The sequence below is a fragment of the Thamnophis elegans genome, chromosome 2, assembly GCF_009769535.1.
Source record: "Thamnophis elegans isolate rThaEle1 chromosome 2, rThaEle1.pri, whole genome shotgun sequence".
Lineage (NCBI taxonomy): Eukaryota > Metazoa > Chordata > Lepidosauria > Squamata > Colubridae > Thamnophis > Thamnophis elegans.
In genome coordinates, this window is record NC_045542.1 from 158,174,603 (window position 1) to 158,290,684 (window position 116,082).

At 44.9% G+C, this 116,082-nt stretch overlaps 5 protein-coding genes, 1 long non-coding RNA gene and 2 pseudogenes across 9 annotated transcripts; 2 read left to right on the plus strand and 6 right to left on the minus strand.

Annotated features, from left to right (window-relative positions):
• The first annotated feature begins 6,578 nt into the window (after nucleotides 1-6,578).
• Nucleotides 6,579-9,010, plus strand: LOC116503102 (annotated as a pseudogene).
• Nucleotides 9,011-20,048: 11,038 nt separating this feature from the next.
• On the plus strand, nucleotides 20,049-48,836 carry LOC116502450 (annotated as a pseudogene).
• A 4,430-nt stretch (nucleotides 48,837-53,266) lies between these two features.
• LOC116523843 (zinc finger protein 182-like) lies at nucleotides 53,267-93,886 on the minus strand. Its single transcript, XM_032238932.1, has 5 exons — nucleotides 93,810-93,886; nucleotides 79,910-80,110; nucleotides 71,762-72,542; nucleotides 54,611-54,646; nucleotides 53,267-54,358 (listed from the first exon to the last, which is right to left on the minus strand). Exons 3-5 carry the CDS (start codon nucleotides 71,853-71,855, stop codon nucleotides 53,289-53,291), a joined length of 1,200 nt encoding a protein of 399 aa, XP_032094823.1. The 5' UTR covers nucleotides 71,856-72,542; nucleotides 79,910-80,110; nucleotides 93,810-93,886; the 3' UTR covers nucleotides 53,267-53,288.
• On the minus strand, nucleotides 55,579-63,321 carry LOC116523863. The gene is made up of 2 exons (XR_004257165.1): nucleotides 63,233-63,321; nucleotides 55,579-55,755 (listed from the first exon to the last, which is right to left on the minus strand). It is a non-coding gene; the product is annotated as an uncharacterized LOC116523863 (long non-coding RNA).
• On the minus strand, nucleotides 69,555-71,494 carry LOC116503789 (zinc finger protein 33B-like). The gene is made up of 3 exons (XM_032210408.1): nucleotides 71,488-71,494; nucleotides 70,270-71,400; nucleotides 69,555-69,933 (listed from the first exon to the last, which is right to left on the minus strand). The coding sequence occupies exons 1-3, from the start codon at nucleotides 71,492-71,494 to the stop codon at nucleotides 69,734-69,736; spliced, it is 1,338 nt and encodes a 445-aa protein (XP_032066299.1). The 3' UTR covers nucleotides 69,555-69,733.
• On the minus strand, nucleotides 77,518-79,150 carry LOC116523852 (zinc finger and SCAN domain-containing protein 2-like; the record flags this gene model as incomplete). The annotated part of the gene is given in 2 exon segments (XM_032238942.1): nucleotides 77,518-78,631; nucleotides 78,634-79,150. Coding segments are annotated over 2 exon segments (1,089 nt in total), but the record flags the coding sequence as incomplete, so codon positions are not given.
• Nucleotides 90,204-93,816, minus strand: LOC116523827 (zinc finger protein 268-like). Of its 4 annotated transcripts, none has more exons than XM_032238912.1 (2): nucleotides 91,306-93,816; nucleotides 90,204-91,065 (listed from the first exon to the last, which is right to left on the minus strand). In XM_032238912.1, the coding sequence occupies exons 1-2, from the start codon at nucleotides 93,415-93,417 to the stop codon at nucleotides 90,769-90,771; spliced, it is 2,409 nt and encodes an 802-aa protein (XP_032094803.1). In that variant the 5' UTR covers nucleotides 93,418-93,816; the 3' UTR covers nucleotides 90,204-90,768. The 4 variants fall into 4 exon arrangements, with proteins under 4 accessions (XP_032094803.1, XP_032094806.1, XP_032094804.1 ...); XM_032238915.1 differs by having other exon boundaries at nucleotides 90,974-92,083; nucleotides 92,420-93,816; XM_032238913.1 differs by having other exon boundaries at nucleotides 90,974-91,748; nucleotides 91,917-93,816.
• A 2,348-nt stretch (nucleotides 93,887-96,234) lies between the features above and the next one.
• LOC116502451 (zinc finger protein 239-like) lies at nucleotides 96,235-96,831 on the minus strand (the record flags this gene model as incomplete). Its single annotated transcript, XM_032208340.1, has 1 exon — nucleotides 96,235-96,831. A coding segment is annotated over one exon (597 nt), but the record flags the coding sequence as incomplete, so codon positions are not given.
• Nucleotides 96,832-116,082: the final 19,251 nt, after the last annotated feature.

Sequence of the window (116,082 nt, forward strand, 5' to 3'; positions counted from 1 at the left end):
GTTTTAAGATATTGTGAGTGCAATGAAAATGGTGTCTGCCTCTGGGAGATCTCCAAAAGGGCAGGCCATGTATCCCTGGGGTACCTGATAAGTGGACAAATACCTCTTGGCCAGCATTGTGCTGCAGTTGCCAATAACAGCCAATGTAGTCCTAGGTTGCAAGAAGAGTGGAATAATGTCAAGACAACAAGAAAATATAGAATTGCTTTACGCAATACCACACTTAGAATACATAGTTGAGTGCTGGTCACTATGATATAAAAACGTTGAGACACTGGAAAATGTGCACAGAAGAGCAACCAAGAGGGACAAGATAGCTGTCTTCAAGTACTTATGCATCTGACACAAAGAAGAGCAGATTGACTTATTCTCTAGGGCAGTGTTTTTCAACCACTGTGCCGCGGCACACTAGTGTGCCGTGACATAGTGTAAGGTGTGCCGTGGGAAAAACACCCGCCTATATTGAATATAGGCACAGAGTTAATTTTTTTTAACATTTTCTAATGGTGGTGTGCCTTGTGATTTTTTTCATGAAAAAAGTGTGCCTTTGCACAAAAAAGGTTGAAAAACACTGCTCTAGGGCACCAGATGGCAGGATAAGAAGTAATGGGTGGAAGCTAGTTAAAATGAGGCCCAACCTAGAAGATATATACACGTACGTACGTATGTACGTACGTACATACATACATACGTACATACATATATTGTCAGAGCAATTAATCAGTGGAATAGTTTGCCTCCCTGTTTTGTGGGTCACTGGAGGTTTTCAAGAGTAGACTTGACGACCATTTGAGAGGGATGGTTTAAGTGTCCTGCCTTGAAGAGCAGGTTGGACCAGAAGACCTCCGAGGTCCCTCCCAAGCCTATAATGCAATGTTTCCATGAATTTGGAGGCAGTTTAGAAGATAGGTAAAGAGCAGCCACATGAACTTGCTTCTTGTGGCTTTTTGGGGGAAATTAATATAAATAAAACTCTAAAAAATCTCACAAAGCTTTAAAAGCAAAGCAATAATAGACACCAGGTTTAAAAAGGAAGCAAAAAAATGTGTAAAAACAGATTTACATATACTATCCCCTCCACTTGAGCATTCATACATATGTTGTTGGGGCAATATTAGTTACCTCCCCTTGTGAAGCAGGCCCAAAATTTATAAAGTTCTGCCTCTATTTACAAACAATTTCACTTTCATCAATCTACTACACAGAGAGGCAAAGTGGTTAATAGGTGAATAAACAGCAAAGTTAAAATAGCATTAACAATTTAGTTTTGCATTTAATTTGTATAAAGTCAAGAATGGCTTTTTATTTACCATAATCATTGTCTTTGATCTGTCCGGGATGAAATATCTTTGTTTGATTCTTACGAATAAAACTTTTTCTTAATATTTTGGCTGAGAACAATAAAACAACTATTGTGTTTTATTCCTCAAAATCATAAACCTCTGTTGTCGATCCATTTTCACCACAGTCCAGTCCAAATAGTTTTCCAGTTAGATATGGCAAGTCCATTTCCCAGCGACAACCAACTTCCCTTCAAAGTCCGGTTTATCACACACCAAATCTGATCCCGCCAAATCTGTAGAATCCACAATTCCTTTTGCCTTCTCCAGCCAACCAGCAGTTTCCAAACCATGGTGAGGAATCTTTTAAGAATTGGCTGTGCTCCCTATGGAAGCTTCTTGGGAGGAGCTCAGGCTCACCAAGGGATTCATTTCTGTGTGCTCATAATCCCAAACGCTTCCATCAGTTTTTTAGGCCATTTCCAGGCTCTTTTTGGAGACATTTTTATGCTGTTTTTGGGTTGTTTTTAGACAGTTCCTAGGGTGTATTTTGGCCCATTTTCAGGCCTTTTACGGGCTGTTTCGGGGCCTTTCTTTTGGCTGTTTTTGGCCATTTTCAGGCCCTTTTGGGGCATTTTCTGGCCTGTTGTCAGGCAGTAATTTGGGCTGTATTTTGGGATGTTTTGGGGCCATTTTTGCCCGGTTTTGGGTTGTTTTGGCCCAGTTTTGGGGTTGTTTTTAGGCAGTTTCTAGAGTGTTTTGGGGTCATTTTCAGGCCATTTACTGGCTGGTTTTGGGCCATTTTGAGGGCTGATTTTTGGGAAATATTTGGACAATTTCTGGGCCATTTTTAGACATTTGTCACTTTGTATTCTGGGCAATATTTGGGGATGTTTTCTGGTGTTTTTTGGCCATTTTGGGGATGTTTTGTGGCCATTTTGGGGCTGTTTTTTAGGCTGTTTCCAGGGTGGTTTTTGGCCCATTTTGGGGCTGTTCACAGCCATTTTGTGGGCTGTATTTTGGGATTTTTGGGGCATTTTCTGGGCCATTTCCAGGCTGTTTTCTGGGGTGGGTTTTGGCTCTTTTTCAGCCTATTTCTGGGAGGTTTTTTGGGCCATTTCTGGCCATTTTTAGATGTTTTCAGAGCTGTTTTGGGGACCTTTTTTGGCCATTTCCAAGCCGTTTTTCAGTGTGTTTCTGATAAAGTTTTTGGGGGCGTTTTTGGCTGTTTTTCAGGCCCAAAAATGTGTGGGGGTGGGACCAGACAATGGTGGGATTAGCCGGTTCACTGAACCGGGGAGAATTTTAACAACTGGCTTGCCCGAACCAATCCAAACGGGCTGAATCCCACCTCTACCCCGAGGCCACCCTGGACTCAATGGGATATGATGAGCTCACCTAGGCGGCTCCCCGCACGCACGCACCGTCACGGCCACACAAAGCAGCTAGATGGGGAGGGTTTGTCTACCTGCTTTGTGCGATGTTTGTGTGTGTGTGTGTGTTGGGGGGAGGCATGGATTGTTAGGTGCTGAGAGAGAAGCAGCTGCGGCAGCAGGAAAACGAGGCCCCTTTGCCAGCCTTCCAGCTGAGAAAACAGAAATATTCGCCGGTTCCGTGGGCGTGGCTAGGTGGGAGGGCCTACGACTGAGTGTGCGTGAGTGCCCCCATCTAGCCACGCCCACAGAGCCTTTAGTTTAAAAAAAATTGAAATCCACCCCGTGACTGTTTCAGAAGAGGAAGTTCCTCTGGGCTTCTCGCCTGCTCCCATCCTTTCTAGCAATACACTACTCGACGGTTTTAATTCTTTAAACTCAACCACAAAGGCCGCTATTGGCTGTTGGCTTTCCAGTTACAAATGCTGCCATCTCTTGATAGGAGACCGAAAAACAGGGTTGAGTCTTGCTGTGTGGGGCTTTGGGCAATTCCTATTATGGCTTAAAGACTTTGTCCTTGTTTGGATCTGAATGAGGAGGGCTAATCCCATCACCCTGGAGCTGAAGATCGTTTGTGTTGCAGATGAGATGTCTTTTGTCTTTCTGGGGCTATTAAGAAAGGTGGGGGCAGTTTCTCCTTTTCTCATCCAGGGAGGTATAATATTCTGCCTTTTTAATATTTCCTACATTTCATTTTTCTAGGAGAGGGTGGGGGCTATCTTTCGACACCCCCTTTGCATCAACAGAGTTACATGTCCCCCAAGTTTAAAATGGAATTAGGCACAGGAAACATGGGACACCACAACAAAGCTCTACATCACAATGCCAACCTAACTGAGGGCATTTCATGCAAGCTCCTTTCCTAACTGCTATCAGCATTTGCAATCTTTTTCAAAAAGAGATTTTTCATGTAGAGGGATCTTGAAAATCAAGGGGAAGGCATTGTTGAAAGAAATGTCCTCCTGGGTTCAGCCTGGCTTTCTCAATGGCCTATTGACAAAGTGTAGATGGGCAGGAAGCTACAGGTAACTATTCTGTATTTTAAAGCATGTTTATTTCTTTTCACATCCAGAGAAATATTCTGCCTTTTCAATATTTCCTAGGATATTTCATTTTTCTGGAAGAGGGCTGTATGATAACTTCCCACAGCATAAGGTACAGTGTTTCCTTCCTGTTTGATTGGCAGCAACATATTTACCTGTTTGGTGCTAAGGGAAGTTTCAATCACCTGTTACTTATTTTCATCTCTGTACCTGCTGGCACCTATATTTGGTTGCTAATTGACACTGCACTGAAACTCCCTACTGTTTGGAGTCTCACAAAGACAAGTCTTGGGAGAAGCACACAGCCCTCAGGATTTCTGTTGACACTTTGGTGGTAAAATTTTGGAACTCTACTCCTGCAAAATGTAGGTTTTGAAAAGCATCTTTGGGACAGGAGCTTGAGTGCTAGAATATCCAGTTTGTTCAAACATGACTTAGATGAAGAGATTGTAAGAGAACACATCAAATTTACAAATGACATCCACTTGCAGGGAATGGCCAACACTTTACAGGGGTCTCAAACTGGAGGTCCACAAGATGGATGTGTCATGTGTAGGACACACCCACCCCAGCTCCACAAAGAAAAATACATCACATGATGCAATCAAGTTTGACACCTGTGCTTTAGAGGATAAGCCCAAGATACAGAAGGATCTTGACACATGTGAGCACTGGGCCCTTTCCAGTAAAATGGAATTCAGTGGGGAGGAACTTACACTTAGGCAAGAAAATCTAAATGCACATCTATAGAAGAGGTTGTACTTGGCTGAAGAGCAGAAATTGTGTCAGGGACCTAGAAACAATCCCAGTGCGCTGTAATTGCCGAAAAAGTCAATTCACTCCTCCTCTGCAGCATCACAGGGATGGTATCAAGATCATATAAAGTGTTAGTATTGTGTTATACTGTAGTAAGGCTACACTTTGAATCCTGCATCCAGTTTTGGTCACCAGAATACAAAAGTGTTTAGGCTGCAGAAAGAGTGCAGAGAAGAAGAACAAAATCATGTAGGGGACTGGAGGGTAAAACATATGATGAACAGTTGTAGGAATTGGGTAACAGAGAGAAGGAGCGGAGTGATGTGATGGCAGTTTTTCAGTACTTATTATATTTCTCTTGACTCAGCTGCAAATATAGGTTGCTAGGAGTCTGAACATGACTGATAGCACATAATCAGTGAGAGGATCTGACCAATGCCATTGTTAGATAGGACAAGCCTGTTTTTCAGCCTCCTGTCAGGAGATGGCAGCATCTGTGACTGAAGAGCCAACAGTAAAATTGCGGCCCTTCCAGTTGACCTTAAAGGAGTTAAAACCATCGACTACTGAATTGCTAGAAAGGATAGGGGAAAAGGATCACAGAGGAACTTCTTCCGAAACACTCACGGAACACGAGAGGGGAGAGTGACGCGCAGAGAGACTCTGGCGCCTCTTCCAAGGATCGAAGCAGCAATCTGGTAAACCAACCTCCTCTTTCCTTAACGTCTTGGAATAATTTATATGTAATTCTTGGTTTCATCCCTTGTAATATAAACTCAGAGATCTCCATCTGCAATTGTCCAAATGGAGTAGCACAAGTGTTTGTAAAGTCTAAAACAGAAAATGTATTTTTGGTAATTAGGGTGCTGGAGGTTAAAACGTACAAAGAATGGTTATAGGAATTGGGCATGTCTAGTCTAATGAGAAGGACTAGGGGAGACATAACAACAGTGTTCCAATATTTGAGGGGCTCCTATGAAGACAAAGACGTCCATTTATTTTCCAAACTAACAAAAGAAACGATGGATGGAAACTAACCAAAGAGAGATGCAACCTATAACTAAAAAGAAAATTCCAAGTAGAATGGTGCTCTTATTTACAGATACAACCAAGGTTTGCACAGGATAGGAAGAAGAAAGGTATTACCAAAGATTACACAATATTAGATAAAGCTTTGATGCAGACAGAAAACAGGTTGATCAAAGTGTTATATAGATTTTTCTTGGAACATAAGCTAGAGGAGGAACATGTCTAAAAAACTATGGTCGCCTGGGTGAAAAAATTTGATTATAATGGGGATTTGGCTAAGTGGTAAAAACTTTGGATACTTAATCGGAAACTAACATTGGCTACGTCGTATAAAGAAAATTTTATATGATGTTCTACAGATGGCATCTCCCCCCAACACGGCCATATAATGTGAATGTATGTTCACTTTGACTTTGCGGTACTGCATTGTTTTAAATGTAAAAATAATAAAAATATAGTCAAAAAAAATCCTACCGATTGCAGCAATCAACCAATGGAATAGCTTGCCTTCAGAGGTTTTGGGTGTTGTATCTTTCAAAAAGAGATTTGACGGCCACTTCTGAAATGGTAGAGCAGAGGGGTGGACTAGAAGACCTTTAAGGTTCTTTCCCACTCTATTATTCTGTCATATACTGTAGTCATCTTAATTACAGCGATTCTATTCAATAATTGCTATTCTAAGAATTTGTATTGACCCAAGTCAACCATAGAATTTCATGGTTGCATACAAATGTGAACTTGGGTCTCTGTAATCTTCAATGTGTCAAATAAATCATAATTAATCTAAGGTTATTTTAGTGGGTTATCTCCTTTTTACCTTTAATGTATATGGTTTTCTTTTTTAAATCTTCTGCAACCATTTTATAAGCAATTTCTTTGACTCTTACAGGCAAAGAGGATGCCAAAAAGAGATCTCCGGACTACTGAGAATAAAAACCAACGTTAAAAAGGAAACTCAAGGAAGACAGAGATCAAAACATTTCCGTATCCTTCAGAAACCCACAAAATTCTCCTTCTTCCCTAGCAGGTAATCAAGAAGAGATTTCGAACTGGAAAACGTAGAATATGCAGAAAACAAGGATACATTAAAGGTAGTCCTCGACTTATAACAGTTCATTTAGTAACTATTCAAAGTGACAGTGGCACTGAAAAACCTGACTTATGACCCTTTTTCACACTTATGACTATTGCAGAAGCCCCATGGTCACATGATCTGTCTTTGAATCCTTGGCAGCTAACTCACATTTATGACAGTTGCCCTGTTCTAGGGTCACATGATCCCCTTTTGCAGGTCCACAGATGTGGCTATTGTGGGCAAAGTTCGTATTTCAAATCACAACTGAGTGTGCACGAAATGATCCACATTGGAGAACAGCAATATTAATGTGGCCAAAGCTTTAGTCAGAACTGTTCCTTGTGGTTGGTTCATGGAGGGACCCACATAGGGAAGGAGCCCTACATGTGCTCCCAAGGAAGTGAGCTTGGCAACTTGGTGATACATTAGAGAACTCCCACCAGGGAGAATCCTGACTGTGAGAAAAGTTTCAGTCTGACCTCCAGCCTGGTAATATATTAGAGGATGCACACAAAAAAGAAATCATATGAATGTTCTGATCGTGGGAAATGTTTCAGCAAGAATTCCAACCTGTTGAGACACCATAGGTCTCACACAGGAGAGAAACCCTTTGAATGTCCTGACGGTGGGAAAGGTTTCAGTAAGAGGTCCAACCTGGTGATGCACCAGAGAACACACACAGGAGAGAAACCTTTTGAATGTCCTGACTGTGGGAAAGGTTTCAGTCACATTCCTACCTAGTTATACACCAAAGGACTCACACAGGAGAGAAACTTTTCGAATGTCCTGATTGTGGGGAAAGTTTCAGTAAGAGGTCCAACCTGGTGAAACACCAGAGGACTCACACAGGAGAGAAACCATTTGAATGTCCTGTTTGTGGGAAAAGTTTTAGTAATAATTCCAGCCTGGTGACACACCAGAGGACTCACACAGGAGAGAAACCTTTTGAATGTCCTGATTGTGGGAAAAGTTTCAGTAAGAGGTCCAACCTGGTGATGCACCAGAGGACTCACACAGGAGAGAAACCATTTGAATGTCCTTTTTGTGGGAAAAGTTTCAGCAGGAACTCCCCTCTGTTGGTACACCAGAGGATTCACATGGGAGAGAAACCCTTTGAATGTCCTATCTGTGGGAAAAGTTTTAGTTATAATTCCAGCCTGGTGACACACCAGAAGACTCACACAGGAGAGAAACCTTTCGAATGTCCTGACTGTGGGAAAGCTTTCAGTCAGAATTGCAGCCTAGTGAGACACCAGAGGACTCACACAGGAGAGAAACCCTTTGAATGTCCTGACTGTGGGAAAAGTTTCATTAACAGGTCCAGCCTGGTGATGCACCAGAGGACTCACACAGGAGAGAAACCTTTCGAATGTCCTGACTGTGGGAAAAGTTTCAATCAGAATTCCGACCTAGTGCAACACCAGAGGACTCACACAGGAGAGAAACCTTTCGAATGTCCTGATTGTGGGAAAAGTTTCAGTAACAGTTCCAGCCTAGTGCAACACCAGAGGACTCACACAGGAGAGAAACCCTTTGAATGTTCTGACTGTGGGAAAGATTTCAGTAACAGGTCCAACCTGGTGATGCACCAGAGGACTCACACAGGAGAGAAACCCTTTGAATGTCCTGACTGTGGGAAAGGTTTCAGTAACAGGTCCAACCTAGTGATACACCAGAGGACACACACAGGAGAGAAACCCTTTGAATGTCCTGACTGTGGGAAAGGTTTTAGTGACAAGTACACCATGTTGAGACACCAGAGGACTCACACAGGAGAGAAACCCTTTGAATGTCCTCTTTGTGGGAAAGGTTTCAGTCAGAATTCCGAACTAGTGACACACCAGAGGACTCACACAGGAGAGAAACCCTTTGAATGTCCTGACTGTGGGAAAAGTTTCAGTCGCAATTCCCAGCTGGTGGTACACCAGAGGTCTCACACTGGAGAGAAACCCTTTGAATGTCCTCTTTGTGGGAAAGGTTTCAGTCAGAATTCCCACCTAGTGACACACCAGAGGACTCACACAGGAGAGAAACCCTTTGAATGTCCTGTTTGTGGGAAAAGTTTCAGTCGCAATTCCCAGCTGGTGGTACACCAGAGGTCTCATACGGGAGAGAAACCTTTTGAATGTCCTCTTTGTGGGAAAAGTTTCCGTTGGAATTCCGACCTAGTGACACACCAGAGGACTCACACTGGAGAGAAACCCTTTGAATGTCCTGTTTGTGGGAAAAGTTTCAGTCGCAATTCCCGGCTGGTGGTACACCAGAGGACTCACACAGGAGAGAAACCGTAGGAGTGTCCGATTTGTGGGACAAGTTTCAGTTCCAATTTCCACCTGGTGCAACACCAGAGGACTCACACAGGATAGAAATCATATCTTTGTCCATATTGTGGGGAATGTTCATTAAAAAATTCTACCTCATGAGTCACCAGAGAACTCATATAGGAGCGAAACCGTATGAGTGTCCCGCTTGTGGCAAAAGTTTCACTCAGAATTCTAACTTGATGAAACATCAGAGGTCTCACACGGGAGAGAAACCCTTTGAATACCTTGACTGTGGAAGAGGTTTCATTACAAAATTACAGCTCACAAATCACCAGATGATACACACAGGAGAGATGCTTTTGAATGTGCTGACTGTGGGAAAAGTTTCACCCCAAGAATTCCAGTTTGGTTAAACACCAGAGGACACACAGAGGAGAAACCGTATCAGTGTCCTCTTCGTGGCAAAAGTTTCAGTCAGAATTCCAACATGGTGATACACCGGAGGTCACATGAAAAACATGGAATGCTCTATTTAGGAAAAAGTTTTCATTTCAATTCAAACCTAGTGAAACACCAGAGGACACACATGGGAGCGCCTTTCAAATGGCCAGTCTGTGGATAATACTTTTGGCCAAAATGACTCCTTATCGCAGGGTTGTCAAACTAGATTTCATTGAGGGCTACATCATGGTTCTGTTTGACCTGGGTGGAGGGGTGTGGTGGAAGTGGACAGGGGGGCATAGCTATCTTGACGTCACTTCTGTTGGGGGCGCCTGTGGAAGCCCGAGTGCTTTGCCAACAAAAATGGGATTTCAAGCTCCATTTTCAGGTGCAGTGGCCTCCTGCAACCCTCTGTCAATGAAAACGGAGCTCGGGAGGGTCTCCTGCGTCCCCCGCAACCTCCATTTTTAGTTGCAATGGCCGCCTGCAATCCTCTGCCAGTGCAAGTGCTGGCAGAGGCACCACGTACCAGTCCGTGGTTTCACGACAGCCCTGCTGGCCGGATTTAACCACCCTGCGACCCGCATCTGATCCTGGGCCTTGACTTTGACACCCCTTCCTTATTGCATACAACTAAATATATATGAGGCAAAAGTTGATGAGTTTGGAGAAGGTTTGAATTTCATTTCTGATCTCCCGCTGAGAGTGTAGGTGAGAACACTGAATATTGGCCTCATCTGAATACTGGCTGATCATTTTGCTGAATTACCTTCACCGCTTGCTCTTCCTGATGAAGCCGTCACATGAATGTGCAAATTGTTAAGCTCAACAGTGGCTACTTCAGAGTTTGGAGAATCCCACCCTTGGGTCCTCCTAGGCCGTTCCCTTCCTCACAGGTCCTAATAGGTCAGTTGTCCCCCATAGGCTCCCCACATGGTTCCATAGACCTCCCCCCCCCAACAAACACAAACAGGATCTCCACTTCTACTGGATCTCTGCAGTCCTTAGGCCTGACTCCCACCCTACCAGGCATCACAGCCTCCTCCATACCTTTTGAACATCTCTGAATCTCATGTGGGGAAAGAGGACAGGGCATGTATCTCTGGGCTGTGTGACTGCTTTATGGAAACAACCATTATTTTGACCGGGATTCATCCGTAGGCCATGCAGTGAACTTGTGGAAGCAGCTCTCATTTTGCCATGGCTGCCTGTGTCAATATAGTGGCTGCTTCTTGGTCACTGGGAGTGGGACCAATTGTTCTGTTTTGCTACCTTAACACTTTGTAGAGCGTGTTAAGGAATTGCGGGTGCAATGAAATGGTGTCTGCCTCTGGGAGATCTCCAAAAGGGCAGGCCATGTATCCCTGGGGTGCCTGATGAGTTGACAAGTACCTCTTGGCCACCATTGTGCTGCAGTTGCCAATAACAGCCAATTTAGTCCTAGGTTGCATCAAGAGAGGAATAATGTCAAGACAACAAGAAAATATAGAATTGCTTTATACAAGACAACACTTAGAATACATAGTTGAGTGCTGGTCACCATGATATAAAAACGTTGAGACACTGGAAAATGTGCACAGAAGAGCAACCAAGGGGACAAGATAGCTGTTTTCAAGGACTTATGCATCTGACACAAAGAAGAGCAGATTGACTTACTCTCTAGGGCACCAGATGGCAAGATAAGAAGTAATGGGCGGAAGCTAGTTAAAATGAGGCCCAAACTAGAAGATTTTTTTTTTTTGTCAGAGCAATTAATCAGTGGAATAGTTTGCCTCCCGGTTTTGTGGATCACTGGAGGTTTTCAAGAGTGGGCTGGACGACCATTTTAGAGGGATGGTTTAAGTGTCCTGCCTTGAAGAGCAGGTTGGACCAGAAGACCTCTGAGGTCCATTCCAAGCCTATAATGCAACGTTTCCATGAATTTAGTGGCAGTTTAGAAGATAGGTAAAGAGCAGCCACATGAACTTCCTTGTGGATTTCTTGGGGGAAAAATTATTCAGAAAATTAATATAAATAAAATTCCAAAAAACCCCACAAAGCTTTTAAAGCAAAGCAAAAATAGACACAAGGTTTAAAAAGAAAGCAAGAAAATGTGCAAAAACAGATTTACATATACTATCCCCTCCCCTTGAGTATTCATACGTATGTCGGACCAATATTAGTTACCTCCCCTTGTGAAGCAGGCCCAAAATTTATAAAGTTCTGCCTCTATTTACAAACAATTTGACTTTCATCAATCTACTACACAGAGAGGCAAAGTGGTTAATAGGTGAATAAACAGCAAAATTAAAATAGCATTAACAATTTAGTTTGCATTTAATTTGTGTAAAGTCCGAAATGGCTTTTTATTTACCATAATCATTGTCTGTTATCTGTCCGGGATGAAATATCTTTGTTTGATTCTTATGAATAAACTTTTTCTTAATATTTTGGCTGAGAACAATAAAACAACTATTGTGTCTTATTCCTCAAAATCATAAACCTCTGTTGTCTCTCCATTTCACCACAGTCCAGTCCAAATAGTTTTCCAGTTGGATATGGCAAGTCCATTTCCCATTGACAACCAACATCACTTCAAAGTCCGGTTCATCACACATCTAATCTGTTCACTCCAAATCTGTAGAATCCGCAATTCCTTCAGCCTTCTCCAACCAACCAGCAGTTTCCAAACCATGGCGAGGAATCTCTTAAGAAGTGACTGTGCTCCCTATGGAAGCTTCTTGGGAAGAGCCTCAGGCTCACAAAGGGATTCATTTCTGTGCGCTCATAATCCCAAACGCTTCCATCAGTTTTTCAGGCCATTTCCAGGCTGTTTTTGGAGACATTTTTGTGCTGTTTTGTTTGTTTTGGGGTTGTTTTTAGGTGGAATGTGAAATGATTATACTGGATTAGAAATAAGAAAAATATCAGTTGGAAAAGTTACCAGGGGATAGAAAAAGAAAAAAAATGGAGGGGGAATTTGGAAATACGCCTAACAAAATATATTTAAAATTACAACACGAGACCTAAAAAATATTCGTGCTTACTGATGTATAACTAAGTATAGTATTATGGGGATAGCTGGAAACCTGAATCCCTCTCACATTTCGGCCAAAAAAGAGGCTTGGGGGGGACGGGACCAATTGAAGTCGTATATAAGTAGACCTTTAAAAGGAGAAGGTATGTAAAATTAGTAATAAGAAAAATAGTTTTTTTGAATATAATTATTAATCCACTGATATTGAATGGGGTTTGCTGAAATGCTGAAATACACCATGCAAAATAGAGACTGGAAGGAAGAAAAAGAGAGGGAAAGCGAGAGAGAGGAGACAGGAGAGAGGGAAGCAGAAGGGAGGAAGGAGAGAAAGAAGGTCTGGAAAGAGGGCAGAGGAACAGAGCAAGGGGAAGTAGAGAACAGAGAGATAGAGGCAGTTTTGGCTGTTTTTCAGGCCCATTGGGGCATTTTCTGGGCTGTTGTCAGGCAGTAATTTGGGCCATTTTTGGCCTGTTATGGATTGTTTTTTGGCCCAGTTTTGGGGTTGTTTTTAAGCGGTTTCTAGAGTGTTTTGGGGCCATTTACAGGCTGGTTTGGAGCCATTTTGGGGGCTGCTTTTGGGAAAATATTTGGACAATTTGTGGGCCATTTACCAGCCCTTTATGGGCCATTTTCAGACTGTTGTCAGATTGTATTTTGGGGTATATTTGGGGATGTTTTCGGGTGTTTTGTGGCCTTTTTTGAAGTTTTTTGTGGCCATTTTGGGGCTGTTTTTTAGGCTGTTTCCAGGGTGGTTTTTGGCCCATTTTGGGGCTGTTCATAGCCATTTTGTGGGCTGTATTTTGGGACTTTTTTGGCCATTTTCTGGGCTATTTCCAGGCTGTTTTCTGGGGTGGGTTTGGCTCTTTTTCAGCCTGTTTCTCGGAGGTTTTTTGCGCTGTTTTTGGCCATCTTTAGACATTTTCAGGGCTTTTTTTTTGGACCATTTTTTTTGGCCATTTCCAGGCCATTTTTCAGGCTGTTTCTGAGAGGGTTTTGGGGGGCATTTTTAGCTGTTTTTCAGGCCCCAAAAATGTGTGGGGGTGGTACCAGCCAATGGTGGGATTAGCCGGTTCACTGAACCGCGGAGAATTTTAACAACTGGCTTGCCGAAACTGATCCGAACTGGCTGAATCCCACCTCTGCCCAGAGGCCACCCTAGAATCAATGGGATCTGATGAGCTCCCCTAGGCACTGGTCACTGCCGTGCCAGAGGTGGGCTGCCCTGCTGAGGGGGCATCCATTGTTTTCTACTATTAAAAGTCTTGTTGCCTCACCTTGGTTTTGGCCAGAGCTTCTGCCAAACTCTGTCAAGGAGGGGCCTGGTCCCAGGTCCCTCACCACTTGGGTCTCCTGAGATCTGCCATGACCATCATCTAGTCGGAGTTTCAGGCTGGCCAAGCAGAACTGGGTGGGTGGACCCACCGGCTTGACTGAACTGCAACAGGGCCCTCAGTGTGGCTGCTGTCTCCCCCCCCTTCAACTCCCCACGCTGCCAGGACCAACGTCTCAAAAATGGCCTCACCAAACCGCTCCCAAAGCAGCACCATTGTTTGACTGCCAGGCTCAGTGGAAAAACTCCACCCACCATCATCATCACCTTCAGACAGGCAACTCTCCCGCTACCGCGTCAAATATCTGCCAGACAGATTAGATGTCAGTAGCATGGTCCCAAATCACCAGCTGCCAATGAACTCCACCACCATCTCCGGTGGGTCCCATCTCTTGTCCTCTGTCCTGGACAGATGCCGCATGGACCAGCTGTACATGTCAGCGGGCCTCACACGTCTTGGGGCATATATCTTAACTGGGAAACCCCATCGTCCTGCGCTGGAAGGACTGCCACTAGGGATAGATCCACTGCCACTCCAGCAGTGGCCTCCATCACTGTTCCCTCAGCATTTCCCATGATACTCCCTCCCTTCTTATACCCTGCAGGGAACAGGTAGGCAACCAGCTGGAGACAAGGAGGGGAGGAGGAGGCAACACTGACTTAGTCATGTTCCAAGCCTCCCGCACCAGAAAACAGCAAGTGACACAGTTCTTGGCATGCGATGTGTTTTAATGCAGGCTTGAAAACTCAGCACAAAGTAACTGCAAAGTTATCGCTAGCTGCTGCTGCTTCACATCTGGTTTTAAGAGCCCTGTATGCCCCTCTCCTCCCCAGCAGCTTCTGGATGCTGAGAATGGCGGAGAAGCTTTGGACCAGGGGTGGGTTCCGGTAGCCACAGCTCCTCTGTGCTCTCTTCCTTTTGGAAATTGATTGGCAGCTGTGGCGGAGGCTTCCTTTCGGTCGGCCCTCCTCCTCCTCCTCTCGCAAGGGGGTGGCTGGCTGTGGGAAGGGCGGGAGGGTGCACGCACGCGCAGGAGACGACCCCCCCCCCACTTTAAGGGAGCGCCAAAGTGCAGCGAAGGCTCCAGCGGAGTAGCTGTCTGCTCGCTTAAGGAGGATCCTAGCAGGACGCAAAAGAACGTGGCTTCTCTCCTGCATTAAGGCCCAGCCTTGCCGTGTCCCCCAGCTCCTCAGCCGAGCGTGAAATAATGTACAGGGCTGTTTCGCTCGTGCACTAAGGCTCCAGCGACCCTCCTCCTCCTCCTCTCGTGGGGGGGGGGGAAATAACACGGCAAGGCGATGGCTGGAGCCTTAGTGCAGGAGAGAAGCCGCGTCCTTTTTTCATCCTGTTACGACCCCCCCTTAAGCGAGCCTTTGCTGTGCTTTGGCGCAGACTTGAGGGTCGTCTCCCCGCACGCACGCACCGTCCCGGCCAGACAAAGCAGCTAGATGGGGAAGGTTTGCCTACCTACTTTGTGCGATGTGTGTGTGTGTGTGTGTTGGGGGGCATAGATTGTTCGGAGCTGAGAGAGAAGCAGCTGCGGCAGCGGGAAAACGAGGCTCCTTTGCCAGCCTTCCAGCTGAGAAAACAGAGATATTCGCCCGTTCTGTGCGGGGGGGGGGGGGGCAAATCCACCCCGTGACTTTCAGAAGTGGAAGTTCCTCTGGGCTTCTCGCCTGCTCCCATCCTTTCTAGCCATGCAGTTCTCGATGGTTTTAACTCCTTTAAACTCAGCCACAGAGGCCGCAATTGTACTGTTGGCTTTCCAGTTACAAATGCTGCCATCTCTTGATAGGAGACCGAAAAACAGGGTTGAGTCTTGCTGTGTGGGGCTTTGGGCAATTCTATTATGGCTTAAAGACTTTGTCCCTTGTTTGGATCTGAATGAGGAGGGCTAATCCCATCACCCTGGAGCTGAAGATCATTTGTGTGCAGATGAGATGTCTTTTGTCTTTCTGGGGCTATTAAGAAGGTGGGGGCAGTTTCTCCTTTTCTCATCCAGGGAGGTATAATATTCTGCCTTTTTAATATTTCCTACATTTCATTTTTCTAGGAGAGGGTGGGGGCTATCTTTCGACACCCCCTTTGCATCAACAGAGTTACATGTCCCCCAAGTTTAAAATGGAATTAGGCCACAGGAGACATGGGACACCACGACAAAGCTCTACATCACAATGCCAACCTAACTGAGGGGCATTTCATGTAAGCTTCTTTCCCTAACTGCTATCAGCATTTGCAATATTTTTTTCAAAAACAGATTCAGGAGGGATCTTGAAAATCAAGGGGAAGGCATAAGGTACAGTGTTTCCTTCCTGTTTGTTTGGCAGCACATATTTATTCTGTTTGGTGCTAAGGGAAGTTTCAATCAGCTGTTACTTATTTTATCTCTGTACCTGTTGGCACCTCTATTTGGTTGCTAATTGACACTGCACTGAAGCTCCCTACTGTTTGGAGTCTCAGGAAGACAAGTCTTGGAGAAGCACACAGTCCTCAGGATTTCTGTTGACACCTTGGTGGTAAAATTTTGGAAGTCTACTCCTGCAAAATGTGGGTTTGGAAAAGCATCTTTGGGACAGCAGCTTGAGTGCTAGAATATCCAGTTTGTTCAAACATGACTTAGATGAAGAGATTGGAAGAGAACTCATCAAATTTGCAGGTGACATCCAGTTGTGGGAACAGCACTTTGAATCCTGCATCCAGTTTTGGTCACCAGAATACAAAAGTGTTTAGGCTGCAGAAAGAGTGCAGAGAAGAAGAACAAAATCATGTAGGGGACTGGAGGGTAAACATATGATGAACAGTGTAGGAATTGGGTAACAGAGAGAAGGAGCGGAGTGATGTGATAGCAGTTTTTTCAGTACTTATTATATTTCTCTTGACTCAGGTACAAATACAGGTTGCTAGGAGTCTGACATGACTGATAGCACATAATCAGTGACAGGATCTGGTCAATGCCATTGTTAGATAGGACAAGCCTGTTTTTCAGCCTCCTATCAGGAGATGGCAGCATCTGTGACTGAAGAGCCAACAGTAAAATTGCGGCCCTTCCAATTGACCTTAAAGGAGTTAAAACCATCGAGTACTGAATGCTAGAAAGGATGGGGGAAAAGGAGCACAGAGGACCTTCTTCCGAAACACTCACGGAAGACGAGAGGGGAGAGTGACGCACAGAGAGACTCTGGCGCCTCTTCCAAGGATCGAAGCAGCAATCTGGTAAACCAACCTCCTCTTTCCTTAGCGTCTTGGAATAATTTATATGTAATAATTCAACACCTTGTAATATAAACTCAGAGATCTCCATCTGCAATTGTTTAAATGGAGTATCACTTAAAAGTATTTGTAAAGACTAAAACAGAAAATGTATTTTTGGTAATTTGGGTGCTGGAGGTTAAAACGTAGAAGAATGGTTATAGGAATGGGCCATGTCTAGTCTAATGAGAAGGACTAAGGGAGACATGACAACAATGTTCCAATATTGAGGGGCTCCTATGAAGACAAAGGCGACTATTTATTTTCCAAAGTACCAAAAGGATGTAAACTAACCAAAGAGAGATACAACCTGTAACTAAATAGAAAATTCCAAGTAGAATGGTGGTCTTATTTACAGATACAACCAAGGTTTGCACAGGATAGAAAAAAGGAACGTATTACCAAAGATTACACAATGTTAGATAAACCTTTGATACAGACAGAAAAGAGATCGATCAAAGTGTTACATAGATTTTGGTTGGAATATAAGCGAGAGGAGGAACATGTCCCCTGGGTGAAATATTTGGTTATTATGTGGAATTGGCCAAGTGGGAAAAACTTTGGATACTTAATCGGAAACTAACATTGGCTACGGGTATAAAGAAAAATTTTATAAGATGTTCTACAAATGGCATCTCCCCCAACATGGCTCTCCAAAATGTTTTAAAAATCTGGCCCCAAATTGTCGGGAAGACACTTTTTATCGTATGTGGTGGATATGCAATGAGGCCAAAAATACATAGGAAAATGATTCAATCATGGTTAGAAACAATGGTGGGAGACAAAATTCTGTTTAAACCAGAAATTTTTCTCCTAGGTATAATACCGGAAGGGTTTAAGAAAGATACACTTTATCTAATTATATCAGTGACCTGCAATCAGGGGGAGGCAGAGCCTCACCACTGTCATCATGAAAAGAAAGGAAAAAGGCTGAGGTAGTTGCTTCCAGAGTCACAGTGGATGACTCTGCTTAGTTTTTAACTGTTTAAAAAGCCTCTAAAAAGTGCCACTACAGGAGGAGGCGGGAGAACCACGTGCTCATTTAGTCTGACTTATGTTCACCCGAGCAGAGTTAAGCAAGGGTTTTGAAAGCCGAAAAATTCCTTATGTAGATGAGGCACGTGGTTCTCTTGCCTCTCCTGTAGAGGGAGTTTTTTTAAGAGGCTTTTTTAAACACTTAAGCAGAGTCATCCATTGGGGACTCTGGCAGCAGCTAACCCAGCCTGACCTCAGCAGCCCTTGTGTTTTTCCTTTTATATTTTTACATTTTCATGATGGCAAGCAAGAGCAGAGTTGAAATCCTCAGTGATTGTGAACAGCTGGAAAAGGTATGTGGGTCGGAGGGAGGGGAAGAATTCAAAATTAATGTAATTTTTAAGTAATTTGTGTGTATGTGTGTGTGTGTGTGTGGTGTGTTTGTTTCTTCACTCAAACTCAATTTGAGAGAGAGTTTGTTTGAGAAGAGAGGGAAGGTGGTAGAAGAGGCAGGGAGGGCAGCTGGCCAGCTTTCTTTCTCTGTGTCGGGGCAGCCCGCCAGCAGAGGCGGGTCTTTTACCCGCCTCTCCTGCCGGGCTGGCACTTTCTTTCTTTTGCTCAGAGGCTGGGCAAAACAAATTAATCCCAAATGAAGATGAAATAATAAGAAAGATTATGGACTGTGGCGAAATGGATATAAACTAACTAAGAAATCCAGGGAAAGGAAGAATCAGAATTCTATCAGATATGGGATAAATGGCATAGGTGGATGAGGGAAAGAAACAAAAATCAGTGGAAGAATATAACAAAAACTCAAAATAATAGTTCTGAGTAAAATAAGAGGGTTAAGAATGGTGAAATCTAAATGAAATACAATACAAGGGGAAATAATATAAGGTGATCGGTATCGATTGATGATTGCTATTATAAAAAACAGGAAGTTTCCGTTCGTGCTGTATTGTATACATGTGGTTGTACATCTAATTTTTGTGTTTGTGTATTTTACATGTTTGTTAATAAAAATCTTTTTTTTAAAAAGCGGCTTTTGCCCGCTCTATGTCGGACATAGCGGAGGGCGGGCAAAAGCCTGTTGCTTTCTTTTGCCGCACTGGAGGCTTCCAAAAAGAGATTTGACGGCCACTTCTGAAATGGTAGAGCAGAGGGATGGACTAGAAGACCTTTAAGGTCCCTTCCCAATCATTATTCTGTTATATATTGTATCATCTTAATACAGTGATTCTAGCCAATAATTGCTATTCTAAGAATTTGTATTGACCCAAGTCAACCAGTTACTTTGCGGTACTGCACTTTTTTTAAATGTAAAAATAATAAAAATATACTCCACCCCCCAAAAAATCCTACCGATTGCAGCAATCAACCAATGGAATAGCTTGCCTTCAGAAGTTTTGGGTGCTCCATCACTGGAAACTTTCAAAAGAGATTTGACGGCCACTTCTGAAATGGTAGAGCAGAGAGTTGGACTAGAAGACCTTTAAGGTCCCTTCCCACTCTATTATTCTATATATATTGTATTCATCTTAATTCCAGTGATTCTAGCCAATAATTGCTATACTAAGAATTTGTATTGACCCAAGTCATGGTTGAATGCAAATGTGAACTTGGATCTCCGTAATCTTCAATATGTCAAATAAATCATAATTAATCGAAGGTTATTTTAGCATTGTGGGATATTTCCCTTTACCTTTAATGTATATGGTTTTCTTTTTTAAATCTTCTGCAACCATTTTATAAGCAATTTCTTTGAATCTTACAGGCAAAGAGGATGCCAATAGAGAACTCCGAACACCTGAGAATAACAAGCAACGTTAAAAGGAAAATCAATCAAGCCAGAAATCAAAACATTTCCATTTTCTTCCAGAAACCCACAAATTCTCCTTCTTCCCCAGCAGGTAATCAAGAAGAGATTTTGAATTGGAAAACGTAGAATATGCAGAACACAAGGATACATACAGGTAGTCCTCGACTTATAACAGTTCATTTAGTAACTATTCAAACTCACAGTGCACTGAAAAACCTGACTGATGAACATTTTTCACACTTATGACTATTGCAGAAGCCCCATGGTCACATGATCTGTCTTTGAATCCTTGGCAGCTAAACTCACATTTATGACAGTTGCCCTGTTCTAGGGTCACATGATCCCCTTTGGCAGCTCCACAGATGTGGCTATTGTGGGCAAAGTTCGTATTTCAAATCACAACTGAGTGTGCACGAAATGATCCACATTGGAGAAAAGCAATATTAATGTGGCCAAAGCTTTAGTCAGAACTGCTCCTTGTGGTTGGTTCATGGAAGGACCCACATAGGGGAGGAGCCCCTTCATGTGCTCCCAAGGAAGTGAGCTTGGCAACTTGGTGATACATTAGAGAACTCACACCAGGGACAATCCTGACTGTGAGAAAAGTTTCAGTCTGAACTCCAGCCTGGTAATATATTAGAGGATGCACACAAAAAAAAATCATATGAATGTTCTGATCGTGGGAAAGGTTTCAGCAAGATTCCAACCTGTTGAGACACCATAGGTCTCACACAGGAGAGAAACCCTTTGAATGTCCTGACGGTGGGAAAGGTTCAGTCACAATTCCTACCTAGTTATACACCAAGGACTCACACAGTAGAGAAACTTTTCAATGTCCTGATTGTGGGAAAAGTTTCAGTAAGAGGTCCAACCTAGTGAAACACCAGAGAACTCACACAGGAGAGAAACCCTTTGAATGTCCTGTTTGTGGGAAAAGTTTTAGTGATAATTCCAGCCTGGTGACACACCAGAGGGACTCACACAGGAGAGAAACCCTTTGAATGTCCTGACTGTGCGAAAGGTTTCAGTCAGAATTCTCACCTGAAGACACACCAGAGGACTCACACAGGAGAGAAAGCCTTTGAATGTCCTGACTGTGGGAAAGTTTTCAGTCAGAATGCTCACCTGAAAACACACAAGAGGACTCACACAGGAGAGAAACCTTTCGAATGTCCTGACTGTGGAAAATGTTTCAGTCACAAGTCCAGCTTGTTGATACACCAGAGGACTCACAGAGGAGAAAAACCCTTTGAATGTCCTGACTGTGGGAAAAGTTTCAGTAACAGGTACAACCTGGTGATTCACCGGAGGACTCACACAGGAGAGAAACCTTTTGAATGTCCTGACTGTGGGAAAAGTTTCAATCATAATTCCGACCTAGTAATACACCAGAGGAGTCACACAGGAGAGAAACCTTTCGAATGTCCTGAATGTGGGAAAGCTTTCAGCAGCAATTCCCACCTAGTGAAACATCAGGCGACTCACACAGGAGAGAAACCCTTTGAATGTCCTGACTGTGGGAAAGCTTTCAGTCAGAATTCCTACCTAGTGATACACCGGAGGACTCACACAGGAGAGAAACCCTTTGAATGTCCTGACTGTGGGAAAGGTTTCAGTCACGGGTCCAGTCTGGTGACACACCAGAGGACTCACACAGGAGAGAAACCCTTTGAATGTCCTGACTGTGGGAAATGTTTCAGTCACAAGTCCACCCTGTTGAGACACCAGAGGACTCACACAGGAGAGAAACCCTTTGAATGTCCTGACTGTGGGAAAGGTTTCAGCAGCAATTCCCACCTAGTGATGCACCAGAGGACTCACACAGAAGAGAAACCCTTTGAATGTCCTGACTGTGGGAAAGGTTTCAGTCACAAGTCCAGCTTGTTGATACACCAGAGGACTCACAGGAGAAAAACCCTTTGAATGTCCTGACTGTGGGAAAGGTTTCAGTAAGAGGTCCAACCTGGTGATGCACCAGAGGACTCACACAGGAGAGAAACCTTTTGAATGTCCTGACTGTGGGAAAGGTTTCAGTCAGAATTCCCACCTAGTCATACACCAGAGGACTCACACAGGAGAGAAACCCTTTGAATGTCCTATCTGTGGGAAAGGTTTTAGTGGCAATTCCAGCCTGGTGACACACCAGAGAACTCACACAGGAGAGAAACCTTTCGAATGTCCTGACTGTGGGAAAAGTTTCAGTCGGAATTTCGACCTAGTGATACACCAGAGCACTCACACAGGAGAAAAACCCTTTGAATGTCCTGACTGTGGGAAAGGTTTCAGTAAGAGGTCCAACCTGGTGATGCACCAGAGGACTCACACGAGAGAAACCTTTTGAATGTCCTGACTGTGGGAAATGTTTCAGTCACAAGTCCAACTTGTTGATACACCAGAGGACTCACACAGGAGAGAAACCCTTTGAATGTTCTGACTGTGAGAAAGGTTTCATCAGAATTCCTACCTAGTGATACACCAGAGGACTCACAGAAGTTGATGGATTTGGAGAAGGTTTGAATTTTATTTCTGAACTCCCGCTGAGAGTGTAGGTGAGAACACTGAATATTGGCCTCATCTGAATACTGGCTGATCATTTTGCTGAATTACTCTCACCCCTTGCTCTTCCTGATGAAGCCGTCAAATGAATGTGCAAATTGTTAAGCTCAACAGCGGCTACTTCAGAGTTTGGAGAATCCCACCCTTGGGTCCTCCTAGCCCTTTCCCTTCCTCACAGGTCCCAATAGGTCAGTCGTCCCCCATAGGCTCCCCACATGGTTCCATAGACCTCCCCTCCCCCACAAACACAAACAGGATCTCCACTTCTACTGGATCCCTGCAGTCCTTAGGCCTGACTCCCACCCTACCAGGCATCACAGCCTCCTCCATACCTTTTGAACATCTCTGAATCTCATGTGGGGAAAGAGGACAGGGCATGTATCTCTGGGCTGTGTGACTGCTTTATGGAAACAACCATTATTTTGACCGGGATTCATCCGTAGGCCATGCAGTGAACTTGTGGAAGCAGCTCTCATTTTGCCATGGCTGCCTGTGTCAATATAGTGGCTGCTTCTTGGTCACAGGGAGTGGGACCAATTGTTCTGTTTTGCTACCTTAACACTTTGTAGAGCGTGTTAAGGAATTGCAGGTGCAATGAAAATGGTGTCTGCCTCTGGGAGATCTCCAAAAGGGCAGGCCATGTATCCCTGGGGTGCCTGATAAGTGGACAAGTACCTCTTGGCCAGCATTGTGCTGCAGTTGCCAATAACAGCCAATTTAGTCCTAGGTTGCATCAAGAGAGGAATAATGTCAAGACAACAAGAAAATATAGAAATGCTTTACGCAATATCGTACTTAGAATACATAGTTGAGTGCTGGTCACCATGATATAAAAACGTTGAGACACTGGAAAATGTGCACAGAAGAGCAACCAAGGGGGACAAGATAGCTGTTTTCAAGTACTTATGCATCTGACACAAAGAAGAGCAGATTGACTTACTCTCTAGGGCACCAGATGGCAAGATAAGAAGTAATAGGCGGAAGCTAGTTAAAATGAGGCCCAAACTAGAAGATTTTTTTTTTTGTCAGAGCAATTGATCAGTGGAATAGTTTGCCTCCCGGTTTTGTGGATCACTGGAGGTTTTCAAGAGTGGACTGGATGACCATTTGAGAGGGATGGTTTAAGTGTCCTGCCTTGAAGAGCAGGTTGGACCAGAAGACCTCTGAGGTCCATTCCAAGCCTATAATGCAACGTTTCCATGAATTTAGTGGCTGTTTAGAAGATAGGTAAAGAGCAGCCACATGAACTTCCTTGTGGATTTTTCGGGGAAAAAATTATTCAGAAAATTAATGTAAATAAAATTCCAAAAAACCCCACAAAGCTTTTAAAGCAAAGCAAAAATAGACACAAGGTTTAAAAAGAAAGCAAAAAAATGTGCAAAAACAGATTTACATATACTATCCCCTCCCCTTGAGTATTCATACATATGTCGGACCAATATTAGTTACCTCCCCTTGTGAAGCAGGCCCAAAATTTATAAAGTTCTGCCTCTATTTACAAACAATTTGACTTTCATCAATCTACTACACAGAGAGGCAAAGTGGTTAACAGGTGAATAAACAGCAAAATTAAAATAGCATTAACAATTTAGTTTTTCATTTAATTTGTATAAAGTCCAGAATGGCTTTTTATTTACCATAATCATTGTCTGTGATCTGTCCGGGATGAAATATCTTTGTTTGATTCTTACGAATAAAACTTTTTCTTAATATTTTGGCTGAGAACAATAAAACAACTATTGTGTTTTATTCCTCAAAATCATAAACCTCTGTTGTCTCTCCATTTTCACCACAGTCCAGTCCAAATAGTTTTCCAGTTGGATATGGCAAGTCCATTTCCCATTGACAACATCACTTCAAAGTCCGGTTCATCACACATCTAATCTGTTCACTCCGAATCTGTAGAATCCACAATTCCTTCAGCCTTCTCCAACCAACCAGCAGTTTCCAAACCATGGCGAGGAATCTCTTAAGAAGTGACTGTGCTCCCTATGGAAGCTTCTTGGGAAGAGCTCAGGCTCACCAAGGGATTCATTTCTGTGCGCTCATAATCCCAAACGCTTCCATCAGTTTTTAAGGCCATTTCCAGGCTGTTTTGGAGACATTGCTGTTTTTGTTTGTTTTGGGGTTGTTTTTAGGTGGAATGTGAAATGATTATACTGGATTAGAAATAAGAAAAATATCAGTTGGAAAAGTTACCAGGGGATAGAAAAAGAAAAAAAATGGGGGGGAATTTGGAAATACGCCTAACAAAATATATTTAAAATTACAACACGAGACCTAAAAAATATTGGTGCTTACTGATGTATAACTAAGTAATAGTATTATGGGGATAGCTGGAAACCTGAATCCCTCTCATATTTCGGCCAAAAAAGAGGCTTGGGGGGGGGGGAAACCAATTGAACTCGTATATAGGTAGACCTTTAAAAGGAGAAGGTATGTAAAATTAGTAATAAGAAAAACAGTTTTTTTGAATATAATTATTAATCCCATTGATATTGAATGGGGTTTGCTGAAATGCTGAAATACACCATGCAAAATAGAGACTGGAAGGGAGAAAAAGAGAAAGGAAAGCGAGAGAGAGGAGACAGGAGAGAGGGAAGCAGAAGGGAGGAAGGAGAGAAGGAAGGTCTGGAAAGAGGGCAGAGGAACAGAGCAAGGGGAAGTAGAGAACAGAGAGATAGAGGCAGTTTTTGGCTGTTTTTCAGGCCCATTGGGGGCATTTTCTGGGCTGTTGTCAGGCAGTAATTTGGGCCATTTTTGGCCTGTTATGGATTGTTTTTTGGCCCAGTTTTGGGGTTGTTTTTAGGCGGTTTCTAGAGTGTTTTGGGGCCATTTCCAGGCTGTTTTCTGGGGTGGGATTTGGCTCTTTTTCAGCCTGTTTCTCGGAGGCTGCAACCTATAACTAAAAAGAAAATTCCAAGTAGAATGGTGGTCTTATTTACAGATACAACCAAGGTTTGCACAGGATAGGAAGAAGGAAGGTATTACCAAAGATTACACAATATTAGATAAACCTTTGATGCAGACAGAAAACAGGTTGATCAAAGTGTTATATAGATTTTTTTGGAACATAAGCTAGAGGAGGAACATGTCAAAGAAACTATGGTCGCCTGGGTGAAAAAATTTGATTACAATGGGGAATCTGTTAAGTGGGAAAAACTTTGGATACGTAATCGGAAACTAACATTGGCTATGTCGTATAAAGAAAAATTTTATAAGATGTTCTACAGATGGCATCTCCCCCAACACGGCTCTCCAAAACGTTTAAAAACTGGCCCCAAATTGTTGGAAGTGTAAAAAAACACCAGGCAGTTTTTATCATATGTTGTGGATATGCAAGTCCTAATGAGGAGGACTAGCGGAGATATGACAACAATGTTCCAATATTTGAGGGGCCCCTATGAAGACAAAGATGACTATTTATTTTCCAAAGTACCAAAAGGTTGTAAACTAACCAAAGAGAGATACAACCTATAACTAAATAGAAAATTCCAAGTAGAATGATGGTCATTTACAGATACAACCAAGGTTTGCACAGGATAGAAAAAAGGAAGGTATTACCAAAGATTACACAATGTTAGATAAACCTTTGATACAGACAGAAAAGAGATCGATCAAAGTGTTACATAGATTTTCGTTGGAACATAAGCTAGAGGAGGAACATGTCCCCTGGGTGAAAAAAATTGGTTATTATGTGGAATTGGCTAAGTGGGAAAAACTTTGGATACTTAATCGGAAACTAACATTGGCTACGGCGTATAAAGAAAAATTTTATAAGATGTTCTACAGATGGCATCTCCCCCAACATGGCTCTCCAAAATGTTTAAAAATCTGGCCCCAAATTGTCGGAAGGCACTTTTTATCGTATGCGGTGGACATGCAATGAGGCCAAAAATACATAGGAAAATGATTCAATCATGGTTAGAACAAATGGTGGGAGACAAAATTCTGTTTAAACCAGAAATTTTTCTCCTAGGTATAATACCGGAAGGGTTTAAGAAAGATACGCTTTATCTAATTATATCAGTGACCTGCAATCAGGGGGAGGCAGAGCCTCACCACTGTCATCATGAAAAGAAAGGAAAAAGGAAAAAGGCTGAGATAGTTGCTTCCAGAGTCACAGTGGATGACTCTGCTTAGTGTTTAACTGTTTAAAAAAGCCTCTAAAAAGTGCCCACTACAGGAGGAGGCGGGAGAACCACGTGCCTCATTTAGTCTGACTTTATGTTCACTCGAGCAGAGTTAAGCAAGGGTTGAAAGCCGAAAAATTCCTTATGTAGATGAGGTACGTGGTTCTCTTGCCTCCTCCTGTAGAAGGCGTTTTTTTAAGAGGCTTTTTTAAACACTTAAGCAGAGTCATCCATTGGGGACTCTGGCAGCCACTAACCCAGCCTGACCTCAGCAGCTCTTGCCTTTTTCCTTTTATTTTTACATTTTCATGATGGCAGGCAAGAGCAGAGTTGAAATCCTCGGTGATTGTGAAACAGCTGGAAAAGGTATGTGGGTCGGAGGGAGGGGGAGGAATTTAAAATTAATGTAATTTTTTAAGTAATATGTGTTTGTTTGTGTGTGTGTGTGTGGTGTGTGTGTGTGCGCGTGTGTTTGTTTCTTCACTCAAAAAACTCTCAATTTGAGAGAGAGTTTGTTTGAGAAGAGAGGGAGGGTGGTAGAAGAGGCAGGGAGGGCAGCTGGCCAGCTTTCTTTCTCTGTGTCGGGGCAGCCCGCCAGCAGAGACGGGTCTTTTACCCGTCTCTGCTGCCGGGCTGCCACTTTCTTTCTTTTGCCCAGAGGCGGGCAAAACAAATTAATCCCAAATGAAGATGAAATAATACGAAAGATTATGGACTGTGGCGAAATGGATAAACTAACTAAAGAAATCTAGGGAAGGGAAGAATCAGAATTCTACCAGATATGGGATAAATGATATAGGTGGATGGAGGAAAGAAAGAAAAATCAATGGAAGAATATAACAAAACTCAAAAATAATAGTTCTGAGTAAAATTAGAGGGTTAAGAATGATGAAATCTAAATGAAATACAATAGAAGGGGAAATAATATAAGGTGAGCGGTATCGATTGATGATTGCTATTATAAAAAACAGGAAGTTCCTGTTCGTACTGTATTGTATAAATGTGTACGTCTAATTTTTGTGTTTGTGTATTTTACATGTTTGTTAATAAAAACATTTTTTTAAAAAAGCGGCTTTTGCCCGACCCGCCACTATGTCCGACATAGAGTCGGGACGCTTCTATGTCGGACGTAGAAAGAAAGCGACTTTTTCCCACCCCGCCTCTATATCAGACATAGTGGTGGGGCGGGCAAAAGCCGCTTTTTTCTTTTGCCGCACTGGCAGCTTTCAAAAAGAGATTTGACAGCCACTTCTGAAATGGTAGAGCAGAGGGATGGACTAGAAGACCTTTAAGGTCCCTTCCCACTCTATTATTCTGTTATATATTGTATTCATCTTAATTACAGTGATTCTATCCAATAATTGCTATACTAAGAATTTGTATTGACCCAAGTCAACCAGAGAATTTCATGGTTGCATACAAATGTGAACTTGGGTCTCTGTAATCTTCAATGTGTCAAATAAATCATAATTAATCTAAGGTTATTTTAGTGGGCTATTTCCTTTTTACCTGTAATGTATATGGTATTTTTATTTAATATGTATATCTTCTGCAACCATTTTATAAGCAATTTCTTTGAATCTTACAGGCAAAGAGGATGCCAATAAGAGAACTCCGGACAACTGAGAATAACAAGCAGTGTTAAAAAGAAAAGCAAATCAAGCCAGAAATCAAAACATTTCCATCTCCTACAGAAACCCACAAAATTCTCCTTCTTCCCCAGCAGGTAATCAAGAAGAGATTTCGAACTGGAAAACGTAGAATATGCAGAACACAAGGATACATTACAGGTAGTCCTCGACTTATAACAGTTCATTTAGTAACTAGTCAAAGTGACAGTGCCACTGAAAAACCTGACTGATGAACATTTTTCACACTTATGACTATTGCAGAAGCCCCATGGTCACATGATCTGTCTTTGAATCCTTGGCAGCTAACTCACATTTATGACAGTTGCCCTGTTCTAGGGTCACATGATCCCCTTTGGCAGCTCCACAGATGTGGCTATTGTGGGCAAAGTTCGTATTTCAAATCAAACTTGAGTGTGCACGAAATGATCCACATTGGAGAAAAGCAATATTACTGTGGCCAAGCTTTAGTCAGAACTGCTCCTTGTGGTTGGTTCATGGAAGGACCCACATAGGGGAGGAGCCCTACATGTGCTCCCAAGGAAGTGAGCTTGGCAACTTTGTGGTACATTAGAGAACTCCACACCAGGGAGAATCCTGACTGTGAGAAAAGTTTCACTCTGAACTCCCGCCTGGTAATATATAGAGGATGCACACAAAAAAGAAATATGAATGTTCTGATTGTGGAATGTTTCAGCAAGAATTCCAACCTGTTGAGACACCAGAGGACTCACAAAGGAGGAAAAACCCTTTGAATGTCCTGACTCTGGGAAAAGTTTCAGTAAGAGGTCCAACCTGGTGATGCACCTGAGGACTCACAAAGGAGAGAAACCTTTTGAATGTCCTGATTGTGGGAAAAGTTTCAGTAAGAGGTCCAACCGAGTGAAACACCAGAGGACTCACACAGGAGAGAAACCCTTTGAATGTCCCGTTTGTGGGGAAAAGTTTTAGTGATAATTCCAGCCTGGTGAGACACCAGAGGACTCACACAGGAGAGAAACCTTTCGAATGTCCTGACTGTGGAAAATGTTTCAGTCACAAGTCCAGCTTGTTGATACACCAGAGGATTCACACAGGAGAGAAACCCTTTGAATGTCCTGACTGTGAGAAAGGTTTCAGTCGGAATTCCAGCCTAGTGATACACCAGAGGACTCACACAGGAGAGAAACCCTTTGAATGTCCTATCTGTGGGAAAGGTTTTAGTGATAATTCCAGCCTGGTGACACACCAGAGGATTCACACAGGAAGAGAAACCCTTTGAATTGTCCTGACTGTGAGAAGGTTTCAGTAGGAATTCCAGCCTAGTGATACACCAGAGGACTCACACAGGAGAGAAACCTTTTGAATGTCCTGACTGTGGAAAGGTTTTAGTGATAATTCCAGCCTGGTGATACACCAGAGGACTCACACAGGAGAAAAACCCTTTGAATGTCCTGACTGTGGGAAAAGTTTCAGTAACAGGTACAACCTGGTGATTCACCAGAGGACTCACACAGGAGAGAAACCTTTTGAATGTCCCTGACTGTGGGAAAAGTTTCAATCATAATTCCGACCTAGTAATACACAGAGGAGTCACACAGGAGAGAAACCTTTCGAATGTCCTGAATGTGGGAAAAGCTTTCAGCAGCAATTCCCACCTAGTGAAACATCAGGCGACTCACACAGGAGAGAAACCCTTTGAATGTCCTGACTGTGGGAAAGCTTTCAGTCAGAATTCCTACCTAGTGATACACCAGAGGACTCACACAGGAGAGAAACCCTTTGAATGTCCTGACTGTGGGAAAGGTTTCAGTCACGGGTCCAGTCTGGTGACACACCAGAGGACTCACACAGGAGAGAAACCCTTTGAATGTCCTGACTGTGGGAAAGCTTTCAGTCAGAATTCCCACCTAGTCATACACCAGAGGACTCACACAGGAGAGAAACCCTTAGAATGTCCTGACTGTGGGAAAGGTTTCAGTCACAAGTCCAGCTTGTTGATACACCAGAGGACTCACACAGGAGAAAAACCCTTTGAATGTCCTATCTGTGGGAAAGGTTTCAGTAAGAGGTCCAACCTGGTGATGCACCAGAGGACTCACACAGGAGAGAAACCTTTTGAATGTCCTGACTGTGGGAAAGGTTTCAGGTCACAAGTCCAGCTTGTTGATACACCAGAGGACTCACACAGGAGAGAAACCCTTTGAATGTCCTATCTGTGGGAAAGGTTTTAGTGACAGTTCCAGCCTGGTGACACACCAGAGAACTCACACAGGAGAGAAACCTTTCGAATGTCCTGACTGTGGGAAATGTTTCAGCCAGACGTCCAATTGTTGATACACCAGAGGACTCACAGAAGTTGATGAGTTTGGAGAAGGTTTGAATTTCATTTCTGAACTCCCGCTTAGAGTGTAGGTGAGAACACTGAATATTGGCCTCATTTGAATACTGGCTGATCATTTTGCTGAATTATCTCACCCTTGCTCTTCCTGATGAAGCCGTCAATGAACGTGCAAATTGTTAAGCTCAACAGTGGCTACTTCAGAGTTTGGAGAATCCCCCCTTGGGTCCTCCTAGCCCTTTCCCTTCCTCACAGGTCCCAATAGGTCAGTCGTCCCCATAGGCTCCCCACATGGTTCCATAGTCCTCCCCCCCACCACAACACAAAGAGGATCTCCACTTCTACTGGATCCTGCAGTCCTTAGGCCTGACTCCCACCCTACCAGGCATCACAGCTACCTTAACACTTTGTAGACTGTTTAAGATATTGTGAGTGCAATGAAAATGGTGTCTGCCTCTGGGAGATCTCCAAAAGGGGCAGGCCATGTATCCCTGGGGTGCCTGATAAGTGGACAAATACCTCTTGGCCAGCATTGTGCTGCAGTTGCCAATAACATCCATGTAGTCCTAGGTTGCTATGAAGAGAGGAATAATGTCAAGACAATAAGAAAATATAGAATTGCTTTACGCAATACAACACTTAGAATACATAGTTGAGTGCTGGTCCCATGATATAAAAACTTTGAGACACTGGAAAATGTGCACAGAAGAGCAACCAAGAGGGACAAGATCGCTGTCTTCAAGTACTTATGCATCTGACCAAAGAAGAGCAGATTGACTTATCCTCTAGGGCACCAGTGGCAGGATAAGAAGTAATGGGTGGAAGCTAATTAAAATGAGGCCAACCTAGAAGATATATACACGTACGTACGTACATACTACATATATTGTCAGAGCAATTAATCAGTGGAATAGTTGCTTCCTGTTTTGTGGGTCACTGGAGGTTTTCAAGAGTAGACTGGACAACCATTTGAGAGGATGGTTTAAGTGTCCTGCCTTGAAGGCAGGTTGGGCCAGAAGACCTCCGAGGTCCCTCCCAAGCCAATAATGCAATGTTTCCATGAATTTGGAGGCAGTTTAGAAGATAGGTAAAGAGCAGCACATGAACTTGCTTCTTGTGGCTTTTTGGGGGAAATTAACATAAATAAAACTCTAAAAAATATCACAAGCTTTAAAAGCAAAGCAATAATAGACACAAGGTTAAAAAGGAAGCAAAAAAATGTGCAAAAAACAGATTTACATATACTATCCCCTCCCCCTTGAGTATTCATACGTATGTCGGAGCACTATTAGTTACCTTCCCTTGTGAAGCAGGCCCAAAATTTATAAAGTTCTACCTCTATTACAAACTCACTTTCATCAATCTACTACACAGAGAGGCAAAGTGGTTAACAGGTGAATAAACCGCAAAGTTAAAATCGCATTAACAATTTAGTTTTGCATTTAATTTGTATAAAGTCAAGAATGGCTTTTTATTTACCATAATCATTGTCTTTGATCTGTCCGGGATGAAAATCTTTGTTTGATTCTTACGAATAAAACTTTTTCTTAATATTTTCATTGAGAACAATTAAAACAAGTATTGTGTTTTATTCCTCAAATCATAAACCTCTGTTGTCGATCCATTTTCACCACAGTCCAGTCCAAATAGTTTTCCAGTTAGATACGGCAAGTCCATTTCCCAGCGACAACCAACTTCCCTTCAAAGTCCGATTTATCACACATCAAATCTGATCACGCCAAATCTGTAGAATCCACAATTGCTTTTGCCTTCTCCAAGCCAACCAGCAGTTTCCAAACCATGGTGAGGAATCTTTTAAGAATTGGCCTGTGCTCCCTATGGAAGCGTCTTGGGAGAGCTCAGGCTCACAAAGGGATTCATTTCTGTGCGCTCATAATCCCAAACGCTTCCATCAGTTTTTTAAGCATTTCAGGCTCTTTTTGGAGACATTTTTATGCTGTTTTTTGGGTTGTTTTTACAGTTCCTAGGGTGTATTTTGGCCCATTTTTCAGGCCTTTTACGGGCTGTTTTGGGGCCTTTCTTTTGGCTGTTTTGGCCATTTTTCAGGCCCTTTTGGGGCATTTTCTGGCCTGTTGTCAGGCAGTAATTTGGGCTGTATTTTGGGATGTTTTGGGGCCATTTTTGCCCGGTTTTGGGTTGTTTTGGCCCAGTTTCGGGGGTTGTTTTTAGGCAGTTTCTAGAGTGTTTTGGGGCCATTTTCAGGCCATTTACAGGCAGGTTTTTGGCCATTTTTGGATGTTTTCAGAGCTGTTTTGGGGACTTTTTTGGCCATTTCCAAGCCGTTTTTCAGTGTGTTTCTGATTAAGGTTTTTGGGGGTGTTTTTGGCTGTTTTTCAGGGCCAAAAATGTGTGGGGGTGGGACCAGCAATGGTGGGATTAGCCAGTTCACTAAACCGGGCAGAATTTTAACAACTGGCTTGCCCGAACCGATCCGAACTGGTTGAATCCCACCTCTGCCCAGAGGCCACCCTGGATTCAATGGGATCTGATGAGCTCACCTAGGCACTGGTCACTGCCATGCCAGAGTTGGGCTGCCCTGCCGAGGGGGCATCCATTGTTTTCTACTATTAAAAAGTCTTGTTGCCTCACCTGGTTTTGGCCAGAGCTTCTGCCAAACTCTGTCAAGGAGGGGCCTTCACATCTGGTTTTAACAGCCCTGTATGCCCCTCTCCTCCCCAGCAGCTTCTGGATGCGAATGACGGAGAAGCTTTGGACCAGGGTGTGGGTTCCAGCAGTCACAGGCCCTCCTCCTCCTCCTCTCGCAAGGGGGTGGCTGAACTGTGGGAAGGCCGGGAGGGTGCACGCACGCGCAGGGAGACGACCCCCCCCCCCCACCTTAAGCGAGCGCCAAAGGCGGCAAAGGCGCTAGAGGAGCGGCTGGTCGCCCGCTTAAGGAGGATCCTAGCAGGACGCAAAAGAACGTGGCTTCTCTCCTGCATTAAGGCCCAGCCTTGCCATGTCCCCCAGCTGCTAAGCCGAGCGCGGAGGGCGCAAGCGAGAAGCTAAGGCTGCCTTACACGGAAATGTGGCGTGAAATAATGTACAGGGCTGTTTCGCTCGTGCGCTAAGGCTCCAGTGACCCTCCTCCTCCTCCTCTCGTGTGTGGGGGGGGAAATAACACGGCAAGGCGATGGCTGGAGCCTTAGTGCAGGAGAGAAGCCGCGTCCTTTTGCATCCTGTTAAGACCCTCCTTAAGCGAGCCTTTGCTGTGCTTTGGCGCATGCTTGAGGGGCGGCTCCCCGCACGCACGCACCGTCACGGCCACACAAGCAGCTAGATGGGGAGGGGGTGTCTACCTGCTTTGTGCGATGTTTGTGTGTGTGTGTTGGGGGGAGGCATGGATTGTTAGGTGCTGAGAGAGAAGGAAAACGAGGCTCCTTTGCCAGCCTTCCAGCTGAGAAAACAAAAATATTCGCCGGTTCTGTGGGCGTGGCTAGGTGGGAGGGCATACAAGCGTGAGGTGTCCCCATCTAGCTACGCCCACAAAGGCTTAGTTTTAAAAAAAATTAGAAATCCACCCCGTGACTGTTTCAGAAGAAGTTCCTCTGTGCTTCTCGCCTGCTCCCATCCTTTCTAGCAATACACTACTCGACGGTTTTAATTCCTTTAAACTCAACCACAAAAGGCCGCTATTGGCTGTTGCTTTCCAGTTACAAATGCTGCCATCTCCTGATAGGAGGCCGAAAAACAGGGTGAGTCTTGCGGTGGTGGTGGTAATGGCTTTGGGCAATTCCTATTATGGCTTAATGGCTTTGTCCTTGTTTGGATCTGAATGAGGAGGGCTAATCCCATCACCCCTGGACCTGAAGATGGTTTGTCTTGCAGATGAGATATCTTTTGTCTTTCTGGGGCTATTAACAAAGGTGGGGGCTGTTTCTCCTTTTCTCATCCAGGGAGGTATAATAATATGCCTTTTTAATATTTCCTACATTTCATTTTTCTAGGAGAGGGTGGGGGCTATCTTTCGACACCTCCTTTGCATCAACAGAATTACATGTTCCCCAAGTTTAAAATGGAATTAGGCACAGGAAACATGGGACACCACAACAAAGCTCTACATCACAATGCCAACCTAACAGGGCATTTCATGCAAGCTCCTTTCCTAACTGCTATCAGCATTTTCAATCTTTTTTCAAAAGAGATTTTTCATGAAGAGGGATCTTGAAAATCAAGGGGAAGGCATTGTTGAAAGAAATGTCCTTCTGGGTTCAGCTCCAAGTGGGGAAGAAGACACTGGAGACATGGAGGCTGCTTGGAAAGATGGTTATTGTTGGACAGGGCCACATGGCTTGAGCCTGTACAGAAAAGGTGATCACATGTTTCAATGTTGGTGGAGAAGATGAAAAAGGGGTGAGGAAGGGGCTTGCTAGGCTTTTTATACCCTGTTTAGTCCCACCTCTCTGTTTCCTGTTCCTGTGTAAGAAATGTATTCTGATTGGTTGTCAGACTCCCATGGTGCCATGCAAGGGGCTACTCTCTAGGCTGTTTTGAATCCATAGATGAGTTCTCAGATGCCATGTGGAGAGTTGAGTAATATCCTTTCTCCATACAGCTGCAGGGGAGAAGTCTTTATTATGTAAAGTGGGCTAGCCTGGCCTTCTCAATGGCCTATTGACAAAGTGTGGGTGGGCAGGAAGCTACAGGTAACTATTCTGTCTTTTAAAGCATGTTTCTTCTTTTCACATCCAGAGAAATATTCTGCCTTTTCAATATTTCATAGGATATTTCATTTTTCTGGAAGAGGGTGTATGATAACTTCCACAGCATAAGGTACAGCGTTTCCTTCCTGTTTGATTGGCAGCAACATATTTACCTGTTTGGTGCTAAGGGAAGTTTCAATCAGCTGTTACTTATTTTCATCTCTGTACCTGTTGGCACCTCTATTTGGTTGCTAATTGACATTGCACTGAAGCTCCTTACTGTTTGGAGTCTCAGGAAGACAAGTCTTGGGAGAAGCACACAGCCCTCAGGATTTCTGTTGACACCTTGGTGGTTAAAATTTTGGAACTCTACTCCTGCAAAATGTGGGTTTTGAAAAGCATCTTTGGGACAGCAGCTTGAGTGCTAGAATATCCAGTTTGTTCAAACATGACTTAGATGAAGAGATTGTAAGAGAACTCATCAAATTTACAGATGACATCCAGTTGCAGGGAACAGCCAACACTTTACAGGGGTGTCAAACTGGAGGTCCACAAGATGGATGTGTCATGTGTAGGACACACCCACCCAGCTCCACAAAGAAAATACATCACATGATGCAATCAAGTTTGACACCTGTGCTTTAGAGGATAAGCCCAAGATACAGAAGGATCTTGACACATGTGATCACTGGTCCCTTTCCAGTAAAATGCAATTCAGTGGTGAGAAACTTACACTTAGGCAAGAAAATCTAAATGCACATCTATAGAAGAGGTTTGTACTTGGCTGAAGAGCAGAAATTGTGTCTGGGACCTAGAAACAATCACAGTGCGCTGTAATTGCCGAAAAAAGTCAATTCAGTCCTCCTCTGCAGCATCACAGGGATAGTATCAAGATCAATATAAGTGTTAATATTGTGTTTTACTGTATTAGAAAGACTACACTTTGAATCCTGCATCCAGTTTTGGTCACCAGAATACAAAAGTGTTTAGGCTGCAGAAAGAGTGCAGAGAAGAAGAACAAAGTCATGTAGGGAACAGGAGGGTAAAACATACGATGAACAGTTGTAGGAATTGGGAAACAGAGAGAAGGACCGGAGTGATGGAAGTTTTTTCAGTACTTATTATATTTCTCTTGACTCAGCTGCAAATATAGGTTGCTAGGAGTCTGAACATGACTGATAGCACAAAATCAGTGAGAGGATCTGGCCAATGGCATTGTTAGATAGGACAAGCCTGTTTTCAGCCTCCTGTCAGGAGATGGCAGCATCTGCGACTCAAGAGCCAACAGTAAAATTGCGGCCTCTCCAGTTGACCTTAAAGGAGTTAAAACCATCGAGTATTGAATTGCTAGAAAAGATGGGGGGAAAGGAGCACAGAGGAACTTCTTCCGAAACACTCACGGAAGACGAGGAGAGAGTGACGTGCAGAGAGGCTCTGGCGCCTCTTCGAAGGATCAAAACTGCAATCTGGTAAACCAACCTCCTCGTTCCTTTGCGTCTTGGAAAAAATTATATGTAATCCTTGGTTTCATCCCTTTTAATATAAACTCAGAGATCTCCATCTGCCATTGCCCAAATGGAGTCTCACAAGTGTTTGTAAAGTTTAAAACAGAAAATGTATTTTTGGTAATTAGGGTGCTGGAGGTTAAAACGTAGAAAGAATGGTTATAGGAATTGGGCATGTCTAGTCTAATGAGAAGGACTAGCGGAGACATAACAACAGTGTTCCAATATTTGAGGGCTCCCATGAAGACAAAGACGACTATTATTTTCCAAAGTACCAAAAGGATGGAAACTAACCAAAGAGAGATGCAACCTATAACTAAAAAGAAAATTCCAAGGAGAATGGTGGTCTTATTACAGATACAACCAAGGTTTGCACAGGATAGGAAGAAGGAAGGTATTACCAAAGATTTTCAACAATATTAGATAAATCTTTGATGCAGACAGAAAACAGGTTGATCAAAGTGTTAATAGATTTTTTTTGGAACATAAGCTAGAGGAGGAACATGTCAAAGAAACTATAGTCGCCTGGGTGAAAAAAATTGGTTATTATGTGGAATTGGCTAAGTGGGAAAAACTTTGGATACTTAATCAGAAACTAACATTGGCTACGTCGTATAAAGAAAAAATTTATATGATGTTCTACAGATGGCATCTCCCCTCAACACGACTCCAAAATGTTTAAAAACTGGCCCCAAATTGTTGGAAGTGTAAAAAAACACCAGGCAGTTTTTATCATATGTGGTGGACATGCAATGAGGCAAAAAAATATTGGAAAATTATTCAATCATGGTTAGAACAAATGATGGGATACCATATTCTGTTTAACCAGAAATTTTCTCCTAGGTATAATAGCGGAAGGGTTTAAGGAAGATACACTTTATCTAATTATACATGTACTAACTGCGGCGCGCATAACTTATGCATAATATTGGAAAAAAGAAAATACGCCATTTGAGCTAGGTATAATCAGAAAAGTGTTGGCCTGTGCGGAAGCAGATAGGCCTCACTCTTGAACTTAAAAATAAAGGGGATCAGAATATTTGAAGTCTGGAACAGATTTATGATGGGTATAGGACAAGTTGACAACACTGGAACAAACTGTATATGTGATTGGACAGAAGGATAGACAATGTATTAAAATTGGCTAATAGTTAATGATTGAGACTAGTTGTATAGAATGTGAATGTATGTTCACTTCGACTTTGCAGTACTGCATTGTTTTAAATGTAAAATAATAAAAATATACTAAAAAAAACATCCTAACGATTACTGCAATCAACCAATGGAATAGCTTGCCTTCAGAGGTTTTGGGTGCTCCATCACTGGAAGCTTTCAAAACGAGATTTGACGGCCACTTCTGAAATGGCAGAGCAGAGGGTTGGACTGGAAGACCTTTAAGGTCCTTTCCCACCTATTATTCTGTTATATACTGTAGTCATCTTAATTACAGTGATTCTAGCCAATAAATCTATACTAAGAATTCGTATTGACCCAAGTCAAACAAGAGAATTTCATGGTGAATGCAAATGTGACCTTGAATCTCCCTAATCTTCAATGTGTCAAATAAATCATAATTAATCTAAGGTTATTTTAGCATTGTGGAATATTTCCTTTTACCTTTAATGTATATAGTTTTCTTTTTTACATCTTCTGCAACCATTTTATAACAATTTCTTTGATTCTTACAGGCAAAGAGGATGCCAATAAGGAGAACTCCGGACACCTGAGAATACAAGCAACGTAAAAAGGAAAGTTAATCAAGCCAGAAATCAAAACATTTCCATCTCCTTCAGAAACCCACAAAATTCTCCTTCTTTCCCTAGCAGGTAATCAAGAAGAGATTTGAACTGGAAAACGTAGAGTATGCAGAACACAAGGATACATTACAGGTAGTCCTCGAGTTATAACAGTTCATTTAGTAACTATTCGAAGTGACAGTGGCACTGAAAAACCTGACTTAAGACCATTTTTCACACTTATGACTATTGCTGCAGCCCCATGGTCACGTGATCTATATTTGAATCCTTGGCAGCTAACTCAGATTTATGACGGTTGCCATGTTTTATGGTCACATGATCCCCTTTTGCGGCTCCACAGATGTGGCTATTGTGGGCAAAGTGCGTATTTCAAATCACAACTGAGTGTGCATGAAATGATCCACATTGGAGAAAAGCAATATTAATGTGGCCAAAGCTTTAGTCAGAACTGCTCCTTGTGGTTGGTTCATGTGAAGGACCCACATGGGGGAGGAGCCCTACATGTGCTCCCAAGGAAGTGAGCTTGGCAACTTGGTGATACATTAGAGAACTCCCACCAAGGAGAAATCCTGACTGTGAGAAAAGTTTCAGTCTGAACTCCAGCCTGGTAATATATTAGACGATGCACACAAAAAAGAAATCATATAAATGTCCTGACTGCGGGAAAGGTTTCAGTAAGAGGTCCAACCTGGTGATGCACCAGAGGACTCACACAGGAGAGAAACCTTTTGAATGTCCTGACTGTGGGAAAGGTTTCAGTCAGAATTCCTACCTAGTGAAACACCAGAGGACTCACACAGGAGAGAACCCTTTGAATGTCCTGACTGTGAGAAAGGTTTCAGTTGGAATTCCAGCCTGGTGATACACCAGAGGACTCACACAGGAGAGAAACCCTTTGAATGTCCTGACTGTGGGAAAAAGTTTCAGTAACAGGTCCAATCTGGTGAGTCACCAGAGGACTCACACAGGAGAGAAACATTTCGAATGTCCTGACTGTGGGAAAAGTTTCAGTAGCAGGTCCAACCTGGTGATGCACCAGAGGACTCACACAGGAGAGAAACCTTTCGAATGTCCGACTGTGGGGAAAAGTTTCAATCATAATTCCGACCTAGTGATACACCAGGGACTCACACAGGAGAGAAACCTTTTCGAATGTCCTGATTGTGGGAAACGTTTCAGTAAGAGGTCCAACCTGGTGATGCACCAGAGGACTCACACAGGAGAGAAAGCCCTTTGAATGTCCTGTTTGTGGGAAGAGTTTCAGCAGGAATTCCCCCTGGTGGTACACCAAGAGGTCTCACACGGGAGAGAAACCCTTTGAATGTCCTATCTGTGGGAAAAGTTTTAGTGATAATTCCAGCCTGGTGACACACCCAGAGGACTCACACAGGAGAGAAACCTTCGAATGTCCTGACTGTGGAAAATGTTTCAGTCATAAGTCCAGCGTGTTGATACACCAGAGGATTCACACAGGAGAAACCCTTTGAATGTCCTGAGTGTGAGAAAGGTTTCAGTCGGAATTCCAGCCCTAGTGATACACCAGAGGACTCACACAGGAGAGAAACCCTTTGAATGTCCTGACTGTGGAAAAGTTTCAGTCAGAATTCCAACTTGGTGATACACCAGAGGACTCACACAGGAGAGAAACCCTTTGAATGTCCTGACTGTGGGAAAAGTTTCAGTCAGAATTCCAACTTGGTGATACACCAGAGGACTCACACAGGAGAGAAACCTTTCGAATGTCCTGACTGTTGGAAAAGTTTTAATCATAATTCCGACCTAGTGATACACCAGAGGACTCACACAGGAGAGAAACCTTCGAATGTCCTGACTGTGGGAAAAGTTTCAGTAACAGGTCCAACCTGGTGATGCACCAGAGGACTCACACAGGAGAGAAACCCTTTGAATGTCCTGACTGTGGGAAAGCTTTCAGTCAGAATTCCTTCCTAGTGATACACCAGAGGACTCACACAGGAGAGAAACCCTTTGAATGTCCTGACTGTGGGAAAGGTTTCAGTCAGAATTCCCACCTAGTCATACACCAGAGGACACACAGGAGAGAAACCCTTTGAATGTCCTGACTGTGGGAAAGGTTTCAGTCAGAATTCCAGCCTAGTGCAACACCAGAGGACTCATACAGGAGAGAAACCCTTTGAATGTCCTGACTGTGGGAAAGGTTTCAGTCAGGATTCCAGCCTAGTGATACACCAGAGGACTCACACAGGAGAGAAACCCTTTGAATGTCCTGACTGTGGGAAAGGTTTCAGTCAGAATTCCCACCTAGTGACACACCAAAGGATTCATACAAGAGAGAAACCCTTTTGAATGGGTTTCTACACTGGAGGACTCACACAAGTGATGAGTTTGGAGAAGGTTTGAATTTCATTTCTGAACTCCCGCTGAGAGTGTAGGTGGGAAAACTGAATATTGGCCTCATCTAAATACTGGCTGATCATTTTGCTGAATTACCCTCACCGCTTGCTCTTCCTGATGAAGCCATCAAATGAATGTGCAAATTGTTAAGCTCAACAGTGGCTACTTCAGAGTTTGGAGAATCCCACCCTTGGGTCCTCCTAGGCCGTTCCCTTCCTCACAGGTCCTAATAGGTCAGTCGTCCTCCATAGGCTCCCACATGGTTCCATAGACCTCCCCACACACACACAGGATCTCCACTTCTACTGGATCCCTGCAGTCCTTAGGCCTGACTCCCACCCTACTAGGCATCACAGCCTCCTCCATCCCGTTTGAAGATCTCTGAATCTCGTGGGGAAAGAGGACAGGGCATGTATCTCTGGGCTGTGTGACTGCTTTATGCAAACAACCATTATTTTGACCGGGATTCATCCGTAGGCCATGCAGTGAACTTGTGGAAGCAGCTGTCGTTTTGCCATGGCTGCCTGTGTCAATATGGTGGCTGCTTCTTGGTCACTGGGAGTTGGACAAATTGTTCTGTTTTGCTACCTTAACACTTTGTAGAGTGTGTTAAGGAATTATGGGTGCAATGAAAATGGTGTCTGCCTCTGGGAGATCTCCAAAAGGGCAGGCCATGTATCCCTGGGGTGCATGATGAGTGGACAAGTACCTCTTGGCCAGCATTGTGCTGCAGTTTCCAATAACAGCCAATGTAGTCCTAGGTTGCATCAAGAGAGGAATAATGTCGGAAGAATGCGGGGCTTAGCAGTGAGAAGACGGATTTTCAGGCTATTCCTGAAATTCCCCTATTCCGAAGCACTTGGATGGTTCCTTTTTGGGCCCAAGCTGTCCCGGAGAGACAGTGAAAGGTAGGAGGAGATCCAGTGGCCCCAGAGACGTTCGCAAAGTCTCTGGGGGCTTGGAATTTAACCTCCTTTGCCAGTGACTCCGGATAGCCATAAGGCTAACTGAAACTGCAGATAGCTCCAAAGAATGGCGAAAGTGTTTCAGCTGGTAAGGTGATTATTTATTACTCAGAGAAAGACAGTCCGCCTTAAAAAATCAAGCTAATTTAAATTAAAGAACAGAAGAATCTAGCGGCGATTTTCGATCTCTTTATTGGTTTATGGACGGTGGTTATCCTACTTTTTGAATGTTTTTAAATGCTACTTATACGGACAAAGGATAGATTACTCCAACATCTCTCTGATCCTCTGTAAGTGGGCTGTAAACCAATTCACTATAATTTGGCTCCTTACAACTTGACACTTTTATTGCTTGCTGGATTGGTCTAAGATCAGATAAGATTGTACAGTTCCCAGCTTGTTTTTACTTGCAAATACCTCAGAATTCCGAAAGGAAAAAATACTAACTGCGTACAATATGGCGTCTATTTCAGCCTCTATTCAAATGATTTCTTCGGCACTACAAGTTATCTGCCACACCGATAGAATTGAAAGGAAACTGGATTATCTGCTGTTTCTAGCAACAAAATATGAGGGGGAAAATGAGAACGTTGAACGTTTGAATGTTCTCAAATACAAACTAAGGATGTCAGAGATAAAGATTTTCAATTTGCTGATATTTGGGGCAACTGGTTTACCTCTGAGGGAGAAAAAGATGGAATGTCTGAAGGGGGAGCAGCCACACAGAAGATTTACTTCGAAAGACAGGGCGCAGGAGGAGTGAGAAGCATTAAAGAATTTATACTTTATGAAATACCATCTGCAAAACTTTTGATACCACCACTTAAAATTAAAGGCAAGCTGATAAAGGAAATAAACGGAGGACGGCAGCATTATATGAGAGGCACCATAAGCAAAAAAGGTGCAAAGATTTTTTGTATGGACTTGCTCATAAAGATGTTTGGAAAATTCGACCCACGAATGGCAACAGGATTAAGGAGGTTCTGTTACTGGAGAGACACAGGCTGATAGATGGAAAAGTACAATTTAAAACTAGAAACCTAGTTAAATTCATTTGTAATAGATATAGTTGAATAATAATTGATAATGATAGTAATGTATAATGTTGAGTTGCTATGATAAATAATAATTGGATATGAGAAGGGAAGGTTAGAAATATGCTTGGACTATATATAAGGTTATTAATCACAATAATAACTATAAAAAAATAAAATAAAACTATACAGTTAAATCTTAACTAATATGGGGAAAATGCTATGATATACGATATAATTAAATAAAGAAAGGAGAATGATGATAAACTATATACATGGAGGATGGAATTTTTGGTATTAAATATTATGGATGTTTAGCTAAAACAGGATATGAGGATTTGATGTTAATGGAGAATTTTATAAACAAGTAAATGAAATGCTAGCATGTGGTTATGGATTAAATCTTTGGTATAGTTAAGGATGAAGGATGTTTAAACAACTGTAGTCAACTAAAAGTGGAGGTATGATGATGTTAATATGGTAAACATTTGAGTTAAGATATTTGAATTAATATGAATTAATGGAAGAGATGCACAAAACTTGTTGTAACCAGCTGATATTTTTTATAACATATACTTGTGGTTTTTTTTTCCCCTCTGTTTTGTTTTTTGTTCTTTTTTGTTTGATTTTTTCCCCCCCACTGTTGTGGGCATGTGTTGTTTATGAAACAAAAATAAAAAAAAATTATTAAAAAAAAAGAGAGGAATAATGTCAAGACAACAAGAAAATATAGAATTGCTTTACGCAATATTGCACTTAGAATACATAGTTGAGTGCTGGTCACCATGATATAAAAACGTTGAGACACTGGAAAATGTGCACAGAAGAGCAACCAAGGGGGACAAGATAGCTGTTTTCAAGTACTTATGCATCTGACACAAAGAAGAGCAGATTGGCTTATTCTCTAGGGCAGTGGTCCCCAACCCCCGGTCCGCGGACCGGTGCCGGGCCGTGGAGTACCTGGCACGGGCCGCGCAGCGGCCGGGGGCCATGATAGCTGATCTCCCCCCCCCGCCCTCTTGCTCTGCTCGCCCCGGGAGGGAGGGGGCGGCGGTGGCGGCCTCGGCCCGAACTTGGGATGCTGCTGGCGGAGGCTGCCTGGAGGCGAAACTTTGTCCGCGGACTCGCCCGGCCCGCCTGCCCCGTGGAATGACAAGGGGGGGAAGGAGGGGGCGGCGGCGCTGCATTTTCCTCCCAAGGAGAAACTAAGGTTGCGGGGGGGAGGGGCGCAGCGCGGCCGTTTCGGGGGAACTTGGGGAGCTTCGCCGTTCCGAGAGGCCGAGGGAGGCTCCGCTGCGGGAGGGAGGGAGGGCGCCCGCCCGCCGGCGGCTCCCTTCGCCCAGCCTGGCACCACAGTAGCTCTCCAGGGCTGTCATTTTGTCGCCAAAGCGAAGGCGCGCACTTGGCCTGGCGGCCGCTCGGGCTGAAACAACGCGGAGCCTCGTGCTTCCCATGGAGGGGAGGGGGCAGGCGGCCGACCTCCCGTGTCACCAGGCGGTTCGCTGACACTTCCGAGAGGCGAAGGCTTCGGTGCGCCAGGCCTCCCGCCCAGCCCCGAATGCCAAGCCGACTGCGGCTCCTTCGACCCGCCTGGTGAAGCGCCCGTTGCCGCCCCCCGACCGAGTCTGCTTCTTCCCGTTTTATAGCTGTGTATTCTACTCCTTGTGAAGAGTCAAATATGGTGTCAAGATGCGTATTCTGTAAACTCTGGGAATGCTCCATACTTCATGGAGGGATATGAGTTCCTTGAATGTGTTGCATGGAGTCTTGCGGATACAGGCTCAAAAGGAATAAGAGAAATTCGGCTATTTAGAACTTACTCAGAATGTTCACCTAAGAATAACGCAGGTTTATGCCAAATTTTCATGTACTACTCTTGAGAATGTTGTCAAATCAGATTTTACTTTTAAAACATTAAATAGCTTAAAAGAAGCAACCTAGTTAATATTCATAAAATTTTACATTTTACAGCGCGCGCGAACAACGCCCCCCCACTCCTGCGCGCCCTCAGCGGGCCACGGTAAAATTATCAAAGGCTGACTGGTCCGCGGCGATAAAAGGTTGGGGACCACTGCTCTAGGGCACCAGATGATAAGAAGTAATGGGCGGAAGCTAGTTAAAATGAGGCCCAACCTAGAAGATTATATATATATATATATATATATATATATATTAGGCATATGGGTACCAGAGACCGCCTCCTGCCGATTATCTCCCATAGACCGATTAGATCTCACAGGTTAGGTCTCCTCCGGATTCCATCTGCCAGCCAATGTTGGCTGGCGACTCCCCGGGGAGACCCTTCTCTGTTGCAGCTCCAGCCCTCTGGAATGACCTCCCCGTGGAGATCCGGACCCTTACTACTCTCCCGGCCTTCCGCAAAGCCACCAAGTCCTGGCTGCTCCAGCAGGCCGGGGGCTTGTGAAACATCCAGCCCCACAGAAATTGTGAATGTTGCGTCTTTTTTAAAGTGTTGTCTTTGTCTATTTATCCCCCTTCCCTTGACTATTGTGAGGATTATTGAGTCCTCCGGGAGTGGGCGGCATACAAGACAAATAAAAAGAAATGAAATAAAATGAAATGAAATCTTCTTTGTCTATAAGATTCAAAGAAAATTGTAATTTTAATTATTTATAAAATGGTTGCAGATGTAAAAAAACAAGAAGTATGCATTACAATGAATAAACAAACATGCCACAATACAAGAATAACATTTTACGTTAATTGATTCATTTGACACATGGAAGACTACTGAGATCTAAGTTTAAATATCCATTCAGTCCTGAAATTCTCTTTTTGACTCGGGTCAATCACAAAATCTTAGCAGACAATGGCCCGCATACACTAATATGGCATTTGCCACTTTTTGTAACCAATGGGCATTGTACATAAATTTGGCAATCCTTATAACAGCCAGGGTCAGGCGTTGGCTGAGCGTGCCAACCAGACATTAAAACATGCCCTGGACAGATATATTGGCAATAGGGGAAAAACGCCTCCTGGCCTCCCAGCAGTGCAAAACACGCTTAACCTTTGTCTTTATATCCTGAATTTCTTAAATCTTACCGGCAGCCACCATCCTCAGCAGCGACTTCATTTTGCAGCTCCACCTGCTGCAAACTCTCCTCGACCACCTTTCTCCTATCACTGCTTGCCTGACTTGACGTGGCGAGGACCTGCCGACCTGATCACCTGGGGCGAGGATACGCGGCGATCCAACTCCCTGATTGAGTTCTTTGGGTTCCTGGATGACACGTAGACCTTTTCTTCCAAAATCACCACCACACACATCCAGGGATGCCGATCGTCCATCAGCCCCCAAATGAGGAAGAGCTTGTGGAGGTTGCTTCCTGGCCTGACCAGGAAAATGGGCCTGGACACCCTCCACCGTATGAGATTGCGGAGGCTGTTTCCTGCCCTGACCAGGAAAACGGGTAGGACACCCTCCACCGTATTCGCCACCAGAAGGATGTCCCTTATTTCGAAGAAAGCCTCCAGGTTATCCCCTGTCGCTGTGGCAGGAGTTCATGAAACCCATAAGTTGTAGAACTTTCTCGTATCATTCTGTTATTTTTTCATTGTGTGGCATAATTTATATATATATATAAATTTACAATAATATAATTTACAAATATATATATTTTGTACACAGAAAAATGTACAAAATGTTTGAAAATCATAAAATGTGTGAGCATGGCCAAATGGAGGGTGACAGCTGCCGGGTGTGGGAGACTGTGCCAGTGACTGCCGTGGCACAGCAGAAACATGAATGGGAAAAGGGGCAATTAGGAGGTGGGGGATAGTGGGATCCTTGCTGCTTTCTGAGCTTGGTGCAGCAAGGATCCCACTCCCCGCCTCCTCTTTCTCCCTCTCTTTCCTTTTTGGGGGGAAGGAGGAGAAAGGACAAAAAGGAGAAAGGGAGAGAAAGAGGAGGTGGGGGATAGTGGGATATTAAAAATTGTCCAAAAGCAACTGACAATTTCCATACTATTGCTAAGAAAAGGACAAAAGGAGGGAGAAAAAGGAGATGGGGGATAGTTCTTCCTCCCCCCCCCCCCGGCAGCAAACTTGTGGCAGCTGCCCGAGCTCCCTCCCCATGCCTTCTCGCCTTCCCTCAGGTGGAAGTTGCTCGCAATCACCTTCTTGCAAGGCTCTCGACTCCTCTGGGGAATCTTCGCTGCGGTGGCTTAACAAGCTAAGGCTTTCTCCTGCTCTGTTGCCGCTGCCATCTGGCTCCAGCAGAACACGGCACGGGACGGCTTGGGGACCGAGCACAGCCGGAGCAAAATACTGTCCGTACCGCACCTAGTAGGTGCTGGGAGAAGCCGTGCAAGTTCCCACCCCCGCCCTCGCGCCCACGCCAGTTCTTTTTTGAGGCCTGGGATCTTGGGCAAATCTGGGGACCTTGCAAAGGCCTTGTGAGGTCCCTGAACATGTCAAAGACGCCGGCCGCGCAGCCTAAGTTCCCGTCCGCGCCCTCGCTCCTGTGCCCGTTCTTTTTGGAGGCCTGGCATCTTGGGCAAGTCCGGGGACCTTGCAAAGGCCTTGCGACGTCCCCGAACATGTCAAAGATCCTGGCTATGCCGCGTAAGTTCCCACCCCCCCGCTCGCTACCGAACCCATTCTTTTTGGAGGCCTGGAATCTTGGGCAAGTCTGGGGACCTTGCAAAGGCCTTGCAATGTCCCCGAACATGTCAAAGACGCTGGCCGCACCATGTAAGTTTCCGCCTCCACCCTCGCGCCCGTTCTTTTTGGAGGCCTCGCATATACATAACAATGTGCAATTCAGTAAGGCTTACTCCTTAATATATTAGTTCAGGACTTACAGCTTAATGACGTCGGTTTTCCATATTGTATCTTTTCAATTTACTACTGCATAGCGATGTTGTGAGCTATAGTGCAGAATCCCGATGCTATCGCGAGTAGGATAAGTCTTCCCTTGAATATCTAGGCTTTCTGCTTTCCAAAAGCATCGAACTGAGAGATTAAATATTTGTCTCAATGGATTGGGATGAGTGACATTCTCGTTCCTACAGAGACGGCTATTCTTTAGGTGCAGCTACAGCGCTTTTTGTCCTCCTTTGGAAGCCGTCTTTCGTGATGTTTGCAAGCCAATCAAGAGTGTGGCTTTGAAAACCTGCGGCGTGATCGTGCTGTGCGGGAGCGAGTGTCTCTCCCCAAATATGGAGGACGTAGTGTATCCTAGAAAATCAGTAAGACCCGCTGGCGGCCCGTATCTGCCACGGCCTTGCAGCCTCTTTACATTGGTAAAGATAAAAATAAACAAAAAATCGGGACATTTTAAGAACGCCGCGGGACGCAGGAAAAATTGTGCAAAATCGTGACTGGCCGCCAAAAGCGGGACGTCTGGTCACCTTATGCTAAGATCCTCCCTGCCCTTTGGCCCTCACTTAAGGGGGAGGGCATCGTCTCCCTGCCCGTGCATGCACCCTCCCGGCCTTCCCACAGCCAGCCAACCCCTTGCAAGAGGAGGAGGAGGAGGGCCGACCGAAAGGAAGTCTCCGCCACAGCTGCCAATCAATTTCCAAAAAGAGAGAGCACAGAGGAGTTGTGACTGCCGGAACCCACCCCTGGTCCAAAGCTTCTCCGCCATTCTCAGCATCCAGAAGCTGGGGAAGAGAGGGGCATACAGGGCTGTTAAAACCAGATGTGAAGCAGCAGCAGCTAGCAATAATTTTGCAGTTACTTTGTGCTGAGTTTTCAAGCCTGCATTGAAACACATCTCATGCCAAGAACTATGTCACTTGCTGTTTTCTGTTGTGGGAGGCTTGGAACATGACTGTAAGTCAGTGTTCCATCCTCCCCACCCCTTGTCTCCAGCTGTTTGCCTAACTGTTCCCTACAGGGTATAAGAAGGCAGGGGAGTATCATGGGAAATGCTGAGGGAACAGTGATGGAGGCCACTGCCGGAGTGGCGGTGGACTTGTCCCTACTAGCAGTCCTTCGAGCACAGAACAATGGGGCTTCCCAGTTAGATATATGCCCCAAGAGCGTGAGGCCCTCAGACATGTCCAGCTGGCCCACGTTACATCAGTCCAGGACGCAGGACAAGAGATGGGACCCACCGGAGAATGGTGGTGTTCATTGGCAGCTGATGGTTTGGGACCCTGCTACTGACATCGAATCTGTCTGGCAGCTATTTAACACGGTGGCGGAAGAGGTGCCTGTCTGAAGGTTATGATGATGGGGGTGGAGTTTTTCCACTGAGCCTGGCAGTCAAACAATGGTGCTGCTTTGGGAGCGGTTTGGTGAGGCCATTTTTGCAACGTTGGTCCTGGCAACGTGAGGAGTTGAAGGGGGGAGGCAGCAGCCATACTAAGGGCCCTGTTGCAGTTCAGTCAAGCCAGTAGGTGCACCCACCCAGTTCTGCCTGGCCAGTCTGAAGCTCCGGATAGATGATGGTCATGGCAGATTTCAGGAGACCCAAGTGGTGAGGGGACCTGGGACCAGGCCCCTCCTTGACAGAGTTTGGCAGTAGCTCTGGCCAAAACCAAGGTGAGGCAACGACTTTTTAATAGTAGACACCAATGGATGCCCCCTCGGCAGGGCAGCCCACCTCTGGCACGGCAGTGACCAGTGCCTAGGTGAGCTCATCAGATCCCATTGAGTCCAGGGTGACCTCTGGGCTGAGGTGGGATTCAGACAGTTTGGATTGGTTCGGGCAAGCCAGTTGTTAAAATTCTGCCCAGTTCAGTGAATCAGCTAATCCCACCATTGGCTGGTCCTATCCACCCACATTTTTGGGCCTGAAAAACAGCCAAAAACGCCCAAAAAAACCCTCTCAGAAAGAGCCTGAAAAATGGCCCAGAAATGGCAAAACAATGGTCCAAACAACAGCCCTGAAAACGTCTAAAAATGGCCACAAACGTCCCAAAAAACCTCCCAGAAACAGGCTGAAAAAGAGCCAAAACCCACCCCAGAAAACAGCCTGGAAATGGCTCACAATACGGCCCAAAAGTCCCAAAATACAGCCCACGAAATGGCTGTGAACAGCCCAAAAATGGGCCAAAAAACACCCTGGAAACAGCCTGAAAAACAGCCCCAAAATGGCCACAAAACATCCCAAAAATGGCCAAAAAACACCCTGAAAAACAGCCCCAAATATCGCCCAAAATACAATCTGACAACAGTCTGAAAATGGCCCAAAAATGGGCTAGTAAATGGCCTAGAAATTGTCCAAATTTTGCCCAAAAAGCAGCCCCAAAAATGGCCCCAAACCAGCCAGTAAATGGCCTGAAAATGGCCCCCAAACACTCTAGAAACTGCCTAAAAAGAACTCCAAAACTGGGCCAAAAACAATCCATAACAGGCCAGAAATGGCCCTAAAACATCCCAAAATACAGCCCAAATTACTGCCTGACAACAGCCTGAAAACAGGCCAGAAATGCCCCAAAAGGGCCTGAAAAATGGCCAAAAACAGCCAAAAGAAAGCCCCTGAAACAGCCCGTAAATGGCCTGAAAAATGGGCCAAAATATACCCCAGGAACTGCCTAAAAGCAACCCCAAACAAACAAAAACAGCACAAAAATGTCTCCAAAAACAGCCTGGAAATGGCCTGAAAACTGATGGAAGCGTTTGGGATTATGAGCGCACAGAAATGAATCCCTTTGTGAGCCTGAGCTCTTCCCAAGAAGCTTCCATAGGGAGCACAGCCACTTCTTAAGAGATTCCTCGCCATGGTTTGGAAACTGCTGGTTGGTTGGAGAAGGCTGAAGGAGATGTGGATTCTACAGATTTGGAGTGAACAGATTAAATGTGTGATGAACCGGACTTTGAAGTGATGTTGGTTGTCGCTGGGAAATGGACTTGCCATATCCAACTGGAAAACTATTTGGACTGGACTGTGGTGAAAATGGATCGACAACAGAGGTTTATGATTTTGAGGAATAAAACACAATAGTTGTTTTATTGTTCTCAGCCAAAATATTAAAAAAAAGTTTTATTTGTAAGAATCAAAGATATTTCATCTCAGACAGATCACAGACAATGATTATGGTAAATAAAAAGCCATTCTGGACTTTATACAAATTAAATGCAAAACTAAATTGTTAATGCGATTTTGACTTTGCTGTTTATTCACCTGTTAACCACTTTTCCTCTGTGTAGTAGATTGATGAAAGTCAAATTGTTTGTAAAATAGAACTTTATAAATTTGGGCTTGCTTCACAAGGGGAGGTAACTAATATTGCCCCGACATATGCATGAATACTCAAGTGGAGGGGTTAGTATATGTAAATCTGTTTTTGCACATTTTTTTTGCTTTCTTTTTAAACGTTGTGTCTATTCTTGCTTTGCTTTTAAAGCTTTGTGGGGTTTTTTGGAGTTTTATTTATATTAATTTTCTGAATAATTTTTTTTTTTTTTTCCCCAAAAAATCTGCAAGGAAGTTCATGTGGCTGCTCTTTACCTATCTTCTAAACTGCCACTAAATTCATGGAAACGTTGCATTATAGGCTTGGAAGGGACATCGGAGGTCTTCTGGTCCAACCTGCTCTTCAAGACAGGACACTTAAACCATCCCTCTCAAATGGTCGTCCAGTCTACTCTTGAAAACCTCCAGTGACCCACAAAACCGGGAGGCAAACTATTCCACTGATTAATTGCTGTGACAAAAAAAAATCTTCTAGGTTGGGCCTCACTTTAACTAGCTTCCACCCATTACTTCTTATCCTGCCATCTGGTGCCCTAGAGAATAAGTCAATCTGCTCTTCTTTGTGTCAGATGCATAAGTACTTGAAGACAGCTATCTTGTCCCTTTTGGTTGCTCTTCTGTGCACATTTTCCAGTGTCTCAACGTTTTTATATCATGGTGACCAGCACTCAACTATGTATTCTAAGTGTGGTATTGCGTAAAGCAATTCTATATTTTCTTGTTGTCTTGACATTATTCCTCTCTTGATGCAACCTAAGACTACATTGGCTGTTATTGGCAACTGCAGCACAATGCTGGCCAAGAGGTACTTGCCTACTTATCACCCCAGGGATACATTGCCTGCCCTTTTGGAGATCTCCCAGAGGCACACCATTTTCATTGCACCCGCAATTCCATAACACAGTCTACAAAGTGTTAAGGTAGCAAAACAGAACAATTTGTCCATTCCCAGTGACCAAGAAGCAGCCACCTTATTAACACAGACAGCCATGGCAAATGAGAGCTGCTTCCACAAGTTCACTGCATGGCCTACGGATAAATCCCGGTCAAAATAATGGTTGTTTCCATAAAGCAGTCACACAGCCCAAAGATACATGCCCTGTCCTCTTTCCCCACATGAGATTCAGAGATGTTCAAAAGGTATGGAGGAGGCTGTGATGCCTGGTAGGGTGGGAGTAGAGGCCTAAGGACTGCAGGGATATAGTAGAAGTGAAGACCCGGGGGGGGGGGAAGGTCTATGGAACCATGTGGGGAGCCTGTGTCATCTGGTGATTTGTGAGCCACCTTATTGACAAAGGCAAACTTAAGGCCCAGGGTCAGATGCGGGCCACAGGGTGATTAAATCCATGCCGCGGGACTGTTGTTAAAGCAGCGGACTGGTCCGTGGTGCCTCTTCCAGCATTTGCACTGGCAGAGGGTTGCAGGAGGCCATTGCAACTAAAAATGGAGGCTGCGGGGGACGCAGGAGACCCTCCCGAGCTCCGTTTTCATTGGTAGAAGGTTGCAGGAGGCCACTGCAGCTGAAAAAGGAGGTTGGGATCCCATCCCTTGTTGGCATAGCACTCGGGCTTCCACAGGCGCCCCAACACAAGTGATGTTAAGATAGCTATGCCCTCCTGTCCAATTCCACCACAGCCCTCCACCCAGGTCAAACAGAACCATGATGCAGCCCTCGATAAAATCTAGTTTGACACCCTTGCGATAAGGAGTCTTTTGGCCAAAAGGAATATCCAGACTGGCCATTTGAAAGGCGCTCCCATGTGAGTCCCCTGTGTTTCACTAGGTTTGAACTGAAATGAAATAGGGCATTCAGTGTTTTTCATGTGATCTCCGGTGAATCACCATGTTGAAATTCTGACTGAAGCTTTTGCCACAAACAGGACACTCATACGGTTTCTCCCTGTGTGAGTCCTCTGGTGTTTAACCAGACTGGAATTCTTGGTGAAACTTTTCCCACAGTCAGCATATTCAAAAGCATTCTCTCCTGTGTGTAACATCTGGTGATTTGTGAGCTGTAATTTTGAAATGAAACCTTTTCCACAGTCAAGACATTCAAAGGGTTTCTCTCCCGTGTGAGACTTCTGATGTTTCATCAAGCTAGAATTCTGAGTGGAACCTTTGCCACAAATAGGACATTCATACAGTTTCGCTCCTATATGAGTTCTCTGGTGACTCATGAGGTAGAATTTTGTAATGAAACATTCCCCACAATATAGACAGGGATATGATTTCTCTCCTGTTTGAGTCCTCTGTTGTTGTACCTGGCAGAAATTGGAACTGAAACTTGTCCCACATATCGGACACTCCTACGGTTTCTCTCCTGTGTGAGTCCTCTGGTGTATCACTAGGTTGGCATTTTGACTGAAACCTTTCCCACAGTCAGGACATTCAAAGGGTTTCTCTCGTGTGAGACCTTTGGTGTACCACCAGGTGGGAATTGTGACTGAAACTTGTCCCACAAATCGGACACTCCTACAGTTTCTCTCCTGTGTGAGTCTTCTGGTGGATCAACAGGCTGGACTTGTGACTGAAACATTTCCCACAGTCAGGACATTCAAAGGGTTTCTCTCCCGTGTGAGTCCTCTGATGTACCACCAGGTGGGAATTGTGACTGAAACTTTTTCCACAAACAGGACATTCAAAGGGTTTCTCTCCTGTGTGAGTCCTCTGGTGTGTCACCAGGTTGGACCTGCTACTGAAACTTGTCCCACAGTGAGGACATTCAAAAGGTTTCTCTCCTGTGTGAGTCCTCTGGTGTGTCACAAGGTCGGAATTCTGACTGAAACATTTCCCACAGTAAGGACATTTGAAAGGTTTCTCTCCTGTGTGAGTCCTCTGGTGTGTCTTCAGGTGAGAATTCTGACTGAAAGCTTTCCCACAGTCAGGACATTCAAAGGGTTTCTCTCCTGTGTGGGTCCTCTGGTGTATCACTAGGTAGGAATTCTGACTGAAAGCTTTCCCACAGTCAGGACATTCAAAGGGTTTCTCTCCTGTGTGTGTCCTCTGGTGTATCACTAGGTGGGAATTCTTGCTGAAACTTTTCCCACAGTCAGGACATTCAAAGGGTTTCTCTCCTGTGTGAGTCCTCTGGTGTTTCACTAGGTGGGAATTCTGACTGAAACCTTTCCCACAGTCAGGACATTCAAAGGGTTTCTCTCCTGTGTGAGTCCTCTGGTGTATATCTAGGTGGGAATTCTTGCTGAAACCTTTCCCACAGTCAGGACATTCAAAGGGTTTCTCTCCTGTGTGTGTCCTCTGGTGTATCACTAGGTAGGAATTCTGACTGAAACCTTTCCCACAGTCAGGACATTCAAAGGGTTTCTCTCCTGTGTGAGTCCTCTGGTGTATCACTAGGTCGGAATACTGACTGAAAGCTTTCCCACAGTCAGGACATTCAAAGGGTTTCTCTCCTGTGTGAGTCCTCTGGTGTCTCAACAGGGTGGACTTGTGACTGAAACATTTCCCACAGTCAGGACATTCAAAGGGTTTCTCTCCTGTGTGAGTCCTCTGGTGTATCACTAGGTCGGAATTCTGACTGAAACCTTTCCCACAGTCAGGACATTCAAAGGGTTTCTCTCCTGTGTGAGTCCTCTGGTGTATCACTAGGTTGGCATTCCGACTGAAACCTTTCCCACAGTCAGGACATTCAAAAGGTTTCTCTCCTGTGTGAGTCCACTTGTGTGTCACTAGGTCGGAATTCTGACTGAAACCTTTCCCACAGTCAGGGCATTCAAAGGGTTTTTCTCCTGTGTGAAGCCGCTGGTGTATCACTAGGTGGGAATTGCTGCTGAAACTTTTCCCACAGTCAGGACATTCAAAGGGTTTCTCTCCTGTGTGAAGCAATTGGTGTACCACCAAGTGGGAATTGTGACCGAAACCTTTCCCACAAACAGGACATTCAAAGGGTTTCTCTCCGTGTGAGTCCTCTGGTGTATCACCAGGTTGGACTTCTTACTGAAACCTTTCCCACAGTCAGGACATTCAAAGGGTTTCTCTCCTGTGTGAGTCCTCTGGTGTATCACAAGGTTGGCTTTCCAACGGAAACGTTTCCCACAGTCAGGACATTCAAAGGGTTTCTCTCCTGTGTGAGTCCTCTGGTGTATCACTAGGTTGGCATTCCGACTGAAACCTTTCCCACATTCAGGACATTCAAAGGGTTTCTCTCCTGTGTGAGTCCTCTGGTGTATCACTAGGTCGGAATTCTGTCTGAAACCTTTCCCGCAATCAGGACATTCATATAATTTATTTTTGTTTGCATCCTCTAATATTACCAGGCTGGAGTTCAGACTGAAACTTTTCTCACAATCAGAATTCTCCCTGGTGTGTTCTCTAATGTATCACCAAGTTGCCAAGCTCACTTCATTGGGAGTACATGTAGGGCTCCTTCCCTATGTGGGTCCCTCCATGAACCAACCACAAGGAGCAGTTCTGACTAAAGCTTTGGCCACATTAATATTGTTTTTCTCCAATGTGGATCATTTCGTGCACACTCAATTGTGATTTGAAATACGCACTTTGCCCACAATAGCCACATCTGTGGACCTGCAAAAGGGGATCACGTGACCCTAGAACAGGGCAATCGTCATAAATGTGAGTTAGCTGCCAAGGATTCAAATATAGATCACGTGACCATGGGGCTGCAGCAAAAGTCATAAGTGTGAAAAATGGTCATGTCAGGTTTTTCAGTGCCACTGTCACTTTGAATAGTTACTAAATGAACTTTTAAGTCGAGGACTACCTGTAATGTATCCTTGTGTTCTGCATACTCTACTTTTTCCAGTTTGAAATCTCTTCTTGATTACCTGCTGGGGAAGAAGGAGAATTTTGTGGGTTTCTGAAGGAAATGGAAATGTTTTGATTTCTGGCTTCATTGATTTCCCTTTTTAACATTGCTTGTTATTCTCAGTTGTCCGGAGTTCTCTTATGGCATCCTCTTTGCCTGTAAGATTCAAAGAAATTGCTTATAAAATGGTTGCAGAAGATATACATATAAAAAAAGAAAACCATATACATTAAAGATAAAAAGGAAATATTTCACAATGCTAAAATAATCTTAGATTAATTTTGATTTATTTTACACATTGAAGATTACGGAGATCCAAGTTCACATTTGCATTCAACCATGAAATTCTCTTGTTGACTTGGGTCAATACGAATTCTTAGTATAGCAATTATTGGCTAGAATCACTGTAATTAAAATGACTATATATAACAAATAATAGAGTGGGAAGGGACCTTAAAGGTCTTCTAGTCCAACTCTCTGCTCTACCATTTCAGAAGTGGCCGTCAAATCTCGTTTTGAAAGCTTCCAGTGATGGAGCACCCAAAACTTCTGAAGGCAAGCTATTCCATTGGTTGATTGCAGTAATCGTTAGGATTTTCTTTTTGGAGTATATTTTTATTATTTTTACATTTAAAACAATGCAGTACCGCAAAGTCGAAGTGAACATACATTCACATTATATATAACTAGTCTCAACCATTAACTATTAGCCAACTTAATACATTGTCTATCCTTCTGTCCAATCACAATATATACTGGTCTTTTCAACTTGTCCTATACCCATCATAAAATCTGTTCCAGACTTCAAATATTTTGATTCGCCTTTATTTTTAAGTTCAAGAGTGAGCATATCTGCTTCCGCACAGGCCAACACTTTTCTGATTATACCTAGCTCAAATGGCGTATTTTCTTTTTTCCAATATTATGCATAAGTTATGCGCGCCGCAGTTAGTACATGTATAATTAGATAGCAATAGCAGTAGACTTATATACCGCTTCATAGGCCTTTCAGGCCTCTCTAAGCGGTTTACAGAGAGTCAGCATATTGCCCCCAACAATCTGGGTCCTCATTTTACCCACCTCGGAAGGATGGAAGGCTGAGTCAACCCTGAGCCGGTGAGATTTGAACCGCTGACCTGCTGATCTAGCAGGAGCCTGCAGTGCTGCATTTAACCACTGCGCCACCTTGGCTCTGTGTATAAAGTGTATCTTCCTTAAACCCTTCCGCTATTATACCTAGGGAGAAAAATTTCTGGTTTAAACAGAATATGGTATCCCATCATTTGTTCTAACCATGATTGAATAATTTTAGTCAGCAGTTAATACATGTATAATTTGGTGACGTGTGGTGAGGTTTATGGCTGGTGAGGCACTATGTCGGACATAGTGGCGGGGCGGGCAAAAGCCGCTTTCTTTCTATGTCGGAAATAGCGGTGGGGCGGGCAAAAGCCACTTTCTTTCTATGTCCGACATAGAGGCGTCCCACCTCTATGTCGGACATAGCAGCGGGGTGGGCAAAAACTGCTTTCTTTCTTTTGTCCAGAGGCTGCAGCCTGCCTGAGCTGCCCGCCCCTGGGCAAAAGATGGTGCAAGTCCGACAGCAGAGGCGGGGTAAAAGACCCGCCTCTGCTGGTGGGCTGTCCCAACACAGAGAAAGAAAGCTGGCGGGCTGCCCTCCCTGCCTCTCCTACCCACTTCCCTCTCTTCTCAAACAAACTCTCTCTCAAATTTAGAGAGAGTTTGTTTGAGTGAAGAAACAAAACACAAGCACACAAACATACACAAATTATTTACAATTACAAATTACATTAATCTTGAATTACTCCATCTCCCTCCCACCCACATATCTTTTCCAGCTGTTTCACAATCACAGAGGATTTCAACTCTGCTCTTGCCTGCCATCATGAAAATGTAAAAATATAAAAGGAAAAACACAAGGGCTGCTGAGGTCGTGCTGGGTTAGCTGCTGCCAGAGTCCCCAATGGATGACTCTGCTTAACTGTTTAAAAAAGCTTCTAAAAAAACACCCTGTATAGGAGGAGGCAAGAGAACCACATGCCTCATCTACATAAGGAATTTTTTGACTTTTCACCCTTGCTTAATTCTGCTCGAGTGATCATAAAGTCAGACTAAATGAGGCACGTGGTTCTCCCGCCTCCTCCTGTAGAGGGCACTTTTTAAGAGGCCTTTTTAAACCATTAAGCACTAAGCAGAGCATCCACTGTGACTCTGGCAGCAACTACCTCAGCCTTTTCCTTTTACGTTTTTTTTCTTTTCATATCACAGTGGTGAGGCTCTACCTCCTCTGTCTCCTCTGACTGCACGTCACTGGCCTAGTGTCAGTCCAAGGACCAGGGGTTGGGGATCCCTGATTAAGCTGTGGTTTATCCTTCAAAGCACTTGGGAGAAAAAGGATCACTGCCCTCCTCTTTAAAAAAGACCATCCATACACCAGGCTGAATAAGTTCTAAGTGCTCCAAACTACATTATATTAAAATGTTTTAGAAAACTTTAGAGAAAGGGAAAGCGAAAGTGCAGACTCAGAGAAATTCCTGTGCTTTAAATAGACATGAAATTTGGAGAAAAACTGAAAATGGAACAGAGAAGGTTGCAATGGAATAACTAGGATGGTTATCTCATACAATATAAACAGAACTTTCCGAAGACATTTTATTCCAAAAACTGAAGCTTCTTTGGAGCTCAACCAACCTGCCTCTTGTGCACACAGTCTTTCTTTCCCAAAATGCTCTGCAGGCAGGTATTAGAGCTCCCAGGTCTGTCCCTTGACCTAACATCTCTTTATCTTTCTATATCCCTTCTGATCCTATCCCCTTCTCTGCCTCAGGCTTGCCCCACAAAAGCCTCTCCTGTCCCATCCCCTTCTCTACCTCAGGCTTCTCCTACAAAAGCCTCTCCTGTCCTGTTCCCTCTCTGGCTCAGGCTTGCCCCACAAAAGCCTCTCCTGGTCCTGTTCCCTTCTCTTGCCTCAGGCTTGTCCTACAAAAAGCCTCTCCTGTCCTGTTCCCTTCTCTGGCTCAGGCTTGCCCCACAAAAGCCTCTCCTGTCCTGTTCCCTTCTCGCCTCAGGCTTCTCCTACAAAAGCCTCTCCTTCCTGTGCCCTTCGTCTGCTCAGGCTGGCCCCACAAAAAGCCCTCTCCTGTCGTTCCTCCTTCTCTGCCTCAGGCTTGCCCCACAAAAGCCTCTCCTGTCCTGTTCCCTTCTCTGCCTCAGGCTTGTCCTACAAAGCCTCTCCTGTCCGGTTCCCTTCTCTGGCTCAGGCTTGTCTACAAAAGCCTCTCCTGTCCTGTTCCCTTCTCTGCCTCAGCTTGCCCCACAAAAGCCTCTCCTGGTCCTGTTCCTTCTCTGCCTCAGGCTTGTCCTACAAAGCCTCTCCTGTCCTGTTCCCTTCTCTGGCTCAGGCACACCCCACAGAAGACTCTACTGCCCTATCCACTTCTCTCCCTCAGGCTACCCCCCAAAAGTCTCTCCTGGTCCCATCCCCTTCTCTCCTCAGGCTTGCCCCACAAAACCCTCTCCTGTCTCATCCCCTTCTCTGCCTCAGGCTTGCCCCACAGAGCCTCTACTGTCCCATCCCTTCTCTCCCTCAGGCTTGCCCCCACAGAAGTCTCCTCTACTGTCCCATCCCCTTCTCTGCCTCAGGATTGCCCCACAGAAGCCTCTACTGTCCCATCCCCTTCTCTCCCTCAGGCTTGCCCCACAAAAGCCTCTCCTGTCCTATCCCCTTCTCTCCCTCAGGCTTGCCCCACAAAAAGCCTCTCCTGTCCTATCCCCTTCACCTCCTTCAGGCTTGCCCACAAAAGCCTCTCCTGTCCTATCCCCTTCTCTCCCTCAGCCTTGCCCCACAAAAGCCTCTCCTGTCCCATCCCCTTCTCTCCCTCAGGCTTGCCCACAGAATCCCTCCGGTCCCATCCCCTTCTCTCCCTCAGGCTTACCCCACAAAAGCCTCTCCTGTCCTGTCCCCTTCTCTCCCTCAGGCTTGCCCCACAGAATTCTCTCTGTCCCATTTCCTTCCCTGCCTCAGGCACTCCCAACAGAAGCCTCTCCTGTCCCATCCCCTTCCTCTCCCTCAGGCTTGCCCCATAAAAGCTTCTCCTGTCCTATCCCCTTCTCTCCCTCAGGCTTTGCCCCACAGAAGCCTCTCCTGTCCATCCCCTTCTCTCCCTCAGGCTTGCCCCAAAGAATCCCCTCCTGTCCCATCCCCTTCTTTGCCTCAGGCTTGCCCCACAGAATCCTCTCCTGTCCTGTCCCCTTCTCTCCCTCAGGCTTACCCAGAAAAGCCTCTCCTGTCCCATCCCCTTCTCTGCCTCAGGCTTGCCCCACCGAATCCTCTCCTGTCCCATCCCCTTCTCTCCCTCAGGCTTGCCCAACGAAGCCTTTCCTGTCCCATCCCCTTCTCTTCCTCAGGCTTGCCCCACAAAAGCCTCTCCCCGTCCCATCCCCTTCTCTCCCTCAGGCTTACCCCACAAAAGTCTCTCCTGTCCCATCCCCTTCTCTCCCTCAGGCTTGCCCCACAAAAGCCTCTCCTGTCCTATCCCCTTCTCTCCCTCAGCCTTGCCCCACAAAAGCCTCTCCTGTCCCATCCCCTTCTCTCCTCAGGCTTGCCCCACAGAATCCTCTCCTGTCCCATCCCCTTCTCTCCCTCAGGCTTACCCCACAAAAGCCTCTCCTGTCCCATCCCCTTCTCTCCCTCAGGCTTGCCCCACAAAACCCTCTCCTGTCCATCCCCTTCTCTGCCTCAGGCTTGCCCCACAGAAGCCTCTACTGTCCCATCCCCTTCTCTCCCTCAGGCTTGCCCCACAGAAGTCTCTACTGTCCCATCCCCTTCTCTGCCTCAGGCTTGCCCCACAAAAGCCTCTCCTGTCCTATCCCCTTCTGTCCCTCAGGCTTGCCCCACAAAAGCCTCTCCTGTCCTATCCCCTTCACTCCTTCAGGCTTGCCCCACAAAAGCCTCTCCTGTCCTATCCCCTTCTCTCCCTCAGCCTTGCCCCACAAAAGCCTCTCCTGTCCCATCCCCTTCTCTCCCTCAGGCTTGCCCCACAGAATCCTCTCCTGTCCCATCCCCTTCTCTCCCTCAGGCTTACCCCACAAAAGCCTCTCCTGTCCTGTCCCCTTCTCTCCCTCAGGCTTGCCCCACAGAATTCTCTCCTGTCCCATTTCCTTCCCTGCCTCAGGCACTCCCAACAGAAGCCTCTCCTGTCCCATCCCCTTCTCTCCCTCAGGCTTGCCCCATAAAAGCTTCTCCTGTCCTATCCCCGTCTCTCCCTCAGGCTTTGCCCCACAGAAGCCTCTCCTGTCCCATCCCCTTCTCTCCCTCAGGCTTGCCTCACAAAAGCCTCTCCTGTCCTATCCCCTTTTCCTCCCTCAGGCTTGCCCCACAGAATCCCCTCCTGTCCCATCCCCTTCTTTGCCTCAGGCTTGCCCCACAGAATCCTCTCCTGTCCTGTCCCCTTCTCTCCCTCAGGCTTACCCCAGAAAAGCCTCTCCTGTCCCATCCCCTTCTCTGCCTCAGGCTTGCCCCACAGAATCCTCTCCTGTCCCATCCCCTTCTCTCCCTCAGGCTTGCCCCACAGAATTCTCTCCTGTCCCATTTCCTTCCCTGCCTCAGGCACTCCCAACAGAAGCCTCACCTGTCCCATCCCCTTCTCTCCCTCAGGCTTGCCCCATAAAAGCTTCTCCTGTCCTATCCCCTTCTCTCCCTCAGGCTTTGCCCCACAGAAGCCTCTCCTGTCCCATCCCCTTCTCTCCCTCAGGCTTGCCCCAAAGAATCCCCCTCCTGTCCTGTCCCCTTCTCTCCCTCAGGCTTACCCCAGAAAAGCCTCTCCTGTCCCATCCCCTTCTCTGCCTCAGGCTTGCCCCACCGAATCCTCTCCTGTCCCATCCCCTTCTCTCCCTCAGGCTTGCCCAACGGAAGCCTTTCCTGTCCCATCCCCTTCTCTTCCTCAGGCACTCCCAACAGAAGCCTCACCTGTCCCATCCCCTTCTCTCCCTCAGGCTTGCCCCATAAAAGCTTCTCCTGTCCTATCCCCTTCTCTCCCTCAGGCTTTGCCCCACAGAAGCCTCTCCTGTCCCATCCCCTTCTCTCCCTCAGGCTTGCCCCAAAGAATCCCCTCCTGTCCCATCCCCTTCTTTGCCTCAGGCTTGCCCCACAGAATCCTCTCCTGTCCTGTCCCCTTCTCTCCCTCAGGCTTACCCCAGAAAAGCCTCTCCTGTCCCATCCCCTTCTCTGCCTCAGGCTTGCCCCACCGAATCCTCTCCTGTCCCATCCCCTTCTCTCCCTCAGGCTTGCCCCAAAGAATCCCCTCCTGTCCCATCCCCTTCTCTGCCTCAGGCTTGCCCCACCGAATCCTCTCCTGTCCCATCCCCTTCTCTCCCTCAGGCTTGCCCAACGGAAGCCTTTCCTGTCCCATCCCCTTCTCTTCCTCAGGCTTGCCCACAAAAGCCTCTCCCGTCCCATCCCCTTCTCTCCCTCAGGCTTACCCCACAAAAGTCTCTCCTGTCCCATCCCCTTCTCTCCCTCAGGCTTGCCCCACAAAAGCCTCTGCCGTCCAGTCCCTTCTCTGCCTCAGGCTTGTCCCACAGAAGCTCCTCCTATCCTCTCTATTCCCTTCACTCCCTCTGCCTTTCCCCAGGCCTCTTTGTCCATTTCCCCCTTAAGCCTCTTTTCCTACCCTCTCAGCCCTTTTCTCCCTAGCTTCCTCCTATCCTTATCTTCCCGCCTTTTTCCCTCAAGGAACTCCTCTTTCCGCCCTCCCCCTCCTTTCCCCCTCCACTTCCTTTCCCCCTTCACCCCTCCTTTCCCCCTCCCCCCTCCTCTTCCAACCAAAAAAACCCACCTCCTTCTATTCCCTTCTCTCCCCCCCCCCTCACACACACATATCACAGAAGCCTCTTGATCATTTTGCAAAGCTGTTTGTAAAGAACAGTGTAGAACTTTTTCTTCAGGGTAGATTATACAGCCCATAAAGGACTAAAATTAAATCGAAAACCTTTGCAGACAGGGCTATTCCCTCCCATGGTAAGAGAGAAAACGGGGATGCAGCTGTCACCAGGAAGGGAATCTGGGCAGGTGAGAGGCAGATTCAGGTGATGCGTCTCAAAGCAAGCCCACCTTTAGATGCCACTGGGCTCCTCGTAGCAGGGTTCACGCCCTGGGAGTGAGCATCTGAGCCCAGATGCTCTTCCACCCCTCCAGACCCCGGAAGGCAGATCCTCCCAGCAGCCACAGGGGAAGGTGGGAACGGGGGTGGCCAACCTTCTCCAACACCAGGCGGCCTCCCCCGGGAGCAGAGCTGCACCAAAATATGGGGCTGCAGGGAAGGAGGGGGTGGAATGGAGGGAGGATTTTAAGGGGGGGGGGTGTGAAAGAGAGCCGTTCGCAGAAGCAGCAACCGAGGAGGAGGAGGAGGAGGAGGAGAAGCGGCGGCGCAGCAGTTCCCACGGAGCAGAAAACCTTGCAAGGAAAGGCGGGAGACTGGGAAGGGGAGGGGGCGCAACTGGGGAAACCCCACCTCGCTCTCCTTCCCTCCCCCAAGGAATCCCCCCTCCCCTTCCCGCACCTGGAGATCCCCCTCCTCCTCCTTTCCCCTCCCCCACTCGCAGCGTCCTTGCCCACCTGGCAGCCCTTGAGCACCTCTCCCCGAGCGGGGATCCCCGCAGCACTTGGCGTAAGAGACATCTGGAGATCAGAGAGGGGAAGGAAACTGGGTTTCCCCTTTTCCTGCCTCCACTCTGGGCGCAAAAGTCTCTGCCTTTAACCCCTTCACTGAAGAGCTGCAGGGAGGGGACGACGGGGACGCGGCCGAGCGATGCCAAAGTTCCCCCAACCGGGAACCGCAAAAAACCGTCACCCCCTCAAGGGGAGGCCAAAAGACCCAAAATAAAGATCCAGGTTAAAAAAAAAAGATGTGCTAATCTGGATCTCTAAATGGAAATTAGGAATTCATAGCTATTGAAGATGAGGAAAGAAAGAGCTGCAGAGGTCATTGGACTACAACACCCACCATCCTTCACCCTTAGATGCTGTGATTTGCTGAATACAATATCTAACCTTATGCACTGTGTCAAGAGGAATCTGGTAGGGTTAGTCACTTTTCACTCATCCGGTTTTGGGCTCTCCTACACTGGAGCTTGTTAGGTTGGCATTGTAATATAGAGCTTTGTTGTGGTGTCCCATGTCTCCTGTGCCTAATTCCATTTTAAACTTGGGGAACATGTATTCTGTTGATGCAAACGGGGTGTAGAAGATATCACCCACCCTCTCCTAGAAAAATGAAATCTAGGAAATATTAAAAAGGCAGAATATGATACCTCCCTGGATGAGAAAAGGAGAAACATTCTATTGGAAAGCAGCCCCCACCTTTGTTAATAGCCCCAGAAAGACAAAAGACATCTCATCTGCAACACAAACTATCTTCAGCTGCAGGGTGATGGGATTAGCCCTCCTCATTCAGATCCAAACAAGGACAAAGTCTTTAAGCAATAATAGGAATTTCCCAAAGCCCCTTCGTTACCACCACACAGCAAGACTCAACCCTGTTTTTCGGCCTCCTATCAAGAGATGGCAGCGTTTGTAACTGGAAAGCCAACAGTACAATTGCGGCCTCAGTGCTGAGTTTAAAGGAGTTAAAACCATCGAGAACTTCATGGCTAGAAAGGATGGGAGCAGGCGAGAAGCCCAGAGGAACTTCCTCTTCTGAAACAGTCACGGGGTGGATTTCAATTTTTTAAAAAACTAAAGGCTCTGTGGGCGTGGCTAGATGGGGGCACTCACGCACACAGTCGTAGGCCCTCCCACCTAGCCACGCCCACAGAACCGGCGAATATCTCTGTTTTCTCAGCTGGAAGGCTGGCAAAAGAGCCTCGTTTTCCCGCTGCCGCAGCTGCTTCTCTCTCAGCGCCGAACAATCCATGCCCCCCCCCCATACACATACACACAGAAAGCAGGTAGACCACACCCTCCCCATCTAGCTGCTTTGTGTGGCACCGTCCCGGTGCGTGCGTGGCCCTCAATCATGCGCCAAAGCACAGCAAAGGCTCGCTTAGGGAGCAAAAGAGCCTGGAAATGGCCTGAAAAACTGATGGAAGCGTTTGGGATTATGAGCGCCAAGAAATGAATTCTTTTGTGAGCCTGAGCTCTTCCCAAGAAGCTTCCATAGGGAGCACAGCCACTTCTTAAAAGATTCCTCGCCATGGTTTGGAAACTGCTGGTTGGCTGGAGAAGGCTGAAGGAGATGTGGATTCTACAGATTTGGAGTGAACAGATTAGATGTGTGATGAACGGACTTTGAAGGGAAGTTGGTTGTCGCTGGGAATGGACTTGCCATATCCAACTGGAAAATTATTTGGACTGGACTCTTTGGGGAAAATGGATCGACAACAGGGGTTTATGATTTTGAGGAATAAATTACAATACTTGTTTTATTGTTCTCAATGAAAATATTAAGAAAAAGTTTTATTGTAAGAATCAAACAAAGATATTTCATCCCGGACAGATCAGAGACAATGATTTGGTAAATAAAAGCCATTCTGGACCTTATACAAATTAAAACAAAACTAGATTGTTAATGCTTTGATGTTTTAACTTTGCTGGTCGGTTCACTTGTTTGCTACTTTTTAAATTTTGGGCTTGCTTTACAAGGAGAGAAAACTAATATTGTTCCAATATATTTATTAATACTCAACTGGGGGGGATAAATTATATGTAAATCTGTTTTTGTCTTCTTGAGCCACATTTTCCCTTCTATTTAAATGTTGTGTCTCTCCTTGTTTTGTTTTTAAAAATTTCTTTGTTTCGGGAGTTTGTAATTTAAATTAATTTTCTGAATATTTTTTTGCCAAAAAAAGTTTTTTTCTTTTTCTTTTTTAACATACATATAATCTAAAGTATACTATTACATATTAACAAACATTGAAAAAAAAAATCAGTGATATAGCGATTTATCTTGCAATCAAGCCCATCAATTTTATTTGCTCTTCTGCTTTCCATACACCATATTATAGTCTATTTCATCTTCAACCCTTTCTCTCCTCCCTATCTCCTTTCTTCCCTTGATCTCTCTCTTCTCTTCTTCCCCTTGCTCTCTTCCTCTGCCCTCTTTCACACCTTCCTTCTCTCCTTCCTCCCTTCTGCTTCCTCTCTCCTGTCTCCTCTCTCTCGCTTTCCCTCTCTTTTTCTCCCTTCCAGTCTCTATTTGCATGGTGTATTTCAGTGTTTCAGCAAACCCCATTCAATATCAATGGGATTAATAATTATATTCAAAAAAACTATTTTCCTTATTACTAATTTTACATACCTTCTCCTTTTAAAGGTCTACTTATATACAAGTTCAATTGATTCCCCCCCCCCCCAAGCCTCTTTTTTGGCCGAAGTGTGAGAGGGATTCAGGTTTCCAGTTATCCCCATAATACTATTACATAGTTATATATCAGTAAGCACCAATATTTTTAGGTCTCGTGTTGTAATTTTAAATATATTTTGTTAGACTTATTTCCAAATTCCCCCTCCATTCTTTTTCTATCCCTGGTAACTTTTCCAACTGATATTTTTCTAATCCAGTATAATCATTTCACATTCCATCTAAAAAACAATCCAAAACAAACAAAAACGGCAAAAAAATGGCTCCAAAAACAGCCTGGAAATGGCCTGAAAAACTGATGGAAGCGTTTGGGATTATGAGCGCACAAAAATGATCCCTTTGTGAGCCTGAGCTCTTCCCAAGAAGCTTCCATAGGGAGCACAGTCACTTCTCAAGAGATTCCTCGCCATGGTTTGGAAACATGCTGGTTGGTTGGAGAAGACTGAAGGAATTGTGGATTCTACAGATTTGGAGTGAACAGATTAGATGTGTGATGAACCAGACTTTGAAGTTAAGTTAGTTGTCGCTGGGCAATGGACTTGCCATATCCAACTGGAAAACTATTTGGACTGGACTCTTTGGGAAAATGGATCGACAACAGAGGTTATGATTTGAGGAATAAAACACAATATTCGTTTTATTGTTCTCAGCCAAAATATTAAAAAAAAAGTTTTATTTGTAAGAATCAAACAAAGATAATTCATCCGGACAGATCACAGACAATGATTATGGTAAATAAAAGCCATTATGGACTTTATACAAATTAAATGCAAAACTAAATTGTTAATGCTATTTTAATTTTGCTGTTTATTCACCTGTTAACCATTTTGCCTCTCTGTGTAGTAGATTGATGAAAGTCAAATATTTTGTAAATATAGAACTTTATAAATTTTGGGCCTGTTTCACAAGGGGAGGTACTAATATTGCTCCGACATATGCATGAATACTCAAGTGGAGGAGATAGTATATGTAAATCTGTTTTTCCACATTTTTTTTTGCTTTCTTTTTAAATGTTGTGTCTATTTCTTGCTTTGTTTTTAAAGCTTTGTGGTTTTTTTTTTTTTGGAGTTTTATTTATATTAATTTTCTGAATAATTTTTTCCCCCCAAAAAATCCGCAAGGAAGTCATGTGGCTGCTCTTTACCTATCTTCTAAACTGCCTCCAAATTCATGGAAACATTGCATTATAGGCTTGGAAGGGACCTCGGAGGTCTTCTGGTCCACCTGCTCTTCACTATTGGGTGACTGGAATGGAGTGATAGACACTAAGAGAGATAAGAAGATTTCCCGCCTAAATACCAAGATGCGAGCAAAGTTACCCAAATCTTTCTTTGACATTATGGATGATTTTGAATTGAGCGATATTTGGCGAGAAAGAAACGCAGAGGAATATGACTTCACTTTCTTCTCGGACAGGCATCAATCCCAGTCCACTCTTGAAAACATCCAGTGACCCACAAAACCGGGAGGCAAACTATTCCACTGATTAATTTGCTCTGACAAAATACATATACATATCTTCTAGGTGGGCCTCATTTTAAATAGCTTCCCCCCATTACTTATCCCACCATCTGGTGCCCTAGAGAATAAGTCAACTGCTCTTCTTTGTGTCAGATACATAGTACTTGAAGACAGCTATCTTGTCCTCTTGATTGCTCTTCTGTGCATATTTTCCAGTATCTCAACATTTTATATCATGGTGACCAGCACTCAACTATGTATTCTAAGTGCGATATTGCGTAAAGCTTTTTCACTGTGTGGCATAGTTTTAGTATTGCTTGCATTTTTTAATACGCTGTGAAATTTCCCATCGTGCCTCTTACAAGTTACAGGAACCATTACATGTGCCTACTAGATCTCTCACACACAGGGTGAAAAGGTCAGCTGCTTCTCACGATCTGCACACTCGAATGACATACAACCTGTGGATGCGTTTGGCAGAACAGGCAAACGTATCCAATTTTTGCCTAAGCGAAGCTGTGGACCTGAACATGTTATTAGGGAATTGTTTAATACCAGTTTGCACGCCTCTTTCTGTTATTTAAAAGACACCCAGCTAGCAATGTTTAAAAAAAGAGAGGAAGTTAATTACAGTGACTCTATAGTGTGGGGCCCTGTCACAAGACGGCTCCCAGCTGATGCCATGTCTCTCACCACACCCTTTGTAGCTAGTGGACCCAACGTTACATGTGCACACATTCAAATTGTACTGCTTCTCTCACACAATCCTGTATGCCCACGGGAATCTTTCCTGCCAACTGTTCCACCTATGAGAACATTTCCTACAACTGGGCTCACGTTCTGCTTCCTGCTGGTTGGTTTTTCACATGTGGTCAGAAAACTTTTAATTACATATCTGCTAATCTATCAGATACACGTTGCTGCCTGAGTCGTCTCACTGCGGTTCTACCAACCAAACAGGACCTCACTCCACGACCACGGAGGTTGGTAGTCCTTGATGAAACATGTGACAGCTCAATTAATCTTTTTAACGAGGCTGAATATCTTTCCCTTGCTATCTCTATAGTTGGTGTTCCGGCTTTAGCAATGCATAACCACAGGACAGCCCATCGCATTGCCTGTTCCCTTGCAAAAACTATAACATCACATCTGCAGCCATAGCTGCGTTGAATATGGAACAGGCAGAGATCAGACATGCTGTCTTAGACAATCGTGCTGCCATTGATTTTCTGTTACTGGTACATCATCTAGGCTGTGAATCTGTCAAAAACATGTGTTGTTTTAACCTGTCAGACACCTCTCAATTGGTTAAGCATCAAATCAGTTCCTTAAAGGAGTTGGCTTCCCAGATTCGAGAAGACGTCCTGCCGGCCTGGTGGGATGGTCTGTGGTCCTGGCTACCAGATGGCTCCTGGTTAAGAAGCATTTTTTCCTCCATTATATGTATTATAGTAGTGCTTGTGTCACTTTGCTGCTGCATTCAATGCCTACCCTCCCTTTTTCAGCTATTCAAAGGCCTTTTTTCCTCAGCTAGGAAGAACGTGCTTATCCACGAAACTAAGTCCCTTCTGGACGCTGAGAACGACCATGAGTTGGACAACAATTTGTTTGTAAAGGTGTTTGCTATAACCAGTGATGATGAAGAATCTGCATTTTGATATGTTTGCTTTCCTCCTTCTCATTTTAAAACAAAAATGAGGAGATGTTGAGATCCATTACCACTTCTGTGTATAGGGCGGCTAAGGCTGTCTGGAAAACACAGGCCCAGAGATGGATGCTAACAAAACATTCTTGTTAGCAATACGTAAGTCTTCCTATTAATTAGCGCGCCTTTCTGTACCAGCATCTATCTAGCAGTTAGCATTTCAAAGGCAGGAATGCGAGCTGCTCACTTTCCTCCACTCCCCCCTCCCTATTCCTTATCTCTCTTCTCCTGCCAGGGACGAAGCAGCCTCCCTTTTCACTCACCTCTCCTCTTTTGCCCAGAGACGAAGCTTTTTGCCACGCAGCATTATTATTATTGGATTATTTAATCATGTGCCTGTTGATGTAATTTGTATACACCTTTCCTTTGTTTGGGACTAATAAAAAAGCCTCCCGGGCATTGCTCGGGGCCAGAGCTTATCACAAGAAGGATTTGTCCGGTGTCTTTCTTCTCATTCGGCTACAAGCATAAGCGGCCCATCAGAAGCGTGAAAAAGCAGCAGACAAGGATATGATTTCTCTCCTGTGTGAGTCCTCAAGTCTTGTACCTGGCAGAAATTGGAACTGAAACTTGTCCCACAAATCGGACACTCCTATAGTTTCTCTCCTGTGTGAGTCCTCTGGTGTATCAACAGGCTGGACTTGTGACTGAAACATTTCCCACAGACAGGACATTCAAAGGGTTTCTCTCCCGTGTGAGTCCTCTGGTGTGTCACCAGGTTGGACCTGTTACTGAAACTTTTCCCACAGTCACGACATTCAAAAGGTTTCTCTCCTGTGTGAGTCCTCTGATGTACCACCAGGTCGGAATTGTGACTGAAACTTTTCCCCACACTCAGGACATTCAAAGGGTTTCTCTCCTGTGTGAGTCCTCTGGTGTATCACTAGGTTGGCATTCCGACTGAAACTTTTCCCACAGTCAGGACATTCAAAGGGTTTCTCTCCTGTGTGAGTCATTTGGTGTACCACCAGGTGGGAATTATAACTGAAACTTTTCCACAAAAAGGACATTCAAAAGGTTTCTCTCCTGTGTGAGTCCTCTGGTGTGTCAATAAGCTGAACTTGTGACTGAAACCTTTTCCACAGCCAGGACATTCAAAGTGTTTTTCTCCTGTGTGAGTCCTCTGATGTACCACCAGGTCGGAATTGTGACTGAAACTTTTCCCACAGTCAGGACATTCAAAGAGTTTCTCTTCCGTGTGAGTCCTCTGGTGTACCACCAGGTGGGAATTGTGACTGAAACTTTTTCCACAAACAGGACATTCAAAGGGTTTCTCTCCCGTGTGAGTCCTCTGGTGTATCAACAAGCTGGACTTGTGACTGAAACATTTCCCACAGTGAGGACATTCAAAAGGTTTCTCTCCTGTGTGAGTCCTCTGGTGTGTCACTAGGTCGGAATTCTGACTGAAACTTTTCCCACAGTCAGGACATTCGAAAGGTTTCTCTCCTGTGTGAGTCCTCTGGTGTGTCTTCAGTTGAGAATTCTGACTGAAAGCTTTCCCACAGTCAGGACATTCAAAGGGTTTCTCTCCTGTGTGAGTCCTCTGGTGTATCACTAGGTGGGAATTCTGACTGAAACCTTTCCCACAGTCCAGGACATTCAAAGGTTTCTCTCCTGTGTGAGTCCTCTGGTGTCTCAACAGGGTGGACTTGTGACTGAAACCTTTCCCACAGTCAGGACATTCAAAGGGTTTCTCTCCTGTGTGAGTCCTCTGGTGTCTCAACAGGTGGGACTTCTGACTGAAACACTTCCCACAGTCAGGACATTCAAAGGGTTTTTCTCCTGTGTGAGTCCTCTGGTGTATCACTAGGTCGGAATTCTGACTGAAACCTTTCCCACATTCAGGACATTCAAAGGGTTTTTCTCCTGTGTGTGTCCTCTGGTGTATCACTAGATTGGCATTCCGACTAAATCCTTTCCCACAGTCAGGACATTCAAAGGGTTTCTCTCCTGTGTGAGTCCTCTGGTGTATCACTAGGTCGGAATTCTGACTGAAAACCTTTCCCACAGTCAGGACATTCAAAGGTTTCTCTCCTGTGTGAAGCCGCTGGTGTACCACCAAGTGGGAATTGTGACCGAAACTTTTCCCACAAACAGGACATTCAAAGGGTTTCTCTCCTGTGTGAGTCCTCTGGTGTCTCAACAGGTGGGACTTCTGACTGAAACCTTTCCCACAGGCAGGACATTCAAAGGGTTTGTCTCCTGTGTGAGTCCTCTGGTGTATCACTAGCTGGGAATTGCTGCTGACCTTTTCCCACACTCAGGACATTCAAAAGGTTTCTCTCCTGTGTGAAGCAATTGGTGTACCACCAAGTGGGAATTGTGACCGAAACTTTTCCCACAAACAGGACATTCAAAGGGTTTCTCTCTTTTGTGAGTCCTCTGGTGTATCACCAGTTGGACTTCTTACTGAAACCTTTCCCACAGTCAGGACATTCAAAGGGTTTCTCTCCTGTGTGAGTCCCTCTGGTGTATTACTAGGCTGAATTCTGACTGAAACCTTTCTCACACTCAGGACATTCAAAGGGTTTCTCTCCTGTGTGAGTCCTCTGGTGTGTCACCAGGTTGGAATTGTTGCTGAAACTTTTCCCACAAACAGGGCATTCAAAGGGTTTCTCTCCTGTGTGAGTCCTCTGGTGTATCACTAGGTCGGAATTCTGACTGAAACCTTTCCCGCAATCTGGACATTCATATGATTTCTTTTTTGTGTGCATCCTCTAATATATTACCAGGCTGGTGTTTCAGATTGAAACTTTTCTCACAATCAGGATTCTCCCTGGTGTGTTCTCTAATGTATCACCAAGTTGCCAAGCTCACTTCATTGGGAGCACATGTAGGGCTCCTCCCCTATGTGGGTCCTTCCATGACCAACCACAAGGAGGAGTTCTGACTAAAGCTTGGCCACATTAATATTGTTTTTTTTCCAATGTGGATCATTTCTTGAACACTCAGTTATGATTTGAAATACACATTTTGCTCACAATAGCCACATCTGTGAACCTGAAAAAGGGGATCACGTGACCCTAGAATAGGGCAAACATCATAAATGTGAGATAGGTGCCAGGAATTTAAATATAGATCACGTGACCATGGGGCTGCAGCAATAGTCGTAAGTGTGAAAAATGGTCTTAAGTCAGGTTTTTCAGTGCCACTGTCACTTCGAATAGTTACTAAATGAAGTGTTGTAAGTCAAGGACTGCCTGTAATGTATCCTTGTGTTCTGCATACTCTAATTTTCCAGTTCAAAATATCTTCTTGATTACCTGCTGGGGAAGAAGGAGAATTTTGTGGGTTTCTGAAGGAAACGGAAATGTTTTGATTTCGGGCTTGATTGATTTTCCTTTTTAACGTTCCTTGTTATTCTCAGTTGTCCGGAGTTCTCTTATTGGCATCCGCTTTGCCTGTAAGATTCAAAGAAATTGTTTATAAATGGTTGCAGAAAATGTAAAAAAGAAAACTATATACATTAAAGGTAAAAAGGAATATTCCACAATGCTAAAATAATCTTAGATTAATTCTGATTTATTTCACACATTGAAGATTACGGAGATCCAAGTTCACATTTGCATTCTACCATGAAATTCTCTTGTTGACTTGGCCAATACAAATTTTAGAATAGCATTATTGGCTAGAATTGCTGTAATTAAGATGAATACAATTTATAATAGAATCATAGAGTGGAAGGGAGCTTAAAGGTCTTCTAGTCCAACCCTCTACCATTTCAGAAGTGGCCGTCAAATCTCTTTTGAAAGCTTACAGTGATGGAGCACCCACATTTTTCCCAATATTGTACTTAAGTTATGTGAGACGCAGTTAATACATGTATAATTCAGTGACGTGCAGTGAGGTTATGGCTGGTGAGGCACTATGTCAGACATTGTGGCCAGGCCGGGGGGGGGGGGGCAAAAGCCGCTTTCTTCTATTTCCGACATAGAGGCGGGACGCCTCTATATCGGACATAGTGGTGGGGCAGGCAAAATCGCTTTCTTTCTTTTGCCCAGAGTCTGCTGCCCGCCTGTAGGCAAACGAAAGAAAGTGCCAGCCCGCCAGCAGAGGCAGGCAAAACACCCGCCTGCTGGCGGGCTTCCTTGAAACAGAGAAAGAAAGCTGGCGGCCTGCCCTCCCTGCCGCTCCTTCCCCTTTCCCTCTCCTCTCAAACAAACTCTCTCTCAAATTGAGAGTTTGTTTGAGTGAAGAAACAACACATGCACACACAAACACGCACACATAAATTATTTACAATTTACATTAATTTTGAATTCCTCCCCCTCCCTCCATATACCTTTTCCAGCTGTTTCACAATTGAAGAGGATTTCAACTCTGCTCTTGTCTGCCATGATGAAAATGTAAAAATATAAAGGAAAAAGGCAAGAGCTGCTGCGGTCAGGCTGGGTTAGCTGCTGCCAGATTCCCCAATGGATGACTCTGCTTAACTGTTCAAAAAAGCCTCTAAAAAAAACGTGTTGGGGGGAGATGCCATCTGTAGAACATCATATAAAATTTTTCTTTATACGACGTAGCCAATGTTAGTTTCCGATTAAGTATCCAAAGTTTTTCCCACTTAGCCAATTCCACATTATAATCAATTTTTTCACCCAGGCGACCATAGTTTCTTAGACATGTTCCTCCTCCAGCTTATGTTCCAACAAAAATCTATATAAATTTGATCAACCTGTTTTCTGGCTGTATCAAAGGTTTATCTAATAATGTGTAATTTTTGGAAATATCTTCCTTCTTTCTATCCTGTGCAAACCTTGATTGTATCTGTAAATAAGACCACCATTCTCCTTGGAATTTTCTTTTTAGTTATAGGTTGCATCTCTCTTTGTTTAGTTTCCATCCATCGTTTCTTTTGGTACTTTGGAGAATAATGGTCCTCTCTTTGTCTTCATGGGAGCCCCTCAAATATTGGAACACTGTTGCATGTCTCCGCTAGTCCTTCTCATTAGACTAGACATGCCCATTCCTATACCATTCTTTCTACATTTTAACCCTCCAGCACCCTAATTACCAAAAATACATTTTCTGTTTTAGACTTTACAAATAATTGTAAGTGATATTCCATTTGGACAATGGCAGATGGAGATCTCTGAGTTTAATTACAAGGGATGAAACCAAGGATTACATATAAATTATTCCAAGATGCAGAGGAAAAGAAGAGGTCTGCCATTCTCAGCATCCAGAAGCTGCTGGGGAGGAGAGGGCATACAGGGCTGTTTAAAACAGTTGTGAAGCAGTAGCATCTAGCGATAACTTTGCAGTTACTTTGTGCTGAGTTTTCAAGCCTGCATTAAAACACATCTCATGCCAAGAACTATGTCACTTGCTGTTTTTCTGGTGCGGGAGGCTTGGAACATGACTGTAAGGTCAGTGTTCCATCCTTTCCCCCTCCTTGTCTCCAGCTGTTTGCCTACCTGTTCCTTGCAGGACATAAGAAGGCAGGGGAGTATCATGGGAAATGCTGAGGGAACAGTGATGGAAGCCACTGCCGGAGTGGGGTGGACCTGTCCCTAGTGGCAGTCCTTCCAGCGCAGGACGATGGGGCTTCCCAGTTAGATATATGCCCCAAGGAGTGTGAAGCCCTCGGACATCTACAGCTGGCCCACGTTACATCAGTCCAGGATGCAGGACAAGAGATGGGACCCACCGGAGAATGGTGATGGAGTTCATTGGCAGCTGGTGGTTTGGGACCCTGCTAGTGACATCGAATCTGTCTGACAGCTATTTAACACGGTTGCGGGAGAGGGTCCCTGTCTGAAGGTGATGATGATGGGCGGTGGGGGTGGCAGTCAAACAATGGTGCTGCTTTGGGATCGGTTTGGTGAGGGCCATTTCTGCAACGTTGGTCCTGGCAGCATGGGTAGTTGAAGACACCAATGGATGCCCACTCAGCAGGGCAGCCCACCTCTGGCATGGCAGTGACCAGTGCCTAGGTGAGCTCATCAGATCCCATTGAGTCCAGGGTGGCTTCTGGGCAGAGGTGGGATTCGAGCCAGTTCGGATCCGTTCGGAGGCAAGCTAGTTGTTAAAATTCTGCCCGGGTTCAGTGAATCGGCTAATCCCACCATTGGCTGGTCCCAGCCGCATACATTTTGGGCCTGAAAAACAGCTAAGAACACCCCAAAAAACCCTCTGAGAAAGAGCCTGAAAAATGGCCCAGAAATGGCAAAACAATGGTCCAAACAACAGCCCTGAAAACGTCTAAAAATGGCCACAAACGGCCCAAAAAACCTCCCAGAAAACAGCCTGGAAAAAGCCTAGAAAACGGCCAAAAAGGTCTCAAAATACAGCCCACAAAATGGCTATGAACAGCCACAAAACAGCAAAAAAAAATATCCCCAAATATCACCTTAAATACAATCTGACAACAGTCTGAAATGGCCCAAAAAATGGGCTGGTAAATGGCCTAGAAATTGTCCAAATATTGCCCAAAAAGTAGCCCCCCCAAATGGCCAAAGCCGCCTATAAATGGCCTGGAAATGACCCCAAAACACTCTAGAAACTGCCTAAAAACAATCCCAAAACCGGTCAAAAATTGCCCACAAACATCCCATAATACAGTCCAAATTACTGCCTGAACACAGCCCAGAAAATGCCCCAAAAGGGCCTGAAAAATCGCCAAAAACAGCCAAAAGAAAGCCCCCAAACAGCCCGTAAATGGCCTGAAAAATGGGCCAAAATACACCCCAGGAACTGCCTAAAAAACACCCCCAAAACAAACAAAAACAGCACAAAAATGGAGCCTGGAAATGGCCTGAAAAACTGATGGAAGCGTTTGGGATTATGAGCACACAAAAATGAATCCCTTTGTGAGCCTGAGCTCTTCCCAAGAAGCTTCCATAGGGAGCACAGCCAATTCTTAAAGATTCCTCACCATGGTTTGGAAACTGCTGGTTGGTTGGGGAAGGCTAAAGGAGATTCTACAGATTTGGCATGAACAGATTCCATGTGTGAGGAACGAGACTTTGAGGTTGGTTGTCGCTGGGAAATGGACTTTCCATATCCAACTGGAAAACTATTTGGACTGGTCTGTGGTGAAAATGGATCGACAACAGAGCTTTATGATTTTGAGGAATAAAACACAATACTTGTTTTATTGTTCTCAATGAAAATATTAAGAGAAAGTTTTATTCGTAAGAATCAAACAAAGATATTTCATCCCGGACAGATAACAGACAATGATTATGGTAAATAAAAAGCCATTCTGGACTTTATACAAATTAAATGCAAAACTAAATTGTTAATGGAATTTTAACTTTGCTGATTATTCACCTTTTAACCACTTTGCCTCTCTGTGTAGTAGATTGATAAAAGTCAAATTGTTTGTAAATAGAGGTAGAACTTTATAAATTTTGGCCTGCTTCACAAGGGGAAGTACTAATATTGCTCCAACAACATACGTATGAATGCTCAAGTGGAGGGGATAGTATATGTAAATCTGTTTTTGCACATTTTTTTGCTTTCTTTTAAAACGTTGTGTCTATTCTTGCTTTGCTTTTAAAGCTTTGTGGGGTTTTTTGGAGTTTATTTATATTAATTTTATGAATATTTTTCCCCCAAAAAATGCCACAAGAAGCAAGTTCATGTGGCTGCTCTTACCTATCTTCTAAACTGCCTCTAAATTCATGGAAAAATTGCATTATAGGCTTGGAAGGGACCTAGGAGGTCTTCTGGTGCAACCTGCTCTTCAAGGCAGGACACTTCCCTCTCAAACGGTCATCCAGTCTACTCTTGAAACCTCCAGTGACCCACAAAACCGGGAGGCAAACTATTCCACTGATTAATTGCTGTGACAAAAAAAAAATCTTCTACGTTGGGCCTCACTTTAAATAGCTTCCCCCAATTACTTATCCCACCATCTGGTGCCCTAGAGAATAAGCCAATCTGCTCTTCTTTGGGTCAGATGCATAAGTCCTTGAAAACAGCTATCTTGTCCCTCTTGGTTGCTCTTCTGTGCACATTTTCCAGTGTCTCAACGTTTTTATGACCAGCACTCAACTATGTATTCTAAGTGCGATATTGCGGTAAAGCATTTCTATATTTTCTTGTTGTCTTGACATTATTCCTCTCTTGATGCAACCTAGGACTACATTGGCTGTTATTGGCAACTGCAGCACAATGCTGGCCAAGAGGTACTTGTCCACTCATCATGCACCCCAGGGATACATGGCCTGCCCTTTTGGAGATCTCCCAGAGGCAGACACCATTTTCATTGCACCCACAATTCCTTAACACAGTCTACAAAGTGTTAAGGTAGCAAAAGAGAAGAATTTGTCCCATTCCCAGTGACCAAGAAGCAGGCACCATATTGACACAGGCAGCCATGGCAAAACGACAGCTGCTTCCACAAGTTCACTGCATGGCCTACGGATGAATCCGGTCAAAATAATGGTTGTTTCCATAAAGCAGTCACACAGCCCAGAGATACATGCCCTGTCCTCTTTCCCCACATGAGATTCAGAGATCTTCAAAAGGTATGGAGGAGGCTGTGATGCCTGGTAGGGTGGGAGTCAGGCCTAAGGATTGCAGGGATCCAGTAGAAGTGAAGACCCGGGGGGGGGGGGGGGAAGGTCTATGGAACCATGTAGGGAGCCTATGTGTGTATTATCTGGTGATTTGTGAGCTGTAATTTTGTAATGAAACCTTTTCCACAGTCAAGACATTCAAAGGGTTTCTCTCCGGTGTGAGACTGCTGATGTTTCCTCAAGCTAGAATTCTGAGTGGAACCTTTGCCACAAACAGGACATTCATACGGTTTCGCTCCTATATGAGTTCTCTGGTGACTCATGAAGTAGAATTTTGTAACGAACATTCCCCACAATATGGACAAGGATATATTTCTCTCTTCTCTCCAGAGTCCTCTGGTGTTGTACCCGGCAGAAATTGGAACTGAAACTTGTCCCACAAATCGGAGACTCCTACGGTTTCTCTCCTGTGTGAGTCCTCTGGTGTATCAACAGGCTGGACTTGTGACTGAAACATTTCCCACAGTCAGGACATTCAAAGGGTTTCTCTCCCGTGTGAGTCCTCTGGTGTACCACCAGGTGGGAATTGTGACTGAAAGTTTTCCCACAAACAGGACATTCAAAGGGTTTCTCTCCTGTGTGAGTCCTCTGGTGTGTCACCAGGTTGGACCTGTTACTGAAACCTTTCCCACAGTCAGGACATTCAAAAGGTTTCTCTCCTGTGTGAGTCCTCTGATGTACCACCAGGTCGGAATTGTGACTGAAACTTTTCCCACAAACCGGACACTCGTACGGTTTCTCTCCTGTGTGAGTCCTCTGGTGTATCAACAAGCTGGACTTGTGACTGAAACATTTCCCACAGTGATGACATTTGAAAGGTTTCTCTCCTGTGTGAGTCCTCTTGTGTGTTTTCAGGTGAGAATTCTGACTGAAAACTTTCCCACAGTCAGGACATTCAAAGGCTTTCTCTCCTGTGTGAGTCCTCTGGTGTGTCTTCAGGTGAGAATTCTGACTGAAACCTTCGCACAGTCAGGACATTCAAAGGGTTTCTCTCCTGTGTGAGTCCTCTGGTGTATCACTAGGTCGGAATTCTGACTGAAACCTTTCCCACAATCAGGACATTCAAAGGGTTTCTCTCCTGTGTGAGTCCTCTGGTGTATCACTAGGTCGGAATTCTGATTGAAACCTTTCTCACAGTCAGGACAGTCAAAGGGTTTTTCTCCTGTGTGAGTCCTCTGGTGTATCACTAGGTGGGATTTGGTGCTGAAACTTTTCCCACAGTCAGGACATTCAAAGGGTTTCTCTCCTGTGTGAGTCCTCTGGTGTATCACCAGGTTGGACCTCTTACTGAAACCTTTCCCACAGTGAGGACATTCAAAGGGTTTCTCTCCTGTGTGAGTCCTCTGGTGTATCACCAGGTTGGACCTCTTACTGAAACCTTTCCCACAGTGAGGACATTCAAAGGGTTTCTCTCCTGTGTGAGTCCTCTGGTGTATCACCAGGTTGGACCTCTTACTGAAACCTTTCCCACAGTCGGGACATTCAAAGGGTTCTCTCCTGTATGAGTCCTTTGGTGTTTCACTAGGTGGGAATTCTGACTGAAAACTTTCCCATAGTCAGGACGTTCAAAGGGTTTCTCTCCTGTGTGAGTCCTCTGGTGTATCACTAGGTCGGAAGTGTGACTGAAACCTTTCCCATAGTCAGGACATTCAAATGGTTTTTCTCCTGTGTGAGTCCCCTGGTGTCTCAACATGTTGGAATTCTTGCTGAAACATTTCCTGCAATCAGGACATTCATATGATTTCTTTTTTGTGTGCATCCTCTAATATATTACCAGGCTGGAGTTCAAACTGAAACTTTTCTCACAATCAGGATTCTCCCTGGTGTGTTCTCTAATGTATCACCAAATTGCCAAGCTCACTTCGTTGGGAGCACATGTAGGGCTCCTTCCCTATGTGGGTCCTTCCATGAACCAACCACAAGGAGCAGTTCTGACTAAAGCTTTGGCCACATTAATATTGCTTTTCTTCAATGTGGATCATTTCATGCACACTCAGTTGTGATTTGAAATATGCACTTTGCCCACAATAGCCACATCTGTGGACCTGCAAAAGGGGATCACGTGACCCTAGAACAGGGCAATCGTCATAAATGTGAGTTAGCTGCCAAGGATTCAAATATAGATCACGTGACCATGGGGCTGCAGCAAAAGTCATAAGTGTGAAAAATGGTCATGTCAGGTTTTTCAGTGCCACTGTCACTTCGAATAGTTACTAAATGAACTTTTATAAGTCGAGGACTACCTGTAATGTATCCTTGTGTTCTGCATACTCTACTTTTTCCAGTTCTAAATCTCTTCTTGATTACCTGCTGGGGAAGAAGGAGAATTTTGTGGGTTTCTGAAGGAAATGGAAATGTTTTGATTTCTGGCTTCATTGATTTTCCTTTTTAACATTGCTTGTTATTCTCAGTGTCCGGAGTTCTCTTATTGACATCCTCTTTGCCTGTAAGATTCAAAGAAATTGTTTATAAAATGGTTGCAGAAGATGTAAAAAAGAAAACTATATACATTAAAGGTAAAAAGGAAATATTCTAAAATGCTAAAATAACATTAGATTAATTATGATTTGTTTGACATATTGAAGATTACGGAGATCCAAGTTCACATTTGCATTCAACCATGAAATTCTCTTGTTGACTGGGTCAATACAAATTCTTAGTATAACAATTATGGCTAGAATCACTGTAATTAAGATGAATACAATATATAATAGAATAATAGAGTGGGAAGGGACCTTAAAGGTCTTCTAGTCCAACTCTCTGCTCTACCATTTCAGAAGTGGCCGTCAAATCTCTTTTTGAAAGCTTCCAGTGATGGAGCACCCAAAACTTCTGAAGGCAAGCTATTACATTGGTTGATTGCAGTAATCGTTAGGATTTTTTGGGGGGAGTATATTTTTATTATTTTTACATGTAAAACAATACAGTACCACAAAGTCGAAGTGAACATACATTCACATTATATACAGCTAGTCTCAACCATTAACTATTAGCCAACTTAACACATTGTCTATCCTTGTGTCCAATCACAATATATACAGTTTGTTCCGGTCTTGTCAACTTGTCCTATACCAATCATAAAATCTGTTCCAGAGTTCAAAATATTCTGATTCCCCTTTATTTTTAAGTTCAAGCGTGAGCCTATCTGCTTCCGCACAGGCCAACACTTTTCTGATTATATCTAGCTTAAATGGCATATTTTCTTTTTCCAATATTGTGCATAAGTTATGCACGCCACAGTTAGTACATGTAGAATTCGGTGACGTTTGGTGAGGTTTATGGCTGGTGAGGCACTATGTCGGACATAGCGGGGCGAGCGGGCAACAGCCGCTTTATTTCTATGTCCGACATAGAGGCGTCCCACCTCTATGTCGGATATAGCGGCGGGGCGGGCAAAAACTACTTTCTTTCTTTTGTCCAGAGGCTGCAGCCCACCTGAGCTGCCCGCCTCTGGGCAAAAGATAGTGCCAGTCCGCCAGAAGAGGCGGCTAAAAGACCCGCCTTTACTGGGGGGCTGTCCCAACACAGAGAAAGGAAGCTGGCGGGCTGACCTCCCTGCCTCTCCTACCCACTTCCCTCTCTTCTCAAACAAATTCTCTCTCAAATTTAGAGTTTGAGTGAAGAAACAAACACACGCACACAAACATACACAAATTACTTACAATTACAAATTACATTAATTTTGAATTCCTCCATCTCCCTCCCACCCACATATCTTTTCCAGCTGTTTCACAATCACAGAGGATTTCAACTCTGCTCTTGCCTGCCATAATGAAAATGTAAAAATATAAAAGGAAAAACACAAGGGCTGCTGAGGTCATGCTGGGTTAGCTGCTGCCAGAGTCTCCAATGGATGACTCTGCTTAACTGTTTAAAAAAGCTTCTAAAAAAAACACCCTGTATAGGAGGAGGCAAGAGAACCACGTGCCTCATCTACATAAGGAATTTTTCAGCTTTTAACCCTTGGTTAACTCTGCTCGAGTGATCATCAAGTCAGACTAAATGAGGCACGTGATTCTCCCGCCTCCTCCTGTAGAGGGCACTTTTTAAGACGCCTTTTTAAATCATTAAGCACTAAGCAGAGTCATCCACAGTGACTCTGGCAGCAACTACCTCAGCCTTTTTCCTTTTACATTTTATTTTTCTTTTCATGATCACAGTGGTGAGGCTCTACCTCCTCTGTCTCCCCTGACTGCACGTCACTGGCCTAGTGTCAGTCCAAGGACCAGGGGTTGGGATTCCTGATTTAAGCTGTGGTTTATCCTTTCAAAGCACTTGGGAGAAAATGGACCACTGCCCTCCTCTTTAAAAAAGACCAATCAAAATACCATCATCCATACACCAGGCTGAATAAGTTCTAAAGTGCTCCAAACTACATTATATTAAAATGTTTTTAGAAATCTTTAGAGAAAGGGAAAGCGAAAGTGCAGACTCAGAGAAATTCTGTGCTTTAAATAGACATGAAATTTGGAGAAAAACTGAAAATGGAAAAGGGAAGGTTGCAATGGAATAACTAGGATTGTTATCACAATACAATATAAGACGTTTTATATTGACATTTAAAATGTTTCAGTCAGAATTCCCACCTGGTGGTACACCAGAGGACTCACACGGGAGAGAAAACCTTTGAATGTCTTATAAAGACATTTTATTCCAACAACTGAAGCTTCTTTGGAGCTCAACCAACCTGCCTCTTGTGCACATCAGTCTCTCTTTCCCAAAATGCTCTGCAAGCAGGTATTAGAGCTCCCAGGTCTGTCCCTTGACCTAACATTCTTTTATCTTTCTATATCCCCTCTTATCCTATCCCCTTCTCTGCCTCAGGCTTGCCCCACAAAAGCCTCTCCTATCCTGTCCCCTTCTCTGCCTCCGGCTTGCCCCACAAAAGCCTCTCCTGTCCCGTCCCCTTCTCTGCCTCAGGTTTGCCCTACAGAAGCTCCTCCTATCCTCTCTATTCCCTTCACTCCCTCTGCCTTTCCCCAGGCCTCTTTCTCCATTTTCCCCTTAAGCCTCTTTTCCTACCTCCTCTTTCCCCCCTCCCCCTCCTTTCCCCCTTCACCCCTCCTTTCCCCCTCCCCCTCTTCCAACCAAAAACCCACCTCCTTCTATTCCCTTCCCTCCCCCAACGCAGACATATCACAGGAGACTCTTGATCATTTTGCAAAGCTGTTTGTAAAGAACAGTGTAGAGCTTTTTCTTCAGGGTAGATTATACAGCCCATAAAAGAACTAAAACTAAAATTGAAAACCTTTGCAGACAGGGCTATTCCCTCCCATGGTAAGAGAGAAACGGGGATGCAGCTGTCACCAGGAAGGGAATCTGGGCAGATCAGAGGCAGATTCAGGTGATGCGTCTCAATTCAAGCCCACCTTTAGATGCCACGGGGCTCCTCGTAGCAGGGTTCACGCCCTGGGAGGGAGCATCTGAGCCCAGATGCTCTTCCACCCCTCCAGACCCCGGGAGGCGGATCCTCCCCAGCAGCCACAGGGGAAGGTGGGAACGGGGGTGGCCAACCTTCCCCAACATCAGGCGGCCTCCCCCGGGAGCAGAGCTGCACCAAATATGGGGCTGCAGGGAAGGAGGGGGTGGAATGGAGGGAGGATTTTAAGGGGGTGTGTGTGAAAGAGAGCCGTTCGCAGAAGCAGCAACCGAGGAGGAGGAGGAGGAGAAGCGGCGGCGCAGCAGTTCCCACGGAGCAGAAAACCTTGCAAGGAAAGGCGGAGACTGAGAAGGGGAGGGGGCGCAACTGGGGAAACCCCACCTCGCTCTCCTTCCCTCCCCCAAGGAATCCCCCCTCCCCTTCCCGCACCTGGGGATCCCCCTCCTCCTCCTTTCCCCTCCCCCACTCGCAGCGTCCTTGCCCACCTGGCAGCCCTTGAGCACCTCTCCCCGAGCGGGGATCCCCGCAGCACTTGGCGTAAGAGACATCTGGAGATCAGAGAGGGGAAGGAAACTGGGTTCCCCCTTTCCCCTTTTCCTGCCTCCCCTCTGGGCGCAAAAGTTCTCTGCCTTTAACCCCTTCACTGAAGAGCTGCAGGGAGGGGGCGACGGGGACGCGGCCGAGCGATGCCAAAGTTCCCCCAACCGGGGACCGCAAAAAACCGTCACCCACTCAAGGGGAGGCCAAAAGACCCAAAATAAAGATCCAGGTTAAAAAAAAAGATGTGCTAATCTGGACCTCTAAATGGAAATTAGGAATTCATAGCTATTGAAGATGAGGAAAGAAAGAGCTGCAGATGTCACTGGACTACAACACCCACCATCCTTCATCCTTAGATGCTGTTATTTGCTGAATACAATATCTAACCTTATACGGTATGTCAAGAGGAATCTGGTAGGGTTAGTCACTTTTCACTCATCCGGTTTTGGCCTCTCCTACACTGGAGCTTGTGGGTTGGAAAGCCAGTAGTACAACAGCGACCTCTGTGGCTGAGCTTAAAGGAGTTAAAACCATCGGGTACTGTATTGCTAGAAAGGACGAAAGAAGAGAAGCACAGAGGAAGTTCCTCTTCCGGAACACTAACTGAAGACGGGAGGAGAGTTTCGTGCAGAGAGGCTCTGGCGCCACTTGAAGGCTCGAAGCATCAGTTGGCAGGTGAGTTGAGGGCAGGTGGGAGGAGAATCCGGGAGCAACTCAGGCTCTTTGGTTCCCTCCACGGCCTGGAAGCAGAGAAGCAACTAGATAGAATGTGGAAATAACAGCTGTGGGGGGGATCTTTGAGGTCATCTAGTCCAGCCCCCCTCCTCCAGCAGGAGACCTTTTACATTTCAGGCACATGGCTGTCCAGTCTCTTCCTGAAAGCCTCCAGTCATGGAGCATCCACAACTTCTGCAGGCAAACCGGTTAATTGTTCTCACAGTTAGGAAACGTTTCCTTGTTTCTAGGTTGCTTCTCTGCTTGATTCGTTTCCATCCGTTGCTTCTTGTTCTGCCTTCAGATGCTCTGGAGAAGAGGTTGAGCCCCTCTTCTTTGTGGCAGCCCCTCAGATATTGGAAGACCGCTATCATTTCACCCCTCGGTCTCCTCTTCTGTAGACTGGAAGATTTCCGATTTCAACTCTTTTGTTCTGTTATGGACCCTGTTATGTTTTCTTGACAATAATATTGGACTGATCTGCCACTGTGTCTTTTAGATTTTTTTACTTCCACTTCTATCCAACAAGCAGGATATTTCCTATTGGTGCCCCATCCGTGTATTAACTGGGTTCAACTAAAAAGGTCCTATTGAGGACCTTTTAAGATGTTCAGTTTGTATAGGTGGCCCAAGTTTACAATTTAACTTTAACTTTTAATAAATTTATATGCCGCCCAATCCCATACGACTCCCTGCTGCTTATAGAAACAAAATTAAAATAACGAGTTAAAAATAGAAAAGAGAAACAATTTTAAAACAACGCACCATGCACTCAATCTGGGTGGGGCTGGACCTCATTCATGAAGTCAACAACCCCAGGCCTGCCGGAATAGCCAGGTTTTAGTGGCTTTTCGGAAGGCCGTGAGAGTGGGAAGGGTCCGGATCTCTGCGGGTAGGTCGTTCCACAGAGTCGGAGCAGCTACAGAGAAGGCCCTCCCCCGAGGGGCCGCCTGCCAGCATTGTCCTGTCGATGGCATCCGGAGAAGGCCCAGTCTGTCAGTTCTTATCGGCTGTTGGGAGGTATGTGGCAGGAGGTGGTCTCTCAGATATCCAGGTCCTAGGCCATGTACGGCTTTAAAGGTAATGACCAGCACCTTGAAGCGTGTACGGAGACCGATCGGAAGCCAGTGCAGCTCACGGAGGATAGGTATAACATGGGTGTATCTAGGTACACCCGATATCGCTCACGCGGCTGCGTTCTGGACCAACTCTTCTATAGATGTGCATTTAGATTTTCTTGCCTAAGTGTAAGTTTCTCCCCATTGAATTGCATTTTACTGGAAAGGGCCCAGGGCTCACATGTGTCAAGATCCTTCTGTATCTTGGGCTTATCCTCTAAAGCAGTGAGGGCAGACCTTTTCGGGGACGTGACCCGGAACAGAAGCTGCCAAGTGGGCATACAAGCGCCGGGAAATGAACTTCCTGTTTCTGACACACGCATGTGCACCAGCCAGCTTGTCTTCCGGTTACTGGCGTGCATGCGTGCACAACAATCAGCTGGCCATTGCACATGTGCACAATGGAAACCAGAACAGCAATTCCAGTTTCCGGGACTGCCACACACGTTAAGAAAAGCTGATTGTCACAAGTGCACGTGTGCCAGAAATCCAGAAGAGGAATGGGCGATGCTGCATGTGCCAGCTGACATGTTTCCGCATTCGCCCACATGTTCTATAGGTTCGCCATCATTGCTTTAAAGCATTGGCTGTTCCCCACAACTGGATGTCACCTGCAAATTTGATGAGTTCTCTTCCAATCTCTTCATCTAAGTCATGTTTGAAGAAACTGGACATTCTAGCACTCAAGCTGCTGTCCCAAAGATGCTTTTCAAAACCCACGTTTTGCAGGAGTAGAGTTCCAAAATTTTACCACCAATGTGTCAACAGAAATCCTGAGGACTGTGTGCTTCTCCCAAGCCTTGTCTTTCTGAGACTCTAAACAGTAGGGAGTTTCAGTGCAGTGTCAATTAGCAACCAAATAGAGGTGCCAACAGGTACAGAGATGAAAATAAGTAACAGCTGATTGAAACTTCCCTTAGCACCAAACAGGTAAATATGTTGCTGCCAATCAAACAGGAAGGAAACACTGTACCCTATGCCTTCCCCTTAATTTTCAAGATCCCTCTCCATGAAAAATCCCTTTTTAAAAAAATTATTGCAAATGCTGATAGCAGTTAAGAAAGAAGCTTTCATGAAATGCCCTCAGTTAGGTTGGCATTGTGATGTAGAGCTTTGTTGTGGTGTCCCATGTCTCCTGTGCCTAATTCCATTTTAAACTTGGGGAACATGTAAATCTGTTGATGCAAAGGGGGTGTAGAAAGATATCACCCACCCTCTCCTAGAAAAATGAAATGTAGGAAATATTAAAAAGGCAAAATATGATACCTCCCTGGATGAGAAAAGGAGAAACATTCTATTGGAAAACAGCACCCACCTTTGTTAATAGCCCCAGAAAGACAAAAGACATCTCATCTGCAACACAAACGATCTTCAGCTGCAGGGTGACGGGATTTGGATCATTCAGATCCAAACAAGGACAAAGTCTTTAAGCCATAATAGGAATTGTCCAAAGCCGCTTCGTTACCACCACACAGCAAGACTCAACCCTGTTTTTTGGCCGCCTATCAGAAGATGGCAGCATCTGTGACTGAAGAGCCAACAGTACAATTGCGGTCTCTGTGACTGAGTTTAAACGAGTTAAAACTATAGAGAACTGCATTGCTAGAAAGGATGGGAGCAGGCGAGAAGCACAGAGGAACTTCCTCTTCTGAAACTGTCACGGGGTGGATTTCTATTTTTTTTAAAACTAAAGGCTCTGTGAGCATGGCTAGATGGTGCACTCAGGCACACTCAGTCGTAGGCCCTCCCACCTAGCCACGCCCACAGAACTGTGAATATTTGTGTTTTCTCAACTGGAAGTCTGGCAAAGAAGCCTCGTTTTCCCACTGCCGCAGCTGCTTCTCTCTCACCACCAAACAATCCATGCCCCCCCCAATACACACATACACACGAAGCAGGTAGACACACCCTCCCCATCTAGCTGCTTTCTGTGGCCGGGATGGTGCGTGCGTGTGGGGAGACGCCCCTCAATCATGCGCCAAAGCACAGCAAAGGCTCGCTTAGGGAGCAAAAAGAGCCTGGAAATGGCCTGAAAAACTGATGGAAGCGTTTGGGATTATGAGCGCCCAGAAATGAATTCTTTTGTGAGCCTGAACTCTTCCCAAGGAGCTCCCATGGGGAGCACAGCCACTTCTTAAAAGATTCTTCACCATGGTTTGGAAACTGCTGGTTGGTTGGAGAAGACTGAAGGAATTGTGGATTCTACAGATTTGGAGTGAACAGATTAGATGTGTGATGAACCAGACTTTGAAGTGAAGTTGGTTGTCGCTGGGAAATGGACTTGCCATATCCAACTGGAAAACTATTTGGACTTGACTGTGGTCAAGTGATTTTGAGGAATAAAACACAATAGTTGTTTTATTGTTCTCAGCCAAAATATTTAAAAAAGTTTTATTTGTAAGAATCAAACAAAGATAATTCATCCTGGACAGATCACAGACAATGATTATGGTAAATAAAAAGCCATTCTGGACTTTATACAAATTAAATGCAAAACTAAATTGTTAATGTTATTTTAATTTTGCTGTTTATTCACCTGTTAACCACTTTGCCTCTCTGTGTAGTAGATTGATGAAAGTCAAATTGTTTGTAAATATAGAACTTTATAAATTTGGGCCTGCTTCACAAGGGGAAGTGTAACTAATATTGCACCGACATACGTATGAATACTCAAGTGGAGGGGATAGTATATGTAAATCTGTTTTGCACATTTTTTTGCTTTCTTTTTAAACGTTGTGTCTATTCTTGCTTTGCTTTTAAAGCTTTGTGGGGTTTCTTGGAGTTTTATTTTATATCAATTTTCTGAATAATTTCCCCCCCCCCCCCAAAAAAAAAATCCGCAAGGAGGTTCATGTGGCTGCTCTTTACCTATCTTCTAAACTGCCTCCAAATTCATGGAAACATTGCATTATAGGCTTGGAAGGAACCTCGGAGGTCTTCTGGTCACTGTTCCCTCTAAGGTGCGCAGCTGCGTGGCCGCGCACGTGGAAAGAAACCACCGCGCAGCAGTTTTTAACTGCCGCGCAGAGATTTCTGAAAAGCAAACGTGGGGAAGTCCTTTGCAGGTGGCTACAACTGGCCACCTGCAAAGGACCTCCCCAGACTTGTTTTGAAGAGCACGGCTCTTCAAAGAGGGATTCCTTCCTGAGAGACCCGGTCCAGAAAATGCGGGGAGCGGCAGAGGAGACCCGGGGCTAGTTCTGCTGCGTCCGCTGGACTGTGGAGCTGGGAAGGGGGCGGGAAGAGCAGCGGGGCTGACGGTGGCCGGCAGTGGCAGGCTGGTTCACCTCCTCCTCCTCCAACAGCACTGCCGGATTTTCGCCCAACGCTGCGGGGGTGCCAGCGGGAGCTTTGGCGGCTTCACTCAGCCGCAGCGCTGGGCAGCAAATGTGTTGGTGCTGTTGGAGGAGGAGGAGGCGGCAGCAATAGCACCTGAGGACAGGACAAGAAGCAATGGAAACTTGTCAGAAGGAGACTCAAGCTGGAAATAAGGAGAAATCTGACAGTAAGAACAATTAAAATCAATGGAATCTTAATTCATTTGCTACAGGTTTTCAAAAGAGTGGACAGCCATTTGTCTCAGATGATATAAAGACTCCTGCCTTGGACAAGGGGCTGGACTAGAAGACCTCCAGTATCCCTTCTGATTCTATGATTTTAAAAACCACAAGCTTTTTACAGCTCGCTTGCAACTTTACCAAATTTAATTCAGCCATTTCCTTTTGTTATTAAATGGGTATTGCTAGTTCAATGCACATGCGCTCCACTTTTAAGATGCTGAAAAAATCCCCATGACCTGCAACAAAATTCATTCTTCCACTTATCTTGCCCTAACGTCTGATAGGTTCCTGAAATATAGATCTATAAAATTTAGTAAAAATCTAATTTAATACAGACTCGTAAAACAGATTGGGATAATGACATTAGTGCTCTGGGATAATAGCAGGTTTACTCTATTTGGATTTTCAGATAAAAGGTATCTTTTGTGCTAAGTTCTAACAATGTAGTTCTCTAATGTAACTATGAAACAGTCCAAATATACAATTCCCCTCAGGGAGGAATTCTGGGAGGTGAAGTCCACAAGTCTTAAAGCTGTCACGTTTGAAGACCCCTGGGGTTTTTCCCCCTAAAGGGTTAGGGGTGCAAGGGTCTTGTAACAACAGCTTTAAGACTTGCGTGCTTCAAATGCCAGACTTTCTGAGCCAACATTTTGGTTGCTAAGCAGGAGCGTTGTTAAGTGATTCTGATATTATATAACACTTTTAATTAGGTGGGTACCTTGAATAAACATAACTTTGAGTTTCAAATAATACTGATTTTGTTGTTGTGTTAGGTGACATCTGTGAAAAAAATTCAGGTGCTCAGGCATGAAAATATGCCGCTCAAACACTATACTTTTCTGCTCACACTGAAAAAAAATTAGAGGGAACATTGTTTCTGGTCCAACCTGCTCTTCAAGGCAGGACACTTAAACTATCCCTCTCAAATGGTCATCCAGTCCACTCTTGAAAACCTCCAGTGAGTGACCTGTGAGGACGGGAACGGACTAGGAGGACCCAAGGGTAGGATTCTCCAAACTCTGAAGTAGTCACTGTTAAGCTTAACAATTTGCCCATTCATTTGACGGCTTCATCAGGAAGAGCAAGGGGTGAGGGTAATTCAGCAAAATGATCAGCCACTATTCAGATGAGGCCAATATTCAGTGTTCTCACCTACACTCTCAACAGGAGTTCAGAAATGAAATTCAAACCTTCTCCAAATTCATCAACTTTTGCCTTATATATATTGAGTTGTATGCAATAAGGAAGGGGTGTCAAACTCAAAGACCAGGGTCAGATGCGGGCCGCAGGGTGGTTAAATCTGGCCCACAGAGCTTTTGTGAAAACAGCGGACTGGTCCATGGTGCCTCTGCCAGCATTTGCACTGGGAGAGGGTTGCAGGAGGCCATTGCAACTAAAAATGGAGGTTGTGGGGGACTCAGGAGACCCTCCCGACCTCCATTTTCATTCATTTCATTTTCAGAGGGTTGCAGGAGGCCACTGCAGCTGAAAATGGAACTCGGGATCCCATTTTTGTTGGCAAAGCACTCTGGCTTCCACAGGGGCCCCCAACACAATTAAGATAGCCATGCCCTCCTGTCCACTTCCACCACAGCCCTCCACCCTGGTCAAACAGAACCATGATGCAGCCCTCAATAAAATCTAGTTTGACACCCCTGCGAAAAGGAGTCATTTTGGCCAAAAGGAATATCCACAGACTGGCCATTTGAAAGGCGCTCCCATGTGAAACATGCTCCCTGGTGTTTCACTAGGTTTGAATTGAAATGAAAACTTTTCGCTAAATAGGGCATTCAGGGTTTTTCATATGACCTCTGGCGAATCACCATGTTGGAATTCTGACTGAAACTTTTGCCACAAACAGGACACTTGTACGTTTTCTCCCCTGTGTGAGTCCTCTGGTGTTTAACCAGACTGGAATTCTTGGTGAAACTTTTCCCACGGTCAGCACATTCAAAAGCATTCTCTCCTGTGTGTATCATTTGGTGATTTGTGAGCTGTAATTTTGAAATGAAACCTTTTCCACAGTCAAGACATTCAAAGGGTTTCTCTCCAGTGTGAGACTTCTGATGTTTCAAAGAGCTAGAATTCTGAGTGGAACCTTTGCCACTAATAGGACATTCATACAGTTTCGCTCCTATATGAGTTCTCTGGTGACTCATGAGATAGAATTTTGTAAAGAAACATTCCACACAATATGGACAAGGAAATGATTTCTCTCCTGTGTGAGTCCTCTGGTGTTTTACCTGGCAGAAATTGGAACTGAAAATTGTCCCACAAATCGGACACTCCTACAGTTTCTCTCCTGTGTGAGTACTCTGGTGTATCACTAGGTTGGCATTTTGACTGAAACCTTTCCCACAGTCAGGACATTCAAAGGGTTTCTCTCCTGTGTGAGTCCTCTGGTGTACCACCAGTTCGGAATTGTGACTGAAACTTTTTCCACAAACAGGACATTCAAAGGGTTTCTCTCCTGTGTGAGTCCTCTGGTGTGTCACTAGGGTAGATCTGTAACTGAAACCTTTCCCACAGTCAGGACATTCAAAGGGTTTCTCTCCCGTGTGAGTCCTCTGGTGTGTCACTAGGGTGGATCTGTTACTGAAACTTTTCCCACAGTCAGGACATTCAAAAGGTTTCTCTCCTGTGTGAGTCCTCTGATGTACCACCAGGTCAGAATTGTAACTGAAACTTTTCCCACAAACAGGACATTCAAAGGGTTTCTCTCCTGTGTGAGTCCTCTGGTGTACCACTAGGCTGGCATATCGACTGAAACCTTTCCCACAGTCAGGACATTCAAAGGGTTTCTCTCCTGTGTGAGTCCTCTGGTGTACCACCAGGTGGCAATTGTGACTGAAACGTTTTCTACAAACAGGACATTCAAAGGGTTTCTCTCCTGTGTGAGTACTCCGGTGTGCCACCAGTGAGGAATTCTGACTGAAACTTTTCCCACAATCAGAACATTCAAAGGGTTTCTCTCCCGTGTGAGTCCTCTGGTGTGTCACTAGGGTGGATCTGTTACTGAAACTTTTCCCACAGCCAGGACATTCAAAAGGTTTCTCTCCTGTGTGAGTCCTCTGGTGTACCACCAGGTGGGAATTCTGACTGAAACTTTTCCCACAGACAGGACATTCAAAGGGTTTCTCTCCCGTGTGAGTCCTCTGGTGTGTCACCAGTTCGGAATTGTGACTGAAACCTTTCCCACAGTCAGGACATGCAAAGGGTTTCTCTCCTGTGTGAGTCCTCTGGTGTACCACCAGGTGGGAACTCTGACTGAAACATTTCCCACAGTCAGGACATTCAAAGGGTTTCTCTCCCGTGTGAGTCCTCTGGTGTGTCACCAGGGTGGACTTGCAACTGAAACTTTTCCCACAATCAGGACATTCAAAAGGTTTCTCTCCTGTGTGTGTCCTCTGATGTACCACCAGGTCAGAATTGTGACTGAACCTTTTCCCACAGTGAGGACATTCAAAAGGTTTCTCTCCTATGTGAGTCCTCTGGTGTGTCTTCAGTTGAGAATTCTGATTGAAAGCTTTCCCACAGTCAGGACATTCAAAGGGTTTCTCTCCTGTGTGAGTCCTCTGGTGTATCTGTAGGTGGGAATTCTGACTGAAACCTTTCCCACAGTCAGGACATTCAAAGGGTTTCTCTCCTGTGTGAGTCCTCTGGTGTCTCAACAGGGTGGACTTGCAACTGAAACATTTCCCACAGTCAGGACATTCAAAGGGTTTCTCTCCTGTGTGAGTCCTCTGGTGTCTCACCAGGTTGGAATTCTGACTATAATGTTTCCCACAGTCAGAACATTCAAATGGTTTCTCTCCTGTGTGAGTCCTCTGGTGTATCACTAGCTCGGAATTCTCTCTGAAACCTTTCCCACATTCAGGACATTCAAAGGGTTTTTCTCCTGTGTGAGTCCTCTGATGTCTCACTAGTGTGGCATTCTGACTGAAACCTTTCCCACAGTCAGGACATTCAAAGGGTTTCTCTCCTGTGTGAGTCCTCTGGTGTATCACTAGGTAGGAATTCTGACTGAAAGCTTTCCCACATTCAGGACATTCAAAGGGTTTCTCTCCTGTGTGAGTCCTTTGGTGTTCCACCAGGTGGGAATTGTGACTGAAACTTTTTCCACAAACAGGACATTCAAAGGGTTTCTCTCCTGTGTGAGTCCTCTGGTGTCTCAACAGGTGGGACTTCTGACTGAAACACTTCCCACAGTCAGGACATTCAAAGGGTTTCTCTCCTGTGTGAGTCCTCTGGTGTATCACTAGCTGGGAATTGCTGCTGAAACTTTTCCCACACTCAGTACATTCAAAGGGTTTCTCTCCTGTGTGAAGCAATTGGTGTACCACTAGGTGGGAATTGTGACCGAAACTTTTCCCATAAACAGGACATTCAAAGGTTTTCTCTCTTTTGTGAGTCCTCCTGTGTATCACCACGTTGGACATTACTGAAATCTTTCCCACATTCAGGACATTCAAAGGTTTTCTCTCCTGTGTGAACCCGCTGGTGTACCACCAACGGGGAATTGTGACCAAAACCTTTCCCACATTCAGGACATTCAAAGGGTTTTTCTCACAATCAGGATAACCACTTAGTTATGATTTGAAATACACATTTTGCTCACAATAGCCACATCTGTGGACCTGCAAAAGGGGATCACGTGACCCTAGAACAGGGCAATCGTCATAAATGTGAGTTAGGTGCCAAGAATTCAAATATAGATCACGTGACCATGGGGCTGCAGCAATAGTCATAAGTGTGAAAAATGGTCTTAAGTCAGGTTTTTCAGTGCCACTGTGAATAGTTACTAAATGAAGTGTTGTAAGTCGTGGACTACCTGTAATGTATCCTTGTGTTCTGCATACTCTACTTTTTCCAGTTCGAAATCTCTTCTTGATTACCTGCTGGGGAAGAAGGAGAATTTTGTGGGTTTCTGAAGGAAATGGAAATGTTTTGATTTCTGACTTGATTGATTTTCCTTTTTAACATTGCTTGTTATTCTCAGTTGTCCGGAGTTCTCCTATTGGCATCCTCTTTGCCTGTAAGATTCAAATATTTTTTAATAAAATGGTTGCAGAAGATGTAAAAAAGAAAACTATATACATTAAAGGTAAAAAGGAAATATTCTACAATGCTAAAATAACCTTAGATCAATTATGATTTATTTCACACATTGAAGATTACGGAGATCCAAGTTCACATTTGCATTCCACCATGAAATTCTCTTGTTGACTTGGGGCAATACAAATTCTTAGTATAGCAATTATTGGATAGAATTGCTGTAATTAATACAATACAATATATAATAGAATCATAGAGTGGGAAGGGACCTTAAAGGTCTTCTAGTCCAACCCTCTGCTCTACCAGTTCAGAAGTGGCCGTCAAATCTCTTTTTGAAAGCTTCCAGTGATGGAGCACCCACACTTTTTCCCAATATTGTGCATAAGTTACGCGGTGCAGTTAGTACATGTATAATTCAGTGACGTGCGGTGAGGTTTATGGCTGGTGAGGCACTATGTCAGACATTGTGGTGGTGGTGGTGGGGGGGGCAAAAGCTGCTTTCTTTCTATTTCCGACATAGGGGCGGGACGCCCTGAACAACAGCCCTGAAAACGTCTAAAAATGGCCACAAACGGCCAAAAAAACCTCCCAGAAACAGGCTGAAAAAGAGCCAAAACCCACTCCAGAAAACAGCCTGGAAAAAGCCTAGAAAATGGCCAAAAAAGTCCCAAAATACAGCCCACAAAATGGCTATGAACAGCCACAAAACAGCCAAAGAAATATCGCCAAATATCACCTTAAATACAATCTGACAACAGTCTGAAAATGGCCCCAAAATGGTCTGGTAAATGGCCCAGAAATTGTCCAAATATTGCCCAAAAAGTAGTCCCCCAAATGGCCCAAAGCCGCCTGTAAATGGCCTGAAAATGCCCCCCAAACACTCTAGAAACTGCCTAAAAACAATCCCAAAACCGGCTAAAAATTGCCCACAAACATCCCATAATACAGTCCAAATTACTGCCTGAACACAGCCCAGAAAATGCCCCAAAAGGGCCTGAAAAATGGCCAAAAACAGCCAAAAGAAAGCCCCCAAACAGCCCGTAAATGGCCTGAAAAATGGGCCAAAATACACCCCAGGAACTGCCTAAAAACACACCCCCAAAACAAACAAAAACAGCACAAAAATGGAGCCTGGAAATGGCCTGAAAAACTGATGGAAGCGTTTGGGATTATGAGCGCACAAAAATGAATCCCTTTGTGAGCCTGAGCTCTTTCCAAGAAGCTTCCATAGGGAGCACAGCCACTTCTTAAAAGATTCCTCACCATGGTTTGGAAACTGCTGGTTGGCTGGAGAAGGCTGAAGGAGATGTGGATTCTACAGATTTGGAGTGAACAGATTAGATGTGTGAGGAACCAGACTTTGAGGTTGGTTGTCGCTGGGAAATGGACTTGCCATATCCAACTGGAATACTATTTGGACTGGTCTGTGGTGAAAATGGAGAGACAACAAAGCTTTATGATTTTGAGGAATAAAACACAATACTTGTTTTATTGTTCTCAATGAAAATATTAAGAGAAAGTTTTATTCGTAAGAATCAAACAAAGATATTTCATCCCGGACAGATAACAGACAATGATTATGGTAAATAAAAAGCCATTCTGGACTTTATACAAATTAAATGCAAAACTAAATTGTTAATGCGATTTTAACTTTGCTGTTTATTCACCTGTTAACCACTTTGCCTCTCTGTGTAGTAGATTGATGAAAGTCAAATTGTTTGTAAATAGAGAACTTTCTCTCCTGTTTTGAGTCCTCTGGTGTATCAACAGGCTGTACTTGTGACTGAAACCTTTCCCACAGTCAGGACATTCAAAGGGTTTCCTCTCCTGTGTGAGTCCTCTGGTGTATTACTAGGTGGGAATTCTGACTGAAACCTTTCCCACTGTCAGGACATTCAAAGGGATTCTCAAAGAGCTCCCTGTGGAGATTCGAACCCTCACCACCCTCCAGGCCTTCCGCAAATCCCTTAAAACCTGGCTGTTCCGACAGGCCTGGGGCCAACGAGCTTTTGTCCCCCCTTGAATGGTATGGTTGTTGTGCGCTTTTAAATTTTGGTATTGTTTTGTTCATCTCTTTTATTCCTTATTTGTACCCGCCCCCCTTGACATGGGTTGTGAGCCGCCCTGAGTCCCCTCGGGGAAAAGGGCGGCATAGAAATATAATAAATTCAAATTCAATTCAAATTCTCTCCTGTGTGAGTCCTCTGATGTATCACTAGGTCGGAATTCTGACTGAAACATTTCCCGTAGTCAGGACATTCAAAGGGTTTCTCTCCTGTATGAGTCCTCTGTTGTATCACCAGGTTGGACCTCTTACTGAAACCTTTCTCACAGTGAGGACATTCAAAGGATTTCTCTCCTGTGTGAGTCCTCTCGTGTGTCTTGAGGTCAGAATTCTGACTGAAAACTTTCCCACAGTCAGGACATTTAAAGGGTTTCCCTCCTGTGTGAGTCCTCTGGTGTATCACTAGGTAGGAATTCTGACTGAAAGCTTTCCCACATTCAGGACATTCAAAGGGTTTCTCTCCTGTGTGAGTCCTCTGGTATATCACTAGGTGGGAATTCTTGCTGAAACTTTTCCTACAGTCAGGACATTCAAAGGGTTTCTCTCCTGTGGGAGTCCTCTGGTGTTTCACTAGACGGGAATTCTGACTGAAATCTTTCCCAAAGTCAGGACATTCAAAGGGTTTTTCTCCTATGTGAAGCGGCTGGTGTACCACCAAGTGGGAATTGTGACCGAAACCTTTCCCGCAATCAGGACATTCATATGATTTATTTTTTTGTGTGCATCCTCTAACATATTACCAGGCTGGAGTTCAGATTGAAACTTTTCTCACAATCAGGATTCTCCCTGGTGTGTTATATAATGTATCACCAAGTTGCCAAGTTCACTTCGTTGGGAGCACATGTAGTGCTCCTTCCCTATGTGGGTCCTTCCATGAACCAACCACAAGGAGCAGTTCTGACTAAAGCTTTGGCCACATTAATATTGCTTTTCTCCAATGTGGATCATTTCATGCACACTCAGTTGTGATTTGAAATACACACTTAGCCCACAATAGCCACATCTATGGAGCTGCAAAAGGGGATCACGTGACCCTAGAACTGGGCAATCGTCATAAATGTGAGTTAGCTGCCAAGGATTCAAATATAGATCACGTGACCATGGGGCTGCAGCAAAAGTCATAAGTGTGAAAAATGGTCATGTCAGGTTTTTCAGTGCCACTGTCACTTCGAATAGTTACTAAATGAACTGTTATAAGTCAAGGACTACCTGTAATGTATCCTTGTGTTCTGCATACTCTACTTTTTCCAGTTCTAAATCTCTTCTTGATTACCTGCTGGGGAAGAAGGAGAATTTTGTGGGTTTCTGAAGGAAATGGAAATGTTTTGATTTCTGGCTTCATTGATTTTCCTTTTTAACGTTGCTTGTTATTCTCAGTTGTCCGGAGTTCCCTTATTGGCATCCTCTTTGCCTGTAAGATTCAAAGAAATTGTTTATAAAATGGTTGCAGAAGATGTAAAAAAGAAAACTATATACATTAAAGGTAAAAAGGAAATATTCTACAATGTTAAAATAAACTTAGATTAATTATGATTTGTTTGACACATTGAAGATTACGGAGATCCAAGTTCACATTTGCATTCAACCATGAAATTCTCTTGTTGACTTGGGTCAATACAAATTCTTAGTATAACAATTATTGGTTAGAATCACTGTAATTAAGATGAATACAATATATAATAGAATAATAGAGTGGGAAAGGACCTTAAAGGTCTTCTAGTCCAACTCTCTGCTCTACCATTTCAGAAGTGGCCGTCAAATCTCTTTTTGAAAGCTTCCAGTGATGGGAGTACCCAAAACTTCTGAAGGCAAGCTATTCCATTGGTTGATTACAGTAATCATTAGGATTTTTTGGGGGGAGTATATTTTTATTATTTTTACATTTAAAACAATGCAGTACCGCAAAGTCGAAGTGAACATACATTCACATTATATACAGTTGATCTCAACCATTAACTATTCGCCAACATTGTCTATCCTTCTGTCCAATCATAAAATCTGTTCCAGACTTCAAAATATTCTGATTCCCCTTTATTTTTAAGTTCAAGGGTGAGCCTATCTGCTTCTGCAAAGGCCAACATTTTTTCTGATTATATCTAGTTTAAATGGCATATTTTATTTTTCCAATATTGTGCATAAGTTATGCGTGGCACAGTTAGTACATGTATAATTCGGTGACGTGTGGTGAGATTTATGGCTGGTGAGGCACTATGTCGGACATAGCGGCGGGACGGGCAAAAGCCGCTTTCTTTCTATGTCCGACATAGAGGCGTCCCACCTCCATGTCGGACATAGTGGTGGGGCGGGCAAAAACTACTTTCTTTCTTTTGTCCAGAGGCTGCAGCCCACCTGAGCTGCCCGCCTCTGGGCAAAAGATAGTGCCAGTCCGCCAGCAGAGGCAGGTAAAAGACCCGCCTCTGCTGGCGGGCTGTCCCAACACAGAGAAAGAAAGCTGACGGGCTGCCCTCCCTGCCTCTCCTATCCACTTCTCTCTCTTCTCAAACAAACTCTCTCTCAAATTTAGAGTGAGTTTGTTTGAGCGAAGAAACAAACACGCGCACACAAACATACACAAATTACTTACAATTACTTACAAATTACATTAATTTTGAATTCCTCCATCTCCCTCCCACCCACATATCTTTTCCAGCTGTTTCACAATCACAGAGGATTTCAACTCTGCTCTTGCCTGCCATCATGAAAATGTAAAAATATAAAAGGAAAAACACAAGGGCTGCTGAGGTCATGCTGGGTTAGCTGCTGCCAGAGTCCCCAATGGATGACTCTGCTTAACTGTTTAAAAAAGCTTCTAAAAAAAACACCCTGTATAGGAGGAGGCAAGAGAACCACGTGCCTCATCTACATAAGGAATTTTTCTGCTTTTAACCCTTGGTTAACTCTGCTCGAGTGATCATCAAGTCAGACTAAATGAGGCACGTGGTTCTCCCGCCTCCTGTAGAGGGCACTTTTTAAGAGGCCTTTTTAAACCATTAAGCACTAAGCAGAGTCATCCACTGTGACTCTGGCAGCAACTACCTCAGCCTTTTTCCTTTTACGTTTTTTTTCTTTTCATAATCACAGTGGTGAGGCTCTACCTCCTCTGTCTCCCCTGACTGCACGTCACTGGCCTAGTCTCGGTCTAAGGACCAGGGGTTGGGATCCCTGATTTAAGCTGTGCTTTATCCTTTCAAAGCACTTGGGAAAAAATGGACCACTGCCCTCCTCTTTAAAAAAGACCAATCAAAATACCATCATCCATACACCAGGCTGAAGGTAATAAGTTCTAAAGTGCTCAAAACTACATTATATTAAAATGTTTTTAGAAATCTTTAGAGAAAGGGAAAGCGAAAGTGTAGACTTAGAGAAATTCTGTGCTTTATATAGACATGAAATTTGGAGAAAAACTGAAAATGGAAAAGAGAAGGTTGCAATGGAATAACTAGGATGGTTATCACAATACAATATAAACAGAACCTTTCCGAAAGACATTTTATTCCAACAACTGAAGCTTCTTTGGAGCTCAACCAACCTGCCTCTTGTGCACATCAGTCTCTCTTTCCCAAAATGCTCTGCAGGCAGGTATTAGAGCTCCCAGGTCTGTCCCTTGACCTAACATTCTTTTATCTTTCTAAATCCCTTCTTATCCCATCCCCTTCTCTGCCTCAGGCTTGCCCCACAAAAGCCTCTCCTGTCCCATCCCCTTCTCTCCCTCAGGCTTGCCCCACAAAAGCCTCTCCTGTCCTCTCTATTCCCTTCACTCCCTCTCCCTTTCCCCAGGCCTCTTTCTCAATTTCCCCCTTAAGCCTCTTTTCCTACCCTCTCAGGCCTTTTCTCCCTAGCTTCCTCCTATCCTTATCTTCCCGCCTTTTTCCCTCAAGGAACTCCTCTTTCCCCCTCCCCCTCCTTTCCCCCTTCACCCCTCCTTTCCCCCTCCCCCTCCTTTCCCCCTCCCCCTCTTCCAACCAAAAACCCACCTCCTTGTATTCCCTCCCCCCCCCCCACAACGCAGACATATCACAGGAGACTCTTGATCATTTTGCAAAGCTTTTTGTAAAGAACAGTGTAGAGCTTTTTCTTCAGGGTAGATTATACAGCCCATAAAAGAACTAAAACTAAAATCGAAAACCTTTGCAGACAGGGCTATTCCCTCCCATGGTAAGAGAGAAACGGGGATGCAGCTGTCACCAGGAAGGGAATCTGGGCAGATCAGAGGCAGATTCAGGTGATGCGTTTCAATTCAAGCCCACCTTTAGATGCCACGGGGCTCCTCGTAGCAGGGTTCACGCCCTGGGAGGGAGCATCTGAGCCCAGATGCTCTTCCACCCCTCCAGACCCCGGGAGGCGGATCCTCCCCAGCAGCCACAGGGGAAGGTGGGAACGGGGGTGGCCAACCTTCCCCAACATCAGGCGGCCTCCCCCGGGAGCAGAGCTGCACCAAATGCTGCAGGGAAGGAGGGGGTGGAATGGAGGGAGGATTTTAAGGGGGGGGGGTGGTGAAAGAGAGCCGTTCGCAGAAGCAGCAACCGAGGAGGAGGAGGAGGAGAAGCGGCGGCGCAGCGGTTCCCACGGAGCAGAAAACCTTGCAAGGAAAAGCGGAGACTGGGAAGGGGAGGGGGCGCAACTGGGGAAACCCCACCTCGCTCTCCTTCCCTCCCCCAAGGAATCCCTCCTCCCCTTCCCGCACCTGGGGATCCCCCTCCTCCTCCTTTCCCCTCCCCCACTCGCAGCGTCCTTGCCCACCTGGCAGCCCTTGAGCGCCTCTCCCCGAGCGGGGATCCCCGCAGCACTTGGCGTAAGAGACATCTGGAGATCAGAGAGGGGAAGGAAACTGGGTTCCCCCTTTCCCCTTTTCCTGCCTCCCCTCTGGGCGCAAAAGTTCCCTGCCTTTAACCCCTTCACTGAAGAGCTGCAGGGAGGAGACGACGGGGGCGCGGCCGAGCGATGCCAAAGTTCCCCCAACCGGGGACCGCAAAAAAACGTCACCCCCTCAAGGGGAGGCCAAAAGACCCAAAATAAAGATCCAGGTAAAAAAAAAAAGATGTGCTAATCTGGACCTCTAAATGTAATTTAGGAATTCATAGCTATTGAAGATGAGGAAAGAAAGAGCTGCAGATATCATTGGACTACAACACCCACCATCCTTCACCCTTGGATGCTGTGATTTGCTGAATACAATATCTAACCTTATGCACTGTGTCAAGAGGAATCTGGTAGGGTTAGTCACTTTTCACTCATCCGGTTTTGGGCTCTCCTACACTGGAGCTTGTTAGGTTGGCATTGTGATGTAGAGCTTTGTTGTGGTGTCCCATGTCTCCTGTGCCTAATTCCATTTTAAACTTGGGGAACATGTAATTCTGTTGATGCAAAGGGGGTGTAGAAAGATATCACCCACCCTCTCCTAGAAAAATGAAATCTAGGAAATATTAAAAAGGCAGAATATTATCTAACCTTATGCACTGTGTCAAGAGGAATCTGGTAGGTCGACGGCATCCGGAGAAGGCCCAGCCTGTGAGTTCTTATCGGCTGTTGCGACGTATGTGGCAGGAGGCGGTCTCTCAGATATCCAGGTCCTAGTCACTTTTCACTCATCCGGTTTTGGGCTCTCCTACACTGGAGCTTGTGGGTTGGAAAGCCAGTAGTACAACAGCGACCTCTGTGGCTGAGCTTAAAGGAGTTAAAACCATCGGGTACTGTATTGCTAGAAAGGACGAAAGAAGAGAAGCACAGAGGAACTTCCTCTTCGGGAACACTAACTGAAGACGGGAGGAGAGTTTCGTGCAGAGAGGCTCTGGCGCCACTTGAAGGCTCGAAGCATCAGTTGGCAGGTGAGTTGAGGGCAGGTGGGAGGAGAATCCGGGAGCAACTCAGGCTCTTTGGTTCCCTCCACGGCCTGGAAGCAGAGAAGCAACTAGATAGAATGTGGAAATAATAGCTGTGGGGGGGATCTTTGAGGTCATCTAGTCCAGTCCCCTGCTCCAGGAGGAGACCTTTTACATTTCAGGCACATGGCTGTCCAGTCTCTTCCTGAAAGCCTCCAGTGATGAAGCATCCACAACTTCTGCAGGGAAACCGGTTAATTGTTCTCACAGTCAGGAAACGTTTCCTTGTTTCTAGGTTGCTTCTCTGCTTGATTCGTTTCCATCCATTGCTTCTTGTTCTGCCTTCAGATGCTCTGGAGAAGAGGTTGAGCCCCTCTTCTTTGTGGCAGCCCCTCAGATATTGGAAGACCTCTATCATTTCACCCCTCGGCCTCCTCTTCTGTAGACTGGAAGATTTGGAGAGATTGTGTCTTTTGGATTTTTTTACTTCCACGTCTAGCCAACAAGCAGGATATTTTCTATTGGTGCCCCATCCGTGTATTAACTGGGTTCAACTAAAAAGGTCCTATTGAGGATCTTTTCAGATGTTCAGTTTGTATAGGTGGCCCAAGCTTACAATTTAACTTTGACTTTTAATAAATTTATATGCCGCCCAATCCCGTACGACTCCGGGCGGCTTACAGAAACAAAATTAAAATAAGGAGTTAAAAATAGAAAAGAGAAACAATTTTAAAACAACGCACCATGCACTCAATCTGGGTGGAGCTGGACCTCATTCATGAAGTCAACAGCCCCAGGCCTGCCGGAATAGCCAGGTTTTAGTGGCTTTTCGGAAGGCCGAGAGAGTGGGAAGGGTCCGGATCTCTGCGGGTAGGTCGTTCCACAGAGTCGGAGCAGCTACAGAGAAGGCCCTCCCCCAAGGGGCCACCTGCCAGCATTGTCCTGTCGACGGCATCTGGAGAAGGCCCAGTCTGTCAGTTCTTATCGGCTGTTGGGAGGTATGTGGCAGGAGGCGGTCTCTCAGATATCCAGGTCCTAGGCCATGTATGGCTTTAAAGGTAATGACCAGCACCTTGAAGTGTGTACGGAGACCGATCGGAAGCCAGTGCAGCTCGCGGAGGATAGGTATAACATGGGTGTATCTAGGTACACCCGATATCGCTCACGCGGCTGCGTTCTGGACCAACTCTTCTATAGATGTGCATTTAGATTTTCTTGCCTAAGTGTAAGTTTCTCCCCATTGAATTGCATTTTACTGGAAAGGGCCCGGGGCTCACATGTGTCAAGATCCTTCTGTATCTTGGGCTTATCCTCTAAAGCAGTGAGGGCAGACCTTTTCGGGGACGTGACCCGGAACAGAAGCTGCCAAGTGGGCATACAAGCGCCGGGAAATGAACTTCCTGTTTCTGACACACGCATGTGCACCAGCCAGCTTGTCTTCCAGTTACTGGCGTGCATGCGTGCACAACAATCAGCTGGCCATTGCACATGTGCACAATGGAAACCAGAAGACCAGCTCTTCCAGTTTCCAGGACTGCCACACACGTTAAGAAAAGCTGATTGTTACAAGTGCACGTGTGCCAGAAATCCAGAAGAGGAATGGGCGATGCTGCATGTGCCAGCCGACATGTTTCCGCATTCGCGCACATGTGCTATAGGTTCGCCATCATTGCTTTAAAGCATTGGCTGTTCCCCACAACTGGATGTCACCTGCAAATTTGATGAGTTCTCTTCCAATCTCTTCATCTAAGTCATGTTTGAACAAACTGGATATTCTAGCACTCAAGCTGCTGTCCCAAAGATGCTTTTCAAAACCCACGTTTTGCAGGAGTAGAGTTCCAAAATTTTACCAACAAGGTGTCAACAGAAATCCTGAGGACTGTGTGCTTCTCCCAAGACTTGTATTTCTGAGACTCTAAACAGTAGGGAGTTTCAGTTCAGTGGCAATTAGCAACCAAATAGAGGTGCCAACAGGTACAGAGATGAAAATAAGTAACAGCTGATTGAAACTTCCCTTAGCACCAAACAGGTAAATATGTTGCTGCCAATCAAACAGGAAGGAAACACTGTACCCTATGCCTTCCCCTTAATTTTCAAGATCCCTCTCCATGAAAAATCCCTTTTTTAAAAAATTATTGCAAATGCTGGTAGCAGTTAAGAAAGAAGCTTTCATGAAATGCCCTCAGTTAGGTTGGCATTGTGATGTAGAGCTTTGTTGTGGTGTCCCATGTCTCCTGTGCCTAATTCCATTTTAAACTTGGGGAACATGTAATTCTGTTGATGCAAAGGGGGTGTAGAAAGATAGCACCCACCCTCTCCTAGAAAAATGAAATGTAGGAAATATTAAAAAGGCAGAAAATGATACCTCCCTGGATGAGAAAAGGAGAAACATGCTCTTGGAAAGCAGCCCCCACCTTTGTTAATAGCCCCAGAAAGACAAAAGACATCTCATCTGCAACACAAACGATCTTCAGCTGCAGGGTGACGGGATTAGCCCTCCTCATTCAGATCCAAACAAGGACAAAGTATTTAAGCCATAATAGCAATTGTCCAAAGCCCCTTAGTTACCAACACACAGCAAGACTCAACCCTGTTTTTCGGCCTCCTATCAGGAGATGGCAGCATCTGTGACTGAAGAGCCAACAGTACAATTGCGGTCTGCATTGCTAGAAAGGATGGGAGCAGGCGAGAAGCACAGAGGAACTTCCTCTTCTGAAACAGTCACGGGGTGGATTTCAATTTTTTAAAAAAACTAAAGGCTCTGTGGGCGTGGCTAGTTGGGGGCACTCAAGCACACAGTTATATGCCCTCCCACCTAGCCAAGCTCACAGAACCGGCGAATATCTCTGTTTTCTCAACTGGAAGGCTGGCGAAGGAGCCTCGTTTTCCCACTGCCGCAGCTGCTTCTCTCTCAGCGCCGAACAATCCATGCCCCCCCCCAATACACATACACACAGAAAGCAGGTAGACACCCCCTCCCAATCTAGCTGCTTTGTGTGGCCGGGACGGTGCGTGCGTGCGTGGAGATGCCCCTCAATCATGCGCCAAAGCACAGCAAAGGCTCGTTTAGGAAGCAAAAAGAGCCTGGAAATGGCCTGAAAAACTGATGGAAGCGTTTGGGATTATGAGCGCCCAGAAATGAATCCCTTTGTGAGCCTGAGCTCTTCCCAAGAAGCTTCCATAGGGAGCACAGCCACTTCTTAAAAGATTCCTCGCCATGGTTTGGAAACTGCTGGTTGGTTGGAGAAGGCTGAAGGAGATGTGGATTCTACAGATTTGGAGTGAACAGATTTGATGTGTGATGAACGGACTTTGAAGGGAAGTTGGTTGTCGCTGGGAAATGGACTTGCCATATCCAACTGGAAAACTATTTGGGCTGGACTATGGTGAAAATGGAGAGGCAACAGAGGTTTATGATTTTGTGGAATAAATTACAATACTTGTTTCATTGTTCTCAACCAAAATATTAAGAAAAAGTTTTATTTGTAAAGAATCAAACAAAGATATTTCATCCCGGACAGATCAGAGACAATGATTATGGTGATTTATGATAAATAAAATCCATTCTAGACTTTATACAAATTAAAACAAAACCTGATTGTTAATGCTTTGATGTTTTAACTTTGCTGTCGGTTCACTTGTTTGCTACTTTTTAAATTTTGGGCTTGCTTTACAAGGAGAGAAAACTAATATTGTTCCAATATATTTATTAATACTCAACTGGGGGGGGGGAATAAATTATATGTAAATCTGTTTTTGTCTTCTTGAGTCACATTTTCCCTTCTATTTAAATGTTGTGTCTCTCCTTGTTTTGTTTTTAAAAATTTCTTTTTTGGGGAGTTTGTAATTTAAATTAATTTTCTGAATAATTTTTTTGCCAAAAAAAGTTTTTCCTTTTTCTTTTTTAGCATACATATAATCCAAAGTATACTATTACATATTAACAAACATTGAAAAAAAATCAGTGATATATCGATTTATCTTGCAATCAAGCCCCATCAATTTTATTTGCTCTTTCCATACACCATATTATAGTCTATTTCATCTTCAACCCTTTCTCTTCTCTCCTCCTCCCTATCTCCTTTCTTCCCTTGATCTCTCTCTTCTCTATTTCCCCTTGCTCTCTTTCTCTGCCCTCTTTCCACACCTTCCTTCTCTCCTTCCTCCCTTCTGCTTCCCTCTCTCCTGTCTCCTCTCTCTCGCTTTCCCTCTCTTTTTCTCCCTTCCAGTCTCTATTTTGCATGGTGTATTTCAGCTTTTCAGCAAACCCCATTCACCATCAATGGCATTAATAATTGGGACTTCCGGGGAGGGGTTACTGATGGGAGCAGCTTAATATAGCTGCTCCCGAATTCCTGGTCGCGTTATCTGTCGGGCGATCATCTATCGGATGTCTGGCAGTTTGTTTACCTTACTCTTCAGGCAAGAGGAGGAGGTGAGCGAGTTCTGCTGTGCAAAGTGCCGTCTGATCCTTGCAGTTTGTTTTTCTGCGAGGAGAGGGGGGCCAGCTGAGGGCAAAACTGTCTCCGTGCTGTGGAATTCCAGCTGCATTTGCAGCACGAAGTAAGCTCTCTCTTCCTCAGAACAAAGCTTAATTTATTGATTTAAAGGCGAGCAGGACTGGTATGCGGGAACCCTTAACTGTTTGTTCAAATCTTAGCTTCATTTTTACAAGACCTTCCGATAACCTAGCTATTAAAAAGACACTTAAAATGGCGACGAGCTCACTGAACTGCTTCGTAACAATGTTTATCTTTTGAAACTCTTCGTAAAGCCCTACAGAGTTTTAAAACTTCAAAGGAAAGGAGTGATTTGGCTGCGGAGGAGCTCGGGACGGTCTCGACAGCACCACCCCTTGGGTGGGCGCAGACCCCCTGACTCAGGGGGCCTTTGTCATAACACCTGCCCGTGGGGGGAGGGTGACTTCCTGGTGATGATTCGCTTCAGATGTCCATATAGGGAGTAGGGAAAGTCTGCAGGTGGAAATACCAATAAACGAAGCCGGGGAGGAAAATATCTTGGAGAGCCTCCGGAATCTGCCACAACTTCTTAAAAGTCCCCTGGAAGGAAGGACTGGAACCCAGGGAGCGTAAGAGGACTGGTATTTTGAAGAACGGCTGCTTCAGGGCGTTTTTTCAAGCGGTGAAACCTTGGCGGCTTGAAATCACCCTCGCTGCACGGAGAAGATGGCGGTGCCCCGCTGCTGATGACAGCGTTCTATTGAATTCTCTGGGGTTTGGGACCTTATTTTAACTTGATCCAACGGAGCGGTGAACCCTGGGGACTCTACTACTATTTATCATCGCCCCAGTAAGGTAGGGGATTTATCGGGGCCTTTTTTCGGGACTGGCAGATCGGGCAGCTAGCTGTGGTTGCCGCCGCCATAGCCTTCCTTGGACGCCCCCCCCCCTGCTCGCCCTCTCACCGTCATAGCCTCTTCCCTTCGCCCTCTTACGGGTCTGGGCGTGCGAATCCTTCCTGCCCAGTACTGACATTCCACCAGCCGGCCGTGACCATCTCGGCGGCCCAGATTACATCTCGGCATGGTGAGGAAGATGGTGGCGCCTTCCTGCTGATGGCAGCGTTTACAACTTTTGGCCCTTCGGAGTCCAGGGGATGGGAGAGGAGAGAGACCTGGATGCCCCCCCTCCTTCTTCATCCTGCTTGCCTTCTGACCGCCGCAGCCTTGCCCTTCATTCTTTCTGCGTGCTGGACATTTTCTTCTTCTACCGCCCTTGTTGCTGTGGAGCCTTTACCATCTCCCTACCCAGCACTGACTGTCCACCGCCTTGGCCTGTCCCACTTGGTGCGACCACTACCGCCCATGGAGGCTCAGAGATGCCACCTCAGCCCTTTCAAAGGAGCGACCTCCGGCCTTGGGCACATTTTTGGGACTTGGAGGAAGGGAGAGAGGTGGAGCACCCCTCTCTGGACTGCACCCTCCTTATTGAACTCTTACTGGACCTGCAGAGGAGAAGGCTAAGACTATTAAGATCTTTTATACAAGCCTTATTCGATCTCCGCACGCTGCACAATTTTTAACTGGTATGGTGAGTGTATGAGATTTGCATGTGATTCAGCGAATGATCCCACTTTTTATTACCCTATTATTGTTGTATTTTATGTGTTTTAATTACTACGTGGGGATTGCCTGAGTGAATAAATGAGTGTGTTTGATTCGGAGGGCCTGTCGAGGAACATGGGAGCCATAGGGGTGGTTGAGGGAACTACGGACACGGGAGTGGGCCGGAGCATTACGGTCATAACAGGGAGGGGCAGATATGGCGGGGACTTTAGGGCTGGCCATTACCGGGGAAGGAGGGCTCGCTACGTCACAGAGATCCCTCCTTCCGGCCCTATGAGTCCCACTCCAAGGCCAGGTGGTGTGAGTAATCAGGACCCTGGCCTCAGGCTGCTGGCGCTAAATGCCAGGTCTGTAGTTCATAAAGCTCCTCTCGTCCGGGACTTAATTTTGGACGAGAGGGCAGACCTGGCATGTATTACTGAGACCTGGCTGGGCCCGGAGGGAGGAGTCCCCCTCGTAGAGATGTGCCCATAAGGTTTTCAGGTGTTCCATCAGCCGAGAGCTCAGGGAAGGGGTGGGGGTGTGGCCGTTGTTATCCGAGAATCTTTAGCACCTCGTAGGATCCCTGCTCTGGAGCTTGTCGGGTGTGAGTCCCTGCTGGTGAAGTTGGACCTCAAGGGTCAAGTGGGCCTGCTGCTAACGTACCTGCCTCCCAACTGTGTTGCAGCAGCCCTCCCCTCTCTCCTCGAGTCGATAGCCGAGCTAGCAGTTGAGTTCCCCAGACTTATGGTTCTGGGGGATTTCAATCTGCCTTCGCTCGGTGGTCACTCTGATGGAGCGCAGGAGTTCATGGCTTCCATGACAACCAAGTAATCCGAGGACCGACTCACTCAGCGGGTCACATGCTCGACCTCGTATTCCTCTCGGAGCAGTGGAGTTGTGACCTTGGTTTGAGGGGTAGTGAGATCTTGCCCCTGTCATGGTCAGACCACTACCTATTGAGGCTTGACTTTTGGAGACCAAACCCCCACTGTAGGGAGGGGGAACCGACCAGGTGGTTCCGCCCCAGGCGACTTATGGACCCTTTAGGGTTCCAGACGGAACTTGGGGTTATTCCTGATACTCTCGCCCGCAGTCCGGCGGAGATTTTGGTTGCTGCCTGGCACTTGGCAGCGACGAAGTCTCTAAACCGGATCGCGCCTCTATGGCTGCTCCGAGGCAGTGGACCCCGGAAGGCACCTTGGTTTACTGAGGAACACCGGGAGAGGAAACGCCAAAGGAGACGCCTAGAGCACTTATGGAGGACCAGCAAATCCGAACACAACCGAGCACCTTTAACAACCTGCACCAGAGAGTATATTCGAGCAATTAGGACGGCTAAGAGAACATACATTGCCTCTCTGGTTGCGTCTGCTGAGTCGCGCCCAGCCGCCCTGTTTAGGATAACCCGTTCCCTCCTAAATAGGAGGAACACGGGCGATCCGCTGCAGGGCAGGGCTGAGGAGTACGTCCAATTCCTCGCAGACAAGGTTGCTCAGTTCCGGGCGGACCTGGACTCCAATCCTGCAGAACCAGCCGAGGCACTTAAGGATGATCCGATAAGCCATCGCTGGGTTGAGTTTCAAGCTGTTACCCCTGAGGATGTGGACAAGGCCATGAGAACTGTAGGAGCCTCCACATGTGTGCTGGACCCGTGCCCCTCCTGGCTGGTTGTCAACAGCAGAGAGATGACACGAGGCTGGATCCAGGTGGTTGTCACCGCCTCTCTACGGGAGGGGGTCTTTCCCACCGCTTTAAAGGCGGTGGTGGTGAGACCCCTCCTGAAGAAACCATCCTTGGATCCAGCTGTTTTAAATAACTATCGTCCAGTCTCCAACCTCCCCTTTGTGGGGAAGGTTGTTGAGAAGGTGGTGGCCTTTCAGCTCCAGCGGTCCTTGGAGGAAGCCAGTTATCTCGATCCTTTCCAGTCAGGCTTCAGACCTGGCTGCAGCACAGAAACCGCTTTGGTCGCGTTGACCGATGATCTCTGGAGAGCCAGGGATGGAGGCCACGCCTCCATCCTAGTGCTCCTTGACCTCTCAGCGGCTTTCGATACCATCGACCATGGTATCCTTCTGCAACGACTGCGAGAGGTGGGGGTGGGAGGCGCTGTTTTACAGTGGTTCTCCTCTTACCTCTCGGACAGGTCGCAGTCGGTGTTAGTTGGAGAGCAGAGATCGACCCCTAGGCCCCTAACGTATGGGGTGCCACAGGGTTCGGTCCTGTCCCCCCTTCTTTTTAACATCTACATGAAACCGCTGGGTGAGATCATTCGGCGGCACGGGATAAAATACCACCAATATGCGGACCACCCAGCTGTATCTGTCTGCCCCGTGCCAACTCAACAAAGCAATGGATGTGATGATAGCAATAGCAATAGCAGTAGACTTATATACCGCTTCATAGGCCTTTCAGGCCTCTCTAAGCGGTTTACAGAGAGTCAGCATATTGCCCCCAACAATCTGGGTCCTCATTTTACCCACCTCGGAAGGATGGAAGGCTGAGTCAACCCTGAGCCGGTGAGATTTGAACCGCTGAACTGCTGATCTAGCAGTAGCCTGCAGTGCTGCATTTAACCACTGCGCCACCTTGGCTCTTGATGAGCCAGGGTCTGGAGGCTGTTAAAGACTGGATGGGGGTCAACAAGCTTGTGCTCAATCCAGAAAAGACCGAGTGGCTGCTGTGTTTCCCTCCCGCGAATTGGCCAAACATTCCATCACTCAGGCTGGGGGGTCAAATTATACGCCCCTCAGACAGGGTTCGCAACTTGGGAGTCCTCCTGGACCCACAGCTGACCTTCGAACATCATTTGTCAGCTGTAACCAGGGGGGCATTTGCCCAGGTTCGCCTGGTACACCAGTTGCGTCCCTACCTGAGCCGGGAGGCCCTCACAACAGTCACTCGTGCCCTTGTGACCTCTAGGCTGGAATACTGCAATGTGCTCTACATGGGGCTGCATTTGAAGAGCATTCGGCGACTTCAGCTAGTCCAGAATGCGGCCGCGTGAGCGATTGTGGGTGCACCTCGCTTCACCCACGTAACACCTATCCTCCGTGAGCTGCACTGGCTACCTGTCGATCTCCGGGTGCGCTTCAAGGTGCTACTTATCACCTATAAATCTCTCCATGGTAGTGGGCCTGGGTACTTGAGAGACCGCCTACTGCCAATTACCTCCACTAGACCGATCCGATCGCATCGATTAGGCCTCCTCCGAATTCCATCTTCCAGCCAGTGCAGACTGGCAACTACCCGGAGGAGAGCCTTCTCGGTGGCTGCTCTGACCCTCTGGAACAAACTCCCCGTGGAGATTCGGACCCTCGCCACCCTCCAATCCTTCCCCACCGCTTTAAATATCTGACTGTCCCGGCTGGCCTGGGGTTAAGATTTTAACCCCACCCGAATTGTGTGACTGTTGTGCTTGCTTTTAATATGTTGTATTGTCTCCATGTTTGGAATACTGTTTGTCTTGCCCCCCCACCCTTTTGAATTGTGAGCCGCCCTGAGCCCCCCCAGGGAAAAGGGCGGCATACAAATAAAGGAAAACGAAAAAACGAAACAAAAACGATTTATCACCTTGTTCCACAGCTATATAACTGGCCAGCAAAGTTTCACTAATTGGTTGAAGATAAAACTTGGAATGGCCTCTAAACCAAATTTTAATTTAAAGATGCCCCCCTCAGCTTCTAGAAGCGCTGGCACATCGCCCATACCTGGCACAAAGTTGCAGCCTCCGCTCTCTACACCCCCTATAGGTGACCCACTAATGAAAGAATTCTTTTTGAAGGAACTGAAAGAACTGACTGAGAAAATGAATTAGTCTTTTAACACTCAGACAATTAAGGTGGAAACCAAATTTAAAGATCTTAAAGAAGGGCTTAAAGAGGAGATATCCGTGGCGCATAAGGAGTTGTCTGATAAACTTGAGACCCGGGTTTCTAAAATCAGAGATGATATGTTGGGGATTGTAAATGTATTGACAGAACATGTTTCCGGAATTGAAGATAGACTAGATGATCTTAATGACGCCAATATTAATTTGACATCGAAAACAGAGGTGGTGCAACAAAAAGTTGAAAATGCTGAAAAAGAAATTATTATGATACAGTACAGACAAATGGAACTGGCATTAAGAGTAAGGGGCTTGCGTGAAGACAAGCAGGAAAACTTGAAACAGATTTTCTCAGGAGCGTTTGACAGTCTGTTGGGAAGACCAGGGGGTAATTTTGACTGGCAAATTGACAAAGTTTATCGTGTTAATTCTTGGCTGGCAAAGCAGAAGCAGCTCCCTCGGGACGTTGTTATATATTTTACCACAAGAGAGATTAGAAATACGATACTACAAGAGTCCTATAAAACTAAGCTTCAAATTGGGGGTCAGGAATTGACTGTTTTGAAAGAGATACCAAGTCAAATGTTAAGATCCAGGAAAGACTATGCTTTTTTAGTCGAAGAGCTTAGAAATCGCCAGATACAGTTCAGATGGGACGCACCATTTGGCCTAGCACTCACATTTGACAGGCAAAGATACCGTCTTAACTCAGTATGGAAAGCTCGAGATTTTTACCATAATATTTTGAAGGCTGGACATCCTGCACCATCTGGACCTAGAGAAAGAGCACAAGAAGGACAAGATAGACAGCAAACCACACAACTACCAGATAAGATGGATCATCCCCCTCTCCTAGAAGCACAAGGAGCTATGGAACAAAGACCAAACTGCATGATTACCAGACGAATGGAGCAACAATTCAAAATGCAACAACCCCAACAATCACTGCTATCGGTCAAGAAGCTACAGTAACCAGTCTAGAAGCAGTGGGAGGAGCCAGGCCAAAGGTTAAACAGGCTGTCCAGGAGGCTCTAAAAATGCTTCAGGAAACCAAAGATGACAATTAAGCTTCTAACATGGAATGTCAACGGATTGAACTCTCCACAGAAGAGAAAGAAAATATTTCACTATCTTAAACAGTTTAAGAATATAATTTGTTTGCAAGAAACTCATATCAAATCAACCGATCAAAAATATTTGATTAACCCAAGAATTGGCCAATATTTTATAGCTTCTACTATGGAAAAGAAAAACGGTATAGTTATATACTTAAGAAAAGACATGAAAGCTGAACTAATCGAAGCAGACCCCCATGGAAGATACATCACGTTAGATCTGGTTTTAGAAGGGAAAAAGACATTGATTTTGGGAATATATGTTCCTAATCAACAACAAGATGGATTCTATAGAAATCTTCATGCTAAATTAGTATAGTGGGATTATAGGTCTTGTATACTACTGGGTGATTAGAACGGTGTTATAGATACCAAGAAAGACAAGAAAGTTTCTCGCCCAAACACTCAGATGCGAGCAAAGCTACCTAAATCCTTTTTCGATATGATGGATGACTTTGAAATGAGAGATATTTGGCGAGAAAGAAATGCAGAAGAACATGACTTTACCTTCTTTTCTGATAGGCATCAATCTTTTTCTAGGATTGATTTTATATTAACTACTAATGATTTGCTTTCCAGGGTGAAGAAGACAAAGATTTCGGTTAGAGTTTTCTCAGATCATAACCCAGTTTGGATGGAGTTGGGAGGGGTGGTACAGGCAAGAAGGTTTTGGAGATTGAATGAAACTTTATTCAGATATGAAAAGTATATTAATGATTGTAAAAAATTGTTAACAGAATACTTTCTTTTTAATATGAATAAGGGTACACCTATGGAAATTGTATGGGATGCAAATAAAGCGTATATGAGAGGAGTTTTGATAAATATAAATAGATCACATAGACATAAACATGGGGTAAAACAAACAGAATTGGAAGATGAAATTAAGAAGAAACAGCTGGCGTTAACTTTAAACCCAGGACACACAAAGATTAAGGAAGCAATTATTATATTAAAGGCCCAATTTAACATGTTGATTTATGATCAGGTAGCTACTACTTTGTCATACGCAAAACACAATACCTTCTGCAATGCAAATAAACCTGGCAGATGGTTAGCATATCAGATTAGGAAAAAACAGAACTCTCGAAATATAATTAAACTGATCTATAGAGGGAAGGAGGTGTTCCAACAGGATGAGATTCAAAAGGCCTTCCGGGAATTTTTTACAGAGTTGTATAAGGGTGATAAAATTAATGGTCTAGATATAGAGAGATACTTAGATAAAGAGAAAATACCCCTAGTTAAAGAAGAGCACAGGCAAAAATTGAATCAACCAATAACTTCGGGGGAAATTCTACAGGTAATTAAGCAGTTAAAGGCAGGGAAGGCACCAGGCACAGATGGCTTGACAGCAGCTTACTATAAAAATCTACAGTTAGAAATGGTAGAACCTCTTAAAGAATTATTTAATAAAATTCAAACGGAAGGTAAGGTGCCTCCATCTTGGAAGACGGCTTTTATATCCCTGATACCCAAAGAAGATCAAGATATTACTCAACCAAAAAACTATCGACCTATCTCATTACTTAATGTAGATTATAAAATTTTTACCAAAATCCTAGCAAACAGGTTAATGTTGGTTATTCAACAATTGATACACAGTGACCAAACAGGTTTTATTCAAGGGAGACAAATGAAAAGTAATGTAAGACTAATTATTAATGCATTAGAATACTTGGGAAAGAACAATCAAATTCCTGCTGCGTTCATATTTTTGGATGCTGAGAAAGCCTTTGATCGAGTTAACTGGCAATTCCTGTTGAAAACATTGCAAAAAATACAAATAGGAGAAAGTTTTTTACAATCAATCAAAGCAATATATCAACAGCAAACGGCTCAAATTATAGTCAATGGAAGTTTAACAGATTCTTTTCAAATTGGAAAAGGTACAAGACAGGGTTGTCCTTTGTCCCCACTACTGTTTATTATAACTTTGGAAGTATTGCTGAATGAAATACGGGACTTGGCCGGTCTAAAAGGAATTAAGATTAGGCAGCAAGAATACAGAGTGCATGCTTTTGCAGATGATTTGGTTATAATATTGGATCAACCGCAGGAATCTAGTATGATCTTAATGAATACGATTAATCAATATGGTCAAGTGTCTGGTTTTAAAATAAATTTAGGGAAAACCAAAATACTAGCTATAAATATGAATACTAAACAAAAGGAAGAACTAGGAGGAATGTTAGGATGTGAAATAGTCAAAAAGGTCAAATATCTCGGAGTTAATATCTTAAGCTCAAATGGGAAATTATATAAGTATAATTATGAACCACTTTGGCATAGTATACAGATAGAGATGAAAAAATGGGATAAGTTGCAGTTATCTTTGTTGGGAAGAATAGTGGCAGTGAAAATGAATATCTTACCCAAATTTTTATTTCTTTTCCAAATGTTACCTATACTTAAAAAAGATGCCAATCTCTTAGAATGGCAGAAGGGTATTAATAAATTTGTAAGGGCAGGGAAGAAGACGAGAGTAAAGTTAAAAATAATGCAAGATATACGTGAGAGGGGAGGTTTGAAATTACCCAATCTAAAATTATATTATGACGCAGTAGCATTATCTGTAATCAGTGATTGGATCGATTTAACTAATGATAGGATACTGAATATTGAGGGACATGACTTGGTATATGGCTGGCATGCTTACCTGTTATTTAAGAAAAAAGTGGACAAAAATTTTAAAAGTCATATTTTAAGGAATGCTTTATTGCGGGTTTGGAAGAAATATTAACACAAATTAAATGACAAGATACCCATGTGGGCAATTCCTAGACATGCAATAGAAAATATGAATATAGCACAAAAACAGGATGGAATTACTTACAGACAGTTTCTTACCCTGGAAAGGGGGGTATTACAACTAAAATCCTTAGAGGTACTAAAAGAGGAGAAGGTAATTCAAACATGGCTCCAGTATGGGCAGTTACAGGCCAGGTGGAAAATAGATCAAAAAATTGGTTTTATCCAAGTTGAGGATAATCTATTTAAACAAATAAGAGATCAAAGCTTAATGCATATAAAGAGGATATACAATGTATTGGTACAGATGGATTCTGAAACAGAATTAGTTAAAGATTGTATGATAAAGTGGGCTCAAAATATTGAAGAACCAATAATGTTGGATATGTGGGAAAGAATTTGGGTA

What these genes read in the sequence shown, in the direction of transcription:
- LOC116523827 (XM_032238912.1), bottom strand. Translation starts at nt 93,417, where the DNA reads ATGTCCAACGTGGTGATACACAGGAGGACTCACAAAAGAGAGAAAACC. An exon ending in TCAGTCAAAATGCCAACCTA is followed by an intron (nt 91,066 to 91,305) that starts GTGATACACCAG and finishes GGTTCCACTCAG; the next exon opens with AATTCTAGCTCTTTGAAACA.
- LOC116503789 (XM_032210408.1), bottom strand. An exon ending in CAATTCCGACCTGGTGGTAC is followed by an intron (nt 69,934 to 70,269) that starts ATCAGAGGACTC and finishes ACCTGGTGGTAC; the next exon opens with ATCAGAGGACTCACACAGGA.
- LOC116523843 (XM_032238932.1), bottom strand. Translation starts at nt 71,855, where the DNA reads ATGCACACAAAAAAGAAATCATATGAATGTCCAGATTGCGGGAAAGGT. An exon ending in ACACCAGAGGACTCACACAG is followed by an intron (nt 54,647 to 71,761) that starts GAGAGAAACCCT and finishes TGCTTCACACAG; the next exon opens with GAGAGAAACCCTTTGAATGT. An exon ending in ATGTCCTGACTGTGGGAAAA is followed by an intron (nt 54,359 to 54,610) that starts GTTTCAGCAGCA and finishes ACTGTGGGAAAG; the next exon opens with GTTTCAGTCAGAATTCCGAC.